Here is a 117,500-nt window from a genome sequence, read left to right as displayed (position 1 = left end):
TAATTCATGCTAGAATCATGGTAGTAACATGCTAATTGATGTTAGAATCATGCTAACAACATGCTAATTCATGCTAGAATCATGCTAGTAACATGCTAATTCATGCTAGAATCATGCTAACAACATGCTAATTCATGCTAGAATCATGCTAGTAACATGCTAATTCATGCTAGAATCATGCTAACAACATGCTAATTCATGCTAGAATCATGCTAGTAACATGCTAATTTGTGCTAGAATCATGCTAGTAACATGCTAATTTATGCTAGAATCATGCTAGTAGCATGCTAATTCATGCTAGAATCATGCTAAAAACATGCTAATTTATGCTAGAATCATGCTAGTAACATGCTAATTCATGCTAAAATCATGCTAGTCACATGCTAATTCATGCTAGAAGCATGCTAACAACATGCTAATTCATGCTAGAATCATGCTAACAACTTGCTAATTCATGCTAGAATCATGTTAGTAACATGCTATTTCATGCTAGAAGCATGCTAACAACATGCTAATTCATGCTAGAATCATGCTAGTAACATGCTAATTCATGCTAGAATCATGCTAGTAACATGCTAATTCATGCTAGAATCATGCTAAGAACATGCTAATTCATGCTAGAATCATGCTAACAACATGCTAATTCATGCTAGAATCGTGTTAAATCATGCTAAAATCATGCTAGTAACATGCTAATTCATGTTAAAATAATGCTAGGTACATGCTAATTCATGCTAGAATCATGCTAGTAACATGCTAATTCATGCTAGAATCGTGCTAACAACATGCTAATTCATACTAAAATCATGCTAACAACATGCTAATTCATGCTAAAATCATGCTAGTAACATGCTAATTCATGCTAGAATCATGCTAACAACATGCAATTTCACGTTAAAATCATGCTAATAACATGTTAATCCATCTATCTATCTATCTATCTATCTATCTATCTATCTATCTATCTATCTATCTATCTATCTATCTATCTATCATCTATCTATCTATCTATCTATCTATCTATCTATCTATCTATCTTTTCGTACTTTTTAAAACTGTTTAAATAAACTATTACCGTCAGGCTTTCACAAGCCAGCCTCAAAGTTTGTTCTCAAACTTTAGGAATCTAGTTATTATTAATATTATTATTCTTCTTCTGAGACTAAAAATTAAACTCTATCTCGTCCTAGGCCTTTCAAGCTATGACCATCAAACTCGGGTCAGACCTCCGAACTATTCTGACTCGAGTTGCTATATCTTTTCCGACTGATTCGACTTTCGGTTTTCCGAAAAACGTCCCGGGACCGTCGGAAAAATCCCATAAACTTAACATTGGATCAAACTTTGTGACCTCATAACTCCGCATCAGAATGTCACACAGACTTCTAACTGGGCTCATTTAACTCAGACTATCAAACTGCCAATGACTAACCACCTTTAAACTTTCTGGCCACGCCCTAGCAACCACTTTTGGACCCTAGAAACCGTCCCATAGACTTCCATTGCAAAAGACTCTCATTGACTTTATATGGGATCAAACTTTGTGAGCTCATAACTCTGCATCAGACTGTCCTACAGACTAATGGCTGAGCTCATTTAACTCAGTCTAGCCAGCAGCCAATCACCGATGGCCTTTTAACTTTCTAGCCACACCCTAACAACCAGATACTGCACCCTAGCAACTGTCCCATAGACTGCAATTAAAGAGGTTCAGACTGATATTGTCATGCTGCAGTGTGATAGAGACATGGGGGTTGTTTTTAACTGTTCATACTGGCAAGAAGCTTTGATACATCATCAGTCTAAGCTGTCAATCAACTCCATAGCAACAAAACAGACTAACCTAGCAACGATATGGCACCAGCTATATCTCAGCATCAGAACATCGTAGAGAGGCGGGGGTTGGCTTGTTTGACTCATGCTCTTACGCCATCTATCTATCTATCTATCTATCTATCTATCTATCTATCTATCTATCTATCTACATCTATCTATCTATCTATCTATCTATCTATCTATCTATCTATCTATCTATCTATCTACATCTATCTATCTATCTATCTATCTATCTATCTATCTATCTATCTATCTATCTATCTATCTATCTACCTCTATCTATCTATCTATCTATCTATCTATCTATATATCTATCTATCTATCCATCTATCTATCTACCTCTATCTATCTATCTATCGATCTATCTATCTATCTATCTATCTATCTATCTATCTATCTATCTATCTATCTATCTATCTATCTATCTATCTATCTACCTCTATCTATCTATCTATCTATCTATCTATCTATCTATCTATCTATCTATCCATCTATTTATCTACCTCTATCTATCTATCGATCTATCTACCTATATCTATCTATCTATCTATCTATCTATCTATCTATCTATCTATCTATCTATCTATCTATCTATCTATTTCTATCTATCTATCTATCTATCTATCTATCTATCTATCTATCTATCTATCTATCTATCTATCTATCATGCTAAGAACATGCTAATTCATGCTAGAATCATGCTAGTTACATGCTAATTCATGCTAGAATCATGCTAGTAACATGCTAATTCATGCTAGAATCATGCTAACAACATGCTAATTCATGCTAGAATCATGCTAACAACATGCTAATTCATGCTAGAATCATGCTAACAACATGCTAATTCATGCTAGAATCATGCTAGTAACATGTTAATTCATGCTAGAATCATGCTAACAACATGCTAATTCATGCTAAAATCATGCTAGTAACATGCTAATTCATGCTAGAATCATGCTAACAACATGCTAATTCATGATAGAATCGTGCTAGTAACATGCTAATTCATGCTAGAATCATGCTAGTAACATGCTAATTCATGCTAGAATCGTGCTAACAACATGCTAATTTATGCTAGAATCATGCTAGTTACATGCTAATTCATGCTAGAATCATGCTAGTAACATGCTAATTCATGCTAGAATCATGCTAGTAACATGCTAAATCATGCTAGAATCATGCTAACAACATGCTAATTCATGCTAGAATCATGCTAACAACATGCTAATTCATGCTAAAATCATGCTAACAATATTCTAATTTATGCTAAAATCATGCTAGTAACATGCTAATTCATGCTATAATTGTGCTAGCAACATGCTAATTTATGCTAGAATTATGCTAACAACATGCTAATTCATGCTAAAATCATGCTAACAACTTGGTAATTCACGCTAGAATCATGCTAACAACATGCTAATTCACGTTAGAATCATGCTAATACCATGCTAATCTATCTATCTATCTATCTATCTATCTATCTATCTATCTATCTATCTATCTATCTATCTATCTATCTATCTATCTATCTATCTATCTATCTATCAATCTTTTCATACTTTTAAAAACTGTTTAAACTAAATTAACTATTACCGTCAGGCTTTCACAAGCCAGCCTCAAAGTTTGTTCTCAAACTTTAAGAATCTAGTTATTTCTGATATTCGTCTTCCTCTACTATAGGGATGTCCAAACTCGGTCCTGGTGGGCCGGTGTCCTGGAGAGTTCGGCTCCAACCCTAATTGAACACACCTGAACCAGCTAATCAGGGTCTTGCTAACGCTATAGATGTACTAGAAACGTCCTGGCAGGTGTGTTGAAGCAAGTAGAAGATAAACTCTGCAGAACATCGGCCTTTTAGGACTGAGTTTGAACACCTCTGCTCTACTATAACCACCTCTAAAATCTCCACAGTAATGGATTTATTAGATTGATTTTCAATTGTCTAAATGTGCACTGTACTGAGCATGGTGTACTGTACTGTATTGTCAGCGGTGCAGATGATCATAACACTCTCAGGCACGGTTTTTACTCTCAGAACACATTTATCCGCTGCATGGCTATTTTCAACCCTTTGCGAAAGAACTGGGTCATCTGTGTCTTCCACAGCTGATCTCTCTCTCTCACAACCACACACTTCTGCAAAGTTGTGAACCAAGAGTACTCATTCATGGCAACAGGACGATGCACTGTGCCAGGCTGCCAGAATAGTTCAGAATGATTCAAGAAACACGCAGATGACTTGTTGTTAATGTCTTGGTCTACAAATTCACCCGATATTAACCTTGTTGAGCATTTGTGGTTGGAAAAGCAGGTTCAGGCTGTCACCAGCTCTGAAGGGTCTGACATTGTGGTACTAGATGTTAAGAAATCATTTTTTTCAACTGATTTTATGATACTGACGTTGCATATGTTGATTGTAAAGTCTATTATTAATGGTATTTGTGACTCTGCACCAAAGTAAGTGTCAATTTTGAACAACTGAGATTTATAAATCACCTTAATAAATGAGCTTTTCATTGATGTTTAGTCTGTTAGGATTGGACAAAGTTTTCCAGACATACAACTATTTGAATATCTGTAATCTGAGGGTTCAAAAAATCTTAACTATTGAGAAAATCCCCATTAATATTGTCTAAATAAAATTTATAGCAGTGCATATAAAAAATAGAGGTTTTATATATTTACAGTAGGACATTTACTAACTATATTCATGTAAAAGAATACGCAGATGAGTTTCTGTTAATGTTTTGGCCTACATATTCACCCGATATTAACCTTGTTGAGCATTTGTGGTTGGAAAAGCAGCTTCACGCTGTCACCAGCACCAAAGGGTTTGACATTGTGGTACTAGATGTTAACAAATCACACATACAACTATTTAAATATCTGTAATCTGAGCGTTCAAAAACTCAAATCCCCTTTAATGTTGTCTAAATTAAATCTTTAGCAATGCATATTAAAAACATATATTTACAGTAGGACATTTACTAATGATCTTAACTTAATATGAATAAAAATACTAATAATGTTAATATTATTATTTTGACCCATATCTGTGTATTATTGCCTACTGCTGTATTGTAATAAAAATACTTGTGCTTTATAAGCTTATTTTTGTGGTTAAGCATCAAATATTAGCAATATATTCTTCACAAAAGTAGTTTGATTTCTTTATTTTGTGTGCTTGTATGCTGCCAGATTGGTTAAGAATGATTCAAGAAATACGCAGATGAGTTTCTGTTAATGTCTTGGCCTACATATTCACCCGATATTAACCTTGTTGAGCATTTGTGGTTGGAAAAGCAGGTTCACGCTGTCACCAGCACAAAAGTATCTGACATTGTGGTACTAGATATTAACAAATCACATACAACTATTTAAATATCTGTAATCTGAGCGTTCAAAAACTCAAATCCCCTTTAATGTTGTCTAAATTAAATCTTTAGCAATGCATATAAAACATATTTACAGTAGGACATTTACTAATGATCTTAATATAAATAAAAGTACTAATAATGTTAATATTATTATTTTGACCCATATCTGTGTATTATTGCCTACTGCTGTATTGTAATAAAAAACACCTGTGATTTATAAGCTTATTTTTGTGGTTAAGGGTCAAATATTAGCTATATATTGTTTGCAAAAGTAGTTTGATTTCTTTATTTTGTGTGCTTGTATGCTGCCAGAATGGTTCAGAATGATTCAAGAAATACGCAGATGAGTTTCTGTTAATGTCTTGGCCTACATATTCACCCGATGTTAACCTTGTTGAGCATTTGTGGATGGAAAAGCAGCTTTGTGCTGTCAACAGCACTAAAGGGTTTGACATTGTGGTACTAGATGTTAACAAATCACATACAACTATTTAAAAATCTGTAATCTGAGGGTTCAAAAACTCAAACTATTAAGAAAATCACCTTTAATATTGTCTAAATTAAATCTTTAGCAATGCATTTTAAATGCTACTGATGCAGTTTAATAAAAATACCTGTGTTTTATAAGCTTAATTTTGTGGTTAAGCATCAAATATTATTGAATATTGTTCACAAAAGTAGTTTGATTTCTATATGTTGTGTGCTTATTGTCTCAAACTGCTTGATGCTTTTATTACAGCTAAGCTTCGATGTATTTTAAAAATAGATGAATATGTAGAACATGTTTAAGTAGGGCTGCACAATATATCCTGTATCGCATCAATATCACAGTGTGTGCATTTATTCATCCCTCAGGAACTTTGAGTGGAATTATAGCTAACCAGGAACCCTATTGTTGAGATATTATGAAGTTTAACCTTAATATAGTGTAAGTGTGCTTGTTTGTTTTGTTTTAAAGGCCTATGACTGCAACTGCATTTCAATAATTTGTGTACAAAAAATGATAACAATGAAAATACTGTTTATAGAATGAAGACTGCGCAGTTTTATTTGCTTACGTTTGATTATTCAACTTGTACTCGAATACAGTTAGACTCACCAAAAAAAACTAAAAACTAACATTCATGTAGATTATCTGGCCTATGAAATCATCCAAATCAATATCAAGTTATGATTTCTTTCCAAATTAAGTCATCTGGTGAAAAAAATATATTCATATCGCAATAAATATTGCAGGAAAAACTAAATATCGCAATATCTATCAATATATCAATATGTTTCCCATATCGTGCAGCCCTACATTTAAATATCCATTCTATCAAATAGCTTAATAAAATTCAAATAAAAGATTTTTAATGCCTCATGAAAAAAAAACAATAGACTCCATGTACTGTAGTTCCTGCATAGCCTATGTAGCTTATATAAAAATAAATCCGACTGCTGTTGAAGCCGGTGTTATACTGTCTAATGTGAAAGGGATTCAAGTGCTCAGTTGCGTAACTGCAGTTGTTTCATCAGATTAAATCAGTGGTGTGTTAAAAACAGCTGCTACAACCACAATATAACACTGCGTGCTCATTTGCAGAATAATACACACTTCTTAGGTGGTAAACGTCACAAAACATGCCTCAACTATATTTCTGTATGTATGTATGTGTGCTATATATATATATATATATATATATATATATATATATATATATATATATATATATATATATATATATATATATATATATATATATATATATATATGTGTGTGTGTGTATATATGTATGTGTATATATATATATATACACACATATACATACACATTAACACACACACACACACACACACACACACACACACATATATATATATATATATATATATATATATATATATATATATATACACATACATACAGTTGAAGTCAGAATTATTAACTCCACTTTGAAATTGTTTTTCCAAATGGTGTTTAACAGAGAAAGGTAATTTATGTGTGTGTATGTATATTTGTTTGTGTGCGTGTTTATGTGTGTGTGTGTGTGTGTGTGTGTGTGTGTGTGTGTGTGTGTGTGTGTATATATATATATATATATATATATATATATATATATATATATATATATATATATATATATATATATATAGTTGAATATATATATATATATATATATATATATATATATATATATATATATATATATATATATATATATATATATATATATATACAGTCAGAATTATTAATTCCACTTTGAAATTGTTTTTCTTTTTTATGGTGTTTAACAGAGAAAGGTAATTTTCACAGTATGTCTGATAATAATTTTTCTTGTAGAGAAAGTTGTATTTGTTTTATTTCGGCTAGAACAAAAGCAGTTTTTAATTTAAAAAAAATATTTCAAGGTCAAAATTATTAGTCTCTTTAAGCTAATTTAATTTTTGATTCTGTCTGGTTCCCATGTCTTATTGGCTGATTGCCATACGATGGGCTCTTCACCCTTGTGTATATTACTCCACCCACATAGAGTGATAGATCAATAAACTCACCACAGTTTGACAAGTATTGCAGCTGTTGGACAACATAATGTACTTTTGAGGTCTTTTCGGTGAGATTGTAGTTGTTTAGGTTGTTTATGTACTTTTATTTATAAGGATAGTGGCTGTTTCAAATAATTATAATTTTGGGTCTTCAGTGCGTCGACGGCCATCAGACTGTCATACTGAGCAGAGCAAAGACGGCTAATGTTCTGCCACAAGATGGCGACAGAGACCACATAAAAAGCTCTAGAGGAGAAAAACTCATTGTAATTTCAAACTACAGCTGATCAAATCATTATAAAACAGGTAAGTGATTTTCGATCTCCCTAATTTGTTTGTGCTGTATTTATATCATAGTCCGGTAGTATTTCTGGTAGTGTTTGCTTTGCTTTGTCTTTTTCAGGGTTAATTATTGTGATTTGCAACAGAGAAATACTGGGAAATCTCTGTAGACTGATGACATTTCATGCCGTTCAGCCTTATAATCTTAAAATGTAAGCAAAAATCACCAGTTTTATCATCACTTTAGACATTACCCTAGAGAATCATTCAAATACTAAGTCGATCTCTCTTTTTTGTGTGTTAAAATGCTGTATTTATACCATAGTACTATTGTGATCTCCCGACTGCAATAGAGTAATACTGTTTACAGATGGCATTTCATGAATGGCTAGGTGCAGCATGGAGACACCGCTCTTCACTTCTGTCTGTGACATCACGGTTATACACAATTATGCCATCAAACTGTTGTATAAAAGCAATATCACACTCATAGCAGTGCAATATAGCTGTATATCATCACTGGTGGGACACTAAGGCACTGCTACTCGTGTGATATTGCACATGTATATAATTATTAATAATATTTTAAATATTATTATTAATTACATTTTATATGTCAAATGCTTCTAAAATGTAGAATTTAATAAAAAAAAAATTCCTGTGTGTTTTTGCATGTGTCTGTTGTGTGTACTGTATGTGTGTGTGTGTGTGTGTGTGTGTGTGATGTGTTTGTCACACTCCAATACTGACATTAATGACAGTGACAAAAGTTTTCTCCACACATTTTAAAGGCAAGCAAGATACATTCAGTACAGGGCTTGATTTTTGTTCATTTTAGTCTTTTTTTTTTTCCTTTTTCTTTTTTTTTTTCTTGTTGCATGACAGTAAATTTAACATATTCAGGCAAAATTACCATATGAGGGAGTGCACTAAATGTATATATACATTAGTTTCAGGTTAACTAATGATAGTTCAGTCTCGCTAATGATTATGCATGTCGATTTAAAAAAAGGTCAATCGTTCGATCCATCTCGCCCAAAAAATAAATGTAACCAACTCGGGTACAATATTTAGATAAATCATTGAGCATCATAAACACAAAGAGACATTTAAACCAACCAGTGCTGTAGAGAGAAGACAGAAGTCGGCTTTTGTGAGCACTAAAGGGACCGGTGTTACTGTCGCGATCAAACCACCAGAGGTCACTGGTAAACATTCACACACACATAGGACTACAAATCTGCTTATAAATGGACTACATATTCAGTCATGCCACACACACCTGCTCCAAGTCTCCACTGATTAGACTCCCACAGCTGATGCTGCTTCTAGACTGATTACTGAACTACATAAACAGCACAGAAACACTCACTGTGGCTGAGTCTTGTTATCTGTTTTCTGTTATAGTGACAAAAGAAACGAGTTGTACTGTCACTACAACAGCTAGCGATCTAGTGGTTTGATCGCTGGTGATCGTGACAGTTACAATAACTGACCCATCTGAACTTTACCTTTCATTACACTTACAATAGCAGCTAAACTGGTCTCAGAACAGTACTCTGCATGGTTCGCATATCACATCTGTTTTTAACAGAGTGACTCTTTGTCGAATATACACAAAAACATGTTTGGGTTTTTGTTTTTTGAGGAAAGCAAACAGAGCTTTCCGATTCATTATTACAACATAAAAATAAAGAGTCAGACTTGTTGTGTAATAATAAAAACAGTAGTTTTGCTGATTTAAACCTGGCTTCTCGATTGTAACTCATATTAAAAGATTGCAAAACTCATCTCAGTTTCATTTATCTAGGATAGGATTTGGTGTGTGCCTGTTTATTGTGCTGAACTAAATCTTTTATTGTTCGATTTCATCGGGTTCAAAAGGATGACGTCAATACCACAGATTATAATGTGAGCTAGAGTTCCAGCCAATAAAAATACGTTGTTGGAATGTTTTCCTAACGCTCCCATAACATATTTCAAACATCTTTCTGAAACATTCAGTTTTTAATATATTTTTAAGGGAAGTTTCATAAACTAATTTCGAGAGGAGCACGTGATATGATTGAGCACAGCTGGCCACTCATGTGTAATCAGTAATAATCCAAAACGAGTGATCCTAGCGTACTATAAATGGATCACTTTCTCCTTTTTTCCATATCTTCATTTCGGAAGAATCCCCCCTTCCACCCCATCTCCTCCTTTTCCTCCCCTTTCTAAAGGGGGAACTATCGAGACCTACCTGATCTCGGATCCTCTGATATGCTTATTGACCGGACGGGAGCCCTGGGCTCAAATATCTCCGAGCTCAGGGTTCTCTCCCGGGACAGCATGCCAAACCTGCTATAAATGCTAAGCATATTTAAGTGGGAACTCTTGAACACAGAATTTGTGAGCACACTGCAGAAAATGCTTTTCTTACTTAGATTTCTTTGTGTTGTTTCTAGTCCAAACATCTAAAAATTCTTAAATCAAGAAGCATTTTGTAGGTAAGCAAAACATAATAATATGCCAATATTAAGTGAGTTTTTCCCTAAAACAAGCTAAATAATCTGCCAATGGGGTGAGCAGAATAATCTTGTTTTTCCTTTTGTCATAAATTTATTTTGCTTACCCCATTGGCAGATTATTTAACTTGTTTTAAGGAGAAACTCACTTCATTTTGGCAATTGTTCAAGTAGTGCTCATTGCATAGCCACTTGAGCAGAGCTGAGCTCCAGCAAGGGGGAGCTTGAGCTCTAGCTCCTCCTTCCATACACTTCTACGAGTGATGTCACTGAGGGTGGGGGTTAGGGGTGGGATAGGTGTACGCATTAAAACAGCTTATAGAAGGAGGAGCTCAAGCTCCCCCTCGCTAGAGCTCAAGTGGCTCTGCAGCGAGCAGTGTCTCCAATTTTGCGTGAACTAACCCTTTAATGGCCGCTTGTATTTTTACAAAGCTGGAGCTCAAGCTTATGGTTTTTCTGTGGTAGTCGTCAGCGGTGGGTGAACGGATGTATTTATGAAGTGTGTTTTGAGGCACTGCACATTGTGATATTCAGCAATGGCTGACGGGAAACCGAGTAAACCGATCTGTCTCTTTCTGTCTGAAATCACGGACACGTTTTAAAAGTGAAGCGCTTAGCTTTTCATTGTCACTGACGCAGTTTGAGTTTGTCAAACACACAAAGCAATACTAGCACAGTTCTCTGGTCATCTTAACCTATGACCTCTCAGGACTATTAGTGAACTATATGATCTTTAAATGATGACTCTGTCCGCTTAGTGCAAAGGATGCTGACCGCTGAAGCCATGACCCACACACACACACACACACACATGGTGCCTTGCAGAAGTATTCAGACCCAGAATGAATTCTTAAAATGCAGAACAGATTGCGTATAGATGTGCAATATTCAATAAAAATATGCAAGCAAACAGACCCTGTTATGTCCAGTTCATTTCGACTCACAGATCACACACTAATACAGATGAAGTTAGAAGCTAATTTATTAAATGTAAGAATAAAAACATGAGCAATATATATTATACTAATAAAACATATTAAGCCCTGTCATACACCGCACGATTTGTTGCTATTTTCAGACCAGCGCAACCCTAATTTTCCTGTTTTGTGCCAAATTGTTTATATAGTAAATTCATTTGCGCCCTCTGTGGACTCATCGGTGTTCTGGTCTATAAAGAAGGTGTGTTGAAGGGCCATGAAACCCCTCTCTTTCGGTTCAAGTTTACCTCTGAATTTTTTCAAACACTGCATCATAATGGGCGTGGAGCTCTGCGAGCGGAGGCAGGAGTGGGCGTGGCCAGCAGGGGAGAAAGAGGGGAGCGAACAACTGCTGTCAGTCGGCTCACAAAATGAGACACAAACCGTGAGGAGACGCATGAGTTTATAGTTTACAAAGTTAAAATGCAAAGAAATAAACAGTAATTGAATGCCCTGCTACGTTTGTTATTCGTAATTTCATATACAGATAACCACAATTTATATCATTATAAAGATAATCGTGTTAATGGGCCATTCTTCAACTACTGCACTTTTAGCCTTGAAGTTGAGAAAAATGTGTTCAAAAGTAGCGTAAAGGCCTCGTAAGTTTAAACAGTTTGTCTAGTTTTAAAATCTGTAAGAGGACAAACTTAGATAAGAAGAGAAACATTTTTCCCATCGTGAACTGAACAAATGTCAATTCCAGCACATCTTGATATACAGCTTATTTAACTAACTTGTATGCAATCTACCTGCTAAATTAATTAATTTCCTGTTTGGTGTGAACCCAGCATAAAAGTGTCATTATCGCCCCCTGTTGGTACACTGAGGCCTTAACATGCCTCACAGTGCGATGTTATGTAAACAGAGATTTCATCTCATCACAAAACGAAAGCGGCGAGAGCGTCAAAGTAGCCAAAAGTCATTCATTTTTTAATGAGAACCAGCGGCGAGAAACAGCGCGGCGCGTCTTCTCCGGTGTGAGCGTCGAGGATAGTTGAAATCAAGTCAACTTTATGGTATGAGCTATGACGCGGTTCGGCGGTAAGCAATCAGAATGAAATAGTCCACCGCTTGAAAGGTGTTTAGAGAACACAGACCTGTGAACTTTGGTTCCGACCACAGTAGTTCCTAAGAGTTGGATTATTGCGGTTGCCGGATTTACAATTATTGAAAATCGTGACTACGCGGGGCCCCCTAATCACGCCCCAACCTCCCTGCCCCCCCGCGGTGCGTGCCCTGCGGGCCCATCCGCTACACCACTGCAGACTTCCCTCTTCCCAGACACTTCCTCCAGCTCCTCTGGGGGCATCCCGAGGCGTTCCCAGGCCAGCCGAGAGACATAGTCCCTTCCAGCGTGTCCTGGGTCTTCCTCGAGGCTTCCTCCTGGTGGGACATGTCTGGAACACCTCCATAGGTATGCATCCAGAAGGCATCTAAAACAGATGCCCGAGCCACCTCAGCTGACTCGATGTGGAGGAGCAGTGGCTCTACTCTGTGCTACTCCCGGTTGACAGAGCTTCTCACCCCCTAAGGGTCACCCTGCCACCCTGCGAATGAAACTCATTTCGGCCGCATGTATCTGAGATCTTGCCCTTTCGGTCATGACCCAAAGCTCATGACCATGGGTGAGAGTAGGAACATAGATTGACCGTAAAATGCAAGCTTTGCCTTTCGGCTTAACCAAAACAGACAGATACATTGCTTGCTGCACCAATCCGCCTGTTAATCTCAGGCTCCATCCTTCCCTCACTCGTGAACAAAACCCCAAGATACTTGAACTCCTCCACCTGGGGTAAGGACTTTCCTCCAACCTGGAGATGGCAAACCACCTTTTTTCCCGAGGAGCAACATGGCCTCGGACATGGAGGTGCTGATTCTCATCCCAGCCGCATCAAACTCAGTACACTGAACTGAACTAAACTGAACTTTAACTCTTAAAACTGGACTGACGCAGTTTCAATTTACTATAATCTTCTATGTTACGTTGCTTTGACACAATCTCCATTGTAAAAGCGCTATACCCTGCTGAAAAATCCAGCTTAAACCAGCCTAGGCTGGTTGGCTGGTTTTAGCCGGTAGACCAGGCTGGTTTTAGAGGGGTTTTGGCCATTTCCAGGCTGGTTTCCAGCCATTTCCAGCCAGGTCCTAGCTGGTCAGGCTGGAAAATGACCAGCTAAATCCAGCTAAAGCCAGCTTGACCAGCCTGGTTTAAGCTGGACGTATCTGGTTTTGGCTGGCTGGACTCCCAGCCTGGCTAGGCTGGTCAAGCTGGTTTTAGCTGGTCATCTCTCAGCCTGACCAGCTAAGACCAGGCTGGAAATGGCTGGAAACCAGCCTGGAAATGGCCAAAACCCCTCTAAAACCAGCCTGGTCGACCAGCTGAAACCAGCCAACCAGCCTAGGCTGGTTTAACCTGGTTTTTTAAGTAGGGTACGAATAAAGATAAATCGAATTGAAACATCGAAAGCAGCGAAAACTAAATAAAAATAAAAATACCCATGCACATGTTGACATGGCCTAAGTCAGGCATGTCCAAGCTCAGTTCTGGAGGGTCGGTGTCCTGCAAAGTTTAGTTCCAACCCCAATCAGACACACCTGGGCTAGCTAATCAAGCTCTTACTAGGCTTTCCAGAAACATCCTTGCAGGTGTGTTGAGGCAAGTTGGAGCTAAAATCTGCAGGACACCGTCCCTCCAGGACCGACTTTGGACAACCCTGGCCTAAGAGAACTCGTGAGGGTCTGAATATGTTTGCAAGGTACCACGAACTCTCTCACACACCCTTCCCCCGACTGCACAGGTTCTCTTAAAGGGACAGGTGCACCGTTGTAAACACAAGGAGAGATGGAAAGGAGGGAAATGGAGGAAGACTTGTGATGTGTCCAAACAGCTGTTTGAAGTTGCTGCATGTTGTTTCCCGTCACACGCTGGAGTCTTTGCCACGCTCTCCTGCACCGCCAGAATGAAATGTGACAGGCAGTGAACGGACGCCCTCACCGTCGGGATGAAACATCCTCCCTTGTGTAAAGTCTGCCCGGCGTCCATTTTATGAGTGCAACACCAGCAATGGAGAGTCGGATTCAAAGTGTCACCGCATGCATACGCACAAACACTCCTTCGCAATTCGTGAATGCACAACCAGGCCCACGCAACAAAAATCTGCACAGAACGCCCATCATCATCGCACATCATTCACCCGGCGCAGGTTTGTTTGATAAATATTTGGCAAATTCAATAATGCTTCCAGCTGCCGATAAAAATAAAGCCTCAGTCTAATCGCAGAGAATCCATCTGGGCTGCGGATAACGCCGAACTCCTCACTGGCCTCCAACAAACGGCAGTGCTTCCTCCTGGAAGACTGAAACGCTGTCTGAATAAGCAAAATGTAAAAGGTGGTGGCGTTGGTGATGTTGCGGACAGCCGTGTTTGATCGGTAGGTTGTGCTGGATATTTGAGAAGGGTTACAGAGCAGTGCGGTATGGGCTGGAAGCATGTTGCAGAAGGCATGCAGGTGTTGGAATATACGGGAGAGCAGAAAAGCCATGGTTCGCCGTGATCCGTCTTTTCCCCCTTGCGTTCTCTCATTGTCTTTTCTGGCTGCACTTCATGATCATGTGGTCCTCCGGTTCCCTCACGCGCGGGACTCTTTCTTGGAGTGAGGCTTGTTGCCCAGGAGAGCATCGATCTCGCTCACGGTCTGAGGAGTCATCTGAGACAGCAGCTGAAGAGGAGGATAGCAAAATCAGCTCATCTTGTGATAGCATTAGGGTTGTTTAATTTTCGATACTAGTATTGGAAATACTTGTGGATATGGCAAAACATCTGGCATTGGTAGTGGCGAGTATTTGAAACCAACTTTTGTCCCTGGGTTAGCAGTTATTTTAGTCTCAATCTCGGTTTATGGGTTCAAATACTCGCCGATACCGACGTCAGAATTTTTGCTCTGTGTGTGTGTGTGTGTGTGTGTGTGTGTGTGTGTGTGTGTGTGTGTGTGTGTGTGTGTTACCCGCAGGGCGCCGAGGTTCTCAAGTAGTTGGTCTGTATTGGAGACACCAAGAAGCACAGAGCTGACCCCTTCACTACGCAAACACCATGCTGAGTGAGAGATTTCACAAATAAAACACATTTGTTTATTTATGACACAAAACTTTTATATACACAAACTGTTGAGGAATGCTTATCACATTATCTGTCTGTCTGTCTGTCATGCATGCTTCGGTCTGATTGGCAGACTTTAGACATCAAAAAGTGTATGTGTGGATTAAGACAGGGGTTCATAACCTTTTTCAATTCGAGGCCCATCTCCTACGAAAATATTTTGAAGGCCCAAACTGATTGTCTAGAGAAAATGCTCATATTAAAGCTTTATTTATGAGCAAAACATTTCTTTGCCTTTTATTATTCTCTCTCTTTTTTTTAAAATATACTTTTATTTAAACAATGAAACATTATATATATATATAATATATAATTTATAATTTTTATATATATATATATATATATATATATATATATATATATATATATATATTTTATATATATATATATATATATATATATATATATATATATATATATATATATATATATATATATATATATATTTATATATATATATATATATATATATATATATATATATATATATATATATATATATATATATATATAAATATATATACATACAATTGAAGTCAGAATTATTAGCCCCCCTGAATTATTAGACTGCCTGTTTATTTTTTCCCCATTTTCTGTTTAACGGAGAGAAGATTTTTTTCAACACATTTCTAAACATAATAGTTTTATTAACTCATCTCAAATAACTGATTTATTTAATCTTTGCCATGATGACAGTAAATAATATTTGACTATATATTTTTTAAGACACTTCTAATCAGCTTAAAGTGACATTTAAAAGCTTAACTAGGTTAGGTTAATAGGCAGGTTAGGGTAATTAGGCATGTTATTGTATAACAACAGTTTGTTCTGTAGACTATTGAAAATTAACCCAAAGGGGCTGATAATTTTGTCTGTAAAATGGTGTTTAAAAAATTAAAAACTGCTTTTATTCTAGCCGAAATAAAACAAAAAAGTGTTTCTCCAAAAGAAAAAAATATTATCAGACATATGGTGAAAATTTCCTTGCTCTGTTAAACATCATTTGGAAAATATTTTAAATAGAAGAAAAAAAATCTAAGGGGGCTAATAATAACAGCATTTAGGCTTTTTATCAAGCAACAAGTTGTCCACTGCTCAGTGAATATGTATAATCAGAATGTGCTAATGAAATAAGCACCGGGTCAGAATCCAAGTGTACATCAGCGACATCTGAAAGCACCTCATACCAGGCATGGGATGACAACCGGTTTCAAGGTTTACCGGGTTTGACCACAAAAATTGTTCCTAAGCTATTAGTAAAAGACTTTATTAATTTTTTAGGACAATAATATCTCCAGCAATCTTCCACGATTGAACAAGCAGTTAAAAAACAAATAGCTCACACTCCTACATCCAGCGTAGTGTAAACCTGAACATTGCAGTGGCTTTTAATATCCAAACATACCCAAAAAATGGCTTTTCAGGTTGTAACGAAATCTGTTTTTAAGCTAATGAAGACAGCAGAAGTCAAAGATTTATTTGTATGATGTTTACTGTTCCAAATGTTTGAAATGTTTCTTAAAATAAAAAATATAGTGTTCAATAGAGCGAAAAGTTGTTGCTTTTAGCCAGACGTTAAAAAAAGAACATATTTTTTATCCAAGGTTATCATAACGTCACAATCTTATACCCACCCATGCCTATAATTTCATATGCCGTGTTTATAAATGATTTTTCCCACCATAGTCCTAGTGTGAATTGTGCAGATTCTCACCAATGGCGAGTTGAGCAGCCGTGCAACCCAGCCTGTCGGCCACCAGATGGAGCTCTTTGATTTTGGCGAGCTGTCTGCGTCCTTCTTCACTGTAGACGCGCTCCTTCAGCCACTGATAGCCCTGCACACAAAACCAAACCTTCAGGTCAAGCACTGCACTGTAAATGCAGGATGACGATTCAATTGCAAAGTGATTGACATGGAGAAGCTGAAGAGAGTTGAGATACTTGAATCTCTCTCACCTTCATTGCGGCTCTTGAACAGTCAGGAACACCATCACTATATTTTCCGGTGATCAAACCACATGCTAGAGGAGACCAAGTCATCGCTCCGACACCTGAACATGAGACAGGTACAACACAGCTGGAGTTCACATCTGTCCTAATCAGTGACAAATTACAAATACTAGAGGAAACAGTAGAGCAAGTCCATGCAAATGTTAACCTTACCATGAAAAAATTTCAAAGCCAAACCCTTTCTATGTTTATTGTGTAGGCTTGACAGTACTGTAAAAATAGTCAAAAACGTCTCTGTCTGTGTTTTTAAACTATTATATTTAATTTAAGGTCACACAAGTGCCAATTTCACATCTGTCACATCCATAACCGAGCTTTCTCCTCATAAATGCAAAGATGTCAAATAAAATCAAACCAGTCATGCTTGTTCTCACTATAGAACAAACCCGCTCGCGAAAAACAGACACTCAGGCCCCGTTTGCACCAATACGTCTTAGTTTTCAAATGCATTTTAGAACGAAAACGATCCACACATACACACTGGCGTTCCATCTAGCATTCCCCAACAGCTCTCCATCCGCACTATACCACTGAAGATGCACATCACGTGACCACATACACACACACTATGTCATGTGCTCGAGTCTAGCATATGTGCACATTTGAGCTCCAGGAGTCAGCGGATGTTTTGAGCAAAGAACCCCAGAGAGCAGGCCCAGGTTGGCTAATCGGGCCAGGGCCGGCCAAGTGAACCGTGCTTGAGCCCGATTCAGCGCACTCACACGATCCAGGAAACGGGCCTGAGCACGGTACGGATGGCATAGTGTGAGTAGGCCCTAACTCAACCCCAACCTCCCTGCCCCAGTGGCGCACCTGGTCATACACAAACAGGAAAGTTAAGGCAATTCTAACGGTTTGGGCCCCCAGAGTTACTATTAGGGGCCCCCCAAAATCTTCAAAATCATTTGTTCGCGATCCCCCCCCCCCACCCTTCATTTTTGTCCATGAACCACCCCCAACAACCCCCCCCACACACACACTCTCCCCAAATTCATAACCCTGTCTTTGTTCCTGTACCAGGTTAGTGGCGCACATATGCTTTGAGAACTCCTGCATGAATTTTGAAGAATTAACCTATCCTGGACAGTGGTGTAAAGTAACTAATTACAAATACTCAAATTACTGTAATTAATTACATTTTCTCAGAAATTGTAATTTACTGAGTAGTTTTAAAAATGTGTACTTTTACCCTTACTTGAGTACATTTTTAGCACTGTATCTGTACTTTTACTTCACTACTTTCCTTCAACCTGCAGTCACTACAATTTTTTTCTTGTCTATAAGGATTAGAAAAATCAGTCCTGTAATTCCTGTCCAATCAAATCATACATCGAAGGTAAATCGCCTCATAATGAACTACCTCAAGACATGGATGATTTATAAATGCAACTGTTTGGAAGTTATAAAAGTGTCCAAGAAGACGTCCAAAATCAATATCAGTATTTGACGTCAATAGGATGTTGGTTTAAGATTTTAATGAGTTTCTAACACAACCTAAAATCAACGTCATTTAACGTTGTTATTAGACATCAAATAATGTTGTCCTTAGACGCTGGCTAGGCATTCAGTTTTGGTCACTTGACATTAAAACCTAAATCTAACCTAATATAAGCGTCCTATGACGTTGTGTGCCTCTGAGCAATAACTACATGCACTACAGAATGTTACGTTTACACACATCCACAAATTACATGGAAACGCATCAGCTTTTTACAGCGTAATACTCACTACTCAGGAGTACTTTTAAAAGGGCTACTTTTTACTCATACTTTGAGTAAAATTTACAACAGATACTTTTACTCTACTTGCACTACATTTTTAGGCAAGTAATGGTACTTTTACTTGAGTATGGTTTTTCAGTACTCTTTCCACCACTGATCCTGGATCATATTAAATCCTCAAATATCAAATCCAGCTAACTGAGTAATCCACACTCAAGGGAGAGTTTTAGTGCAAATGAGCTGAAAATGGACATAAAAGCCCTAAAAATATTATAAAAGTAGCTTTGCAGCACAGCGCTGTGGCATAATCTACTCCTTCAGTCCCTTTTTCTCTTTCAGCTCAACTATTATCACGCTGGAACAAAGGGTCAAGGTTAGCTGCAGTAAACAACCTCTGCTGGTAGACTGAGTAATGGAGAAATATTTGTGTAAAAGCATTGAAAGGTCCAAAAACATTCCTGTCGTTTCATGAAACGTTTTAATAAAAGCTGAAGTGTAAAAGTGAAGCTGGTTTTCAGGTAGTTTGTGTTGACTGACCGATCTTGTGGTAAAGCTCTGGCAGCTGCACCTCCACTTTATCCCTCTGGAAATAGTGATACTCGGCCTGTTCACATACCGGCGGGATTAAGTTGAACTGCCTCGCTACAGAGTACGCCTCCTGAACACAGACAAAACAAAGTTTAAATTGTATATCCAGTGGCTGAGATGGTGACAATCATTGCTGTACAAATAAAGTTTCACACACTAGTCATCAAAAAGCTGCTTGTTCAAACTGCTTAATTAAAATCAGTTGAAACGACACAATTCGTATGGGTTTTTTGGGGGATAACTTATTTGTTTGATGTGCAATCCACAAACATTTGTAAAAAAACAATTAAGTTATCTTTATTGATTTGTGTTGGCACAACATGAAGGTATTGTGAGGAACCTGGAATTGTTCACAGTGTATACATGCTGGGTTCCACAATCGATTTCCGTTGAGAAAACATGAAGGAATTAACTTATTAGTTTTTACAATTTTATGTGGATTGAACATCAAACAGTTAAGTTGTCGATTACCAATTAATTTAGTCAAACACGGGTAAATACATAAGAGAAGCGAGAGGACAATTTACTCTGTATAAAATTGTTCACAGGTTTTACTTCACACCTGTTTGACTCAATAGAATGGGTTTGGCAAATAATAATGCTTGTTGGAAATGTCAAAAAGAGAGAGGCACATTTATTCATTGCATTTGGGACTGTTCACTAGTTCAGGCTTTTTGTACGGTGGCCGGGAAGTGCAAAACAACATTACAAAGTTTGAAACACTTTAACAAAGCTCGAGACAAATTTACATTTTGAAAAACATGTTTACCTATCATCAGACACAATTACATAGGAAAAACAATTTAACCAAGGACGAAACAAATTTACATTTTAGAAAACAAATTAACAAGACGCAAAACACTTTTACAAATCCCGAAACAAATTTACAATTACAGATTCCCTACGGAAAGGGAATTTACCACACCCCGGAAGTGACGTAGAATGTACCACATAAAGTGTTTAATATATTTTTTACACTCAATATTTTTTGCTGCTTGTTCAAACTACTTATTTAACAAGACATTATTTAACATATCAACACAGTTCTTGAGTTTTTTTGTCAGGGATAACTTCATTGTTTTATGTTCAATCCATTTACGTTTACACTTACAAATTAATCGATTTGTGTTGTTGGATGGGTTGGGAGATGGATGGATGGATGGATGGATGGATGGATGGATGGTTGATGGAGGAATGTATGAGTATAGATGGATGGGTGGATGGATGAGTGTAGATAGGCGGATGAATGGGTGGGGTAGGTTGGGAGATAGCTTGATTGTTATGTTCAATCCACTTAAATTTCTAATAACAATTCAGTTAACTTAATCTATTTGTGTTGGTGGATGGGTTGATGGATGGATGGATGGGTTTGTGGATGGATGGATGGGTTTGTGGATGGATGGATGAATGGGTTAGTAGATGGACAGATGGATGGATGGATGAATGAATGGGTTGGTGGATGGATGGATGAGTATAGATGGATGGATGAATTGGTGGATTGGTGGGTGGATAGATAGATGAATGGATAGATTGGTGGATGGATGGATGGATGGGTTTGTGGATGGATGGATGAATGGGTTGATGGATGGGTGAATGGGTTGATAGACGGATGGATGGATGAATAGGTTGGTAGATGGATGGATGGATGGATGGATGAATGGGTTGGTGGATGGATGGATTGGTTTGTGAATGGGTGAATGGTTTGGTGGATAGATGGAGGAGGGATAGATAAATGAATGGGCTGGTCGAGGGATAAATGGATTGGCGGATGGATGGATGGGTTTATGAATGGATGAATGGGTTAGTGAATAGATGGAGGATGGATGGATAAATGAATGGGCTGGTGGATGGATGAATAGGTTGATGGATGGGTTGGTAGATGGATGGATGAATGGGTTGATGGATGGACGAGTTTCTGAATGGACAAATGGGTTGGTGGATGGATGAATAGGATGGATGGATGAATGGATGGGTGGGTTAGTGGGTGGATAGATGGATGGATGGATGGATGGGTTGGTAGATGGAGGGATGGATGGATGGATGGGTTGATGGATGGATGAATGGGTTGGTGGATGGATGGATGGATGGATGGATGGATGGGTTTGTGGATGGATAGATGAATGGGTTGGTGGATAGATGGAGGATGGATGAATAAATGAATGGTTTTGGTGGATGGATGTATGCATGGAAGTGTTGGTGGAGGGGTGGATGGATGAGTTTGTTGATGGATAAATGGTTTGGTGGAAGGATGGATGGATGGATGGATGGGTTGGTAAGTGGATAGATAGATAGTTGAATGGATGGATGGATGAACTGGTTGGTGAATGGATGGATGGATGGATGGATGGAGGATAGATGAATGAATGGGTTGGTGGGTGGGTGGATGGATGGATGAATAAGTTTGTGAATGAATGGATGGATGTACGAGTATAGATGGATATTGTGTATACTGTTTTCCACTGTAGGTACTGGTATATACACATCTGGTCATAATGATCAATGCATTATATTGTATGACACATGAATGCTTATGGGTTGATCTTTTGCGTATTGAGAGACTTCAGATCCTACCATGATCTCCATGGCGCTCCAGCGTGATGTGCCCCAGTACATGGCCATACCCTGGTTTATAACAAACGTCATGGCACGTACCACCTCTGTCAACACATAAGCCCAGCAGTGCAAGTGATCAGCGACATGGCATCAGTTCAACCCAGGCTCACTGGAAATATGTGCTCAGGGCTTCATTTTTAACAACTGACAAATATGTACCCTGGACTACGTTCCCTTGCAGTTTTTGTTTTCACAAATCCACTAGAGGGCACCGTAAGGAGTTTTTGACTATCTCAAATACATTATGGGACACGTGTTCTCATAGGATATGTGCCATTTCTCGTAAATCCACTAGAGGGCATATACATTGCAATAAATATTTACGTATTTCTCATGTGTGTCGTAGCGTTCATTTACACCTAAAATGCAGCCATATGTACATATTTCTCAGTTCTCAAAAATGTACACCAGGGCACATTTTTCCAATGAGCTTGTCTTGCATTAATTATGCATTCATAGCACATGCCGTAAAAAATGTAAAAAAATAATAACAGACCCTCCATGGGGCTGTTTACATCACTTCGGTTGGCAAAGACAATATCCACGTAATCCAGCTGTAGTCTAGACAGGGAGCCTCTGAGACCTGCAGATACAACACCATCAGCATCCACCCGCTCTGTCATTCTTATTATTACTGTTATTATTATCACAGTAATAAACAACACTTCACCTTCTATGATGTGCTTTCTGGACAGGCCTCTCTCTGTCTCTGCCCTGAGGATCACAGATGAGTCAGAGAGGATAGAAATGAAGTCAAACAGAAGATGAATACATTCTCACAGCATGCTAAAACGTAGACTATATAGTGAAACTAGAATGACGTTTTAAATGCACATTTAAATTTTGCTTTGTTTGAAAGTAGCACGTAAGATACAAGTTAAAAAATAATAGTAATATTTTGTATTTTGGTCACACTTATGTGTCCTAATTTGGAGTGTGTAACGATTGTGTAACAATTGATGACCAACTAAACTTCTCTGACCACATTTCTAGAACTGCTCGATCTTGCAGATTCACACTCTATAACATCAAAAAGGTCCGACCCTTTTTATTTGAACATGCAGCTCAACTCCTTGTTCAAGCTCTTGTTCTCTCCAGACTGGACTATTGCAACTCTCTACTAGCCGGGCTTCCAGCTAACTCTATCAAACCTCTTCAGCTGCTTCAGAACGCAGCAGCACGAGTGGTCTTTAATGAACCTAAAAGAGCACATGTCACTCCGCTGCTCATCCATTTGCGCAGGCTGCCAGTTGCTGCTCACATCAAATTCAAAGCTCTGATGTTTGCTTACAAAGCGACTTCTGGCTTTGCTCCTTCTTATCTGCTCTCACTTCTGCAGATTTATGTGCCCTCCAGAAACTTGCGTTCTGTGAATGAACGTCGCCTCGTGGTTCCATCCCAAAGAGGGAAGAAATCACTTTCGCGAACACTCACGTTCAATCTTTCCAGTTGGTGGAATGAACTACCTAACTGCATCAGAACAGCAGAGTCACTCGCTGTCTTTAAGAAACGACTAAAAACTCAACTATTTAGTCTCCACTAAAAAAATTAAATAAATAAAAAAAAATTCTTACTAATGTTTTGCTTCTTATGCTGCGTTCACAGCAGATGCGGAACGCGCATCAAGCGCGAGTGATTTACTTGTTAAGTCAATACAAACGCACGAATAGACATCCTGCGGTGCGATACGCTTGAATGGTGCAGCGCGAATGACGCAAATAGCGGGAATGGCGCAATACGCGCGACGCAAATTTATCGTTTTGCGCATTTGACGTGAATCACTCGAGTTCGAGAATCTGAACTTTAGCGGATATTCGCGCCACGTTAACCAATCAGGAGCTTGCTCTTGTGGGGGCGTGATTGTGACGTATCGCCTGTTCATCAAACTGGGCTTGGCTCAGTCAGAAGCACCGCTGAAAGCCTCTGTCCTCCAGGTTCAGTTTCTGGAGGAGTTTATGAGCTCACACAGCTGGATGCACCTCAGAAAGGATGTAGTGGACTCAGACACGACCCTAAACATATCGACGCTATTTTTCAGTCTTCATAAAGCACATAAACACTGTTATTTTCTTCATAAAATCCATTTTAGCCATTTAGCTATGAATCTAGAGTCACCGGGCAGACAGAAGCCCTGCCCATCACGTGAATCCGCGTCTGTTCTGAAGTGAATTCGACGCGTGAATGAAGCGAGTAACCTCAAATGTTTACGCGGCTATTTATGCCTGAATAGCGCGATTTATCTGTGCGTTCCGCGTCTGGTGTGAACACAGCATTACACTTTATTACAGAAATGTGTTGGAAAAATCTATTTTCCGTTTAAGAGAAATTGGGAAAAAAATACAGGAGGGCGAATAATTCTGACCTCAACTGTTGACAGTATTCTTTAATTTGTGTCAGGCTGAATAAACTACATGTAAAAACTGAAGAGATACTCACTGTCCGCCCCAGTAGATCTTAGTCGTTACTACAAAACTGGACCGTCTGAAAGAGATTTAGGTGGAAAATGTTGATTATTGCAGTCAGGACAAGCCTGGAACTGTCCTATCATTTTGCTTCTGAACCAAAATTGACCACCACATTCACATTTACTCTGAACTCAACCATTAAGCAATACAAAATATAACCTTATAAATTCTCCATGGTTAAAAAAAGAAGAAGAATGGTACAGTATATACAGTCAAGCATAGAATTATTCACACCCTTGGAAAATTCTAACTTAGATTTTTCAGCATTTATTTACATCCGAACAAAAACTTCATATATTTTTTTTCACAGTGATGCCTCTTATATGGTCTTATTAACTTTTAGGAGAGGCCTGTGTCATTTCTGTTCAGAAAAAAACAAAAAAAATGTGTTGGTTGAATACAAGTTACTTTTAAGTCAGGTGTATGGATAACTACAGGCTTGAATGTGTGTGTGTGTGTGTGTGTGTGGTGTGGTGTGGTGTGTGTGTGTGTGTGTGGTTGTGTGTGTGTGTGTATGTGTATTATATACACACACACACACACACACACACACACACACACACATATATATATATATATATATATATATATATATATATATATATATATATATATATAAGATTGCATAATTCATTCAAACTAATTTGCCAGAAAAGTTATCCAGGAATAAAAAACAGGTCACCTCCAGCCTTTCTTCTTAATGATGTTCCCTAGAGTGATTTCAGCCCTGCAGAAACAAAACAGGACACATCATCAGAAAATCTATTTCATTACTATCATTATTATTATTGCACTTAAAATGAAATAATTCATCATTAGTCTCAATCCCAGTCTTTGTAATCCCAGAAGATATTCATCTAAATTTACATGCAAGAACTAAAAATGCAAAATATTATATTATATTATGTAACCCAACAGACCTACTGCACCAAGCTTGGTCTGAGCTGGGATTGAACCGGAGATTCTTTGCATGGGGGTTGGTTGCTCTAACAAAAAGGCTAAAGACCATGGAGGAGTGAGATTTACCTGCAAAGCACTTCGCAAGCTGGCCTTCATTACACTCTTCTCTTTTAAACCTTACTCCTATCCCGGACGAGCCCCCAAGTGTAAAGGAGACCAACTAGCAATTATATTATATTATATTATATTATATTATATTATATTATATTATATTATAGTATATTATATTATATTATATTAATTATATTACATTATATTATATTATATTATATTATATTATATTATATTTATTATATTATATTATATTATATTATATTTATTATATTATATTATATTATATTAATTATATTATATTAATTATATTATATTATATTTATTATATTATATTATATTAATTATATTATATTAATTATATTATATTATATTATATTATATTATATTATATTATATTAATTATATTACATTATATTATATTATATTATATTATATTATATTATATTATATTATATTTATTATATTATATTATATTATATTATATTATATTATATTATATTATATTATATTATATTATATTATATTAATTATATTATATTATATTATATTATATTTATTATATTATATTATATTACATTATATTATATTATTTTTTACTTGTATAATATTATATTTTATTATACTTATATTATATTTTACTTGTATTATATTATATTACATTATATTATATTATATTATATTATTTTTACTTGTATAATATTATATTATATTATATTATATTATATTATATTATATTATATTATATTATATTATACTTATTTTATATTTTACTTGTATTATATTATATTATATTTTATTATACTTATATTATATTATATTTTACTTGTATTATATTATACTTATATTATATATTATGTAATATTAATTATTACAGCATCATACTATTATTATTACAGTAAGGTTTTATTAGTTAATGTATAGCATGAACTAATAATAAACAATACTTGTACAGCATTTAATAATCATAGTTTAACATAACATGTACTTATGTTGCTTATAGTTATTAAAATCTACATGCATTTTCATTGACTAAAATTTATATGCTAATGAATAAAAATTCTGTTAATGTATTGTTCACTGATTGTTCACTGATCTATCTTTTTGCCTGATTTTTGTTAAATACTATAACTAACATTACCTAATGCAACCTTATTTTAAACCGATTACAATAATGTGATCACCATGACAAACATTAAAAAACACTTTTATTTAATAATTTTTCATATTAGTTAAGTGTATCATGAACTGTTTAATCATCTACATATTAACCATATAAAAGTGTAACATTATTAACTATATATATTAGTAGTATATTTAGTTTTATTTTTAGTATTCTAACAACAATAATAATGTTGACAAATCTAGTTGTGATTAATGTTTTGGAGATTATTAATGTCACTTCATTTTTTTTTTATTCTCCTCATTCAGACCAATGTATTTCATTTGTATTTAATCTCTAAGGAAGTAAAAAAGAAGTGTGGGAAAGACTGAGAGAGAAAGTAATAAGAGAAGGGTAGTAACATTACAGAAGAGCAAGAGGAGGAGAAAGCAGCTCAGAAACAGAGACTAAGGGTGAAAGACTAGTAAAATGTCCCGGGGCAGTTTATCAGGTGCCTTTGCTCTCTGAACACATTAAAACACCAGCCAATGAGGCACTGATGTGGAAGAATCCAGCACAGGCTGTGGGCTTTGACTTAATGTCTTAAAGATGAGCATCGCTGTTACTATTTTGTGTGCTTAGGGACAAGGATGTGTGAACACGCACCTTTTTAGCACACACACAGGAAAAAACCCACTGATTTCCCATTTTGACACGGTAAAAAAATCCTGGTTGCCTTAAATTTTAGAGCTAGATGAAATTAACCTTAGGTGAGGCGGTGGCCTTGCTGAGTGCTCTCGCCTTACAGCAAGAAGGTCACAGGTTTGAGCCTCAGCTGGGTCAGTTGACATTTCTGTGTGGAGTTTGCATGTTCTCCCCGTGTTCATGTTTCCTCCTGATGCTCCGGTTTCCCCCACAAGTCCAAAGACATGCGTTACAGGTGAATTGGGTAAGCTAAAATTGTCTGTAGTGTATGTGTGTGAACTAGAGTGTATGGGTGTTTCCCAGTGATGGGTTGCAGCTGGAAGGGCATTCGCTGCATAAAACATATGCTGGATAAGTTGGCGGTTCATTCCGCTGTGGTGATCCCAGATTAATAAAGGGACTAAGACAAAATGAATGAATGAAATAACCTTAAACTGACTTAAACAAGGATAACATGGATAGGTTGGTGTATGGATGGATGGATGGATATAGATTGATGGATGCATGGATGGAAGGGTTGATGATGGATGGGTGGATAGATAGATGGGTTGGGTGATGGATAGGTGGGTGGGTTGTTGGATGTATTAATGGATGGATGGATGGATGGATGGGATGGTTGAATTGATGGGTGGGTTGGTGGATGCATGGATGGATGAATAAATGGACAGATGGATGGTTTTTGTGATGGATAGATCGGTATACAGTAGATGAATGGATGAATGGGTGAATGGCTGGATGGATGGATGCATGGATGGATGGATGGGTTGATGAATGAATAGGTGGGTAGGTTGCTGGATGCATGGATAGATGGGTTGATGGATAGATGGATGGGTTGGGTGGGTGGATGGATGGATGGATGGATGGACGGATAGATAGATGGGTGAATGGATAGATGGCTTGAGTGATGGATAGGCTGATATAGATAGATGGATGAAAGGGTTGGTGGATGGATGGATGGATGGATGGATGGATGGATGGGTAGGTTGTTGGATGCATGGATGGGTTAATAGATGGATGGGTTGGGTGATGGATGGATCGATCGATCGATATAGATGGATGGATGGATGAATAGGCTGACAGACGGATGGATTTGTTGGGTGATGGATGGATTGGTTGATGGGTGAGTGGGTTGTTGTATGTACTGATGGATGGATAGATGGATGGATGGATGGATGGATGGATGGATGGATGGATATTGGTTGGATGGATAGATGGATTAATGGATGGATGGGTTGGTGGATGGACGGATGGATGGATAGGGCTTGGGGGAATGGATTGGTTGGATGAGTTTGTGGATGGATGGGTTGGTTGGTGAATAAATGGATGGATTTATGGATGGATGGTTAGGTTTTTGGTGGATGGATTGATGGATGGATTGGATGGATGGATGGATGGATGGATGGGTTTTGAATGGATGGATAGATGAATTGATGGATTGGATGGATGAATGGATGGATGAATGAATGGATGGGTTTTGAATGGATGAATAGATGAATTGATGGATGGATGGATAGATGGATAGGTTTTGGGTGGATGGACTGATGGATGGATTGGTTAGTGAATGGATGGATGGGTGGATGGATGGATGGATGGATGAATGGATGGATGGGTTGGTGGATGTATGGATGGATGGATAGGTTTTGGGTGGATGTGTTGGTGGATGGGGTGATGGATGTATTGATGGATGGATGGATGGATGGATGAATGGATGGATTGGTAGATGGATGGATGGTTGGTTGGATGGGTACTCTGATAGATGGATAGAAGGATGGATCAATGGGTTGGTGGATAGATATATTGCATTGCCTTAATCATAACATCATAATAAATCATCAAAATATATTTTCATATAAATGCAGTTAACACACAGTTGACCGCCACAAACACTGTGAGTTCACACTTCGGCAAATTAAGTTAGTTATTTTTTTATTAAAGGTATGCCGCTGTACTATACATGTTCTGTACACATTTCTTCTAATCTCTGGAATCAAAACCACGAATTTCAGGATTGATGTTGATTCCATTACAGTTTTTCACTTTGTGAGTAAAACGAAGAGGATTAATTAGAAAACCTGTGTGATCATCAGATTGAGGAAATGTGCTGATGTGAACACACAGAACTGACAGTGTGAGAGTCTGTTAGTGTAATGTAGGTCAGCAGAGCCGTATGCCAGCCAGATGCCCGCTGCGTGCAGGACTCTGGAAGCGTGAAACGGAAAGACATGCTTCTTCGAGTGGAGTGACCCCTCATTTAAAACTGACCTGGCTACTAGCGGCCTACTGACTACTAGCCAATCATACTGCAGCTTGTATTTATATTTAACCCCTGTGTGCTGTTGGGGATGCTTTCATCCACTCTGGGGTGATTTTGGGGCTTAATTTAGCCACAACTTTATCTGTGTTTTAGCAAATGAAATGATTTTGGTGGCAAATCTTATTTTGACACATATTTTGGGAAAACGCTTTAAACGTTTTCAAAACTTTTACAAACTCACTAGCCTTTTGTTATGTAGTTGGCTGTTTTTCCCCCATTTACTTCCATTATATTCACATTTGTTTGATTGCAAAGCCATGACACCATATACAGTGCATTCGTAAAGTATTCATAGCGCTTCAATTTTCCACATTTTTTTATGTCACAGCCTTATTCCAAAATAGATTCAAGTAGAGCTGCACGATTCTGGCTAAAATGAGAATCGCGATTTTTTTGCTTAAAATAAAGATCACGATTTTCTCACGATTCTGAAGATGTAAAATGAAGGTATGGTAAAAACAAACATATGGCACAACATCGATAATAATATTATGTGTAGGTCTACTGGTTTTTATAAATAATTCTATTCTACTTATAATAATTATGATGTTGAATTATTATGTTTGAGGAGATATATGCTTGCAATCTGTCATAAAAAAATCAGACATTTACCATTATCAGATTATATTCCACAATATATAGGCTAGAGTAGTTATACTGACATTGTAAACCTTTATTTTCATGCACAACTGTGGGTTCGCTATGAAAGATAAAAAACATATCAAATGCTTGTCGTAATCATAACTAAAATGCGATATGATCATTTAAATGAAGTGCACACTTTCGGTTTCATTTTGACTGCTAAGTGCTTGTTCATACTTTGCGCGGCTCCCAAACGATCACTTTGTGCCACAAACTGAATATTATTTGCAACTGTATTACCTGTTACTCGCAACATATGCAGGTTCTGTTCACTAAAGTAGATGAATGCTCGTTTATCATTAAGTAGAGCGCGCGCCCTCTCTATAACAGCTCACGGTCAGCAGTTCACGTCACGTGTGATTTCCCGGTCGCGAAAACATCATTATATGAAGACAAAAATGACATTATTAGGTGAATTATACCTTATAAATACAGTATGTGACTCATTCAACAACATTTGGAGGTGTCAATGTCAATGAGCAACGTGTGTGAAACAATAAACAGACTCGTGCAGCCGCCTTTTCTTCTCTCCTGAACTTGAAAATATGATTGGCAGAATCGTAGAAATGCTGGATTAAGATCGTCTAGGGGGTCGAATCGAGATCGCGATCTTTTAACGATTAATTGTGCAGCTCTAGATTCAATTAATTTGTTTCCTCAAAACTCAGCACACAATACTCCTTTTTAAAATTGTTGCAAATGTATTAAAAATAAATCAAAGCTAAATAAATAATCTAAGCTGAGTTATCGGCGGAGAAGGGCCTTGTTAGGCAGGTGATCAAAAACCCGAGGGTCACTCTGTCTGAGCTCCAGCGTTCTTCTGTTGAGAGAAGAGAACCTTACAGAAGGACAACCATCTGTGCAGCAATCCACCAAACAGACCTGTGTGGTGGAGTGGCCAGGCGGATCCCACTCCCCGCCTAGAATTTGCCAAAAGGCATCTGAAGGACTCTCAGACCAACAAAAACTAAATTCTCTGGTCTGATGAGACTAAAATTGATCTTTTTGGAGTGAATGCCAGGCGTTACGTTTGGAGGAAACCAAGAACCGCTCTTTACCAGGCTAACACCATCCCTACAGTGAAGCATGGTGGTGTCAGCATCATGCTGCGGGAATTTTTTTTAGCAGCAGGAACTGGAAGACTAGTCATGATAGGGGGAAAGATGAATGCAGCAATGTACAGAGACATCCTGAATGAAGACCTGCTTGAGAGTGCTCTTGACCTCAGACTGGGGCGACTGTTCACCTTCCGGATTATTTGGTGTCATGACTTTGCAATCAAAAAATGTGGTTATAATGGAAGTCAAAGGGGCAAAAACAGCCCCAAACATAACGAAAAGCGTAGTCAATTTGAACAGTGCACAAGGGTTAAATATGGTGAATAAAAGCATGATAGAAGTCTCGATGTGCAAATGGCTCAACAGTTTTAATTCATACTACAGTTGATAGAATATTAAATATTCAACACAGATCAGATCATAGAGGTTCAAACTGGCGATACTCAGATATAAACAACAGCATGGATTTCACGTTTTTAAACATGATCATTCATTCATTCATTTTCTTGTCGGCTTAGTCCCTTTATTAATCCGATCGTCACAGCGGAATGAACCGCCAACTTATCCAGCACGTTTTTACGCAGCGGATGCCCTTCCGGCCGCAACCCATCTCTAGGAAAAATGATCATTTTAATATTTAATTTCTAAAAACTGAACTTTCGTCTTTGTTATGATGACAGTACATAATATTTGGGTAGATATTAGGCCAGGTGTGGGCAAACTTGATCCTGGAGGGCCGGTGTCCTGCATATTTTAGCTCCAACCCTATTCAAACAGACCTCCCTATAGAGTTTAAGTGATCTTGAAGACACTGATTAGTTTGTTCAGGTGTGTTTGACTAGTGTTGGAACAAAACTCTGCAGGGACACCGGCCCTCGAGGATCAAGTTTGCCCATCCCTGTATTAGACATTAGTATTCAGCTTAAAGTGAGATTTAAAGGGTTCACTAGGTTAGGTAAGTTAAGGTAATTAGGCAAGTCATTGTATAACAGTGGTTTGTTTTGTAGACGATCAAAAAAACTATTGCCTAATGGGGCTAATAATATTGACCTTAAAATTTAAAAGCAAGCCAAAATAAAGCCAATCAGACTTTCTCCAAAAGAAAAAATATTATTGTAAATACTGTGAAAAATTCCTGAATCTGTTAAACATCATTCATTCATTCATTTTCTTGTCGGCTTAGTCCGTTTATTAATTCGGGGTCGCCACAGCGGAATGAACCGCCAACTTATCCAGCAAGTTTTGACGCAGCGGATGCCCTTCCAGCCGCAAACCATTTCTCACACACATTCACACACACATTCATACACTATGGACAATTTAGCCTACCCAATTCACCTGTACCGCATGTCTTTGGACTGTGGGGGAGATAGGAGCACCTAGAGAAAACCCACGCAAAGGCAGGGAGAACATGCAAACTTCACACAGAAACGCCAACTGAGCCGAGGTTCAAACCAGCGACCCAGCGACCTTCTTGCTGTGAGGCGACAGAACTACCTACTCAGGGCCGGAGCAAGCTGAACTGCCGCTCTAGGCAGAGGACGATCATGCCTCAACCCCAATGTGAAAACGAAAGTGACCGGTTATGAAAATGAAGTGAGGTGTCGCGGACCTCTTTTCCAGCGCACTATGGGAGGTGTCACGGACATAACTGAGGATGCGGGTGGTAAGGGAGGTGTCGCGGATGCCGCCCTCTCTATACTGCCGCCCTAGGCGGCCGCCTTGGTCGCCTCTATGGTCGCGCCGGCCCTGTACCTACTGCGCCACTGCCTCGCCCTGTTAAACATCATTTGGGAAGTATTTGAAAAAGAAAAAAAAAATCACAGGAGGGCGAATCATTGTGACTTCAACTGTATGTGCAAACTGAATGTAATATTTTCAGACACCTATTATTATACTCCTATGTTTTGAGATAATGCCACAAATGTTCTGTACTGATCAGGTCTACATTGTTAGTCTCCTCGGCTGTTAATTAGTCCTGCTGTTTTTTCTTGATTACTTTGTAATCAATCCATGTTTATAAGTCTTGTGTTTCCCCACTTCATTTCGTGTTCGCCTAATGTGGTTCAGTGTCTCTGATCTCCTTCATTTCCTTGTGGATTTATTATTAAAAGGCTTTTCGGATTCGGCTCCTTCGCTGTGCACTTTAAACACAGAACATCCCATTAAATGTGCTTTGATGTAAAAGTTTTAATTAGAGATTATTAGAAACTGCACTTTCCAAAAAGTCTCTAAGTGCGTTATTAAGGTATGCTCCCTTTAAATGGTGCATTTTGTTTCTGATTTTTATTGATTGAAGTCAAATGTAATGTCTAATAACCTTTGATTTTGTTTTTAAATGGAGGAATCATTCATTTTCTTTCAGCTTAGTCCCTTATTTATAAAGGGTTTCCACAGCGGAATGAACCGCCAACTTATCCAGCATATGTTTTACACAGCGGATGCCCTTCCAGCTGCAACCCAGTACTGGGAAACACCCATACACACTCTTTTACACACAGACACACACACACAAACTCGTACACTATAGCCAATTTAGTTCATCTACACCTAAAGCGTATATATTTGGACTGTGGGGGAAACTGAAGCACCCGGAGGAAACCCATGACAACATGGGGAGAACATGCAAACTCCACACAGAACACACTTTAAGCTGAATACTAGTATCTTGAAAAATATCTAGTGAAGTATTATGTACTGTCAATGTAGCAAAGATAAAATGAATCGGTTATTAGAAATTAGTTATTAAAACTATTATGTTTAGAAATGTGCTGAAAAAAAAATGTCTTCATTAAACTGAGTCCCAAATCTACACCTATGGTTCAAACAGTGCGTTAACAGCAGAATAAAGCACATCTTTTTGGGATTCGTACCTGCCCGACGCATAAACTTCTGCTGTGTCAAACAGATTCACTCCATTCTCGTAGGCTATCGTCATCAAACTCTCCGCCATCTGCAGGAAAACACAAACACACACACATCAGATCAGAATAAGACATGGCCTTGAGGAAATCCTGCACCGGCTTATTGAGAAAACGTGCCCAGAGCTACATTTTTGAGAATTGAGAAATATGTGCTCGCAGGTACATACAGTATATGGCTCCATTTTATGTGTAAAATGAATGCTATAGGACGGTACACAGTAAAAAGCAAGAACTTAAAGTAAGTAAAACCATTGCCTTAAAAGTGACAAGTTGATTATACTTAGAAAATGTAAAGTATTTCTGTTCCTACTAATATAAATTAAGTGAACTTAATAGTTCTAAATATGCACAGTTCATTTATGCAGTAATTTTAAGGCAGTGTTTAATCATTCTGGGTTTTTTAAAAGTCAAGTATTCGCTTTTTACAGTGTACTGCTGACTGTATTACATGACTGGTTTGTCCATTGGCGAAGGACGATTCCAAAAACTGGGTAATATCGTGGTAGAAGCATGAGGTTGCGATGCCCCTTCTCTTCTAGTTTGCTTATGAAAGCACTATTAGTTGGGTTTAGGGAAGTGTGTGTGTGTGTGTGTGTGTGTGTGTGTGTGTGTGTGTGTGTGTGTGTGTGTGTGTGTGTGTGTGTGTGTGTGTGTGTGTCTACTCATTTAAATTGAGAAAACATTCGTTTATGACCTCTTTTTAGTCATATCACACATTAAAGTGAATAAAATCATGGTGTACACAATAGTTTCTGCATCACAGACCAATATTTGAATCACTTTCTGACCATTGGATATTAGGCATGGATTTGTATATATATATATATATATGAACAGTTGAAACCAGAAGTTTTACATACATTGTATAAAACAGCACATAGCCATTTTAAAAAATGGTGTTAATGTGACTAAACTTTTTCTCGTTTAGGTTAGTTAGAATTATTAAATTTGTTTCTGTTCTGCTTAATAGCAGAATAATGAGAGAGTTATTTTTTGAGAAATTGTTACAACTTTTCTTGAAAGTCAAGTTTACATACAATATAATTATTCTGCCTCTAGAAAAGCTCAGATGATGGTGTCGAGGTTTTGGAATTTTCTGATTGGCTAATTGACAACATTTGAGTTAATCGGAGGCACAACTGTAGAATAGTATTTAAGGAAAACCTCAAACACACTGCTTCCTTGTGTGACAACATGGGAAAATCAACAAGCCAGAATCAACAACAAAGCCAGATTACAATTGGCTAAACTACACTAGGAAAAAGAATAATTATTGGAGACATGTCCTGTGGTCTGATGGAACTAAGATTGAACTGTTTGGCCATAATGACCAGTGTTACATTTGGAGGACAAAGGGGAAAGCTTACAAGCCTAGAAACACCACCCCAACTGTGAAGTATGGGGGCGGCAGCATCATGTTGTGGGGCTGTTTTGCTGCAGGAGGGACTGGTCCACTTTACAGCATAGATGGCATCATGAAGAAAGAACATTATAGAACATTAGATATAGATATATAGATATAGTAGATATACTGAAGCAACATCTCAAGACATCAGCCAGGAAATTAAAACTTGGCCACAAATGGCTCTTCCAAACAGACCATGACCCTGAGCATACTGCCAAATTAGTTCAAATGTGCTTTAAGGACAACAGAGTGAATGTTTTGGAGTGGCCATCATAAAGCCCTGAACAAAATCCTATAAAATCCTATGTGGGCAGAGTTGTGAAAGCTTCTGCGAGCAAGACAGCCAACAAATCTGACTCAGTTACACCAATTCTGTAAGGAGGAATGGGCCAAAATTCCTTCAAACTATTGTGAGAAGCTTGTTGAAGGAGACCCAAAACATCTGACCAAAGTGATACAGTTATAAATATATATATATATGTATACAGTTTTAGCAAAGCTAAAATAATACCAAGGAAATGTAGTAAACTTTTGACTGTCTAGAAATGTATCAAAAAATTCTCAAAAAAAAAAAACTCTAATTTTCTGGCATTTAGCAAAGGTAAATCATTTAAGTAATCCTAACAGACCTTAAATAGTAAACATTTAGTATGATTAACTTTCAGACATATATATGAGAGATATATTTATTTATATATATATATATATATAGCTATCATTATTTTCAAAAGAACTACATTGCTTTGTAAACGTTTATGATTGCCATTTGTTGAGTCTCCCCATACAGTTTGATATAGCGCTTGAACCCGAAGCCACTTTGTGTCACACTTAACAAGCAGATTGTTAGGCAAGACAACAAGCTGATCATTTTCTCTATTGGACACAAACAAAAAAGACAACAATATTTGTAGAAATTTATGTAGCCGCCCTTGGTGGATTTAAGAGAAATGGAACGTATGAGAAAACATGACCCAGTAACGTATTTGAGATTGTGAAAAATGTACACGCCGCCCTCTAGTGGATTTTTAAAAACAAAAACTGCAAGGCATCGTAGTCCAGGGAACATATTTCTCTGTTCTCAAAAATGTAGCCCTGGGCACATACTTTGATCCTGGATTGTGGAAAATCTTACAGAGTAAATTGACAATATTCACCTCATCGGAGATCTGAGATCCAAACGTCACCCAGGTGCCTGCAAACAATAGAGGAAAATAAGATTTAAAAAAACAATTCAGTGTTTCAACAGGAGTGCTAAAAGAAATAAAGTAATTATATTCCTGTCCCCTTCCTATTGTTTCAGAAAGCGGCTCAACAATGTCTCATTCTATTAAATTACCTGAGCTTTCAGGCTTTGCAGTCTTACTGTATGTCTACTATTGGCAATGAATAAAGACTTTTTAGCATCCACCTCTAAGAAAAGCTGATGCTTGAAGCCAAAGTGAATCTTCTTTTGCTGCACTAGCCTGGAGTTTCTCTTCTAGGAAAAAAAGTCTGATTTCTTTTAGTTTGGCTAAAATGATATATATTATTCAAGGCAAAATTATCAGCCCTCCTTTATTCTTTTTTTTGTTCTTTCCCAAGTGCTGCTTAACAGAGCAAGGCTATTATCACAGTATTTACAATGATAATGTTTCTAATGGATTTCAAATGTCTTTGTTTACATTTAGCTGGAAAAAAAGCAGTTTTAAAATTTTTAAAACTACTTTAAGGACAATGTTATTAGCCCCCTTAAGCAGTATATTTTCAATTGTCTACAGAACAAACCACTGTTGTCCAATGACTTGCCTAATTACCCTAACTAGCCTATTACATACAGTGCTCAGTATAATAAAGCACACCCCATTTTAAATGAATATTGTATCCATTTCTCAGTGATTATAGGCAATGTATTTTTGTGCATTTAAACAAAACAGATTTATTAAACATAAGTATTTATTAAAATAATATTTTAGTCACCAAACACATTTAGAAATTGAAAGATAATACAATTGAATTCAAGCAAAATATTGCAAAGATAAATAAAAACCTACAAAATTTCTGCTAAATTTGTAATTCTTTTTGTTTCTATTGATGTTTCCTCTTTCTATATTTGTATTTAATATTTTTCTATAACATATAGATTTGGTGCACTAGTTTTGGACCGTTATTGTAAGTTATTTTGTTAGATAAGCTCCAGATTTGGCTTCAGCACCCACTAATCTAATGTATATGCACAAATATAGTATTGTATAGCTTCCTATTAAAATATGAACTTAAAAGAGAGATTTGTGAGGGGCGTACTTATACAGTATATGCTGAGAATTGATATTCTGTATAAGTGCAGTTAAGTGCTCTTTACATTGTTAGATTATCTGCGAGTACAATGTTCATCGTTTTATAAAATGCAATATACACTAAGTACATACATTTAAACATTCTTGAAGTATATTCAAATAGTTTTTACATAAAAAAAGACCATTGAGAAAAACAACGAATGACTCCTCGGTTGAAATGGATGAATAGTTTACTCACCGAGACCCAAACAAGAAACACGAAGACCTGATTTCCCAAGGTTTCTGTGGAAAATAGAGAGAGAGAGATTGAGAATGTCTATTACGTCTTTTTTTATGCGTTTGCAACAATCCTTAGCATTTTGTTTAATTCATTTATATTAGAAATCTGAATGTATCCTTAAAAAAGACATGTTATATATTGACAAACATTCGTAAAATCTCTATATTACTGCACAACAATGTTTATAATAACAAACTCCAAATGCCTTGTCAAAATAAAAGAAAAGAGTCAATTAAATAACATTACATTTAATTAAATTAACAAAAAAATCTATTAAATGAACAAAATTAACATGATCCATTCATTCATTCGTTTTTTTTTCAGCTTAGTCTCTTTATTAATCTGGGATTGCCACAGCGGAATGAACCGCCAACTTATCCACCATATGTTTTACACAGGGGATGCTCTTCCAGCTGCAACCCATCCCTGGCAAAAATCCATACACACTCATTCACACTTATGCACTACAGACAATTCTAGCCTACCCAATTTACCTACAACGCATGTTTTCGGACTTGCACCCTGAGAAAACCCGCGCAAACACGGGGGGAACATTCAAACTTCACACAGAAACGCCAACTAACCCAGCCGAGGCTTAAACCATCCATACACACTCATTCACACAATACCACACAGAAATGCCCCAAAAACTGACCCAGCTGGGACTTGAACCAGCAACCTTCTTAATGTGAGGCGATTTTGCTACCCACTGCGCCACAGTGCAACCCCTAAATTAACATTATATTAAATTAAAATAATAAAACTTTATTTCAATAACATTTTAATTCAACTAAAATTCCATCAAATTATGAATGTTTTTGAATCAAAATAACATTAAATTAAATTACATTTAAATGAATTAAAATAAGGCGACACGGTGTCTCAGTGGTTAGCGCTGTCACCTCACAGCAAGAAGGTCGCTGGTTCAAGTCCCAGCTGAATGAGTGTGTATGGATGTTCCCCAATGCTGAAAGGACATCTGCTGTGAAAAACATACAGGTATGCTGGATAAGTTGGCGGTTCATTCCGCTGTGTAATTCCCCTTATAAATAATGAGACTAAGCCGAAGGAAAATTAATGAATTTAATTAAAAACGATTTATACAAATAAAATAGTAATGGTTTAATTAATAAAAGGTTTACAACCGCATTCATGTGAACTCTTCATCTGATGGTCGGATTGCTTATATTGGCTAATGGATGAGAAGCTGTGTTTAAAACCATATTAAAACAAAGGTGTTAAAGTGCACCTATTATGCCCCTTTTCACAGGATGTAAAATAAGTCTCTGATGTTCCTAGAGAGTCTGTGTGAAGTTTCAGCTCAAAATACCACACTAATGGTTCGTTTCCACTGACTGGTGCAGTACGATATGGTACGGGTCACCTTTATCAGGCTTGCGTTTTCACTGCTAAAAGGGTACCAATGGTACTCTTTTGGTGGGTGTGGTGTACGACAGAAAGTTTCAGTCAACGTCATTTTCACTCGAGATAATGTCTACAGCTGTATGGGTCGCTTACATATCATATGAGAAGCACTGCTCACAAAACAGATGCTTTATACACATAAATACCTCTGTATAAATGTTCATTACTAACCTTTCTATGAACAGGATTTGATTATAACTGCAGACCAATGACTACTGTAACATCTGCGATTATATGAAATAAATAAATAAATGCAACATATGAAGACAGACCCTTACAGTCTCCGATATGTTACCAACTATAGAAGAACTACACACTGCATACATTTAGTCCTTATTTGGGTTCAAAAACAACACGAAATATAGCCCACAGTCAGAGCAGACCTCTCATCCGTGTCTGTAATCTTCAGCAGCGCGTGTAAATTCTTGTTAGAAAGTCATTCCTTCATTCCCAGTTCATAATAGTCCAACAGGCGATGATAATAGTTAAGCATGGCAGTTTGTTCACGTTTTCTGAAAAAAATAAAGTGCTCCTTTTTTTCCGGCTTCTCCTTAGTTTTTCCGCGCGTCACTCTCGCGTTTGTCAGTTTCTGACAGGATCGGGTTTTAAAAGCACGTCAATAATCATGCGCACGTTATTATCATCAGCTCAAGAAGTTTGTTATTTTAAATATAGACTCGTGACGAGCGCAAGCAAGAAAGCGAAACCCCTCGCGCTTCAGACTGGCTCGTAAAAAACTACGGGGCACAGGGTAAATCTGCTCTTCTTGGCTTTGTGGCTGTTCATCAAGACAACGAAGGTTTGTTTGAGCCCGGGTGGACCATGGCTCCTTATTATATAGATATATAATTATGCTGTAATCTCTCGGCTGTGTATTTTAAACATGGCGGTTCCTTTTTTTTATTCTGGCTTGTTGCGTGAGCGAATGATGTATCTCTGTATACCAAAGCGTTCAGCTGTCTAGCTCTGCCTTTTTTTTACCCTTTCTTGTGTTTGGTACCCTTTAAAAAGGGTGCCGAAAAAGTGGTACAGTACGGTCCGGTTCGGTACGCCTTTTGACAGTAGAAACGGCCATAAAAGCGTACCAAACCGAACCATACCACTCACTGGAAATTGGCCATAATAATTTTTAAATAACTCTTTAAAACTGACTCATTTTGCAACCCAGGCTCATTCTGAAAACGTAGTGTCGTGGAAGTTTCTGGAGACCGCGAAATACGTCCCGGGAGGTATCATCGTGTGTGTCGGCGGACTTCAGATTCAGAGAGGAGGAGTTGACAAAGGCGTCCGGGTTCGAGGAAGAGCGGTTCCAGAAATCAGGTAAGACAAAAACAGAATCCAAAAAATAAAGCGATCGAGTTCATAACAGGCTGAGAATGTGGTGAAATCCGAAAATGTGGTAAAAAAAAAAAAAAAAAAAAACAGACGAGGGTTTTTCTTTTTCTAGACCAGTGGTTCTCAAAGTGGGGGTCGGGACCCCCCGAGGGGTCGCGGGACAATGAAGGGGCCGTCGCCTGGTGATTACCAAAAATCTATTTATTTTTATTGAACCAAAAGAATTAACATTTTAATCCATAACCTATTAAAAAATTTGTCGTTTACAGTTACTATATACACTACTGTAAATAGTTACTTTATAAGCTTATAGTTACTAGTTCTATTGGATTGCGACCCCTCAGGTAATTACATTATATTAAAGACTCAGTAATAGCGTCAGATGCAGCAGATTGATTTTATAAGACCAGGTTAAAATTTCTGGCACATTTACAGCACCGACATACATTTAAAAAAAATAATAAAATGAAGAATAGACTTTGGTTTATTGGTGTGTGTGCGCCATTGCATGCAAGTTTTCCACCTCAGAGGATATTGGGGGTCGCGAGTCACTGGAATTGTTATTTTGGGGGTCGCGAGCTGAAAATTTTGGGAACCCCTGTTCTAGACGGCTTTTCTAAATTGTTGCTCGGGTTTAGTGAGCTGGCGGGCGGGTCAATCGGTAAAACTGGTTGGGTTCAGGAAAGGGTGGGTCAGCTGATTGGCCGGTTGCGCAGTCAATCATTCGGTCAGTCAGACAGCGGCCTCTGGTGGGTTGATGCGAGAACAGCGCGGGCGCGAACGGCACTCACGAGAGACGCTCGAGATACGAAAAAGCCCACACAGCGGCTTCTCGAGGATTTGCGAATACAAAAACTGCACAAATACGTACCTCCCGGGGTGTATTTCGCGGTCTCCAGAAACGTCCGCTGGACTACGTTTTCAGAATGAGCCTGGGTTGTCTTTTTGGCTTTGATCCTGATAGTGCCATTTTGGTGACTGTCGCTTTAAATTCAAATGAGATTTGAAAAGAGGGTGGAGCTAAAAACGCCTGTGTTTCAGCATAGTGACAGATTCTTACACAAGACTAATGTCCTATGCTAATGAGGTAGAGATTATTGGGCGGGGCTTTTTCCTTCTGATGATACGTGCAAAACGAGAATGTCAATCAGAGTGTTACTGCAGAACAAATAAAAGCAATGCATTTTTGCCATTAGAAGCTGCTTATATTCACAGACTGTCACCACACATCTGTGTTTGAACCCCTTATAAAAGTGATTCTTGCCTAATAGGTCCCCTTTAATGCTGGAGTAGCACCCGAGGCTGCTTTAAATGCAGATGCTGCCGTTTGTGAGCTCTGTGTTACCTGTGCCTGTCGCTGTTCGTTTGTGTGTCCGACAGAAACAGACAGATTGTCTGCGAGTTTAGATCCAGGCGGCTGAACCACGCTTTTTCCTCTCTGCATCTATTTCTGTTTGCCCGGCCGCTCTATTTATAGAGATGTTGCAATTGTTTGTGTTCAGCTTGTATGTGTGTGTGTGTGTGTGTGTGTGTGTGTGTGTGTGTGTGTGTGTGGAATGGACTATTCGTTATATTAATACAGACGTATCACCAGCCAAGACCGTGAGGAATTACTAAATTAGTTGCATAAATCGTTAATTTGATCTTTTAAAGGAAATGTATTCATCACGTGAGTGGAATGGCTGAGAGAGAACGCTCTTCCTCGCTGACACAAACACTTTCACTTTCTCTGTCATCCTTCATTTTTATCTTTCTCCATCCTTCCCTGTTTTCCACAGTGCTGCATTAGAGCGCTGAATCACACACACACACACACAAACACACACACACACACACACACACATCTATATGCATGTATGAAGCCACAGGGAAGAAAACCAGATCATGCTGAGTATTCACAGTCGACACTGCATGCTTACATGCACAAGTACACACACATACACGCACATGAATGCACACGTGTATTATATATATATATATATATATATATATATATATATATATATATATATATATATATATATATATATATATATATATATATATAAAATGTGTGTATGTATAAATTTATATAGGGTAATTAGGCAAGTTATTGTATAGACTATCGAAAAAAAATATAGCTTAAAGGGGCTAATAATATTGACCTTAAAATGGTGTTTAAAAAATTTAAAACTGCTTTTATTTTTGCCAAAATAAAACAAATAAGACTTTTTCTAGAAGACAAAATATTATCTGACATACTGTGAAAATTTCCTTGCTCTGTTAAACATCATTTGTGAAATATTTTAAAAAGAAAAAAAAATCAAAGGGGGGCTAATAACTCTCACTTTAACTATGTATATTACATTCATTTTCTTTTTGGCTTAGTCCCTTAATTAATCTGGGGTCGCCACAGTGGAATGAACCACCAACTAGTCAAGCATATGTTTTACGCAGCTGATGCCCTTTCAGTCGCAACCCAACACTGGAAAACACCCACACATTCTCGCACACACTCAAACACTACGGCTAATTTAGTTTATTCAATTCAACTATAGTGCATGTGTTTGGAAACCAGAGCACCATGAGGAAACCCATGGGGAGAACATGCAAACTCAACACAGAAATGCCAACTGACCCAGCTGGGGCTCGAACCAGCCACCTTCTCGCTGTGAGGTGATTGTGCTACCCATTGCGCCACCGACAAATATTTTTAAGTGTATTACCACTAAATCATTACTTATAAATTGAATCTTAGGCTGACATATTTTTTATTTTATTATTTTTTTTTACCTCAAAAGGAGCTGAGCCCCCCTAAAATGAAAATCCTAAAATTGCCCCTGATTGATGTCTTGAGATTTTACCCCAAACGTCACATCCATAACGCTGGAATTGCTCTAGTGCACGTTTTCCTACAACCAGTCCCTTTATTTGAGGCTTTCGAGCTTCATAATATTAATCCACGTAACACATGCTCTGTTCGGCAATTTCTGCAGCCTTGATATTTAAATACCAGCATGTGTGAAAAACAGACTGAAATGTAACTTCCAGTGGGCTGTTAAATGTTAGGACTGAGTCAGAGAGAAGCAGATGAGCTGAAACAGATCGAGATCATGGAATCCGGCAGATCTGCGTCTCTGAGGAGTGTGTGTGTGCGTGTGTGTGTGTGTGTGTGTGTGTGTCTGTCAGCATCAGTAGGAGCAGAGGTCAAAACGCTCAGCGGCTGATGATTTCACTTCTGTCTGTCTGTTACACATACAAAGCTGTTGCGTAGTTTGTTTTGGTTTTAAAGGAGCAATTCACGGTATTAAACCATTAACTAACTAGCTTAATAAACCACTAATTAACTGTTTACTAATAGTAAGGTGGAAGTTGGGTTAAGGTATTGGGTAGGATTATGGATGCAGAATAAAATCATACTTCATGATGAACAGTTATTATCTTAATAATTGTCAGGTTATAAGCCAGTAGTTAATAGCATGACTTGTGACCAAGGCATGGCATGGTGGCTCAGTGGTTAGTACAGTCCCCTCACAGCAGTGAGTTCAGTTGGCATTTCTGTGTGGAGTTTGCATGTTCCCCCCGTGTTGGTGTGGGTTTCCCACCGGATGCTCCGGTTTCCCCCTCTGTCCAAACACATGCGCTATAGGTGAAGTGATGAACTAAATTAGCTGTAGTGGTTGAGTGTGTGTGAATGAGTGTGTATGGGTGTTTCCCAGTGATGGGTTGCAGCTGGAAGGGCATCCACTGCATAAAACATATGCTGGAATATTTGGTGGTTCATTCTTCTGTGGCAACCTCTGACAAATAAAGGACTAAGCAGAAAAAAAATGAATGTGACCTAAAGCCTGGTTTATACTTCTGCGTCAAGTGGCCGGCGTAACCCACGGCGCATGCAACGTGCGTAGCTGTGCATTTATACTTCTCTGTTGGTCTGCATTAACACTTCCGAACACTAGTTGGCAGTGAGGTGTAAATGTTCCTCTGTGTCGAGTTTCTTCGCTGGTGTTTTGCTTTTCCTGAACACTTCCTGGATGTACAAGTTGCTCAAACTCGCTCATTTTGAGGCAGGAACCGGCGGACGTGCAACAACTTTAACTATGAGGTAAACACAAAACAAAAACTTTCCATCTGGAGCTCCTTCACGGGACTCCACACTTGTTAATAAACGCTCCATCGGGGTCGCGCCATTCGCGTGACTCTCGGTCCCGCCCAGACTCGTCAGCGCTACCAAGCCGACCAATCACAGAGCCTGCGCTACGCGTTGTTGCGACGTGTAGTTACATTTTATGAGAGGTGCACATCAGCGACGGCCACGGCGTAGGGCTATGCTTCAATGCCGTAGCATACGCGTGCGTTTGATGCAGAAGTATAAATCAGCCCTTAAGTGTTACCAGAAACTCTCCACGTTTTCCTTTACAGTTAAGCAGTAGAGTTTTGCCAAGTTTTACCATGTTCTTTTAAAAATGAAGGTATTGTTCAACTCCTTTGCACAACATCTTGCACAATATTGTTCTGTCTTATGTAAAAGTGCTTGCATGGTCTGTCTTTGGATATGTGTAAACTTCAGTATTTATAGTATATGTACAGATAGTATAGTCAGATTATTCTGATATGTAAATAAACACTTCCATATTTGGTGATTGATGTTTTTCTTTTACTTGCAGGTATTTATGCTTTTGAGTTGCATTATGGGATCTTGATCTTTTCTCCAAAAGCCTTTGAGGTTGAGAAGTTTGAAAAAGTGACATTTTTAATAGTTTGAAGTGATATATTGTCTGTGTTTGTGTTTTAAATTACGGTACAAAACTGGTACCAAAAAACTGGCAGTACATTTTTCTGTTATTTTAATTGGCTCAATGTTATTTCTTAAACAATTTCTTGTTTTAAACTTCTAAAATGTCAGTAAGAGTCACTTTGTTAAACTGCAGAGTTGAATTTTCAACATCAAAAGTCGACAGCAGAGATCAACATCCCATGATGCAATTCAGTTCATGTTAGTTGTGTATAGGTTTTTATTTAAACAAGCTCAACCCAGGCTCATTGCAGATACATACCCAGGTCTACATTTCTGGGGACAGTGAAATACGTAACCTTAAGTACAGCTGCTCGCAGTTTTTGTTTTTGCAAATCCACAGGAGGCTGCAGTGTATGCTTTTTGATGATCTCAAGTTTCTTTTGCTCCACCAGAGGGCGCAATATACACTTCAGCCGACCAGGCCAGCTTGCTTTGGACTGACTGACCCACCCCCTTTACTAAACCCAACCGATAGTGTTTTCAAAAGAAATCTAGAAAACGAAAAGCCGTTGCGGCTGCTTGATTTCACCATGTTTTCAGCCTGTTGTTTATTTATGTATTTAATTTTTCTATTGTTTTACCTAGTTTCTGCAACCATTCCTCGTCAGACTCGAAGCCTGTCATCATGGTCAACTCCACTCCGCATCCCAAGTTCGATGACATACGCAGCGAGCCACTGGGCAAACTGGTTACACCAGAAAATCCATCCCCACGGAGGTAAGCGGTCAGCTGGTAAGGAACAGAAGCCTTCGGCAGCATCATACTCTCCCATATCGTTCGTTTTAAAGACAAAATGCAGCCAAACGTACCTCTGGCTACATAATTTGCGTTCTCCAGAAATGACGACAGGGGTACGTATCCACAATAAGCCTGTGTTGAAAAAAGTTAAGTGTAAAGGTGCGTGCCAAATCGCATACTTATGCACTATTCTACGCCATTTTGTAGTATTAATAGTGTTAGTAAGTAGTGCATTCACACTGTAAGCTAAAAATAATAAGTGCACTTTAATTCCAGGATGATGCACTCATTCAACCGGTAAAATGAAGTGTGGAATGATGGACACTTCACGCACTCAATGAACGCAGCTTTGCTCACATAACAAAAGGGGGGCGGAGCTTTCAGGTGGTCATGTTGGATTATTTATTTTGGATTGTGAAAGCAAAATTCTCGTACGAGAGTGATTATAGCGCCTCCTGATGGTGAATGCGGTTATACTCATTGCAGGAATTATTTGATAGTTTGGTCATTTATTTCACTAATTTAGCAACCGTGCAACATCATCAGGGAAACGATTTGACGATCTGTTTAGTAAAAAAACATTAGTGCTCCATTTGGGACGACACTACACACATATACTATGCTGTTGAGTGTGTAAGTGCATAATTACATAGTGTGCCATTTGGGACGCAACTTAGGTGTAAAAGATAGCTATTTAAAACTTTGTTTATGTAGCACCGTGGTTTTATTTTTGCACTGCTACTCTCATTTTCTCACTTCCTAACAAACTAAATGTTAAAGGGGTGTGGCTAAACATAATTTTGCTAATTTGCATACTGATGTCATCAGCGAAGGACGGCCATTCAAGATTTTAATTAAAGATTACCAAAACAGATTTGTTTTTCACAGTGGATTAGCATGCAAGGATTAACTGTTCACCCTAAAAATAATAATGTGCACAAGTAAAATAAGCATTGTAGATATTCATTTCATACAGACTTTAGGTTGTTTTTCCTTAAGCAAACATAAGGTCACTGCAAGTTTTACTAACAACATTGGCCAAGCCTCACAATCACACGCACACACACACACACACACACACACACACACACACACACACACACACACACACACACACACACACACACACACACACACACACATATATATGCATGACTCATAAACACACAGTGCAAACAACATTACACTTTCACAGAGACAAATAACTTCAGCTGCCAATGCTGTTTTCCAATGTATATCATCAGTAAAAGCTTTTTTTTCTGTCTTCGTTTCTTAGATGAAGACATTTGTTACAAGAGAGGCAGTCTGTACTGCAGATCTCTTTCCTTTGTGGCCTTTTTCTGTGAGACGATGTTTAATAATGCTGAGATCGTGGCTGATTCTCTTTTTCCTTTGCACAAGCCTCACTATAAATCATCCTGTTCCCACACAAACACATGCTGGATAACACTGGCCTCCGCAACAGCCAAGCTGCTATATTTACTGATCTGTTTACATACACACTATATGTACAGTATATAGACACATACACACACTGCTTTAGTTGTAAGAATCCATGTTAAAAGCATTACAGTAGCATGCATAATTTAGTGATGATTGTGATCAGGGTGTGTATGAGAATATATTATTATCTATTTCTAGTGGACTTGCTAGTTGGATAGCTGTGTGTACAGCATTATTTCTGCTTAACACTGATGAGATTAAACGAAAAGCAAATGCAAATGATTGCTTAATTCTCTAGTTTCTCGAATGCTCTCCTGGGAATAAAATCTTTTGTGCTTCTTCATGTATTTCACTAGAGATTTCTTAAACTGTCCTTAGTTTTGCCAAGATACCAAAGTCTACATGTATACGCCAAAGATTTCATATGACTTAAGTTGAACTAATATTTTTAGAATGTTTTTTGGTCTTAAATCCAAGGTTTTGGATGTCAAAAAATGTAAGTTTTTTATTTATTGACTGATATATTGACCAACAGCCGTCCCATCTAAAGAGTTATCGGTTATTGTTATCGGTCAAAAAATCCTTAAAATCTTCCAGAAAATGTTACAAAAAATAATGTTTTTATTTATCTGCTAATATATTGGCTAACAGCCTTCCAGTCTAGAGTTATCGGGTATTGATATCGGTCATAAATTTTAGCAAAACATCCTAAATTTTTTTTTTTAAATGTGTATTTTATTTATTGACTAATATATCGGCCAATAGTCTTCTCATCTAAAGATATATCTGTTATTGTTATTGATAAAAAATCCTTAAAATCTTCCAGCAAAATTTGAAAATGTTATGTTTTTATTTATCTGCCAATATATTGGCTAACAGCCTTCCAATCTAATGAGTTATCGGGTATTAATATCGGTCAAAAGTTCTGGCAAATCATCCTGAATATTTTATTTTTTTTAAATATATTTTATTTATTGGCTAATATATCGGCAAACAGTCATCTAAACAGTTATCGGGGATTGTTATAGATCAAAAAATCCTTAAAATCTTTCAGAAAATTTTGAAAAATTTATGTTTTTATTTATCTGCTAATAAATTGGCTAACAGCCTTCCAATCTAATGAGTTATCGGGTATTAATATCGGTCAAAAATTCACTAAAATCATCATGAAAATGTAAAAAAATTATTTATTTATTGGCTAATATATCAGCTAACTGCCTTCTAATCTATAGTTATTGGTTATTGATATTGGTCGAAAAATCCTTTAAAATCATCCTTAAATATGAGAAAAATTTATATTATTATTATTTATCGGCTTATATATTGACCAGCAGTTTTCCCATCTGAAGAGTTACCGAGTATTGTTATCGGTCAAAAATTCCCTAAAATCATCCTGAAAATTTTGAAAAAGTTATATTTTTATTTATTGGCTAATATATCGGCCAACTATCTTCCAATCTAAAGAGTTATTAGTAACTGGTATCGGTCAAAAAAGTTCCTTAAAATCATCTAGAAAAACTTGTTATATTTTTATTATTTATTGTTATTTTTTATTATATATTGGTTAGAAATTCCCTAAAATCATCTTGAAAATGTTAAGTTTATATTTTTATTTATTGACTAATATATCGTCCAGCTGTCATTCCACCTAAAGAGTTATCGGTTATTGGCATAGGTCAAAAAATCCTTAAAATCATTCTTAAAAATGTGAAAAAGTTATATTTTTATTTATTGGATAATATATCGACTAATGGCCGAACAATCTAAAGAGTTATTGGTTAATGATATTAGTCAGAAATTCCCTAAAATTATCCTGAAAAATTCGAAAAATTTATATTTTTATTTATTGGCAATTATATCGACTAACAGCTTTCCAATCTAAAGAGTTATCGGTTATTGATATCGGTCAAAAATTTCCTGAATCATCCTGAAAATATTTTAAAAGTTATAATTTATTTATTGGCTAATATATCGGCTAACTACCTTCCAATCTAATCAGTTATCGGTTATTGATACCGTTCAAAAAATCCCTAAAATCATCCTGAAAATATTTTAAAAGTTATATTTTTATTAATTGGCTAATATATCGGCCGACTATCTTCCAGTATAAAGACTTATTGGTAACCAGTATCAGTCAAAACAATTCCTTAAAATCATCTAGAAATTTTTTACAATATTTTTTATTTATCGGCTAATGTCCTTCCAATCTAACGAGTTATCGGTTATTGATATTCGTTAGAAATTCCCTGAAATCATCCTGAAAATGGTAAATTTATATTATTATTAATTGGCTAATATATCAGCTGAATATCTTTCAATCTAACAAGATATCGTTTATTGTTATCGGTCAAATAAATCCCCAAAATCATCTTGACAAATTAGAAAAAGTTGTATTTTTATTGATTAGCTAAAATATCGGCTCACAACATTTCAATCGAAAGAGTTATCGATTAATGAAATTGGTCAAAAATTCCCTAAAAACTATTGTTTTCTGTTTATGTGAGATTTAATGCAGGTAACATGAATATAATAAACCTCTGAACTCATTAATTCATTCATACAGTATATTTAATTCAACTACGAAATGAACTGTTTTAGAATATTGCAGTTATAACAGAGCGAATCAGAACTTCTTTTAATAAACTGTCATCTGCATCAGCTCAAATGCTGCCACCAGTAAAACCCAAACAAAACACCAAAGACCAATTTTACCCTCACATGTTTTACTTAAAAATAGCGGTGTTGATAATATAAAAATCCACAATCATATTATACCCTTGTATTTTTCACTAGTGCCACAGCTGGATGTGCAAGCAAGAGGTCACATCATACATCAACACACACATCAGGCGGATTCATAAAAATCAGAAATGCAGAGCACACACACACACCGGCATCAGACTCTCAGCGCTCAGAAATACTGCAGTGCAGCACAACAGGGTGGAGAGAGAGAGAGAGACGGAGAGAGAGAGAAGCCAGATAAAGTGGAAATGAAATAATGACAAGCGCAGGCAAAACTGAGAAAACAGAAACAGAGAGAGAACAAAGTGAAAAGCAGTGCGAGAGAATAATGAGAGAGCGAGGCAGATGTACAGCAGTTGGAGAGAGAGCAGCATATCGCCACTGTGTGCCTGTCTGAGAGCCGTAAAAGGCCCATTCTGATTAATGCACTTTATAATGAGTTAGCATAGGCAATTACTGCACATGCTGAGAAGTGGAAAAAAGTGTGTGAGAGAGAGAGTTATGTGCTCAATAATCTCTTCTACATGCTGTTTTATTCATATATTAAAGGTGGAGTATTTAAGTTTGACACCCAGTGGTTGAATTAGGTATTGCACACCTGGTTCAAAACACACGCAAGCACAGGTTGCCAGATTGACGACACCAACATATCGTTGATTCAGCATGTCTATTTAATAATATTAAAGAGGTTATATATATATTAATTTGATAATAAACCCTACCATTTCATGAGAGTGCAGTGAGTGCACTATTTTGTGCTTCTGAATGGCTATATTTGAATTTCTGTCATGTTGCATCTGGTGCAAACAGCCCAATTGCTCATCACTGCAAATTTCATCATGTAACGTATTGTTAAGCAGGTGAGCAGGTTACAATGTAACCTGCTCACATAATGTTTACGTTCGTAATGTTTATATTATTTGCTAATTAATAACCTCCTCATGTGGAACTCTGAATCTGTGTCTCATTTAGGAGTCTGCTACTGTCCACCGGAGGTCACATTTTGGTCGAGGGTGTACACTTTAAGAGCCTTCCTTACTTAATGAATAAATATGTTTTTCACCAAGGCAACCTGGGGTGCTGGACTATAATTGGCTGAAGTGGCAGCGGGCGGGTTAAAGGAACCAAAACAAAGACAGATATTCCAGCACATAACACAGATTTTTAAAGCTGAATATCTGACTTCAGCATTGTTTTTTTAGATAAACAAGAATGTTCATTGAGCATGTTTCTGAATATCTGCAAACATATTATGGTATTTTTATGTTTTAGAAGAGTCAAACTTACATAGAGCACCTTTAAATATGGAAAATTGCAGAGATCACTATAATAATATATGTTAATTAGCAGTATTTTGTGATTTTGTTTAGTTATAAATTGCATTATGGGTGCTTGATTTCGACTCATTATGTTGAAAATTCAACACTGCAGGTTAACAAAGTGACTTTTGTTGACATTTTAGTGGTTTGAATCAATATATTATGGAATAATTCCAGGTTTTTGTACGATAATTTACAACAGCAACCCAGACAACATCTCACAAACTATTAAAATGTCAATAAAAGTCACTTGTTCCAACTTTTCAACACCAAAGAGGTTGAAGGAAACATCAAGGGCCCATAATGCAATTCAAAAGCATAAATAAATGGTGGGAAACATGACAGACAAAATAAGGAAAATGCAAATTTATGTATATTTTACAGTTTTCAGTGAAAAACAGTCTAAACACATGCGCTATAGGTGAATTGAATAAACTAAATTGACCGTAGTGTATGGGTGTTTCCCAGTACTGGGTTGCAGCTGGAAGGGCATCCACAGTGTAAAACATGCTAGATCAAGTTGGCGGTTCAATCCACTGTGGCGACCCCATGATGAATAAAGGGACTAAGCAAAAGGAAAATGAATAAATGAATAAACTTTGCTATAACCATCATCAAATTTCAGCTCAATAAACTACTCATTAGACTCTTATTAATAGTTATTAAGGTAGTAGCTGTTTTTAGGAATTGTGTAGGGGTGTTAAATAAGATTAGACTTCATTAGTGCTAATAAACAGTTAACATCTGTATAGTAGGCCAGTAATAAACCAGTAGTTAAATAATAGTAAACACTTAAACTAAAGTGTTTAATTTATAAAGTGTTTTTTTCAGACCACAATGAGGCATTAAAATAAAAGTGATACCTTTTAAGTATGATTGTTTGTGATTTAAAAATTTTAAAATAGGAATAGTAAAGAAATCTCACAATCCAGACTCATTCTGAAAACGTACCCCTATATACAGTGTTGGAGAGCGTTAAATACGTCCCAGGAGCTGTGAATTTTTTATTTATTTATTATTTTTTTAAAAGTTTTTGTTTTCATGAATCCGCCAGACGCTGCTGTGTATGCTTTTTAAGATCTCAAATTTCTTTCGTGAGTGAAATTCACACCTTCTGTTTTCTCATGAATCCACCAGAGGCCGCTGTCGACTGACTGTTTACTAACTGACTGATCGACTGACCCACACTCCTTATTCCCTAAACCCAACCAATAGTGTTTGCAAAGCACCAATTGACCCGTCCACCCACTTCACTAAATCCAAAAAATAGTGTTTTTAAAAGCACAGTTTAACCCGCCCACCCACTTCCCTAAACCCAACCAACAGTGTTTTTAAAAGCAATCCAGAAAAAGAAAAGCCCTCGTCTGATTTTTACTAGGCTTTCAGATTTTACCACATTCTCACCCTGTTAGTTACTTGTTTATTTTTATTTTTTGGCTTATATTTTTGTCTTACACGCTTTCTGGAACTGTTCTTTGCCAGACTCTATCCCTATCTTTGTGGTCAAGTCCTCTCTGCATCTCAAGTCCGCCGAAGTACACAGCAAACCACTGGACAAACTGGTAACAGCTGTAAAGCCGTCCATATGGAGGTAAGCGATCAGCTGGTAATCACGAAAAGGAATGGAGTCAAACTGCCCCGTAGCCTTAATTTTAAAGACGAAATGCAGCCATATGTACATCTGGCTACATAATTGGCAAATCTCCAGAAATGTATATAGGGCTACGTTTTCAGAATGAGCCTATGTTGGCATCTCAGCATAGCAAGTCAATCTAATCTGACAGAATTGCTCAAACTCAGTTAACTGTAACCGTATCTGCAGCAGAAATGAAGCGGTGCTGAAAGAAGATGTGCTTATGTAACTCGTCGAATCGATCCATGTCCCATAATGCATTTTCCCAAAATGAAGTCCGTTCTCTGGAACTCCTCACCCTTCAGAAATTTGATCTAGACGTCTAAAAGAAGCGGAGTTTCTCCACAGTCCACATTATAATGCAGCTCTTCTTAACTTAATAGCTGCGGCGCTACTGCTGGGTCAATGATTCATGGGTAATGGGAGACTAACCGTGATGTTGACTCAAATTTTCTCTTATTTTACAGACTGAATGGAGAAATGTGTGTAATGGTATGCGACATTATTCTGAAAAAAAGCTCAGTGTGGTTAAGCGTGAGTCAGTGCATGCCTGAGAGATAAACTTCGTCAAATCAATTTGATGAGTGTCATAATCGGATATGCGTTCATTAACGTGACTGTTAGCGCCCAGGAGCAAAAACAAAAGCTGGAAACACAAGGCAGATCTGCATGAGACGACCCATTTTGGTTTTTCTCACCAATTAACATTTACAAAAAGGGATTTTATATACAGTTGAAGTCAGAATTATTAGCCCCCTTGAATTATTAGACCGCTTGTTTATTTTTTCCCTAATTCGTGTTTAACGGAGAGAAGATTTTTTCAGCTCATTTCTAAACAAAATAGTTTTATTAACTCGTTTCTAATTATGGATTCATTTATCTTTGTCATGATGACAGTAAATAATATTTTACTAGATGTTTTTCAAGACACTTCTATACAGGTTAAAGTGACATATAAAGGCTTAACTAGGTTAATTAGGTTAACTAGGCAGGTTAGGGTAATTAGGCAAGTTATTGTATAACGATGGTTTGTTCTTTACACTATCAAGAAAAAAATTAGCTTAAAGGGGCCATTAATTTTGTCCTTAAAATGGTGTTTAAAAAAATTAAAAACTGCTTTTATTCTAGCCGAAATAAAACAAATAAGACTTTCTCCAGAATAAAAAAATATTATAAGAATTTTACTGTAAAAATTCCCTTCTCTGTTAAACATAATTTGGGAAATATTTAAAAAAGAGGAAAACAATTCAAAGTGTTGTGTTTGTGTGTGTGTGTGTGTGTGTGTGTGTGTGTGTGTGTGTGTGTGTGTGTGTGTGTGTGTGTGTGTGTGTGTGTGTGTGTGTGTGTGTGTGTGTGTATATGTATGTGTTTCTTTGTGGTTGGTCTTGAAAAATCCTATAAAATATAATTATATAAAAATAAAAATAAAAGATAAGCATGAAACTAAATATCCGCAAATAAAATCTCCAGCTGGCTTTTAGGTTTGTTTTTATGCGTTTCTCTGCATCTCCTGAGATCATAATCTCCAGTGAGCGATCCTGCGCTGGGCTGATTCAAAGTCAATAAGAAATCAATAGGGTTAAAGACACTGATCTCCTTTTACCACACAAAATCTATAATTAAGATTACATTAATCTCTCATACGCTCATCTCAGATGACATATGCGCTGACATGTTTATCCAACATGTCTGCATTATTCAGCATCACATGTCCAAGTAATGTTAAATGTATTTTCAAGCCTGTAGTGAACGTCTTTACTCGTGAAATGAGGTGTAATTTAGTATACTTTAAACATACTCATTACAGAAAGAATGTACTTGAAAACAATATACTTAAAGGAGACCTATTATGCAGAATCACTTTTATAGGGGATTTAACTGGTTTTAAATTTGACAAAAACCTAAAGTATTGTGTTTGGATCAAACTTTCAATTTAAATGTAAATCACAAACTCTGCTGTTATTTTGGGATTTCCGCCTGGATTTTGCCTACCCAAATTTAAAAGCTTCCCAAATCCACAGGCAGAGGTGTAAATGCAAAAATGTTGTATCATTTTAAAGAAAACCCTTTGAATTTTCATTGAAAGTGTTTAAAATATCTGTATATGTTGTCTGTGTTATAATAAACACCTAAAAAAAAGGCGCTTTTTGTACCTTTGTTTTATAAACTCAAATTTGAAAGTGCACCTTTTAGGTTCTGTGTGGTCTAGGGTGCTGTAATTAATTTTGGTGGTTCCTGCACATGTCTGTAATCATAGAAAAAAAGAAAAATGTCTCCACCAAAATCTATGCAAAAGTTATTGTATTCCAACTGATGAGAGGTGCTGTACAAGCCACAGCGATCGATTATTGTTTTCATATTTCACTATTCTTTTGTTTGATCAAACATAATTCACTGTGTTTGGACCACATCAGAAATATAAAAGGATTACTTAGGCACATCACCTCAAAAACAGAGGAGAATGGCCCTGAAGCGCACAGCATAAGTTAAGAGATGACAGCTGTCTGTGCTATCTGGGGCTGCTTATTGATTATGAATGTATTGCTTTCACCTCTGCGCAATGGAAACACAGAGATTCATTCAGCAACTGTTTGATATGTGAATATAATTTAGTAAAACGAATGCTAGAACCGTATGAGCACCGGCTAGAGCTTTCATTTGAGCTATAACTTGTACATGTGTCATATAAACAAATATGAAAATGAACCAATGTAAAATACCCAGCTCGGGTATCCAAGTGTATTTAAGTGTAAATAACCTTTGTACAGTAGGATAAAAACCAAAGTGATGCATGTGTGCATAAAATATAGATTCTACACTTTCAAACAAAACCACTTACGAGGGTCTAGTGCAATGCTAGCCCTTTAAATCTGAAAGCGAAAGTCGATGACGTCACGGACCCGGTTATGGGTCCGCAGAGTTTAAGTGGTTAAATTTGTCTGTATTGAGTGTGCCTATTGAACAGGTAGAGCAAATTAAGCTTCTTGATAGTAGGTTAAAGTGGTCAAAACAGATCAATAAAATGGTAATAGTAATGGGAAGAGGTTTCAGTTACTAAGAGATGTGTACAATTTTTACCATCGTACTGTATCTCTCAAATTGTTCAGGCAATTGCTCTTATCTAGATTGTTGTCCAGTGGTATGGTCGAGTGCATCAAGTAAAGACTTAAATAAATTAAATGACTAATTTTACACTGTAACAGAAGGGTTAATATTTTGAAAATGCATGAAATTTTAGGGCCCGGCAGAATTCGGCCTGAGCCCGACAGGTACATTTTGATTGACATCTTTATAAAGCCTGAACCCGTTTAACTAACGTTACCTCCGCTTGTTTTTTGCTCTGTCCTGTCTGTGAGGCGCCAAACTCTGCTGGCATCAGTGCTGGAAAGAGGCAGAGTGCATTCACTCCCGTCTGCGCTCAAGTTCTTTTTAATAATCAAATGTCTCTGCGTTGCGCGACATGACGAATCGATTATGAAATTTGTTGCCACCGCTTTCAGTAATTGATTTTAATCGATTTAATCGATTTGTTATCACAGCCCTAATAATGATCCTCAGGCTGTGAGTGTGTGCAATCAGCGAAATCTGAAACAGGTGTGCATGAACAGTGCATGGCTGTAACCTGTTGTCTATGTAATGGCGGATTTGTAGTATGTTAGCAATCTGCACAGGCTGTGACAACTAGTTAAGCCTTTAAATATCACTTTATGTTTCCACCATCCCTTGCAGATCCTGTATTTAAGCAATGGTATGCGAAAGGTTTAAGAAATTTCCAGGACCTGTATAGGGATGGCACTTTTTGCAACTATTCACAACTTTCTTCTGAAATGGAGCTTGAATCACATTTTTTTAGATTCTTACAGGCTAGACATTGCTCTGCTACCTTATTCTCAGGCTACCCATCCCTACCTAAACTACAGGTATGGGAAGAGCTACTCCAACTAAACCCGCAACACAAATTTCTAAAATCTATGGGTGCATTTTGAGCTTGGATGATGGTTCTCTTACTAAAATTAAAAAAACTTGGGAAAATGAATTGGGAATATGTTTTGAGGAAGAATGGTGGCTTGGTGCAATGCAGAGAATACGTTCTAGTACAATTTGCGCTCGGCTTAGTCTGATACAATTCAAAGTCTTTCATAGAGTCCATTTCTCAAAAACCAGGCTATCTGAAATTTTTCCCAACATTAATGACAGATGTGACAGATGTCATGCACCAAGTTGTAATTTGAGTCATATGTTCTTTATGAGCCCACTATTACAGAATTATTGGATTAATTATTTTACAATTATGTCCAAGGTGTTGCAGGTAAATATAAACCCATCCCCTGATGTTGCCATTTTTGGGGTTTTAAAGATTTGGTCCAAATTTAATTATAAACAACTTGATGTTTTGGCCTTTACCTCACTAACAGCCAGGCGTCGTATACTACTTCACTGGAAATCAAATAAGCCTCTAACTACATCCCAATGGCTTGTGGATACCATGCATTTTCTTAAGTTGGAAAAGGTTAGATGCTTTGGGAAAACTAATTTCTTTAAAAAGTGGCAATGTTTTAGAACTTACTTTAACTCTTTTAAGGTATTGCCTTCCATTTAATAGATGCACTCTCCTGAGTTCCCTCCTTTTTTAATTTATTTCGTATTAATTAAACTTTTTTGTTTTATCTAATACCATTTTATACCGTTTAATTGTAAATGTTTACTTTCAACATTGACAATGTATCTGAACATTTGATTGTAATTTACAGTACACTTAATACTTATGTTTCTATTTTTCTTTTCCTCTTTTATTATTATCATTATTATTAATATTTCTCTTTTTTATTATATATATTTTTTTGTTATTTTTTTTGTCTCTTTTGTAAAAAAAAAAAAAGAAAGATATGTAACTATCTGTACTGATGTAATGTTTGTTTTTTCACAATAAACAATTTAAACATAAAATATCACTTTAAACTGAAGTATCTTGAAAAATATCTAGTCAAATATTCTGTACTGTCATCATGGCAAAGATAAAAGAAATCAGTTATTAGAAATGAGTTATTCAAACTATAATGTATAGAAATGTGTTGAAGTACATCTTCTTTCTGTTAAACAGAAATTGGGGGGGAAATATACAGGAGGGCCTATAATGCAGACTTCACCTGTACTCCTTTTATCACAAGGAGTGAGTGTTAACACAATGACAGCAGGCGTTGCACCAACACACACCCATTATATCAACACAATGACATATGAACATGCTAGCCATGTTAATCACTGTCTCTAAGCCACTGAACTGCTATAAAAATAATCGAACATATGGCTTGTGAACAATTCTCTGGCTAATAACGGAGCGCTGGATGAGCACGCTGCTGTATAACCCCTCTCTCTCTCTATGATGAGCACTACTGCGATATTCAGATATTCACTATCACAGATGATGCCACATGCATATGTTTTGTAATGGCCTCTCCTAGTGCATGAAAATGAAATGGAAGCTATTTAATCACAACAATTAGGAGCCATTAGCATAATTATAGCTGTTGTTATTCTGAATGCCATTAACGCTATTTCACAGCAAGTATATACTAATGTGTATATGTTAAAAAATGCATGTAAAAATTTATTTATGTAAGGATTCGCCCAATTACAGTCGATCACATCAGATTTATTAACAACGGTATGCACGGAACACAACATGCAGTATGCTGGTACTCCATTCTGAACATATCTTACATCATGCTATGCTTTTTATTCATTTTCCTTCATCTTAGTCCCTTATTATTCACATTTACACACACACACACACAGCCAAATTAGTTTATTCAATCAACATATAGGGCATGTGTTCGGGCTGTGGTGGAAGTCAGAGCACCTGGAGGAAACTCACTCCAACATGGGGAGAACATGCAGACTCCACACAGAAATGCCAACTGGCCCAGAAGGGACTTAAACCAGCGACCTTCTTGCTGTGAGGCAACAGTGCTAACCACTGAGCCACCGTGTCACCCCAAATTTGCTAGGATGCTGGGGTTAAACCCCAACTCTTTTTTTTTTTGAAGGACATTCTGGGATTTTAAAAGACCACAGAGAGTCAGAACCTCGATTTAATGTGTCATTCGAAAGACGAATATAGAATATATAGAGTCCCCATTACTGGGGCATTGGGACCCACACCAAACACAGGTTGAGCACCCCCTGCTGGTCTCACTAACACCACTTCCAGCAGCAACCTAGTTTTCCCATGTGGTCTTCCATCCAGGTACTAACCAGGCACAGCCCTCTTAGCTTTAGTGGGCAACCATGCGAGAGTTGCAGAGAGCCTTTAAATATTAAAGTATTAATAGACAGACTGACAAGATAGATAGATAGATAGATAGATAGATAGATAGATAGATAGATAGATAGATAGATAGATAGATAGATAGATAGATAGATAGATAGATAGATAGATAGATAGATAGATAGGTAGGTAGGTAGGTAGGTAGGTAGGTAGGTAGGTAGGTAGGTAGGTAGGTAGGTAGACAGACAGACAGACAGACAGACAGACAGACAGACAGACAGATAGATAGATAGACTACATGGATAGAGTTACTTTTTGGATGAAGTAACTAGTAACTGTAACTAGTTACTATTTTTTTCAGTAACTTGAACAACACTGGTCAGGAGCCTATTCAGTTTGTTTTGCTCATGTATGTTTTGTTTTTTTTGACTCTCAAAAATGCTGGTTGCCTTGCATTTTTTTTGTATTACCAAAACTGTGGTTTCAACAAAATATCTCTTTAATATTTTACAGAAAAAAAGTTATTTAGATCTCGGATGCCTTTTATTTAATTTAAGAGTGAACAACCCCTTTAATCACTGTAAACAAGCTTTGACATGAAAATACTGTGACCACCGAGTGAGTTAGTGTGTTGGAGTCTGTAATAACTGAAAACTGCGGTGACAGTTTATTGAAGAAACTCCATAAGCACACAGTCTTTCTGTTTTTACCTGCAAACTCTCACCCTCAGGCTAATAATCTCGCTGTTTAATACCCCATGGCACAGCTGCTCCAATAATAACACAACGAAAACTCGATATAAAGTTGGCCAAGACGCACTTTGATGTCAGTGCTTGAGAAATGCTGGCCAAAAGTTTTAAGTAGTTTGAAGTCTGAAGGTAAGAGGCCATTAAATATGTTAGGCAAACTGCCAGAGAGAGAGAGAAAGAAAGAGAGAGAAAGAGAGAGAGAGAGAGAGATCAATACAATGGGTCATTCTTGAACAATTATTTTGTTTACCAGGAAGTGCATATGCTACATGTAATGGTTTCTGTATTGAAAAGAGAAAAAAATAAGTTCAACTCTAGAATCTTTAGGTCTGTTTTGGTTGTTTTATTTAAAAACTAATAATAATGTATAGATTTGTGAACTTCTGTCATATTATTCTTGTACATAACACTGAATTCAGCAATAGAGTTGGTTAAAGCTGTAAACTTTATCTGCATGATTTGATGGAGCTGTTGCTGTGATTTCTAATCATTAGAGAATGACAGACAGACAGGATAGACAGACAGACAGACAGACAGACAGACAGACAGACAGACAGTCAGACAGACAGACAGACAGACAGACAGACAGATAGATAGATAGATAGATAGATAGATAGATAGATAGATAGATAGATAGATAGATAGATAGATAGATAGATAGATAGATAGATAGATAGATAGATAGATAGATAGATAGATAGACATACAGACTGGACGGACGGACAGACAGACCGTCAATATCGATAGACAGTCTAAATAGATAGACGGACGGACAAACTATATAGAGACTGACAGATAGATAGGTAGAAAGTAATTTTTTCTATTTATTTTTAACTATTAGTAAATTAGGAAATCACCCTTACAGCTTTAATGAAATAGTTTGGTATATTTACCTAAAGCCCACCACCCTCAATCAAGTTTTGTTTTTGGCCCTTCGTAAGAAAAAGTTTGGCCACCCCTGGTCTAGACAGATAGATGGATGAATGAATGAATGAATGAATGGCCAGACAGACAGTCAATATACATATAGACAGACAGACAGACAGACAAGATAAAAAAATAGATAGATAGATGGATGGATGGACGGACAGACAGTCAATTTAGATAGATAAATAGACAGATGGACGGATGGACAGACAAACAATAATAGAGACAGACAGTCAATTTAGATAGATCTATAGATAGATAGACAGACAGACAAGATAGGTAGGTAGGTAGGTAGGTAGGTAGATAGATAGATAGATAGATAGATAGATAGATAGATAGATAGATAGATAGATAGATAGATAGATAGATAGATAGATAGATAGATAGATAGATAGATAGATAGATAGATAGATAGATAGATAGACGGATAGACAAACAGACAGATAGACAATTTATATCGATAGACAGTCTAAATAGATAGACGGATGGACGAACAAACAACATAGAGACAGACAGACAGACAGACAAGATAAATAAATAGATAAATGGATGGATGGATGGACGGTCAATTTAGATAGATAAATAGACAGATGAACGGACGGACAAACAAACAATAATAGAGACCGACAGTCAATTTAGATAGATCTATAGATAAATAGACAGACAGACAAGGAAGACAGACAAGGTAGACAGACAGACAGACAGACAGACGAGATAGATAGATAGATAGATAGATAGATAGATAGATAGATAGATAGATAGATAGATAGATAGATAGATAGAAAGAAAGAAAGAAAGAAAGAAAGAAAGAAAGAAAGAAAGAAAGAAAGAAAGAAAGAAAGAAAGAAAGAAAGAAAGAAAGAAAGAAAGAAAGAAAGAAAGAAAGAAAGAGTGTCTATGCAAAATGAAAATAAATTCACTATGGGGTTTGCTTTTAGGTCCAGGCGGATCAAACAGTCTGACATGCAGTAAAGTGAGAACTCGTTTAAATAATGGCTCAGCAATTTCTGAGAAAGGTCTGTACGATCTGTGTGTGTGCAGTCTGAGGCTGGAGTCTCACACACATGCACACACAGACACTCATATAAACATACTAAAGTCAGCACTATACTCTGAAACATCTTCTACAGTTCACCAGGATATTCAGTGAGAAGGAAACGTGGTGTGGAAGTAGACTTTATCCAGCCGGAATGGATGGGATCGTGAAAAGAGGAGTTTCCACTGCAGAAGGACACATTTCTGAGCGCAGTCAACTGTGAAGAGCTTCCGGAAACTAAAAGACGGTCTGACCGAGATGTGGAGGCTTCTCACCTTCATAAGTGACGGGAAACAATAGCCCCTTTCACACAGTGATACCGGTAAATATCCGGAAAATTTACGGAACAACTTTCCCGGTAAATTCAAAAAAGTGCTGTTCACACAGGCGAGGACGTTACGGAATTTTTCCGGAAAAGAGCATTCACACATCCATTCCAAAATACCGGTAAATTCTGACATCATTAACCAGAGACGAGCTCTAAACAGCTGCGCTTGTATTTGTAAACATTTGACTACATTACAAACTCTGTGGATGGATCAGTTTTGTGAACAACTTCGATGAAAACATATAGAGAAGCACTTTCGCATGTCGAGATGTTCATGATATTTGTTTGTGTGTGTGTGTGTGTGTGTGTGTGCTGGCTCACCAGCTGCTTCACGGGCACATGCGATGCAGAGCTTATAGGTAAACAAACAACGGCTTATCATAAGCATCTTATCGATAATTATTTACACGATTGGCATTAAGAAGGAACATATAAACGTGATCTGACTAACATCTAGCAGCTAAATGTGTCTGGAAAAATATTCAAAGGCTTTTATTCTCATAAACCGCGCGGACGTGAATGCGTCTGACTGTTCTGATTGGCTAAAGCAGACGTCTCACGTCAGCACGTTCTAGACGTGCATGCGATCTTTCCGGCAATCTTCCTTCTGCATTCACACAGCGCAGCATTCCGGCAAATTACCGGTAATGTTACAACATCTCTTTCCAGAAAATAGCCAGAAAGAATTTACCGGTATTTTCAAAAAGGGCCTGTTCACACATACACACCTTTCCGGAAAATTGCCGGTAATTTTCCGGAAAGGTCTGTATGTGTGAACGGGGCTAATGACTGTGAGAAAGCATGTACTTTTTTTAGCGTGAACGCATTTTTTTCTTTCTTACACCTGGACACTTGATGCATTTCTTTCTGATTGGATAGCTTACCGATCTTAAAAATGGCAGGTGTAAATGCCTTCTGAAACGCATTCGAGATGGATATACTGTGGGTCAGGTGTGTCCAAACTTGGTCCTGGAGGGACGGTGTCCTGCAGATTTTAGCTCCAACTTGCCTCAACACACCTGCAAGGATGTTTCTAGAAAGCCTAGTAAGAGCTTGATTAGCTAGCCCAGGTGTGTCTGATTGGGGTTGGAACTAAACTTTGCAGGACACCGACCCTCCAGGACTGAGCTTGGACACGCCTGCTGTTGGTGGTCTGGGACGCATTTCCAGGCTTAAACGCATCTGATTGTTAAAACTACTTATGTAAATTTTACTCCTCCCAAAGGAGCATAAGGTACCATGATCAATAAACCTAATCAAGCTATACAGAGATTTACCAGAGTAAAAAAAAACAGCTTTGTGCAACAGGCCCTCAAGAATGTGTATTAACACACAAACAGGGTCAAGCATGTTGACTTTAATGGATAAGTCAGCAATGGCCAATGTTCTAATAATAGCATCCTTCAGACAGTATAACATGACCTTTAAAGACTTAATGGACAGCTCGGATTGTCCAGCTGTGAAATATGCGCCCTGTGCGCTGTAAAACTGCTCCGAAAGAACTAACACAAAGCACGCACGTATGTTTTACAGAGTCTTCCCACAGACATACTGTACAGGCTGTATATTTTATCTCCGAACACAACTTCTAAAGACAGTTTCACATGTGTACATTTAATTCTACATTGTTGTGGCTGTGCAATATGATGATCTATAAATTCATTCATTCATTCATTTTTAGGCTTAGTCCCTTTACTAATCAGGGGTCACCACAGCTGAATGAACCGATAACTTATACAGCATATGTTTTACGCAGTGGATGCCCTTCCAGCTGCAACCCATTACTGGGAAACATCCCTACACACTACGGTCAATTAAGCCTACCCAATTCCCCTTTACCGCATGTCTTTAGACTGTGGGGGGAACTGAAGCACCCCGAGGAAACCCACGCCAACACAGGGAGAACATGCAAACTCCTCACAGAAACACCAACTGACACAGTCAGGGCTCGAACCAGCGACCTTCTTGCTGTGAGGCGACAATGCACTGAGACACCATGCCGCTAGATTTCTGAAAATATACTTTAAAATAAAGTAAAAAGAAATCCTTCACATGTGGTCAATGCATATAGTGCAGTGGTTCTCAAAGTGGGGGTCGGGACCCCCCGAGAGGTCGCGGGACAATGAAGGGTTACCTTAATTACCTTATTTTATTCATAACCTACTAAAAAAAAGAAAAAAATAGTTGTTTATAGTTACTATGTACTAATGTATATAGTTACTTTATAGCCTATAGTTACTAGTTCTATTGGATTGCAACCCCTGGGGTAATTACATTACATTAAAGACACAGCAATAGCGTCAGATGCAGCAGATTAATTTTATAACACCAGGTTAAACTTTCTAGCCTATTTACAGCACTGACATACATTACAAAAAATTCAACCAAGGATAGACTTGGGTCTATTGGTGTGTGCGCCACTGCATGCAAGATTTCTGGATTTATAACCACCTCAGAAGATATTGGGGGTCGCGAGTCACTGGCATTGTTATTTTGGGGGTCGTGGACGGAAAAGTTTGGGAATCCCTGATATAGAGCACCAATCTCGGTCCTGGAGGGCCGGTGTCCATGCAGGGTTTAGCTCCAACTTGCCTCAACACACCTGCCTGGGTGTTTCAAGTATACCTAGTAAGACCTTGATTAGCATGTTCAGGTGTGTTCGATTATGATTGGACCTCCAGGAACAAGTTTGGTGACCCCTTTGGTGATATATATATATATATATATATATATGTATAGTTATCAGCATATGAGATGACTTTTGATATGATATTTTTATCATATCACCCAGCTTCAGTTTTTGGTTGTGACAGACAGTCACGTCCCATTCACACGGGGCTTCAGCATCAATGCTTGACAGAGGGCGTGTCTGGAGTTGCGATCGTCATAGCAGCGTCAGCCAATGAAATTATTCAGCAATAGGCCACTGTCAGAACTGGTGTGTTTGCATACAGCGATCTGATTGGCTGACGCCCCGTTTACACTAATGCGTTTTCGTTTTAAAACGCATACGTTTTGCTAGGGTTACGCCATCCGTTCACACTACGCCGGAGTTCTCGAGCGCCGAAAACGGAGCGTTTTGGAAACGCTGGAGAGGCCGTTTTCATTCTGAAACGCTGCTGCTTCGTCTCAGTGTGGATGAGGAAAAACGGAGACATCTGAAAACGGAGGCGGGGCTGCTGAGATTCGCTACCTGATTGGGGCTTTCGTGTCATTGCGTATCCTTCGCTTATTCGTCAAGCCTCTATCACATGACTATAACACATGGCTTTACCGCTACTGGAAGACAGCAGACCAGCCTTCACTTTAAACAACATGGACACAGAAACGGGAGCGTTGTTTGCATTATTGTCTGTTTTAGGCGCCATTGTGGAGTTATTCATTTGTTACGTTTAGTAACAACTCGACCTCGTTATCTGTCCACAAAAGTACCTCTCTTGCTTTCTATGCCATCAGGTTTAATGTTCAACCGGCGTTTGTTGACTAACAATAACAAAATGCCGAGCGAGATGCATGCTTCCTGTTTATACTAGAATGCGCATGCCCAGAGTGCGTGAATGATCATGTGATATACGTTTTTGGTGGCGTAGTGTGGACGGAGATATGTTTAGAGATGCTAGGTGTAACGTTAATGTGGACGCGGATCGTTTCTGATCTAAAACGCCGTTTTAAGACTAAAACGCACTAGTGTTAACGGGGCCCTAATTCTCCAGCGAGCAACGCCTCTGAAGCGGCAACGACGGATCCACAATTCAGTTCGGCAATGCCTGACGTCACCCATTCAATGTGAATGGGAAGCGTTAAAGCTGACGCCCCGTGTGAATGGGTGAGTGTTGCTAAGGTGTCTGGAGTAGCGCATTGCTTTGCAGTAGTTGAGGTTTTCTGAGAGGTTGCTACAGTATTTCTGGGGGAATGCTTACAAAATAAAAGAGCAGGAATCTCATATACAGTTGAGGGCAAAATTATTTTCAAACACTTCTCTTTCAAAAAGCGCTGAACTACTGAAATGTATTTAATACTTTAAAAAAAGGCTTTTTTGGTGACGGCAGCCTAAAGACGCCTTTCATATGGAGAATGAAGTCACATGCATTGCTCTGGTGTGAGTTTGCAACAGACTTCAAGAGAGTGTCAAAATCTGGATGGTTCTGTGGGTCTCGTCTGAGCTTTAATTTGTAATTCCTATTGGATTCAGGTCAGGGGATTGGCTGGGCCATTCTACAGCTTGATTTTCTTTCTATGAAAGCATTTGAGACTTTCCTTGGCTGTGTTTTGGACCATTGTCGTGCTGAAATGTCCACCCTGGTTTCATCTTCATACTCCTGCTAATGTAGATGTTGGACTGAAGCAGCTGATACTCATTTACACTGAGGAAGGGGCAGAAGGTTGCTGTAGAACTAGTAAGAGATTTCAGCTGCTGTCTGGGCGTTCACTGCCTTTCTACACCTCCCTTTCTTCATGTGTTCAATCCTTTTTTCCTGCGTCATTTAACGCAACTTCATTTGTAAACTAATTAATGTTGTTTTCTTTGCAAATATGCATTTATTTAGTTGTTTCCAATACCTCGTGAAAATTTCAAGTCAACAGCACCTTTAGAACTATGTTTACTGAGAAAAATGGTCACGTGTTTAATACTTATTTCCCCCGCTGTATGTATTCTGCCGTATGTTCACTTTTAGGAAGGTTTCTATGCAAATGTGAATAAATCAGAGCGCTGATCCCTACACATTTAATGATCTGATGTTTAAATGTGACCCTCCTAATCCTATCCAATCAGCCAGACCCTTGATATTACTTAAAAAACGGCTGAAATTTAATCTCCTTAATGAGAAACAAAAAACTGCTTGCTTTGGCTGTTTCGTATCTCTGCTCCAGCTTTGGTTCTGGACGTTCTCTGAAACCCTTGAACTTCGCATTGCTTGCACTCCTTGTTTTATTACCTCCTTAAGATGAATTGCTCATTTGTAAATTGCTCCGGATAAAAAAAATCATCTACTTAATGAATACTTCACTTTTTTTTACATGGCAAACTGCAATGAATGATTTAACATCGCATTATAGATCATTTTATTGTAAAAATGTTGTCAAATATGAATGTATTTTAAAATTTGAACTCTATGAATTAACACTTGAGGCGTATTTTTGTGTTATATTTCGATGTTCTTTTTAGTATATGTGAGGTATTTATTGTTTAGTACTTATTCAGATTATAATGTTTTGCAGCTTACATCTGGGTACGTAAAAAGCAGATGTTCTTTGTTAAAGGAAACTTTTAACTATGTTTAAATGAACTCACTGGCCACTTTATTAGGTACACCTGTCCAACTGCTTGTTAACGCCAATTTCCAATCAGCCAATCTCATGGCAGCAACATAGACATGGTCAAGAAGACCTGCTGCAGTTCAAACCGAGCATCAGAATGTGGAAGAAAGGTGATTTAAGGGACTTTGAACATGGCATGGTTGTTGGTGTCAGACGGGCTGGCCTGAGTATTTCAGAAACGGCTGATCTACTGGGATTTTCATGCACAACCATCTCTAGGGTTTACAGAGAATGGTCTGAAAAAGAGAAAATAACCAGTGAGTGGCAGTTCTGTGGGCGCAAATGCCTTGTGGAGTTCAGAGGAGAATGGCCAGACTGGTTCCAGCTAATAGAAAGGCAACAGTAACTCAAATAAACACTCGATACAACTGAGGTCTGCAGAAGGGCATCTCTGAACGCACAAAACGTCCAACCTTGAGGTGCATGGGCTACAGCAGCAGAAGACCACACCAGGTGCCGCTCCTGTCAGCTAACAACAGGAAACTGAGGCTACAATTCACACAGGCTCACCAAAATTGAACAACAGAAGATTGCCTGGTCTAGTGAGTCTTGATTTCTGCTGCGACATTCAGATGGTCGGGTCAGAATTTGGCATCAACAACTTGAAAGCATGGATCCATCCTGCCTTGTATCAACAGTTCAGGCTGCTGCTGGTGGTGTAATGGTGTGGGGGATTTTTTTTGGCACACTTTGGCCCATTAGTACCAATTGAGCATCGTGTCAACGCCACAGCCTACCTGAGTATTTTTGCTGAGCATGTCTATCCCTTTATGACCACAGTGTACCCATCTTCTAATGCCTAGTTCCAGCAGGATAACGCACCATGTCATAAAGCGTGAATCATCTCAGACTGCTGTCTTCAACATGACAATGAGTTCCCTGTACTCAAATGGCCTCCACAGACACCAGATCTCAATAGAGCACCTTTGGGATGTGGTGGAACGGGAGATTCGCATCATGGATGTGCAGCCGACAAATCTGCAGCAACAGCGTGATGCTATCATGTCAATATGGAGCAAAATCTCTGAGGAATATTTCCAGTACCTTGTTAAATCTATGCCACGAAGGATCTAGGCAGCTCTAAAGGCAAATGGGGGTCCATCATGGTACTAGTAAAGTGTACCTAATAAAGTGGCCGGTGAGTGTACGTATACTGTTATGAGTTATGAGCACCAATCTGGCATCCTGCAGTTCCTCAAACACTCAGTTTTTTACAATTTTACCTCAGCTGTTTTGTTTTTACCTAATTTTTCAGTGTATTTCACTAAACATCATGAAACAAGTCTTTAAAGGGATAGTTCAAACCAAAATTAAAAATCTCTCATTATTTACTCGCTTGTTCCAAACCTGTTTGAGCTTCTTTCTTGCAGCAAAAACACCCATTGATTCCATAGTATTTTTAGTTTACTATACATGTTAATACCTGATTTTGTTCAACATTCTTCAAATTGTCTTGTTTTGTGTTCAACATAATACAGACATTCTTGAAGGTTTACAACTATTTTACTGTGTAAATGATGAGGAGAATTTAATTTTTGCATGGACTGTCCCTTTTTGTACTGTATGCAAGTCTATGCAAGGTTAGAGGTTTGTCAATATGAGATGCGATGGATTAGATGAGCTGTAGTCAAAAAAACGCAAGCAATTCAACTTTGCAATTCATTCAACTCACCCATAACACAAGCGTTCAAGTGAGCACACACACACGCTCAGTGTTCAAGCGGCTGTCAGCGGGCCCTTATGAATCTTTAAAGAAGCCATAAAACATCCGCCACTAAAGAATAGCCCCGCTCTTGGCTTGATCTGCCAGCCAACAGGTGCCATTACCCAGACCAGACGGCTAGTGTGATTTCACCAGGTAGAGCAGGGGTGTCCAAACTCGGTCCTGGAGGGGTGGTGTCCTGCTGAGTTTAGCTCCAGTTTGCTTCAACACACCTCCCTAGAGGTTTCTAGTAGAGCTTGATTAGCTGCTTCAGGTGTGTTTAATTGGGGTGCAACTAAAATATGCAGGGCACCAGCCCTCCAGGACCGAGTTTGGACATCAATGAGATAGAGCTCAGCTGGATCAACATTCCGATCAGCCAATCAGATTTAAGCAAGGCAAGTTTATTTATATAGCACATTTCATCCAAAGTGGCAATTCAAAGTGCTTTACATAAACAGGAATAAAAGATACAAGTATAAGAAAATAAAAACAAATAATAAGAATTATAAAAATAAGAATAAAAAATACAAAAAACAGATAAAAATTAGTTAAAATAGGTTATAAGATAATAAAAAAGAAAGGAAAAACATAATAATGGGATCTGTCGGACGTAGCACAGTGCTTACTCAGTAAAGGCACAGCTAAACAGATGTGTTTTCAGTCTTGATTTGAATGTGCCTAATGTTGGAGCACATCTGATCATTTCTGGAAGCTGATTCCAGCAGCGAGGGGCATAGTTGCCGAAAGCTCATTCACCCTGCTTTGACTGAACTCTTGGATCTTTTAGTTTATTTGATCCTAAAGATCTGAGTGATCTGTTTGGTTTGTATTCAGATTTATATGTTTACAGTTTATGTTTAGGTTTACAGTTTTGTCCTTTTGGCTTCAAGTCAAATTTAAGCACTTTTTTTCGAACACTTCGAGCACTTCACAAGTGTATATAGTATGGTGTATGTGTATCAGGGGCGTAGATTTAGGGTGGACGGTGGGGACGTGTCCCCACCAATATCCACAAACTACCGAAATGTCCCCACCAATAATTTAATTCAATTAAAAACATTGCGCTGTCAGTATAAACCTAGACATGCCGAAAGGGTTAAATCACGTTCTCTCCTCGAGTCGCACCGCCCCCAAACACAAATGAGCATTGTGATTGGCTGTGCCTTTCTCTGCTGTCATGTGAGAGGCTGCTTTCAGATCATAGTTTCAGATGCAAACAGCGCCAAAACAACTGAGCGGGGAGAATTTCCCGATGTGTGTGAGGTGTGTCCCTCGCACAAGTGAGGATGGACATAAAGAGCTTTTTCCAACGAAAAATGTAAGTCACATAAACTCAAGTTCACTACTGAATAAGTCCATCATGATAATTCCGTTAGGCTAGTGTTTTCACCGCTTTTTTTACGTTCCTCATTTTTCTCAGCCTTGTATATTTATGTTCAGTTATTTCACTTTAAAGGTAATGAAAAGAACGTATTTGTCACTATAAAAGTAAAAGTCCACACACAGGAGTTGGAGAAAAATGCTAATTTTAGAAGAAAATATTAAATGGCATTTAGAGGTTTTTGCATCTAAACTCTTCAAATATGTAAATATACTTATTTTTAAAATACTATTTTTTAATCAAAATTTTCTTTGGGAAATCTGTTAAAACTTGATTTAAATTAAAAATTGAAGCCTATAGGCAAATAACAAACTGGCCAGCGCATTCAACCTTCCTCAGTGAGAATTTGTCCATTTGAATAATAAGACAAATTCAAACATAATAATAATAATCCAACTTTTGGTCTTTCAAACCACCTGACCCCCCTTGGCTACACGCATGACTATTTAATTTAACTTAAAAAAATTGTAAGAAGAGAGGATTACTTAATAATACATTTTAATAGCAGTTAAATAATAAATAGCAATATTAATAAATTAAAAATAAATAAATAAATATATATATATATATATATATATATATATATATATATATATATATATATATATATATATATATATATATATATATATATATATATATATATATATATATATATAAACAATATTCATTCTTGGCGGGGGGGACTCGTCCTAAGTCCCCACCAATGTCAAGCGCAAACCTACGCCCTTGATGTGTATGGTATGGTATATTATAGTAAGGAAAATTTTCATGACGTGATTTTTCCCAAGCCTAGTACTGAATTACTCTCTTTAAAGTCAGTTACTGACATCTTAAATTTGTCATCTGCAGTGGTGTAAATTACAAATGCTCAAACTACTGTGATTGAGACGTTTTTCTCAGGAATTGTAATCTACTATGCAGTTTTCAAAAAAGTGTACTTTTACTTTCACTTGAGTACATTTCACTGCAAACAATGCTTTTCTTGCTTAGATTTTTTGTCTTGTTTCTTGTCTAAATATCTCAAATTTCTTATATCAAGAAGCGTTTTCTAGACAAGCAAAACATATTGTCTTGTTTTGAGAAATCATATGCCAATATTAAGTGAGTTTTTTCCTAAAACAAGTAAAATAATCTGCCAGTGGCGTAAGCAAATTAATCTTGTTTTTTCGTTTGACGTAAGTTTATTTTGCTTACCCCATTGGCAGATTATTTTGCTTGATTTAGGGAAAAACTCTTAATATTGGCATATTATTTCTCAAAACAAGACAATATGTTTTGCTTGTCTAACAAATTCTTCTTGATTTAGGAATTTTTAGATATTTGGACTAGAAACAAGACAAAAAATCTGAGTAAGAAAAGCATTTTTTGCAGTGTATCTGTACTTCTACTCCACTATTTTCCTTCAGCCTATTTTTTTCTTGTCTATGGAGATTGGCTGAGTTAAAAGAAATCCTACAGTTCCTGTCCAATCAAGCAATTGTGCTTCAGCACGGTTCAAGACAACTGTACCTATAGTGTAAATAAATGCACTACATAATGTTACGTGTATACACACATGCACAGATTGCATGTAAACAGCGTAATACTCACAACTCTTGAGTACTTTAGAAAGGGCTACTTTTTACTCATACTTGGAGTGATATTCACAACAGAGACTTTTACTCTACTTGCACTACATTTTTAGGCAAGTATATTACTTTTACTTAAGGATGATTTTTTTTTTTTACTCTTTCCTCCACTGGTTTCATTCATTTAATTTTTTCGACTTTTTCCCTTTATTCATTAGGGGTCACCACAGCGGAATGAACCGTCAACTTATCCAGCATATGTTTTACGCATGCCCTTCCAGCCGCAAACGACTGGTCATTTGTTACCTTATTTTAATTTGATGTTCACTCGTAAAAGGGTAAACTCAGTCATGAAATGGTAACATTTTTACATTGGTCGACACTGAACATGTTCTGTTAACTCTGTTGAACTAGAACTACTAAAACTGAAACAAAAGACATAATAACTAGATAGAAATGTGTTCACAAAATAAAAAATAAACTAAACAACTCATGAAGTTGGCTAAAACTAGACTGAAATGCACAGCAAATCTAATAATGTCTTCAAAATAAAAGCCCAAAGGCGGCTCAATGGTTAGCATTGTCGCCTCACAGCAAGAAGTTTGCTGGTTCGAGTCCCGGCTGTGCTCAAGTCAAAGATTGCATGTTCTCCCTGTGTTTGCGTGGTTTCCCCCACAGTCCATACACATGCGCTTTAGTTGAATTGGATTAACTAAATCGGTTGTAGTGTGTGTGTGTGTGTGTAAATTAGTGTGTGTGGGTGTTTCCTTGTACTGGGTTGCAGCTGAAAGGGCATCCGCTGTGTAGAACAAATGCTGGATCAGTTGGCGGTTCACTCCGCAGTGGCGACCACTGATGAATAAAGAGACTAAGCTGTAAGAAAATGAATGACTTAATAATAGTTCATTTAAAAATGCAAACTATAATAACTTTGGTAGGAATTAGGTATGGATTACATTTTCGAACAGGAGTGACGTGTCAACAAATGCTGGATTCCACACAATTCCTTCATGTTGCCCCAACACAAATCGGTTAACTTAATAGTTTTTACAAATTATAATGGATTAAACAATTCAGTTGTCTCATTTTTAACATGTAGATTGAACAAGCCACAAAAGTCATTTTGGCAAAACCACACCCGCCCTTTCACAGACACACCCACACACACCTGTCTCACCTGTATTTCATGCTACTGTGTCGTCCAATGGCCTCCTTCATGTGGGCGTGGCCTTGAGGCAGGGGGCGGGACCCCGGCGCGTCCCGCGTTTTGACTGAGCTCTGAGTGGCGTAGTTGCCATTTCCCCCCTGTCCTCTTTCTCCTCCTCCACCGCTGCTGCCCCCTGGCGGAGGGGCAGTTCTCAGGCCGCATAGCCGGTCCTCACTGCGGCTCTTCAGATTGTGCTCCGTACAGGCAAATGAGACCTGCATGCTGACCAACTCACTTCTGCGCTCAGTTTATCAGACTCCTCAAGGTATGTTTGTGTTCAGATAGATAGATAGATAGATAGATAGATAGATAGATAGATAGATAGATAGATAGATAGATAGATAGATAGATAGATAGATAGATAGATAGATAGATAGATAGATAGATAGATAGATAGATAGATATATGGATGGATGGATGCTCAAGTCAGGTTTTGCACCTGCTGACACCAACTTGCAGCTGTTGCGCGGAGGGCGCGCGTCCAACGCAACCCAAACGCGATGGGGTGCGTGTTTATGTCGCTTGGCAAAAAGTCACGACTGGCTCCAGTCCAGGCCTTTAACGTGCTGCTGCGTGCCCGGTCTGTCTATGCAGTCGCCCGCTGCACTTCTCCCATAGCCGGATCGATGCAACTTGAAGACGCTCCTCCGCTCCGTGTTGAGGCATTCCTCTGCAGAATCCGGGTGGTCTCTCTGTGCAAGGCGGGGGAGCTCCTCAAAATGCGGAACCACCCAATCCACACCGGGTCTCCGCCGACAGGATGCGCAACAGCCGGCGCCGCTTCACCTAATGGCACCCAAATACGCGACTGCAGAAATGTGTTTACACGCGCCTGAACATCTCTTCGTACACACACACACACGCACACGCTCGCTCGCGCACGCACTCGGCGGTGATGGTCACTATCTGACACAGCGCGCGCCCTCACGCGCTCCAGCAAACGTCGCGCTGCTTTTCAGACGCGTAATTATTGCCATGGTGATCACCGAACGCGATCCAAAGTGAGTTTGACAGCTCCGCAGGGTCCATATTCCATCGTCAGATCTGATCCTGATGGCCGATATGTCGCGTCGTGAACGCGTTATAGCGGCGAGAGGCTGTCGGTGGAAGTGAGAAGAGAGCTGTGCGTCCGTTCAGATGAGCGACAGAGCCATCAAACGCGCTACTGCCAACTCACAACCCAATCAAATGCTGTGTGAACCCCCACCCTCTCTCTCTCTCCCCCTTTCTCTCTCTCTCTCGGATTTCCATTGTGATTAATGTGTGAATTGAGCAGGACCACTGCGGAATAATCATGTTATTGTTTGTGTCACACATACACACATGCACTCGCTCACCCACGCACAATATTTTACATTTCTCGGTTGCCTAAATAGCCACCTAATAGACACCCAGAGGATATTTAACCATTCTGGAATATTAAATAGCAATTGTTATAGTAAATATAGGCAAATATGTTATCATGTACCACAAAACCAGTCATAAATATCAGGTTTTCTTTTAATTGAGATGTTTATGTCAGATGAAATCTGAATAAATAAGCTTTCTTTTATAATACTTTGAAACTATTTGACCAAAAAACTGGAAACTGGATGGGATTTGTGGTTCCAGATCACAGTTTATACTAAATTATAGTAAAATAAAGGTTAAAAATGTTTTTAAAAAATAAATAAACAATCCATCAACGTTAAAAATGTATTTATTAAATATATTAGCATCCAAATGAGAGGTTTTATTTCTAAGCAAACACTTTTGAAAAAGAATTTCACTGCTTCTTTTAACCTGCTGAACCAAATCAATAAATAATGAAATACATATGATTGTTAATATTAAATAAAAAATAACAATTTAATGACGTATCAGTGCAGAGACACTCTGAAGTGCATCAATGTTGCCTTATGTTGCTCAAAACTCTGAAAGTAGAATAGTTTCTTATTAGCTTTTTTTTCCATTAATTAAGGTGCCTAATTTAAAATAAAGGCATGAGGTCGTCTTTTTTAATACACAAAATGTTGAAACTTTATAACATCAAACAAATAGACCTTTATTGTGATGGAAAATGTAGAATGGGTTATGCTTTGTGGACACTTTTAGTTCTGTTTTGTCTCTCGTTTTAATCCTGTCTGCTTAGTAGTCATAAGATGCATGCCCAATTTAGCGGCTGCATCCTTCGAAGGCCATATTAGAAGGCCAGTTGCGTCATCACAGCGCAATGAAGGCTGTCAAATTTAAAGGCTTTTCTTAAACGTGACCTCCAATTGCATCCTTTGTTTCTAGTGAAAATAAAAGATAAAACCGATGCATTTTTTACAACCCATACTATCCCAAGATTCCTTGTGCAGATGACAACTGAATTTTATACTATTATTTCCAGAAACAATTTAAATTTAAATGATTGATTACAATTTTGAATGTAATTTCACCCAATTCATGATATCCCAGCCTGAGAAAATGTAAGTATTTTACGTTTTGCCAGTGTAGTTGCTACGAGTTCGTACGAGTTCAGTCTTACGAAATTGTACGATTTTAAAAAGGAGGCGTGGCACCTAACTCCACCCCTAAACCCAACCTTCATTGGGGGATGAGCAAGTCGTACTAATTTGTACGAATTAGATCGTACTAATTTATACGAATTAGCCACTTAATCAAAAAGGTACGAATTGCCGTGAGATTGTGTTGGATATCTGGCTTTGTGGACTTTGTAGGCTGCAACATTTAGTTGCGAACTTCGCACCACGCAATTTTGTTATTATGCCGTTTTTGTGACTGCCGCTTTAAATTCAAATGAGATTGTGCTCTTTTCAAAAAAGGGCGGAGCTACAAATGCCTATGTGTCAGCATAGTGGCAAATTAAAAACAAAACTATGCTAATGAGGGAGAGATGGTCAGTAATGGGCGGGGCTTTCCTCCCCTGTTGACATGTACAATACGCTTATTTCACACGGCCGCCATTTAGCAATTTAGCATCAAACAACATCACAATCACTTTCAGAGTAATATGCTCAAGTGTCCTCCTGGGCTTCAGTTCATGGCACCAGGTAAACACGGTGGGGATCCTTTCCTGCTTCAGCCTATGTAACCCGGTGAGCGATAAAAGACTGCAGTCCTCTGCAGCACACCCTCGTGTTGTCTGTAATAGTGTTGTCCCGGTACTAAAGTTTTAAAAATGTCAATTTCCCGATAACATTGAAGCGCTGCTGAACGCAGATGACTCGACTGATCTTCACAGCTGCTTCGCTCTCCAGTCTCCGTGTATCTGTGTTTGCGCTCAGTTCACCGCTCTTCACCCAGTGCAAACACAGAAACACGGAGACTGGAGCGCGAAGTAGCCGTGAAGATCAGTCGAGTCATTAAGCAGATCACAGTCTGTGTTTGTACTCGGTAAACAGCGAAGGGTGAACTGATGACCTTCTCGGCCAATCACAAGCATTTCTGTTGAGCACTTGAACACAATGGCAAATCAGCGCTGTTTTAAGAAAGCCATCAACAGTGGTTTAAATGTTAATAGGAAATTGACGGTTTTTCTTTTAGTTCAGTATCACGACAGGTCTAATATTGTGAAATAATCAGTTCATTAACTAGAGTTTGATTAATGGCATATAAAACGTGTGTTTGGGAAAGAAAACCTTAGCTAACTAGTGCTATTTCCCTTAACTTAGCTGAAAAATGAGCTCTGATATCCCTTTTTATTTTTACTATTCATTTTGAACAGACCTTCGTGTCACTCGGAAGGCGTTAAAATTATAAATTTGAGTCACTTTATCTTCGCTGATAAGATATACAGCCAAGTGCACAGCGTTCCTATATAACTCCCAACGATATTTCTGGGTTTCTTCCCACCGCAGCCTCGATTTCACTTTTAAAAATGGCGGCCGCCTGAAATCAGTCCAGGGCCGGAGTGGAACTCTGGAGTTTCAAGCCTCCTCAGTTCACGACTGACTATATTAAAATAAGGTCATTTCCAATTCAGTTTCTAATTACACTATCCCGTCTTTTTTTTTTTTGATAAAACAGGTGCTTTAGAACTTTAAATGTTCAACAACCCTAACAGTATTATATGTCTTAACCATAAAAATAAATAAATAATCATACACAGACGAGGATCAAACCCAGGTCAGCTGTGTCGTGATCTAAAGTGCTTACCACTGAACCACTACAACTGTATAGTGCAGAGAGACTCATCTGAATTATATCATCATTAACCTGCAGGCTGGTTATATATAAAAAGAGTAGAGCTGCGGTAAAATAATGAATAAGATGACTGTGGTCAAGTAAATAAATAAATTAATTTAAAAAGTGTGACTGCTGAGAGCAACAGATTCTGGAGCTAGGGACACCGGCCCTCGCGGCCAAAAAACGGACCGGCCCACCGGGAATTCTCCCGGTCCTCCCGATTAGCCAATCCGGGCCTAAATCAGTCTATGGGAGAATGTCAATCAAAGTGTTTCTGCAGACTGTTTTCATCAAGTGTCATCATAACAAATAAACGTAATACATTTTTACCATTACAGGCTGGTTATATTCACTCACTGCTGCCACACAACTGTCCTTAAGCCCTTTATAAAGGTGATTTTTGCATAATAGGTCCACTTTAAAGCTTTGACTGCTGCAATTTGAAGTTCTCCTTTGACTTCTTGGACCTGATGTAACAATCAGATGTGGACTGTGATAAAAAAAAGTGATAAATAGGACAGACGAATGTGAATTTGTAGTTTCTCTGCCTCACTCTTACTAGATGTTAAAACATCCTAGAACTTGCTCAGCTCCTGCCTAAACCCCGCCCAGCCTAATGTGATTGGCCATCTCAATCATTTTGACATTTGCTGTGTGCAAGCAAATAATCCATTAGTAATTGGACTGATGGTTTAGTTGTGCTGTGAGTGTGCACTTGGGTGGCTCAAATTCAATTCAATTCAATTAGAATTTTTGGTATAGTGCTTTTTCAAAGCTTCAAAAGCAGCTTTACAAAAGGTGTAATGCATTTGGAAGAACAAAGTGTCATAAACAACTATGATTTCATGCTAAAAATTTCCTTTCACAACCTGATGATCCCTCTCAGCAGTCACACAACATCATAAGATGTTCATATTAGGTTGGATTTAGGTCATGACGTCAGGTCTTTCAAGAGTTCGCCCTTAGCTGATGATTGATTATGGAGCGTGTTTGGCATGCTGTCCCGGGAGAGAGATCCTCATGAGATCCTCGAGCCCGGGGCTGGTTGATTTTGGGGTGTGTTGTAAAGTGACCAAAATCTAACATCGAACCAACATCTTAAACCAGGGGTGTCCAAACTCAGTCTTGGAGGGCTGGTGTCCTGGAAGGTTTAGCTCCAACCCCCTAATCAAACCCATCAGAACCAGCCAATCAAACTCTTACTAGATATACTAGAAACCTCCTAGCAGGTGTGTTGAAGCAAGTTGTAACTTAACTCTGCAGGACACCGGCCCTCCAGGACCGAGTTTGGACACCCCTGTCCTAAACCAACATCATATTAACATCAAATGCTGACATCTGCTGACATTGATGTTTAGTTGATTTTCGGTTGTGTTTGAAAGTGACTAAAATCCGACGTCAAGCCATCATCTTAAGCCAACGTCATATTGATCACAAACACTGACATTTATTTGTCAGTTAAGGCAACCAAAATCCAACATCTGATAGACGTCATAGTGGTAACGTCCACACAACATCTATATTATTCAACACGGGCTCATTGTGGAAACGTAGCCCCACGGACGTTACTGCGGACCGCGATTTACGTCCCGGGAGGTACATATTCGAGCGGTTTTTGTTTTCGCGGATCCGCGAGAGGCCGCTGTGCGCGCTTTTTTGCGTCTCGGGCGCCTCTCGGGAGTGCGCGGCGTTCACGCCTGCACCGTTCTCGCGCGAAAGGGCGCCCTCCTCTTCCTCCTCCTCCTCCTCCTTCCCTAAACCCGAGCGACGGTTCGCAAAAGCCGTCCAGAAAAAAAAAAAAAAAAGCAAAAGCCCTCGTCTTCGATTTCAACCGCGTTTTCGGATCCCGCCGCGTTCTCGCCCTTAATTTTTGGATTCCGTTTTTCGTCTTACCTGATTTCCGGAACCTGCTGTTCCCCGGACTCGATCCCGGTCGTCGTCCACCGCGGCCGAGCTCCTCCTCCTCCGGGGCCTCCGCTCCGCCGACGCAACACTGTGAGCTAAGCGGACAAACTGATTGCATCGGGAAAGCCCTCCACTAAGAGGCGAGCCGTCGGCCGGCGAGCGCGAAGAGGAGAGGCGGAGCGGCGCCACACCGCCCCGCAGCTTTCGCTCGAAAAAAACTAAACGCGGCCTTTACGTACCTCTGGCCAAGTAAATCGCGGTTTCCAGAAACGTCCGCGGGGCTTGGGAATGAGCTTGGGTTGATATTATTACGCATACTGGATATACCTGCTTAATATCACTCAAAGACGGGCTGGTCTGAGTATTTCAGAAACTGTTGATCTACTGAGCTTTTCACGCACAACCATCTCTAGGGTTTACAGAGAATGGTCTGAAAAAGAGAAAATATCCAGCGAGCAGCAGTTCTGTGGGGTTGCCTGGTCTGATGAGTCTCGATTTCATTCGGATGATCGGGTCAGAATTAAGCATCAACAACATGAAAGCATGGATCCATCCTGCCTTGTATCAACAGTTTAAGCTGGTGGTGTTGGTGTAATGGTGTGGGGAATATTTTCTTGGCACACTTTGGCCCATTAGTACCAACTGAGCATCGTGTCAACGCCACAGCCTACCTGAGTATTGTTGCAGACCATCTCCATCCCTTTATGAGCACAGTTTACTCATCTTCTAATGGCTACTTCCAGCAGGATAACGCACCATGTCATAAAGCATGAATCATCTCAGACTGGTGTCTTCAACATGACAATGACTTCACTGCACTCAAATGGCTTCCACAGTCACCAGAGCTCAATCCAATAGAGCACCTTTAGGATGTGCTGGAACGGGACATTCGCATTATGGATGTGCAGCCGACAAATCTGCAGCAACTGTGTGATGCTGCATTGTCAATATGGAGCAAAATCTCTGAGGAATATTTCCAGTATATTGTTGAATCTATGCCACGAAGAATTCGGGGCGGTTCTGAAGGCAAAATGGGGTCCAACTTCATTACTAGTAAGGTGTACCTAATAAAGTGGCCGGTGAGTGAATAGAACACTGGTCTTGTAGTTTTGGAGATTCTAATGAACAAAATCGTACATACAATATAGCTCTCACACACTTTGGTTCATGCAGGCTGAGCCGAAATGCAAGAACATCGTCTGCCAAGTTCATCGTAAATCAGCTCAACGAGTGAATTGTGTTCTTGACACAAATATGAATAAGAAAAATGTGCTCTCGGCTCTCTGTTTAATAAGGCCAGGGGTTGCTTTGAGAGCCAGATGGCTGTGCTTCTGTTGCTGATGAATGCTGCTGTTGTAGCATCTGCACTGAATCAGCCCAGTAGCAAAACCACAGGTATATGAGGGAAACAAATGATGCACAGCAAAACATCCTGAATAACGCCAAACAAGATCAAACTCAGATATTTAAGGAGACGTTACAGTTATTCACCCTTCTGAAATTTTTTGTTTCTTTGTGAAATATTTTTTTAAATGATGTTCAACAGAGCAAGAATATTTTCACAGTATTTCCTATAATATTTTTTCTTCTGCCGAAAGCCTTATTGGTTTTATTTCGGCTAGAATATAAGCAGTTTTTAATTTTTTCAAAACTAATTTTAGGTTCATTTTATTAAACAATTTTTTTTAATGTCTAATGGGATTTTTTAATGGGAGAACATGCAAACTCCACACAGAAATGCCAGCTGACCCAGCCGGGGCTCGAACTGGCAACCTCTTGTTGTGAGGCGACAGTGCTAACCACTGAGCCGCCGTGTTGCCCCATATAGTAATATTTAAAACCTAATTTAGTATTTATTTATTATTCCTAATTTAGGAATTATGTTTATGAGGTAAACATAATATAAAAAGAAATATTTCATATTGGATTAGTTATATGATTATATACTTGCTGATGCAGCTGAAGACAAAATTAATAGCCCACCAGTGAAATATTAATTCTTTTAAAAATATTTCCTAAGTGATGTTTAACAAAGCAACGACGCTTTTCACTGTATTTCCTATTAAATATTTGAATAAATTCACAGCATTTCCTATTATATTAAATATTTTAGTAATAAATAATAATAAATTCACAGGTTTTCCTATTATATAATTTTTTAGTAATAAATAGTAATAAATTTATAGTATTTCCTATATTATTAATTATTTTAGTATTAAATAGTAATAAATTCACAGTATTTCCTATTATAATAATTATTTTAGTATTAAATAGTAATAATTTCACAGTATTTCCTATTATAATAATTATTTTAGTATTAAATAGTAATAAATTCATAGTATTTCCTACTTTATTAAGTATTTTAGTAATAAATAGTAATAAATTCACAGTATTTCCTATTATAATAATTATTTTAGTATTAAATAGTAATAAATTCATAGTATTTCCTACTTTATTAAGTATTTTAGTAATAAATAGTAATAAATTCACAGTATTTTCTATTATAATAATTATTTTAGCATTAAATAGTAATAAATTCATAGTATTTCCTACTTTATTAAGTATTTTAGTAATAAATAGTAATAAATTCACAGTATTTCCTATTATAATAATTATTTTAGCATTAAATAGTAATAAATTCACAGTATTTCCTATTATAATAATTATTTTAGCATTAAATAGTAATGAATTCACAGTATTTTCTATTTTAATAATTATTTTATTATTAATTAGTAATAAATTCATAATATTTCCTATTTTATTAATTATTTTAGTAATAAATAGTAAAAAATTCACAGTATTTCCTATTATAATAATTAGTTTAGTAATAAATAGTAATAAATTCATAGTATTTCTTATTATATTAAATATTTGAATAATAAATTCACGGCATTTCTTATCATATTAAATATTACAGTAATAAATAATAATAAATTCATAGTTTTTCCTATTATATACATTTTTTGTAATAAATTCACAGTATTTCCTATTATATACATTTTTAGTAATAAATAGTAATACAATTCACAGTATTTCGTATGTTGAAAATTTTAGTAATAAATTCACAGTATTTCTTATTATATTAAACATTTTAGTAAGAAATAGTAATAAATTAATTGTATTTGCTATTAAATTAAATATTATAGCAATAAATTCACAGTATTTCCTATTATATTAAACATTTTAGTAAGAAAAAGTAATAAATTAATAGTATTTGCTTTTATATGATATATTTTAGTAATAAATTTACAGTATTTCCTATTATATTAAATGTTTTACTAATAAATTGACACTATTTCCTATTATATAAAATACTTTAGTAATAAATATTGAAAAATCTACAATATTTCCCATGTGTTTGGACTGTGGGGGAAAACGGAGCACCCGGAGGAAACCCACGCCAACTCGGGGAGAAAATGCAAATTCCACACAGAAATGCCAACTGACTCAGCCGAGGCTCGAACCAGTGACCTTCTTGCTATGCACTACCCACTGCACCACCGCGCCAGCTTAGTATGATTGTAAATTATCTTTGAAAAAATGTTTTTAAAAATGTTAATTAAAAATTTTAATTAACCTAGTTAAGTCTTTAAATGTCACTTTAAGCTGTATAGAAGTGTCTTTAAAAAATTTAGTCAAATATTATGTGCTGTCATCATGGCAAAGATAAAATAAATCAGTTATTAGAGAAGAGTTAATAAAACTATTATGTTTAGAAATGTGTTGAAAAAATCTTGCTGTTAAACAGAAATATACAGAGGGCTAATAATTTAGGACGGCTAATAATTCTAACTTCATCTGCGTGTGTGTGTAAATTTATTTCAATGTCTTTCTGTACACTGAATCGTGGGATGATGTGTTTGTCGCTCTGCTGACTGTTGAAACGCATTAATATTTGTACTCCGTCATGCAGCTCCAGAACGCTTTTCAAAGCTGGATTCAGTGCATCAGGGTGCACAGAGACTGCCGTTGGCCAATCAGAGCACAGCGGTGCAGAAGAGGCAGCCAGTGACAGCGCAGCCACATGTGTAGTGAACATGGGGGGAAAAGAACAAATCTGCTCTCATCACAGAACATCTGCATGCAATCCAGAGCCAGAGAGAGAGAGCGAGCGAGAGAGAGAGAGAGAGAGAGAGAGAGAGAGAGAGAGAGAGAGAGAGAGAGAGAGAGATTGGGGTTTAAATATTACTCTTTACATTCGGTTTCTGACCATCTAAATGAAGGGTTTCTATCATGTGGTCTGCATGTAATGAGTGTCTCTAATAAGAGCAGCATTGCAGGAGCTGTCCATGGTTCTGAAATTAATCAAAATGCTGGATCAGCAGGAATATGCATTGATATTTTAAAACAAAATTCATTCCTGTGATGCAAAAAAACTATATTTGAGCTTCACTACAGCAGTCCTGAATTTTACATGGTGAATTAGAAATCATTCTGAGATGCTAATTTGGTGACTTTTATTTTTTATTTTAATAAATTATTGTAATTTATGGTTGCTCAGCTCAGACGGAGCTCAGTTTTTAGTATTGGTTATATATAGATATATACACCACCGGTCAAAAGTTGGGGTCAGTACGGTTTTTAAAGGTTTTAAAATAAGCTTCCTCTGCTCACCAAAATTTATTTCATCAAATACAGTACACATTGTAAAAGGTTATTGCACTATAAAATAACTGTTCAAAAGTACTTTATAAATTAGTTAAATTATTTATTCCAGTGATTTTAAAGATGAATTTTCAGCTTCAGTACTTCAGTTTTCAAAGTGACATGATCCTTCAGAAATCACTCTAATATTTATTATTATTAATATTATTATTATTTTTTTTTTTTAATTAATGGTAATAGTAATAAAAGCAATAATGATGAGTAATAATTAAATTTGAAACTACATACAATAAGTAATTGGTAAATATTTAATAAAGAAGTATTTAATAATTTTTTACATTTAATAAATGGCATCTTGATAAACAGAATAAGTTTCTTTAATTAATTGAATAAAAAACAATATTAAATAAATAAAAACTGACTTTTGAGCTGCAGTGTGTGTGTGTGTGTGTGTGTGTGTGTATATATATAGTTGAAATCAAAATTATTAGCCCCCCTGATTTTATATATATATATATATATATATATATATATATATATATATATATATATATATATATATATATATATATATATATATATATTTATATATTTATATATTTATATAAATATATGTACACACACTACCTGATCAAAAGTTGATCATTTGGAAAAGTGTCAGAAGGTAGATTTTTGCGATTAATTCATCTGTTGAACTTCATCCCAATCATCACAAATACTGCAGAAGACCTACTGGAACCCGCATGGAGTCAAGATTCTTATAGAAATCAGTCAGGTTTGGTGAAGGAAAAGTCATGGTTTGGGGTTACATACAGTATGGGGGCGTGCGAGAGATCTGCAGAGTGGATGTCCACATCAACAGCCTGAGGTATCAAGACATTTGTGCTGCCCATTACATTACAAACCACAGGAGAGGGCAAACTCTTCAGTAGGATAACGCTCCTTCTCATACTTCAGCCTCCACATCAAAGCTACTGAAGGCAAAGAAGTTCAAGGTGCTCTAGGATTGGCCAGCCCAGTCACCATACATGAACATTATTGAGCATGACTGAGGTAAGATGGAGGAGGCATTGAAGATGAATACAAAGAATCTTGATGAACTCTGGGCATTGAGTCATTGCAGAGATGGATGGATGCAGTCCTCCAAGCTCATGGGAGTCATGCACAATTTTCATTCTTTTTCCACAGCAGCATGACTTTATATTCAATACTGGACATGATTTCTGTTAAGTGACAAGACTTTTGTCTAAGTCAAACCTTACAGCCCAAATTAAATCACTAAAAATCAAGGCATGATCATATTTTATTTCGGTAAAACAAGTGTAATCTGGAGGCCTTTCATTAAGCCACTTCTGAAATGATCAGCTAGAAGTCAAGTTATCATTTGTTGCTCCTAAAACTTGGATAGGCAACAAGACTTCTGTCATGTAGTGTAGAAAAACTTCTCAATTTAAGATTTTGTGGATGTTTGGACTAGAAAAGCGTTTTTTGCAGTGTGTTATTGCGATGTTCAAACTCCTCACATAATAAGTACAGAAATACAGTGTTGCCGAGGTTGAACCCAGCTGTGTCATAGGAGATCCATTAATATTAGTATCTCTGTTGTATTAGATTGTACTGCTCTTTAGCTTCAGATTGTCATCTCAGCTGCAAAAACAACGTGAGGTGCAGAGGCCGAACATGTGCTTTATAGAATCAGAGCACATCAAACCACCTGGTTTTGCAAAGTAGTCCATATGGCAGGCGAAAGACGGAGAGAAAGATAGAATATGCCCTCTTCTTTGCCTGTAAGGTGTGTCCTACTAAAGGCGTAATTAAGATGTAATTGCAAATTAATTGGCAGAAAATGACAAAAGTAGGTCTTGACCGATAGCGAGAAGGGATTTGCCAGAGGACAAAAAGCTCCACTTTCTGTCTCGCTCCAATTTCACAGAGTAAAACAAATGCTTGTGTTGTCTCTGTGTCATGTGCTCTCCCGTCTATTGTCTAGTCCCATCCTCCTTGTTAACCCATTATTAGTTAATTATGTTCATCTGTTTGTGTGTTAATTTACTTCTGCTTATATTCTCCTCATGTCCGCTGTCCTGTGCCAGTTCGTCGTCCCCCTGTGTTCCTGCTCCAGTCTTGTCTCGCCAGCCCAGCCAAGTTTGTTTGTGTTATAGTAATGTTTTCCCCCTTGGGGTAGTTTGTTTTGCCTTTTTGTTTTATTTGTATTTTATTATCAATAAAACCCATATTATTTTCTGCACCTGCACTGTAAAAAATAAATCCTTAAAATTTACAGTAAAAAACGCCAGCTGTGGTTGCCAGTACTTTACCGTTAAAAACACGGTAGAAACCGTAAAAGTAATTTCTCCTTTTTAAGATAAATTACTGTATTTTATTAATTTATAGAGGTTATATGTTTGTATTTTGAATGACCAACATCTACACATCTTTTGTTACACAGTTAGACACATTTGCACACCCACATGCAGGTGGTGATGAGGAAGTTACATAATGAGCCAATGCTCATCACAATCAACTTTTCCTCAGTGTCATTCACACAGCTACTGAACACCAGTATGGTAACACGCATAATTAAATTAAAGTCATGAAATAAACATTGTTTATCAAAATTAGATGTAACATAAATCTCTAATGAACAAAACTGATGGGGAAACAACTAAAAAGATCCGTATTAATGTCAACAAAATGCATAAAAAGTTATGTGCCACGCAGGGAATTCTGGGAAAGTAAATTTACGGTTATTTGCTGTATATATTAAGGAAACACACCGTAAACCAGGTTACGGATTTGTAATGTAGCATTTTTACAGTTTTTTACTGTTGAAATCACGGCCATTTTTTACAGTGTGAGTCCTCACTCCTTTTTTCTACACCAGTGGTCCCCAACCACCAGGCCGCGGACCGGTAACGGTCCGTGGAACAGTTTGTACCGGGCCACATAAGAAATCATAAATTTTTTCTGAAGAAAATATTCCCCCCGCGACTTGGTTTCTTCCACTCACCCCCGCCATCTCGCGTGAAATGGAATATGCCAAAATCCACCACAGAGCAGGCAGAACGATCGCTAGAATATAGCTCAGTGGTGGTTGTTGAAAGTTTAAAGCTATTAAACAGGTATTATAGAGTCCAAATCAGCAGAGCATTTAAGGATTGTGCATATATGTGTGCGTGCATCGCTAAGTAAGTACCCGGAATCATTGCAATATGTATCTATATGGAGTTTCACATAATCAAACTCATTAGGGCTGTAACATGCCAATGCAAACATTTAATTTGGCTATGCAGTTGTATTATTGTTAAAATGTTCGTCAGTTTAAATGTTTGGCACAGATGTTATGTATTTGATGCATATAAACCTTGATTGAAACATAATCATTCCGCGATAGTGCAACTAGCGCATGCGCACGGAGTTGTTCATGATTAACCTGGATGCACGAGCGCAGCAGCGGTGTTCACGTGATTCCCCCCTCCCTGGCCCACACCGGTCCATTGTAAAATTGACAAACGATGACAGGTAATAAAAAGGTTAAAGACACTGCTCTACACAAACCGTGACACGAAATGCAGCCATACGTCCTACTAATTATGGCTACATAATTCGCGATCTCCAAAAACGTATATAGGGGTACATTTTCAGAATGAGCCTGTGTTGGCTAATAATACTGTCCTTTAAAAAAATTTAATTACTTTTATTCCAGCCAAACTTTAAAAAAAATAAGACTTTCTCCAGAAAAAAAAATATTATAGGAAATATTGCGATTTTTTTCTTGCTGTTATGCATCACTTGTGAAATAAAAATAAATATTAAGAATTTAATTAATAAAATTAAGATTAATAATAAGAAGTGTAAAAACAAATCCGTCCAAGAAGATTATCAACCAGCAAAACTCAAATAAAACAGCATCCCTTCAGTGCACTCACTCATTTAAGTGCACTGCTATATCGGTGGACTAATGTAGGGAATAGCAAATGAAGGGATTTCTGTACAGAGCAAGTTTAACTCACATTATGCTTTTTCCCTGTAATAAATCTGTTGCATGGCCTCCAGTGGACAGCAATGAGAACTGCATGTCAATTATTCATGGAAGTACGAATCCGCTTTTCAAAAGACGAAACCTGGAAACAGATCGCTGTCCCCCCTGGAGAGACGGCGCTTTTAAGTGCTTCCATCTGGAGAAAACACAATATGCGCAAAAAACATAAAAGCGTACGCAGATACACACTTCAGCCAGCAGTATATGCTCTCAGACAAGCATTTTGTTCTCCCTCTGTGTGCCTTTTATTATTTTTTTCCTCCCTGTCACTCATTTTCCCGTGCTAATCATTGCCCTCTCTCGTCATTTTTTCTCTTTAAGCCGCTGAACATAAGCCTGTGCTTCCTGCATGTGCGCCATCTTCATCTTCCCAGAACTAATGTGTGCTGTAATCTACAGCTAAAAACACACAGTTTCAGGAATTAGAGATAATCTGGATGCTCAAAAAAAAGGGAGTAGTCAGCCTGTTAATCGTTACTTTACAATCATTTGCATCTATATATGATGTTTTGTGTGATGTATTGTGAAGTGAGATGTCAAAATTCACCTCCTGACACTAGATATGACCATATTTGTTAGGCTGTGTGAGGACACTGAAGCCCCTGTGCCTCAAACCAGCAAACCTCCTGCACAGCCGGCAGTTCCCATGGCAACCTGCACAGAACCAATCACCTGGGGACGCAGAACAGCCTGATGGGATTTGTGGTGCAATTATAGCAGGATCAAGTCTGAAAGTATTATAAACTTCAGACAAGGGTGCAGCATGCTGTATGTGTGCTAATATTCATATTTATTACCCAGAGGGCACCCTGATGTCAAAATGACATAAAAAACTGCAAAAAAACATGTCAAAATACTAATCGATTTGATGTTAGTTGACTTCTGTAATGTAAAGATGACTTCAAACTGACCTCTAACACTGATGTAGGAAAAAAACATGTCAAAATGCTAATCTTTTTTATATCAGTTGACTATTTTGATGTTAAAATTACATCAAACTGACCTCTAACATTGATGCAAGAAAAAAAAAACATGTCATAATACTAATCGATTTGATGTCAGTTGACTACTTTAATGTAAAAGTTGCATCAAATTGGTGTTTAACATTGATGTAAGAAAAAAAACATGTCAAAAATGCTAATCGATTTATTGTCAGTTGACTATTTTGATGTTTATATAATTACATCAAACTGACCTCATTGATGTAAGAAAAAAACATGTCAAAATACTAATCAATTTGATGTCAGTTGACTAATGTAAAAGTAGCATCAAATTGATGTTTAACATTGATGTAAGAAAAAAACATGTCAAAAATGCTAATTGATTTATTGTCAGTTGACTATTTTGATGCTAAAGTTACATCAAACTGACCTCTAACATTGATGTAAGAAAAAAAACATGTCAAAATGCTAATCTATTTGAAGTCAGTTGACTACTTTTATGTTAAAATTACATCAAATTGACGTCTAACATTGATGTAAGAAAAAAAAAACATGTCATAATACTAATCAATTTAATGTCAGTTGACTACTATAATGTAAAAATTACATCAATTTGATGTAATTTTTAACATGTTTTATTTTCTTGCATCAATGTTAGATTGATGTAAGAAAAAAAAACATGTCAAAAATTCTAATCGATTTGATGTCAGTTGACTATTTTGATGTTAAAATGACATCAAACTGACCTCTAACATTGATGTAAAAAAAAAAAAAAACATGCAAAAATCCTAATTAGTTTGATTCGGTTGACTACTTTGATGTTAAAATTACATCAGTTTGACATCTAATATTGATGTAAGAAAAAAAACGTAAAAAATGCTATCATTTTTTAAATATGGTTCAGTTGACTATTTGATGTTAAAATTACATCAATTTGATGTCGTAACCTTGATGTCCAGTTGACATTCACATATTGATGCCTTTTTGACCACCAAATTAATGACAATATTATATAAGAGCATTTTAATCATCCGAAAGCTTCAATTTCAATGAACAAATTTACACTGGATTTTGTTTCCCCATAATGTGTGTAAAAAATTGGCGTAAAAACTAGCGTTTAAAATTGGCGTAAAAAAACATCAACAATCAATTATAATGTTCTGTAATCAATTTGAATGTGTTTTACTCCAATGTTAGATGTCAATAACAATTATTTATATATAAATATGAAGAGTTCAGATACAAAAACCTTTAAGTGCCGTCTGAAATTTCCATCGAAAATTATTGTTTTTCTCAGACTCCTATAATTATGTTGAGTTATTTCATTTTAAAGACCTTTAAAAGAGTATATTCTTTGCCCTTCACTTAAAAATTATTATTTGATGTATTTGTTGTGGAGTTAATTCAAGCCTTTCTGCGATGAGTCACACACAATGTTGTTACAAAGTTCATGCACACACACAGACACACACACACTCAGCGCATGTTTAATTTTGCACAGTTTTTGCACGCCACTATGACAGGAAACACGTTAATATCCACTGCTCTATGGATATCAGTTCTGTTACTGTACAAAATAAATCTGATTTAACGTCCACAAACCGGGATTGAAGCGTCTTCATTTATAGTTGGACTGACACGCAGCTGTGCTGATGAAGACGGTAAAATCGCTGTGATCCATTATAAACATGCACTGTTTTAGAAACGTTTTAATCTTGTGAAACTCATCCGTGATCACATTTGATGATGACTGATGATCACAGAGCGCTGAACAGATCTTTTAATCCTGGTTGCCTTGTACACATCCTGTCTTGTTGATTTGTTTATACACGTTACTACGGATGTTAATACGCAGCTGTCAGTCAATTCGGTGGTATAGGGGAACTTCTACATTACGCTGTGGTGGGCCTCAAAATGGGAGGGATTTGGAATTAAACGTCAGGACATTTAAAAAATGCTACTTTCTGTGTTTATATTACCCCAGTATGACTGTGGACACACTATACACACACATAGTTCTGTCCAAACAGCTTACAAAAGATGATTTTCATCACAGGCGCCCTTTCAACACTACATACCCTTTCAAGCAAACTCTGAACAAACACTAAAAACAATGATGCCTTGAGTTTACAAAATAATTTAAAGGTATAAGTGGCTGCGAACATTATATTTGAGGTGAGTTTAAACAAACAAAGTTGAACATTGCTAAATGTAATTTATTTGTTTAAATTCAGCCCGTATTAATTGTTTGCAACAACTTACCTTAAAAAAATGAGTAAATCCAATTTATAATGTTTTAGCACTGTAAAAAATGATGCGTTCCACACAATTCCTTCATGTTCTCCTAACACAAATTAATTAAGTTGACTAGATTGTTTAGTTTTTTTTACAAAGTTAAGTGAATTGAACATAAAACGATTAAGTTGTCGCAAAAAAAAAAACTCAAGAATTGTGTTGATTCAGCTCATTTTAAATACAGTTGAAACCAGAAGTTTACATACACTCTAAAAAAAGACACAAAACATTTTTTTTAAAAAGTTTAATATTTTAGGTCCGTTAGGATTACCCAAATCACTTACATTTGCTAAGTGCCACAATGAAGAATAAAGAGAGAATTTTTTTTGAGAATTTTTTATTAATTTCTAGACAGTCAAAAGTTTACTACATTTCCTTGTTTTATTTTTAGCTTTGCTTTTTAACTGTATAACTTTGGTCAAATGTTTTGGGTATCCTTCCACAAGCTTCTCACAATAGTTTGCAGGAATTTTGGCCCATTCCTCCTGGCAGAATTGGTGTAACTGAGTCAGATTTGTTGTCTTGCTTGCACAAGCTTTTTCAACTCTGCCCACAAATTTTCTATAGGATTGAGATCAGGGCTTTGTGATGGCCACTCCAAAACATTCACTCTGTGGTCCTTAAAGCACATTTGAACTAATTTGGCAGTATGTTCTGGGTCATGGTCTGTTTGGAAGAGCCATTTGTGGCCAAGTTTTAATTTCCTGACTGATGTCTTGAGATGTTGCTTCAGTATTTCTACATAATGTTCTTTCTTCATGATGCCATCTATGCTGTGAAGTGGACCAGTCCCTCCTGGAGCAAAACAGCCCCACAACATGATGCTGCCGCCCCCATACTTCACAGTTGGGGTGGTGTTTCTAGGCTTGTAAGCTTTCCCCTTTTCCTCCAAATGTAACACTGGTCATTATGGCCAAACAGTTCAATCTTAGCTCCATCAGACCACAGGACATGTCTCCAACAATTATTATTTTACCCAGTGTAATTTAGCCAATTGTAATCTGGCTTTGTTGTTGATTCTGGCTTGTTGATTTTCCCATGTTGTCACACAAGGAAGCAGTGTGTTTGAGGTTTTCCTTCAATACTATTCTACAGTTGTGCCTCCAATTAACTCAAATGTTGTCAATTAGCCAATCAGAAACTTCCAAAACCTTAACAGCATCATCTGAGCTTTTTCAGGGGCAGAATAATTTTATTGTAGGTAAACTTGACTTTCAAGAAAAGTTAAAACAGAAAACAGCTATTAAGCAGAACAGAAACAAATGTGATAATCCTAATTTACCTAAACGAGAGCAAGTTTAGTCACATTAACATCTGACTTTTTAAAAAATGGATATGTGCCTTCTTATAGAGTGTATGCAAACTTCTGGTTTCAACTATAAGTAGCTTGAACAATCATTTTTTGAGTGAGTGTGTCTAATATTTCAATCTGAGCTTCGGTCCTGCTTCTGCTACTTCCATTTTCCTGCACCTTCATTTATCATCCTTTCACACTGACTTTATCGGCTCTGACATTTTGACACCACTGAGAGCAGATTTCCCAGAAGGCGTCCACACACACACACACACTCACCGGTACAGCATGGCGTGTCTCTCAGACTGGCAGTCATTGATGCTGAGGCCACACTCTCTGAGGTAAAGCTCCAGACGCCGGCGCTCCACCAGTCTGTGTGCCGCTTCCAGAATCTGCGACGCCAGAGCGTCCGTCTCTCCTTTCTGCCCCTTCGCTCGGTTCTGCGCATTTATTTTTGCCCCAGCGCTGATTGCTGCCGCTGAAGAGGGTTTGGGCTTCTTGCTGATCCCGTACAGATCCTCCACCGAGAACTTTCCCCCTTTCGCCCCACGACCTCCTCCAAACATGGCCATTATTGAAGAGTTTAGTGTGTGTCCGTCTTCACTTTGAGCTCTGAGTATTTAAACACACTCCAGACGGCTGGACTTGACGTGATAAAAGACTAAAGGGAAGTTGAAAAAAATAAATAAAGTGTCAGCATACTGGGATAAAGTATCATTTGGAGATATATTTATCTCTAACAGATGAAAAGAGGAAAAAAATGAAGCATCGTGGCTGTTTGTTCTTTTACAAAGTGAAAATGCTGCCAAAACATCTGACTGTATCACTGTCAAAACTACACACACACGCACACACACACACACACACACACACACACACACGTTTACTTTTAAAACAGCATCTTTTTGTATTATAACAAACGATGTATCTATTAAAAAACGTACTGCTTTAAATTGTTTAGTTGAATCAAATGAAATGTTCTAGTCATCTCAACTTGCATTAGTAAAACTGACTAAAATACTAAGTTAAACTTATTAAAATAAGTTAAAGTAACCTAAAAACATGTGTTGTCGTATCCTATTTTACACTGTAAAAATGCTGGGTTCCTCACGATTCCTTCATGTTGTCCCAACTCAAATTGATGAAGCAAGGTAATTGTTTTTACAAATTTAAGTAGATTGAACATAAAGGAATTAAGTTGTCCCCAAAAAACTCAAGAATTGTGTTGAATCGGCTCATTTGAATGGAGTATGAAGTTTCAAGCAGCAAAAAGTGTTTAGTTTTCATTTTGTAGTAAATATATAGCGATAGCTCTCTTTACAGTAGGGTTCTATTAATAACAAGCAAAGAACGACACATTTATTACTGTATTTATTTATCTTTGTTAACGTTTACTAATAAAAAAAACTTTGTTAACTCACAGTGCATTAACTAATGGTAACAAGCATTTGTATTTTAATAAAGCATTAATAAATGCTGTACAAGTTTATTCTTAGTTTGTGTTAGTAAATACATTAACTAATGAAACATCATAAACTCTGACCAATATATCTAAAATAATTATTCATTTTATTATTAATATTATTATTATTACTTTATTATTAATTTTAAATTATTAACTATTAAAATTTTAAAATATGCATCGTCACAAAATAGCAAATGATAAGATTTCTTTAAACCGATGCATTTTGATTCCTCCAGTGTTAAAAATGCTGGGTTCCACACAATCGATTTGAGTTGGGACAACATGAAGGAATTAGGTTAGGCTATTAGTTTTTATAAATGTAAGTGGATTGAACATAAAACAGTTAAGTTGCCCCCGAAAAACTCAAGAATTGTGTTGATTCAGCTCATTTTATATAAGTAAATTGAAGTTTCAAGCAGCAAAAAAAAATTTGTTTTCAATTTGTAGTAAATATATAGTGTTAACTCTCTTTACAGTAGGGTTGTATTAATAACAAACGAAAGAACGACACATTTATTACAGTATTTATTCATCTTTGTCAGTAATGAAAATACAGTTGCTCATTGTTTATTACCCAGTACATTAACTAATGTTTACAAGCATGAATTTGTATTTTAATAAAGCATTGTAAATGTTGAATTATGATTAATAAATGCTGTACAAGTTTATTCTTAGTTCATGTTAGTAAATGCATTAGCTAATGAAACCTTACTGTAAACTCTGACCAATATAGCTAAAAATGATTACGTTTATATTATTTTTATTTTTCATAAAAGATTAACTATTAAAATTTTTAAATATGCATCGTCACTAAATAGCAAATGATAAGATTTCTTTAAACCGATGCATTTTGATTCCTCCAGTGTTAAAAATGCTGGGTTCCACACAATCGATTTGTGTTGGGACAACATGAAGGAATTAAGTTAGCCTATTCGTTTTTATAAATTTAAGTGGATTGAACATAAAACAGTTAAGTTGCCCCCGAAAAACTCAAGAATTGTGTTGATTCAGCTCATTTTATATAAGTAAATTGAAGTTTCAAGCAGCAAAAAAAATTTTAGTTTTCATTTTCATTTTGTTTCTCTTTACAGTGGGGTTGTATTAATAATAAACAAAGAACGGCACATTTATTACAGTATTTATTCATCTTTGTCAATGTTAGGTAATGAAAATACAGTTGCTCATTGTTTAACTCAGTACATTAACTAATATTAATAAACATGAATTTGTATTTCAATAATGCAATAATTAGTAAATGCTGAACTATGATTAATATATGCTGTACAGGTTTATTCTTAGTTCATGTTAGTAAATGCATTAGCTAATGAAACCTTATTGTAAACTCTGACCAATATAGCTAAAAATTAATACTTTTATATTATTATTATTATTATTAATAATAAATGATTAACTATTAAAATTTCCTAATATGCACCATTAATAAATAGCAAATGATAAGATTTCTTTAAACCGATGCATTTTGATTCCTCCAGTGTTAAAAATGCTGGGTTCCACACAATCGATTTGTGTTGGGACAACATGAAGGAATTAAGTCTATAAGTTTTTATAAATTTAAGATTAAACATAAAACAATTCAATTGCCCCCAAAAAACTCAAGAATTGTGTTGAATCGGCTCATTTTATAAAAGTAGTTTGAAGTTTTTTTTTATTTTGTAGTAAATATATAGTGTTAACTCTCTTTACAGTAGGGTTGTATTAATAACAAGCAAAGAACGACACATTTATTACAGTATTTATTCATCTTTGTTAACGTTTGGTAATGAAAATACAGTTGCTCATTGTTTAATTCTCAGCGCATTAACTAATGTTAACAAGCATGAATTTGTATTTTAATAAAGCAATAATTAGTAAATGTTGAATTATGATTAATAAATGCTGTACAGGTTTATTCTTAGTTCATGTTAGTAAATGCATTAGCTAATGAAACCTTACTGTAAACTCTGACCAATATAGCTAAAAGTTTTATAAAAATATGCTTTTGTTAAACTATTTCTAAGTAGCAAATTATACGATTTCTTTAAATCTTTAAATGAAAGCATTTTGATTCCTTCACAATTTCAGTTAGCATATTAGTTTTTACGGTCACACTTTACAATAAGGTTCATTAGTTAATGTTAATTAATGCATTCACTAACATGAACAAACAATGAACAATAAATTTACTACTGTATTTGTTCATGTTAGTTAACGTTAGTTAATGAAAATACAGTAGTTCATTGTTAGTTCATTGTTAACTCATGGTGCATTAACTAATGTAAACAAGCATGGACTTGGATGTTAATATTGCATTAGTAAATGGTCAATTATGATTAATAAATGCTGTACATGTGTTGTTCATGATTAGTTCATGTTAGTAAATGCATTAACTAATGAACCTTATTGTAAAGTGTTACCGTTTGTACAAATTTAAGTGGATTGAACATAAAACAACTAAGTTATCCCAACAAAAACTCATTAAAACGCTTATTTTAAATGTAGTGTATCAAATTAGCATTTCTTTTCGTAATGCATCCATTTTTCAATGATAAAATGCACAAAACTAAGAAAATTTTCATCGATTTCTTACTTTTATCTGTTTGCTCGTTTCCTCTCTTTCTCCCGGTGTCTTTCGCTCTTTGGAATGAGAGATGACAGGGGATTTACAATGATGTGGTTTAGATTTAAAACACACACACACACACACAGAATAATGCACAAGCAGCTTGGATTGGACCTGATTGGCATAAACCCTGGGATAAAAAGTGACCAGGTCGCTCCACCCTCATCCAACAGCTCAAAAACGCTTGATGCAAAAGAAGAGAAGCTAAAAAAACACATAAAAACAAAGATCTCGAACCCAAAAATAACCACAAAGATCTTATAATAGTGCATTGATGTGATCATAATAAAAACTTCAAACAGACATCTCTCCAAGGGCTATAATAAGAAAGCGCTATAGAAGAAACGACATGAAAAAAGATGATTGTGATTAGTATGTGCAGTCCTTTTGTACAGATGTGCATTTCCATAGGGAAGAAGGGGGGGAAATCTAGAGTTGTTTTATATACTTATAGTGTTCGATGATATTGATCATGCAAATGATATTTACCTCAGCAGTTTATATATTCATTTTATTCTTTTAATATTATAGCCTTCGCCGGGTCAGTTGGCATTTGCATGTTCTCCCCGTGTTGGCGTGGTGCTCCGGTTTCCCCCACAAGTCTGAAGACAAGCGGTATGAACTGGGTAAGCAAAAATTGACTGTAATGTGTGTGTTTGAATAAGTGTGCACGGATGTGTGATTAAGAAATGTTGCACCATGGCGCTCAGGATGACCTGAGTTTGATTCCCGGCTCGAGGTTCTATGCCTATTCTCCCAATGCTTACATGTCTTTCCTCCACTATCCTATCACAATAAAAAGCTGAGACCCCCTAAAACACATCCATTAATTAAGACCATTTGAAGAGTTTAGATGCAAAAACCCAACCCAGGCTCATTCTGAAAACGTAGCCCCGCGGACGTTTCTGGAGACCGCAATTTACGTGGCCGGAGGTACGTATGGCTGCATTTCGTTTTTTGTGGTGGCGTGACGCCACTCCTCTTCACGCTCGCTGGTTGACGGCTCACCTCCTCAGTGTGGAGGGCTTTCCCGCTGCAACCAGTTTGTCCGGTTAGCTCGTTGTGTTACATCAGCGAAGCGAAGGCCTGGAGGAGAAGGAGCCGGCCGCGGCGACAACCTGGTTCGAGTCCGGGGAAGAGCGGATACAGAAATCAAGAGACAAAAAACAGAATCCAAAAAATAAAGCGAACAAGTTCGTAACAGGGCGAGAATGCTGTGAAATCCAAAGACGCTGTCGAAATTGGACGAGGGCTTTTCTTTTTCTGGACGGCTTTAGTAAATCGTCGCTTGGGTTTAGGGAAGAAGGAGGAGGAGGGTGGCTCGGTCAGCCGATTGGCCGGCCGCCCAGTCAATCGTTCAGTCATTCAGTCAGTCAGACGGACAGACGGTCGCTGGACAGTGGCCTCCGACGGCTTTTTACGCGAAAACAGCGCAGGCACGAACGTCGTGCACAAGCGAGAGGCGTTTCAGATGCAAAAAAGCACGCACAGGGGCCTCTCACCGATTTGCGAAAACAAAAACTGGACAAATACATACCTCCCGGGACATATTTTGCGGTCTCCAGAAACGTATGCGGGGCTACGTTTCCACAATGAGCCTGGATTGCAAAAACCTCTAAATGCTGTCTGAAATTTTCTTCTAAAATAAGCATTTCTGTTAGACTCCTTTGTAAAGGTTTAGTAATGTCACTTCATGGCAAAGAATATGTCCTTTTTTATGGTCTTTAATGTAAAATAATTCAACATAAACAAAGGAGGCTGTGAAAAATGCTCATTTTTAATGGCAATTTAGAGGGTTTTTTGCATCTGAGCTCATCATTTATTAATTAAAAATAATTTTAAACAAAAAAATGTAGCCTTCTGGTAATTTTCTGCCAGTACATTATCTTTTTTTTTTGACAGATTAATTTATATTTAACGGTGTATTAGTGAGTAGTTAGGAAAGTCACCTTCTATAGCACTGCATTTCCTGTTTTAAACAGACTCGCTGAGCACTGAACTCTCTCTCTCACACGCACACACACACACAGATGTATTGCTCTCTGTCCCATTTGTGTCAGAGGGTGCAGGAGGGATTGGGAGGAGATGGCGCAGCTTCACAGTCATTAATCTGTTGCTCTCAGCAGCTTTAAGCACTGCATTCATAACAGCGCGCTATTCATCTATCACAGCACTTCCAGCATGCACAGGAGACGCGTTTATAAAAATCTACTTTTATTTTGCTTATTTTGAACATAAATCTGCTAAAATAATGATGCAAAAAATAAGTAAACTTTTGCATCGCTTTAAATAGAGTACACACAGCTAAAGGCAAAATAATTAGCGTATAATTTATCATTATTATTTGCAATATTGGGCGTAGCAGTGGGGCAGTAGTGCTGTCACCTCACAACAAGAAGGTCACTGGGTCGCTGGTTCGAGCCTCGGCTTACTTGCCGTTTCTGTGTGGAGTTTGCATGTTCTCCCTGTGTTCCCTTGGGTTTCCTCCGGGTGCTCCGGTTTCCCCCACAATCCAAAGACACGGTACAGGTGAATTGGGTAGGCTAAGTTTTTAAGTAAAGTCAACTAATCACTTTAAAAGTAACAGGTTTACTTACTTTTTTTAAGTAAAGTCGACTAATCGCTTTAAAAGCAGCAGGTTTACTCACTTATTTTAAGTAAAGTCGACTAATCGCTTTAAAAGCAGCAGGTTTACTCACTTATTTTAAGTAAAAGTCCACTAATCGATTTTAAAGCAGCAGGTTTACTCACTTATTTTAAGTAAAAGTCCACTAATCGATTTTAAAGCAGCAGGTTTACTCACTTATTTTAAGTAAAAGTCCACTAATCGATTTTAAAGCAGCAGGTTTACTCACTTATTTTAAGTAAAAGTCCACTAATCGATTTTAAAGCAGCAGGTTTACTCACTTATTTTAAGTAAAAGTCCACTAATCGATTTTAAAGCAGCAGGTTTACTCACTTATTTTAAGTAAAGTCGACTAATCGCTTTAAAAGCAGCAGGTTTACTCATTTATTTTAAGTAAAGTCGACTAATCGCTTTAAAAGCAGCAGGTTTACTCATTCATTTTAAGTAAAGTCAAATAATCACTTTAAAAGCCACAGGTTTACTCACTTATTTTAAGTAAAGTCAAATAATCACTTTAAAAGCCACAGGTTTACTCACTTATTTTAAGTAAAGTCAAATAATCACTTTAAAAGCAGCAGGTTTACTCACTTATTTTAAGTAAAAGTCCACTAATCGATTTTAAAGCAGCAGGTTTACTCACTTATTTTAAGTAAAAGTCCACTAATCGATTTTAAAGCAGCAGGTTTACTCACTTATTTTAAGTAAAAGTCCACTAATCGATTTTAAAGCAGCAGGTTTACTCACTTATTTTAAGTAAAAGTCCACTAATCGATTTTAAAGCAGCAGGTTTACTCACTTATTTTAAGTAAAGTCGACTAATCGCTTTAAAAGCAGCAGGTTTACTCATTTATTTTAAGTAAAGTCGACTAATCGCTTTAAAAGCAGCAGGTTTACTCATTCATTTTAAGTAAAGTCAAATAATCACTTTAAAAGCCACAGGTTTACTCACTTATTTTAAGTAAAGTCAAATAATCACTTTAAAAGCCACAGGTTTACTCACTTATTTTAAGTAAAGTCAAATAATCACTTTAAAAGCAACAGGTTTACTCACTTATTTTAAGTCAGGCCAACTAATCGATTTAAAAGTAACAGGTTTACTCACTTATTTTAAGTAAAGTCGACTAATGGCTTTAAAAGCATCAGGTTTACTCACTTATTTTAAGTCAGGCCAACTAATCGCTTTAAAAGTAACAGGTTTACTCACTTATTTTAAGTCAGGTTAACTTATCGATTTAAAAGCAGCAGGTTTAAGCACTTATTTTAGGTTAAGTCAACTAATTGAATAACAAACAACAGGTTTACTCGTGTTTTTAAGTAAAGTCGACTAATCACTTTAAAAACATCGGGTTTACTCCCTTTAAATCAAATAATCAATTTTAAAAATGTGCGATATAAAACCAAGAATTAATTTGTAAATGCATTTTTTTTAAAACATGATTGTCATAGTTGAACCATCGTAACCACAATGGCTGCTACACTTTTACTATAATAAAAGCATGGTTAATCAGAGCAGTGATGCCACAGGCCTGCACAGAGGACATGAGAGCGAGCGCTGAGCTGCCCTTGATTCTCCGCTGTGTGAGACTCAGATTATCAGGGATTAAGAGACTGACTGCCGCACAGCTGTTCCGCCTCATCCAGATCTCATTCAGTCCATCACTCGCTCTTCATGCCTTCATTCAGCAACACTGCATTCAGGACACAGCCAATGAAATGCTTAGGGCGTGTGTGTGTGTGTGTGTGTCTGTGTGTGTGTGTATGAAAGAGTGTATGGGTGTCTCCTAGTACAGGGTTACAGCTGGAAGGACATCCTCTGTGTAAGACCAGCTTGACCTCTCAAGAAAACTTAAATATTTTACGTTTTGTCAGTTTAGTGGCTAATTCGTACAAGAGTTCAGTCGCACGAAATTGTACGATTTAAAAAAAAGAGGCGTGGCACCTAACCCCACCCCTAAACCCAACCATCATTGGGGGATGAGCAAATCGTACTAAATTGTACGGGTTAGATTGTACGAATTAGCCACTAAATCAAAGAGTTACGAATTGCCGTGAGATTATGTTGGTAAAACATATGCTGGATTAGTTGGCGGTTCATTCCACTGTGGCGACCCCTGATAAATAAAAGAAAAATGAATGTATAAATGAACGATTTTTGTCATTTACAGTGTATTTAGCTGTAATATGAACTGCATTTTACTGTAGAGCCCTTATGCAGTATGTTACTGTATTTTAAAGCTTCATTGTGAAAATTACTGCATATTGTGCAGTAAAGATATACAATACTGTAAATATACAGCAGGATAAATGGTGCTGTAAATGTAAATACAGTATATTTGCTGTAATTGAGTTACAGTAAGTTACTGCAGATTCCATAGAAAATGATTAACAGTGTATTTTAAATGCAAAGCAAAAAGAAACACAGCAGGTTCATGTGGCTACTTGGACAGAGTACAGAGTGAATACATTTGGTTCCTTCTGCAATTTCCTTTGTACAGGAACACAGTGAAAAGCCTTAAATTATCTAGTTTTGAGGTGTTAAATGAGAAGGGACATGTAAACCCCAGAAATCCACAATGCTATATGTGGAGGCAAAGTCAGTGTCACTGCAGCATTCCCAAAGCTCATGCCATGGAAATTACATAAATCCATGTGCAAAACAAGGGGCAAAGGTTCAGCTGGCTATAGCACCATCCTGTTAGCTGCTGGTGCTAAATGCCGTAATAATCCACAGGCCAAAACTACTTTCTCTATTGAAGGGGATTTAACAGTCTGTCAGCATCTCATTTTGCAGCAGAAAAATAGCAGTTAAACACATGCTAATGCATCACTGTGTGATTGCACACGATTGATTTTCGTTGGCAGTCGTTTAAAAGCCCGAAATTGACTTTTGTGAGAGGGGTTCAGACTAGAGGTCTGCATTCCCTTGGCTGTACCGCGGAAGCCGCGGGACCCGACCAGATTTCTTGCGGCGCAGGAATAAATTTCCAAATAAAGCATGGGAGCGGTCAGTAACTGGTGTAATCGGGGAGTGGGCGGTCTAACAATATAGACATACATTCCCTAGCGAGCGAGCACGCTAATGTGTGTGTGTTAATTTAGCTTGTTTGTTGCTGTCTATGTATTAGTGTGTGCGTGCGTGCGTGCGTGTGTCTGTGTGTGTGTGAATGAGAGAGAGTGTGATGCTGTCTGTGTGTGTGTCACTTGCTTGGTGCTCATGTGTGTGTGTTTATACAGACAGCTTGTTATAGGCTGTCTAGACTCTGTATAGCTGGGTGGTTTTTGGTTTTGTTCTCCTCCCCGCTCGTTCATCATGTAAGTACTAATGACCAGTTAATATCTTAATAATAGGCTAATAATAATAGTATGGATTGTAACCTTAACTAAAGTGTTCCCAAGTTGTTTTATGATGAACAGTGTAGTTAACACAAGCTGATACATACAGTACTAATATACAGACAATTATATGCTAGCATTCACAATTGACTTTGCAGTAATAATGAATTATTCCAAAGCACTGTGTATTGAAACAAACACTTTCTCAAGGTGTTTTATATCTGCAAAATGCTGCATTGCCTTCACATATCTTAAAAAAACGCAGAAATATATCTATCTATAGAGCTCTTCTCTGCCACACTTGAAAGCAGGAACAGGAATTGAGAAGTGGGTTCAGCAGTTTGCTCAATCCAGCATGTAGTATCAGCCGCTCTGTCAATCTAGCAGTGAATGGATGTTGATTCATACACTGGCCAATGGAAGACTGACTGAGCCTGGCTCCTGCAGAGCTTCTTCCACTGTTGTATTTGACTTGCTCGCTTGGCACCTCTTTGAAACTGCACCTTTTAGGCTTTGATTCAAAGTGTGCCATTTTGGTGATCGTTGCTTTAAATTCAAATGAGATGGTGCTCTTTTTAAAAGGGGGTGGAGCAACAAACACATGTGTCAGCATAGTGGCGGATTCAGGGAGTTATCTGTGGGAAAAGCTGAAAATGTCAAGTGTCTTGGAATATCATGCCAATTCCTTGCGTGTTCAATAAGAAACGTCAGGAGAGGGTTTTCTTCAATGTTAAAAATATTAGTAATTTATCAGATACAAATGAATAATTCGATGACAATGCTCTGGGTTACATTACCACAATCCAATACAAGGATTATATTCAGGAGGTTCGCAACTAACATACATTTCCCTGACTCCAGGGGTCTGTTCTTCATACCTCGCTTAAATGATTTGGCAGATCCTGGATCTTTTAATCTTGATAACTGATCTCTGGCTAACTTTGTTCTTCAAACAAGTTCACCAATCAGATTTAAATGTCTGGATGAACTGATCTGAGATCGCTGCTCGTGTTGTGAAGGACAGATCCATAGATCCTCGAATTCATAATTGTCAATGCAATGATTGGCTGAAGGCACAGCAGCGTAATGACATCATCTGATTAATATTCAACTATCCATGTGAGCAAAATTACATCAAATTAGCAGTAAACGGTTTGTTAAATATGACACGCAATAACTTTCCATATTTGTTATGAGCTGCAGACTTTACCCTTTCATGTGTCATGAGTATTCATCATGTATTTCAACGCATATCAATGTGTTTAGTTCTACATTAAGAGAATATTTTCTTTATCATAGTACCCTAGGCCTACTAAAGTTTTTTAATCGCCGTAAGGAATATTTAGAGTGCTAAAATGTTACGATGTTACAGAGGACTTATTTTATTTCTTTGTTCCAACTTCCAAGTGGCCTTTAGCCTATGTTTGTTACGAATAAATTATGTTAAAACACGTATTGTTACATGTTTAAGTTGTTAAATAATTAAATGGATGAAACGTAACTGTGGCGAGGGGGCGTGGCCGAGAGCCGTGGGAACGGAATGAGGCCGCTGCGTAAGTGGATGCACCTGTGGTGCGCACCGGCCTCGAATCCCACGGAGAGAGCTTTGGTCTATAAGAGGAGGAAAGATGGCAGAGGAAGCCGAGAGAGGACCAGGCCTGGACATAATGTTTTACTTTTGCTTTCAGTTTGACAGCAGTCTCTGTGAGGAGCTGCCGTCCGTATGTTTTGATTTAGACGGCAGTCTCTGTGAGGAGCTGCAGTTCATGTTATAAATACATATTGTTAAACTGCGTCTGTTCTCTGCCTTCTTCTTCCCGGCGGCCAGAATGCCGTAAACTTCATTACAGTAACAATCAGTGAGTCTACTGATGCTGGATGAATAAGGAGAAGACAGAACCGCTTGTTAAGTAAAACAAAAAGTAAGTATTTATTAAACCGAGAATGGGGTGAGGCAGTGGTGCAGTAGGTAGTTGGTGTTTCTGTGTGGAGTTTGCATGTTCTCCCTGCCTTCGCGTGGGTTTCCTCCGGGTGCTTAGGTTTCCCCCACAGTCCAAAGACATGCGGTACAGGTGAATTGGGTAGGCTAAATTGTCCATAGTGTATGAGTGTGAGTGTGAATGTGTGTGTGGATGTATCCCAGAGATGGGTTGCGGCTGGAAGGGCATCCGCTGCGTAAAAACTTGCTGGATAAGTCGGCGGTTCATTCCACTGTGGCGACCCCGGAGTAATAAAGGGACTAAGCCGACAAGAAAATGAATGAATAAACCGAGAATGTCAAACAATGAATAAGAAATGTAATGTAAATGTAATTTTAAATAATCGAATTAAAGAAAGAAAACAGGAGTGTTGCCAAAACAAAGAAATAAATAAAACAAAACGATATAACTAAAACCCAACCCACTGAACTGACTGATCAAAGAAACATGCAGAAACAAAACCGTAATCTTCAGCACGTAGCTTAACTAAACTTCATGACTTCCAAACATAATTACTCATGTGGCAACGGTTCCATTAACTAACTAACACAAAATTATCCTAAGCTACTCACATTACAAGAATTATCGTATAGTGCACAAGTTAAGCTGAGGTCACACTGAGCTTTTCCTCCCATAGACTTCCATTCATACGCACGCGAATGCGTCAGACCGGAAACGCGGGGTCATGCGTCAAATTTTGCAGGTTGCTGCGGTGCAATGTTCAAGCTTGGTGAACTCTGACCTGCGAAATCGCATGACTTGACTGCGTGAGACCAATCGAGGATCAAAGCATGACCTCTCTGGACAGAAATTGAAAACATGGAGCAACCGCTCGCTTTTAAAAATGTCTAATAAGCTTGTTTAATCCCGCCTCTTTTCGTAGCGCCGCACGACAGAATATCGCATGCTCAAACTCTAATGTGACCGCAGTTTACACCGTTAGCAAAACAAGATCTCATATAATCCAATTCTCATACAGATCGTTCAAATTCTCACCTGACAATAAACTGAGCTGCACAAGTTTATCTAATAAATCAATCACTTAATAAAGAGAAAACTTGAACACAGCAATTGCAAACAAAACCTAGCGAAGCAAACAAGTGAACAGGCCTGCCGACACAAGTGAGGAGAATGGCTGTGAGCCAAGCGCTCCTCCAGAAAAGCGCAAGCGCACAGCTTTTATACTGCGCGGACCCGGTCCTTATTGGTGCGCCAATTGAGTGACAATGGTGATTGACAGCTCACTTGACCAATGGTTGCACACCTGAAACAGGACAGCATCCACAACAACAAAGAGAGAAGAGAACGCAAAACAAACAACAAAACACCAGAAAACATACAGTTGAAGTCAGAATTATTAGCCCCCCTGAATTATGAGCGCCCCTGTTTATTTTTTTTCACCAATTTCTGTTTAATGGAGGGAAGATTGTTTCAGCACATTTCTAAGCATAATAGTTTTAAAACTTCTTTCTAAAAACTGATTTATTTTGGCTTTGACATGACAGTAAATAATATTTTACTTGATATTTTTCAAGACACTTCTGTACAGCTTAAAGTGAAGTTTAAAGGCTTAACTAGGTTAATTAGGCTAACTAGGCAGGTTAGGGTAATTAGGCAAGTTATTGTACAACGATGGTTTGTTCTGAGACTATCCAAAAAAAAAATTGCTAATAATTTTGTCCCAAAAATGGTTTTAAAAAAATTAATAAATACTTTTATTCTAGCCGAAATAAAATAAATCAGACTTTCTCCAGAAGAAAAAATATTATCAGACATACTGTGAAAATATCCTTGCTCTGTTAAAAATAATTTGGGAAATATTTAAAAAAAATAAAATCAAATCAAAAGGGGGCTAATAATTCTGACTTCAACTGTACGTGAAACGTAACATGTATAAACGACTCATTCTTGAAAAAAAGGCAAAAGAGTTGTGTGCATGTGCACAAATGAATAACGTCGGGCTATAAACGGGTTCAGGCTTTTCAAAAGCTGTCAATCAAAATGTACGTGTCGGGCTCGGGCTGAATTTTTATGGCCCGATTACAGCTCCACTCAGAATGCATCAGTCTATGGAGACTGGTGTTCTGTTGTGCATCCTAAAACTCTATTATAATGTCTTTTAGTTGCAGACATCATCTTCAGCAGGTCAAAACTCAGAGCAGTTTATGCTAATGAGAGAGAGAGAGATTGTCACTAATGGGTGGGGCTTTTCCCTTTTGATGACACGTACAAAGGGAGAACGTCAATCAGAGTGTTTCTGCAGACTGTTTTTATCAAGTGTGATTATAAAAAAGTTAATTAGGCTGGCTTGTGTAGCAAGCCAGACTATTGTTATTAGGCTGGCTTGTGTAGCAAGCCAGACTATTGTTATCCTATATTTCTTCTGAGACTAAAAATTAAACTCTATCTCCTCCTAGAGCTTTCGAGCTACGACCACCAAACTGACACCAGACCTCCAAACTGGTCTGACTTGGGTTGCTATATCTTTTCGGACTGATCCGACTTTCGGTTTTCCGAAAAATGTCCCGGGACCGTTGGAAAAATCCAATTGACTTAACATTGCACCAAACTTTGTGACCTCATAACTCTGCATCAGACTGTCCTACAGACTTCTAGCTGGGCTCATTTAACTCAGACTACCTAACTGCCAATAACTGATGAGCTTTTGACTTTCTGGCCACACCCTAGCAACCACTTTTGGGACCCTAGAAACTGTCCCATAGACTTCCACTGCATCTATCTATCTATCTATCTATCTATCTATCTATCTATCTATCTATCTATCTATCTATCTATCATGCTAGTAACATGCTAATTCATGTTAGAATCATGCTAACAACATGCTAATTCATGCTAGAATCAAGCTAGTAACATGCGAATTAATGTTAGAATCATGCTAATAACATGCTAATTCATGCTAGAATCATGCTAGTAACATGCTAATTTGTGCTAGAATTATGCTAGTAACATGCTAATTCATGCTAGAATCATGCTAGTAACATGCTAATTCATGCTAGAATCATGTTAATAACATGCTAATTCATGCTAGAATCATGCTAGTAACATGCTAATTCATACTATAATCATGCTAGTAACATGCTAATTTATGCTAGAATCATGCTAATTCATGCTAGAATCATGCTAGTAACGTGCTAATTCACACTAGAATCATGCTAGTAATATGCTAATTCATACTAGAGTCATGGTACTAACATGCTAATTTATGCTAGAATCATGCTAGTAACATGGTAATCTATGTTATCTATCAATCTATCATCAGGCGTTCACAAGCCAGCCTCAAAGTTTCTCCTCAAACTTTAAGAATCTAGTTAATTAATTGTTATCTTTAGAGGATGGTTATATCCACACACTGTCACCAAACAACTGTGTTTAAACCCCTTATAAAAGTGATTCTTGCATAATAGAGCCCCTTTATTTGTCATTTCTCTCCAGCCAAACATAAGTAAGCTCAGTGAAATGAAGCAGATTCAGTGGTCAGCGGCAAAACTGAATAACATGATCAAAGCTGAGCAGCTTTAAAAGCTGCGGTGACCCCTGAGAAATCATTTGTCTATTTATATCTCCGGTGTGTGATGTCATAAAGGGGTCTCTCTCTGTTAAAAAAAAAAAGAGAGGGACATTGTGCATCTGTAGGACAGGAAATAATGCAGAGGTAAAATGAAGGTCATTTAAACTAATGCATCAGAGACTTAAACCCATTTGAAAATGCATCCACTGACCAGTTCGCAGGCATACACACTGACACACGCTCGAATGAGTTAAAGAGTCGTAATGCGCGGTGACAGGGAGACGCCGGAGGCATTCGCAGCCTTCAGGACGAGCTGTGATGGGTTTTCATGGTGCACCAAAGGAGAAGTGCCAACCAATATATACTGTCAGAGGAGCAGAGCCAGAACTGGACACCAGCAGAAAACACACACACACAAACATGCCGCAAAGAATAAACTGTGTATTACGCTTATGGGAACATCACATTAATGCAAATGTGTAATGTGGGTGAAATTCATCATTGGTTACACACATGGCTGCAAACATATATATTTGTACTCTACAATTCTAAAGGTCACGCATTAGGCATCTCAATAGATGTGAGATAAACAATATTTTTCCACATTTTATAATTGCAAATTATATTTAAGTGCCTGATTTCAATGCTAATTAAAACACTTGGTCCAGAGAGACATACAGTTGAAATTATTAGCCCCCTTTTAATGATTTTTTTATTTTTTTACATATTTCCCAAATTATGTTTAACAAAGCAAGGAAATTTTCATATATTTCCTATAATATTTTTTCTTCTGGAGAAAGTCTTATTTATTTTATTTTGACTAGAATAAAAGCAGTTTTTATTAAAAAAAAAAACATTTTAAAGTCAAAATTATTGACATAAAAGCAAAGACAAATAAAATAAGATATTAAAAATAGGATATTGAAAACACTTAAGAGAGAGTTTTTTTTTTTTTTTTTTGCAAACTTTTTTCACATTAAATACACTTTCCATTGTGTACTCCACTCTTTTGTTACCTCATATATTTGTTTATATGCTTATGTATGCAAATCACCTATATAAATAATATACACCTCTGTGAGACAGAAGTATTCACCAGAAAGGATGACCTTGCTTCGGAAACAATGTCAGCTCACTGCAGTATCTTAGGATGCCCCCTATTGTCCTGCTACAGTTTATTTGTCATGACAGAGTCTTTTGGGTTTATTTAATTATTGCAGACCCAAAATACAGACTTGCATCACAGACATTGATTAAAGTTATTTATTCTAAGTTATTGTAAATAGTATAGATTTATTTAACCATTTTAACTAATCTGTTGAATTCTATGGTCCTATGGTAATACAACTACTATAGTAATATAAACAAATTAACCAATATACAATGCCAATACCAGTGTACTGTAGTAAACTAAAGTATACTATAATATATAATACAATTGACCACTATAGTTACAGTACTGTCAGCTGTAGCATTCATTAACAAAGACTTGTAAATACTACTCAATATTATACAGTTAATACTTTAGTATGGTTCTAAAACACTATTTAGCACTTTATTATGAATTAATTACTATAATGTTTTCTTTTCATGGAGCCCATGGCTTTAGCCTACAGATTATACAACTTTAATTTGAAATACTCTACTGTAATGACGAATCATAGTAATAATCTTCTTAAGAGGTCACTGTGCTTTTGCCAAAGTGCATGTCCAAAAAAGAAAGGATAAACACATTCCTGTTTAATAAAAAGTGTTGTAATATGGAAGGTAACTCCTGCCAATTTTACATAAATCAATTATAATATAAACAATAAAATGAAAAGCAGCTAAACAATTACATTATAAAATACTATATGCAAAATATCTGGCAAAATTAAAAATGAAATTAATTTTTTTTTCCTTTTAATTTTTACTGTGACAATTAATATTATGACATATTGCAGCTGGAAGAACATCCGCAGAGCAAAACACATATGCTGGATGAGTTGGCGGTTCATTCCACTGTCGCGACCTCAGATTAATAAAGGGACTAGGCTTAGCCAAAAAGAAAATGAATGAATGTTGTGTTTTTGAACCATACTGCTCTATATAGGCTATTTACAACTCTGTCAATGAATGTTACAGAAAATGTTAGAGATAAACTAAAAATACTGTATCATAGTTTAGGTTTTACTACTGTGTGGTGTTACGGTATAGTTTGCAGTTGTATAAACCTTTAGCACAGTATTGGTTAATTTGTTATTTGTTTGTACATTTGTAGACCTACTACCCCTGCTGAAAAATCCAGCTTAAACAAGCCTAGGCTAGTTGGCTGGTTTTAGCTGGTCGACCAGCCTGGTTTTAGAGGGGTTTTGGCCATTTCCATGCTGGTTTCCAGCCATTTCCAGCCTGGTCTTAGCTGGTCACGCTGGAAAATGACCAGCTAAACCAGCTTGACCAGCCTGGTTTAAGCTGGACATAGCTGGTTTTGGTTGGGCTCTCCGCCTGGGCTGGTCAAGCTGGTTTTAGCTGGTCACCTCCCAACCTGACCAGCTAAGACCAGGCTGGAAATGGCTGGAAACCAGCCTGGAAATGGCCAAAACCCCTCTTAAACCAGCCTGGTCAACCAGCTAAAACCAACCAACCAGCTTAGGCTGGTTTAAGCTGGATTTTTCAGTAGGGGTACCACACCAAATAAACTATAGAACTTTAAATTATACGTTATTAAATGATATTAAAGCCTTTCTAAATAACCTCATTACGTGTGTTTCATGTAGGCCTACATTACAGTACATTAAGTTTTTAGTGATTATTATACAGATCCGTCCATCCCAAACAGTGTTTTTTTTTTTTTTTTTTTGCCTGTATTTGTTTATTATTTATGTATTTTAGTGAACTAGCTGGGATATTGAACACAAAACATTATATTTGAATGGTAAAAAAAAATCCTTACAATACTTAAAATAGTCCTTAAAAAGTGTGAAACTTCAAGTCTTTATAACGATCCATAATATTTTTGGCGCTCATGAAAGTTTTCAGTAGCCATGTTGTTTTCAACGGATTTGCATGTACGAGACGAGTTGTCTCATTCAAATTGTTTTAGTGGTAAAAACAATTGCAGTAATGTTGATTCAATTATCTACGCAATTTCGTTTAATTCCGTTCAAACGCTGATCTTATTCAATAGTGACACCAATGGTCCACAGTCGCTGTATCGATGACTGCCCCAAGATGGCGCTAGAGTTTACAGCTCAGAAGCTGAACATTCCTCCACTGAGGTTTTGTGTTAGGAGACATTTTAGGCTACAAAACATAATCGTGTAAATCCCATGGACTGTATGGTAAATCCATTAATCTTAAAGGCTGGCGCCTGACACAAGATGGAACTCAGCCCACGTCTGCTGTGAAATATAAGATAAACATCAATCACAAATGTTGATCCTTTGAAGAAGGTGATTTTGTATTTGGAACTTTACATATATCAAAGGCTATTGGGTACAGATTTGTAGGAGATTAAGTCCTATATTTAATACAAGATGCGACTTCGATTCTCTTAATTTTTTGTTAGGTCTTACTGATAATAATTTGAAATTCCTTTCGAACCTGGTTAATGGACATGGCCTCCGTTATCCACTTGGAAAGGCTCAGATTTATCAGGTCCAATTCAAATGGAAAATTATTTGCTACCTGGGAACCCTTTCTCGGATGACCTGAAACGTGCTCAATCTAAATTCAGCACCCCTCATGAAAACTGACAGGCTCACTAGCTTATAGGACTTTTTGATGTCTACATACTGTGCAACACTACATTTTGTATATCCAACAGCTGAACCCACATGCATGGCAATTTATATTATCATTACCTGCAAAGTGTGTATATTCTGTTGTACTTTTAAAAGCTTAAAATAAAAGTGTTTTAAAAATAAAATAAAAAGTTACAGAGGATATATGTAAATATAAATTACAAGAAATTTGCATAAGAAAATGATTCTAAAATCACATAAGTCCTTATAACGTTTTATTTTTAATAAGATATTTAATATAATGCTTAAGATCAATTTTAAACAAATAAATGTCAGGCTTATCATTGGAACATTTTTGTTTGTGTACATGGTACTCCCCCATATATAATCATTAAATTAATAATCAAACTTTGCTTTAAAGTTTTATTATTATTATTGTATGTCAAAAATAACTTGTAGTTTAAATATAAGAGCCAAAAAGAGCCATTTATGAACAAATAATGTTATGATATCTGTTCCAACATTAACTTGTGATTTAATTGCCTCTTGGTACAGTTATTAACTTGTTTGATAACAAGCAGGAAATGTTCATGGGCCAATGACATCACCACATTAAAACGATCTATATTACTCTAATTCACAAAAGGTGCAGGCAGAATCCATCTCTAAAAAATTGCAACAACTTGTTTGACTCGATAAATGCATCTCTGTCTCTTTAAGAAATGTCACACGAAGGTGATACGTCACGTACGTGCTCGACCCCGCGAGTGTAAACTCGTATCTCGATTGGTCCAAGCGGCCACCGCTTGACGTGCGCAATCCAGGCGAGTCACCTTGCTGTCGACAACAGCGGCTGTAGATCAGCAGAGCGGCAGGATTGAAGGTGTCCTCCAGAAACCCGGACAGCACCGCAGCTATGGCAGCCGCAGCGGACACAGCCAAGCCCAAAACATCGCCCAAATCCATAAAGTTCCTCTTCGGCGGCTTGGCTGGGTACGTGTGTATGTGTGTACGTGCCCGTTCGTGCTGCGGCGCGCTCCGTTTCCATAGGACTTCATTGAATGAGCTGCGGATGGGAGGTTATCGATCAGGGTTACAGTTATTAAATTCACGAGCTGTTGAACATAGAATCAGCACGAGGAGATTATATGATGTGTTATGAATTTTCTAAGCAGTTTTTTGTTAATGTAGTAGTTGTGTTGGGAATAATTTTGCAGGCCCAGAGAAAGCCTGGTGGTAACCCCGTGTCAAACTTCACTTTAAATGTCACGACGAGGCATTTGCTCCACATTTGCACCCTACATGTGACTAAAAACAATCATTTCAAATACCTTTTATATGTAGATTTCTGAGTGTGCTTATGTGCAGATATTAGAGCTTTATTATGAAATCTAAAAAGGAGAAATAAAGCAAGGTATTTATAAATAATGTTAACAATTCGTATGGAAATTGATCTTTTGTACATGTGATTCTGTTCTTCATAAATTGGGGTAAAGTTAATTATATATTTGCACATTCAGACTTTCTCCTTAATAATATAGTTTTAAAGAAGTAGCCTATTCTTTGCAAATTCCAAATAGTGAAATCATATTAGCAGCCTATGACTAGCAAACCACAACATTGTTTACAATCAGTTAAACATGAGATTTCAGACCGAATATTCAAAATAGCATGGTCAACAATATAGAGACTGCATCACAAGTTATCACTGAGTGAATGTGAGACTATAAAACCAACTTTACCTGAGTTCTTTAGAAGTGGTGTCATTTACACCAAGAGTTATTTTGGCACTAATTAAGTTACGAACATTTGACGGGATCAGTGAGAAAACGCTTTGTTTACACGTGCACAGGATTTGTTTCGATGACAGAAGCTTCCGCAATGATAGTGACAGGACAAAAACACAAATAATAAGGAATTTAGGAAGAACACAGTAAAGTAAATAGAGAATGAAAAATATGATTGTAACAATTTATATACAGCTCTATATTACTGTAGATGATATGACTGCATGATATTGGAAACATTTGACATTGCGATGTTTTGTTTTGCTGCTTAATTAATTTCAAGGTTATTTGGAAAATAACTATCAACAGATGCACAGGTAATTGAAATTGCTGACGGACTTTTATGATGTGTTTTCGTTGTTGATTTTTCTGAAAGATTCCGTGGTCATTCTGGGAAAAAAAATCGTAGCACTCGTAGCAGTGCAATATGGCAGTATATCAGCGCTGATAGGAGGTGTGCGTTAGATTCTCACCAGTGATGATATACAGCCATGTCCCACTGCTACGAGCGTGATATTACGTTTATACAACAGTTCGACAGCATAAATGTGTATATAAAAAAGAAGATCAAACACGGAGAGTGTCAAAAACCCTTTTGTAAGAGGAACTACTTTCTTCCACCAGTCATTTACAACATCAGAAACCATTGCTACTTCACAAATGTCACTTTAGAGCTAGTATTTGAATGATTCTTTAGCGTAATGTCTAAAAATCATGACTAAACAGGTGATTTTGCTCACATTTTAAGATTATAAGGCTGAACAACATGAAATGCCATCCGTCTACAGAGATTTCCCAGTATTTCTCTGTTGCAATCGGGAGATCACAATAATTAACCCCGTAAAAGCCAAAGCAAACACTAGCAGATTGCTATGGTATAAATACAGCACTACAAAATACAAAAGCGAGAGATCGATTTAGGGTGTCACTTACCTGTTTTACAATGATTTGCTCAGCAAGTTTTTCTCCTTTAAGAGCTTATTATGCGGTCTCTGTTGCCATCTTGTGGTGTAACGTCAACTGTCTTTGCTCTGCTTAGTATGACAGGCTGATGGATGCTGATGCACTGAATCTCAGAAATTATAAATAGGCACTATCCTTATAGATAAACTGCATAGTTGCAATCTAAACAACTACATTCTCACCTAAAAAGCCTCAAAAATGCATTGTTGTCCAACAGCTGCATGATTTGAACTGTAGTGAGTTTATTGATCTGCTGTCACTCTATGTGGGCGGAGTAATACAGAATCGGAATAATACAGAATGGTGAGTGAGGAGGCTGGACGAGTGCTGTTATTACAGAATATTGCACGGCTATCAGCCAATCAGATTCGAGAACCAGACAGAACTGTTGTGTAAATATATATATTTTATACCTGTCAATCTGATGCTTATGTTGACTAGGGGTGCACGATACTGGAAAATTATGCGATGCTTGATGTTGCTGGCTATTGAGATAACGATACTTCTTACGATACCATATTTCCCTTGAAATGCTATGTTTTTAAATGATTTATTTATTTATTGATATGAAAACAAACAGGTAAAGCATATTTTTCAGATCTATTTCAGATTAAAAAACTATGTCAAGGTGCAAATATTTAGTCTTAAAACACTGAGTGAGTGAAAACCTCAGCAGATATTCATACTCTGATTGGCTGTTGTCATTTTCTTCTCTCAGCTTAATTCCGCTCATTAGTGTTTATTTTTAGCTGTGGGATCACCTTTGCGTTCCTTCAGCCAATAGCAGAATAGCAACTACTGAGGAGGCGGGGATAAAGGAAAGTAAGGCCCAATCTGATTGGTCAACTTTTAATAACCAACCAGTGCACAAACTGAATGTAATTTATTATACGTCTGTGATACGTATATTGCATATACTATTATCGGGATGACGGTAATTTTGCAATATATTGTGCAGCTTTGAGTTCAATTTTGCAACAAGACTTGAAAGTAGTTACATAAAAGAACTAATACACATTATTTCTGGCTTCCAGGATGGGGGCGACGGTGTTTGTGCAGCCGCTGGATCTGGTGAAGAATCGGATGCAGTTGAGTGGTCAAGGCTCCAAAGCTCGCGAATACAAGACCAGCTTCCATGCTGTGGGCAGCATCCTTCGCAATGAGGGTGTTCGTGGCATCTACACCGGGTAAGAAAAAGCCACAACTCAGAATCTGCAATTAAATAAAAAAAAGAATTAACCAGGAAAACTCAATGAATAATTTGCATATGGGTTGTTGACGTAATGTATCCAAAGTTTGAATTTAAGCGGGATAACTAAATTAACAATTTGCAAATAGATTGTTGACGTAATGTATCCAAAGTTTAAATTTAACCAGGAAAACTGAATGAATAATTTGCATTTGGGTTGTTGACGTAATGTATCCAAAGTTTGAATTTAAGCGGGAAAACTGAATGAATAATTTGCATATGGGTTGTTGACGTAATGTATCCAAAGTTTGAATTTAAGCGGGAAAACTGAATGAATAATTTGCATATGGGTTA

The 117,500-nt window shown here is 37.3% G+C and overlaps 2 protein-coding genes and 3 long non-coding RNA genes across 17 annotated transcripts in view; 3 read left to right on the top strand and 2 right to left on the bottom strand.

Moving 5' to 3' along the window:
* Positions 1 to 8,776: 8,776 nt before the first annotated feature.
* Positions 8,777 to 98,128, bottom strand: LOC100334158 (voltage-gated potassium channel subunit beta-3). Of its 10 annotated transcripts, none has more exons than XR_015492032.1 (16): positions 97,986 to 98,128; positions 94,213 to 94,594; positions 38,734 to 38,777; positions 37,377 to 37,414; positions 34,767 to 34,846; positions 25,744 to 25,788; positions 25,033 to 25,077; positions 23,267 to 23,310; positions 23,093 to 23,179; positions 22,555 to 22,640; positions 19,933 to 20,053; positions 17,621 to 17,715; positions 17,379 to 17,499; positions 15,513 to 15,601; positions 13,885 to 15,227; positions 8,777 to 13,593 (listed from the first exon to the last, which is right to left on the bottom strand). XR_015492032.1 is itself a non-coding variant. In XM_087254597.1 (15 exons), exons 2-15 carry the CDS (start codon positions 94,503 to 94,505, stop codon positions 15,138 to 15,140), a joined length of 1,278 nt encoding a protein of 425 aa, XP_087110723.1. In that variant the 5' UTR covers positions 94,506 to 94,594; positions 97,986 to 98,128; the 3' UTR covers positions 8,777 to 15,137. The 10 variants fall into 10 exon arrangements, 4 of the variants coding, with proteins under 4 accessions (XP_087110723.1, XP_087110722.1, XP_087110724.1 ...); XR_015492030.1 differs by having other exon boundaries at positions 8,777 to 13,557; positions 13,922 to 15,227; XR_015492031.1 differs by lacking the exon at positions 97,986 to 98,128 and having other exon boundaries at positions 8,777 to 13,557; positions 13,922 to 15,227; positions 94,213 to 94,776.
* LOC147844520 (uncharacterized) lies at positions 17,467 to 98,708 on the top strand. Of its 3 annotated transcripts, XR_015492061.1 has the most exons (4): positions 17,467 to 17,730; positions 46,898 to 47,029; positions 54,037 to 54,145; positions 98,550 to 98,708. It is a non-coding gene; the product is annotated as an uncharacterized LOC147844520 (long non-coding RNA). The 3 variants fall into 3 exon arrangements; XR_015492062.1 differs by lacking the exons at positions 17,467 to 17,730; positions 46,898 to 47,029; positions 54,037 to 54,145 and adding an exon at positions 74,741 to 74,943 and having other exon boundaries at positions 98,550 to 98,644; XR_015492063.1 differs by lacking the exons at positions 17,467 to 17,730; positions 46,898 to 47,029; positions 54,037 to 54,145 and adding an exon at positions 88,396 to 88,549 and having other exon boundaries at positions 98,550 to 98,644.
* Positions 60,883 to 66,021, top strand: LOC147844521 (uncharacterized). Its single transcript, XR_015492142.1, has 3 exons — positions 60,883 to 62,155; positions 62,511 to 62,816; positions 62,874 to 66,021. It is a non-coding gene; the product is annotated as an uncharacterized LOC147844521 (long non-coding RNA).
* Positions 98,709 to 113,616: 14,908 nt separating the features above from the next.
* Positions 113,617 to 117,500, bottom strand: part of LOC147844519 (uncharacterized) — a 13,919-nt gene continuing 10,035 nt past the window's right edge. The window contains exons 1-2 of one of the 2 annotated variants that reach the window (XR_015492121.1): positions 115,928 to 117,500; positions 113,617 to 114,273 (exon numbers count right to left, since the gene is read on the bottom strand). The exon at positions 115,928 to 117,500 is cut by the window's right edge and continues 345 nt beyond it. This is a non-coding gene — a long non-coding RNA (uncharacterized LOC147844519). The remainder of the gene's footprint in view (positions 114,274 to 115,927) is intronic. The other variant, XR_015492122.1, reaches the window with a different exon arrangement.
* Positions 114,005 to 117,500, top strand: part of slc25a11 (solute carrier family 25 member 11) — a 14,202-nt gene continuing 10,706 nt past the window's right edge. The window contains 2 exon segments of the mRNA NM_001002099.1: positions 114,005 to 114,200; positions 116,992 to 117,144. Of these exon segments, the coding sequence (NP_001002099.1) occupies positions 114,124 to 114,200; positions 116,992 to 117,144 (230 nt within the window). The 5' untranslated portion in view covers positions 114,005 to 114,123.

Source organism: Danio rerio, chromosome 5 (genome assembly GCF_052040795.2).
Source record: "Danio rerio strain M-AB ecotype USA chromosome 5, GRCz13ab, whole genome shotgun sequence".
Lineage (NCBI taxonomy): Eukaryota > Metazoa > Chordata > Actinopteri > Cypriniformes > Danionidae > Danio > Danio rerio.
The sequence above is the reverse complement of the archived record's forward strand: the minus strand, read 5'-3'. Positions and strand labels throughout refer to the sequence as shown.

Excerpts from the sequence above, each read along its gene's own strand:
- LOC100334158 (XM_087254596.1), bottom strand. The coding sequence starts at position 94,505 with ATGGCCATGTTTGGAGGAGGTCGTGGGGCGAAAGGGGGAAAGTTCTCG. Across the intron at positions 17,500-17,620 it reads GTTCAAGAGCCGCAATGAAG|GGCTATCAGTGGCTGAAGGA; the intron begins GTGAGAGAGATT and ends TTTTGTGTGCAG. Across the intron at positions 15,602-17,378 it reads GGCTGCTCAACTCGCCATTG|CATGGTGTTTGCGTAGTGAA; the intron begins GTGAGAATCTGC and ends TCTCTCACTCAG.